The sequence below is a fragment of the Ranitomeya imitator genome, unplaced genomic scaffold (assembly GCF_032444005.1).
Source record: "Ranitomeya imitator isolate aRanImi1 unplaced genomic scaffold, aRanImi1.pri SCAFFOLD_257, whole genome shotgun sequence".
In the NCBI taxonomy this organism is placed as follows: Eukaryota; Metazoa; Chordata; class Amphibia; order Anura; family Dendrobatidae; genus Ranitomeya; species Ranitomeya imitator.
The window spans coordinates 4513-113354 of record NW_027193808.1 but is presented as its reverse complement, the minus strand read 5'-3'; the positions used below and the strand labels follow the sequence as shown (position 1 = coordinate 113354).

Below are 108842 nucleotides of genomic sequence, written 5' to 3'. Positions count from 1 at the left end.
TGAGATTTTAAATGTTATTAGAGATGCAATATGGTACTCTAGGGATAGAAGTCAGAGCCTGGCCCTGTTGGCGCTGGACTTTGAAAAGGCGTTTGACAGGGTCTCGCATGAGTATCTTTTTAAAGTTTTAAAACAAATGGCGATCCCCGACATGTTTTTATCTCGTATTATGATTTTATATAATAATGTGTTTTCTCAAATTTCTGTCAATGGTTTTTTAACAGATTTTATCCCGTTGGAATCCGGAGTGAAGCAGGGGTGTCCATTATCCCCAATTCTTTTTATTTGTGCTATGGAACCCCTGCTGTGTATGATCCGGAGAGATAAAGTGGTCCGAGGGGTTCCTATTCCGGGTGGAGGAGGGGCCCAAGTCAAAGTATTTGCCTACATGGATGATGTTACTGCCATCTGTACAGATCCTGCTTCACTCCGGAGAGTGGTAATGTGCACCAATTTTTTTAGTCAGGCTTCAGGTTTTAAAATGAATTTTAATAAAACTGAATGTTTGATTTTGGGTTCCTGGGATACAAATGACCTACCAGCAGTAAAATTGAGGCACGACGAGGTAAAAATTTTGGGTATAGTATTTGATGCTAAAAATGATGGACACGTGAGCTGGGAGGAGGTACAGCATAAAATGGTGAAAAAGCTCTCCTTCTGGAATTTGAGATGCTTGTCGATTGAAGGGAAAATTTTAATTATTAAATCTGTTTTATTGCCTATGATGCTTTATGTTGCCATGGTATATCCTCCTTCTGAGTTGATACTAAAAAAACTAACTCGATGTATTTTTATGTTCATTTGGGGATCAAAAATGGAAAAGCTGAGGCGAACGGAAATGTACAAGAAACAACAAAATGGAGGAAAAGATGTCCCTGACTTGCATTTGTATTTATATGTAAATTTCTTTTGTTTTTGTTTTAAAGTTTTTAACACTAATTCTACTTTTAGTCTGTTTTTAAAATATACTTGCGGTTTTATCTTTAAAAAATGGTTCAGGCCATGTTTATCAGCACCCATTTTATTATGCCCGCCCAAGCATTTTATTGTTTTAGAAAAGGTGATAAGGACTTATAAATTAAAGGACTTGGATGCCGATCTCCTTCTGGACAGAAAAAAATTGATGGTTCATCTGAGAAGAGAAGAAGGAGTGTCCCCTGTGAGCAACTTCTCCTGGAGTAGATCCAAGCGTGTGTGGAGGAACGTTTTTGGGAAATTCTTGGCCAACATTCACAAAGACATCGCATGGATGGCTGCCCACCAGTGCCTCCCAACCAGAGACTTCCAGCACAGGAGAGGCCTGGTGGCGCGGGCAAAGTGCCCAAGAGACTCTTGCCGAGAGGATGAGACTGTTTTGCACCTTTTCTGGAACTGCTGTTTTGCACAAGAACTTTGGGGGAGATTGGGGATACTTTTAAAATGGGTTTGTGGTCTTAAAGATTTTAGCTATGAGTATGTTTTATATGGACTTTTTAATTGCCCCACTACACACCAGTTCAAAGTATGCTGGTGTATAATAAACTGTGCCAAAAATGCAATCTGGAAAGCGAGAAACATTTTACTTTTTAACCGTGATTTTATCTCTGTAAATGATTGTATTAAATTGGCTTTTAGTGAAATGTTTATTTATTTCTTAAAGGATGTTAAAGATGTGGGGAAGAAGGAAGCGAATCGTAGATGGTGTTTTTATATGTGGAATACTGTTTTATATTAAGTTGTTTCATGTTGTTGTATTTTATTATTGTAATTGTTTATGTTTCTTTTGCACAAAAGGTTTCATTTTTTCTTGTTGTTCTATGTCTTATGACTAAATAAAATTTTGTTGAAACCTTATCTGTTCTTATCAGTTTAATATCTGATACGTCCCCCATGTGGGGACCATATATTAAATGGCTTTTTGGAACAGGGAGCTGGAAATGGAGCTTGCTCTGTCCACTCCATGCATTGACCCGCTATTGCAGTCTCTCCGGGAACAGTGCACTCCTTCTCTGATCCGGTTTCTAAAAACAGATTGAATGGAAATTAGTCAGCACAGCAAGTTGTCTTGGAACCCTAGATGGGAATTTATTTCAGGGTTGTTAAGGAAGCACATTTCACATGCCGCTGGCTGCCAAATGTAGCATGCTGCTCGATTTCACTTGCCTAATTGCAACATTTTGTGTGCCTTGCTTTCACCTCTGTATGTATGTATGTATGTATGTATGTATGTATGTATGTATGTATGTCAAGCATTGCATTGCATTCAATAGGCAATCAATCAATCAATCAGGCAATCAATTTTCAGTCTTTCCTGGTTGCTGCCACAGGTGTGTTAAGATGTAGGCCTGAATTAGGCCTTTCTTACAGTGTAGCAAATATACTGTGCCATCTACAGAATTAGGCCCCTGCCTGCTGTCAGCACTTGGTATTTAAATTGAAGCATCCAATGAGTAGTTCTGCCATACATACCACATTTGTGACCACCGATCATGAATTCTTTTGGAAGACATTGTTTACCTCTTGTGGACCACCGACTTTGAAATGCGGTGTATGATAGGTATTTGAAAAAAAGGAAAACTGGTGTCTGTGCTGATCTCGAATCTGCTAGTCTTGTGTCTTGTAGATACACCTGTGTGAGGAGTATTCTAATGCTTTTGACCAACCAGGTGCGCTGCCTGCAGTCGATAGAATCTTAGCACGGAACCTTCACCTGCAGTCACAATGGGGATGGTGGGTGTGTCAAAGTGGGCAGAGTTATGCAGATTCAAAACGCGTTGGGCGCAGCTTCAACGAGCACACACAGACACACACAGCCAAACAACCGACCAAAACCCAAGCACACCCGAACTGTCATTGAGAATGCATCCAGAGTTTCTGAAAATGTCTTCCTTGCGGCAATCTTTGGCTCGGTCTCCACAATGGGTGTCGGTTGTAGGCCTGGGTGCGTCTGAAATGGCCAACCATTTCAGGCCATCGCTTCTCGGCCTTTTGGCTGCGATCGATCAGTTTAACTGTGAGATTGTAGTCAGGTCGGGTGCTTTCGGTACCCTCTCTCTCGGCCTGGGGGGATCGCTCCTCTTCGGAGGGGCTTCACCCCCCTGCTGCTATAGGGAGAGAGGATTAGTCCGGAGCAACGAGTTGCGATCGCCTTAAAAGGGCGCTAGCCTTTTTTTGTGTTTACAGCTGGAGTTCTTTCTCGGAAGGATGCCGGCTGCACTTACCTTTGCATCGGGTGAACCCCGGATGAGGAACACGGTCCGTATCGAGGTCTTGGAGAGATTCCGGAAGGAGAAAGAAATCCGCTACGTTTGCAACACCGTCCTTCTTGGGATCCTGGAGTTCGGCAGAGAGGACATCTTCTGTTTTCAGGACAATGAGCAGAAAGGTACTTATACTATTACCTTTAGGAGCCATGGTTGTTGTCAGCAGTTGGTCCAAAAGGTGAATGACAACATCTTTGCTGATGAACTGGAGGGCCTGGTCTTCTCCCTGCTTTTCGTCCAAGAGGAGGTACAAATGATTGTTTTCTTTCCAAATCCTTTTGTGGAAGTACTGGACATTTTAACCTGTTTGCGTCGCTATTGCGATGAAGTAACCTTTCAAGGGAATGTTAAAAACGCCGTTGGTTTCTGGTGTGGCAAGCGGAAATTCCTGGTGCGGCTGAAGAAAAATCCGGAGGGCTTTGGAGGAACAGAACATCCCCCCTCTACCATCACCATTGGGAAGAGCCGTGGCTACTTATTCTACACAGGTATGCCTATGTATTGCAGGAACTGTGGCAAGATGGGGCATACCCAAGGGAATTGTGTGGAAAGAAGGGCATTCCGCTGCAGCAATTGTGGTCAATTCGGACACTTCATGAAGGATTGCCCTCAAAAGAAGGCTTGTAACCTATGCGGGGAGGTTGGACATATGTTCCGAGGATGCCCACATAGGACTAAAGTCCGTACGTATGCAGAGGCGGCTGAGAGACCCGTGCCAAGGCAGGAACCAGCTATTGTCCCGGTCCATGCTGAGCTGAGTATCCCGGAGACCGGAGTAAGGCCTGAGCCAAGTCCCACTGTTCCTACAGCAGGGGAGGCGGCTGAGAAGGCCAAGGGCGCAGAGGAGAAGGTGGGGACGGAGCAGGAGTGTGGTGGCCCTCAGGGAGGCCCTCCTGTGTCGAAGTCCCGGAAAAAGGGCGGAGGGCGGACCACCCAGAGACTGGAGCAGGGGGACTCTCCCGTTGGGGGGGTAACCCTTGTGTCGAAGGTCTCGAATGAGGCTGGTGTGTTGGAGCAGAGCGCCCCCACTATGTTGGCGGTGGGGGGCACTGTGGCGAAGACCCCAGTCATTCCCAGGGACTCGAGCCAGCAGACCGCAGTTTTTTCTCCTACAGGTGATGGTGTGGATGAGGTCATTGTGCCAGATCCGGAGGCCCCCCAGGAAGTAAGAGGCCATGTAGCTATCACAGAGGACGACTGTACGAGTGAGCTGCCTGAGCCTTCTGGAAAGAAGCTGCGAGGGGATACTCTTCTGGAGGCCAATCCAGAGTCTCCGGATGTGTGTTTTCCCAGCGGAGACATGTGGCTGAACACGGACTCTTCTGGGTATCCATTACCGGGTTCCTCGGATCCCCAGAACATTGACTCTTTTTCCACACTGCCAGATGTGATTGAGGAGTTTATGGAAGTCATTGAGGATATCTCTCCTCCCTCATGACATAAATGCCATCCATGAGGTGTCTCTCACTTAATGTGAGATCTCTAAAGAGCCCTGTCCGCAGGGCTGCTCTTTTTGATTTTTTTGAAACATTAGACTTTGATATATGTTTTTTACAGGAGTGTGGTCTGCAGCATGGAATCCGGTATAACGAGATAAAAAAGGACTGGAAACTAGGGCCCTCTGTATGGTCGGGCTCGAACGAAAACAAGTCTGCTGGTGTGGGTCTGCTCTGCCGAGGTAATAACATCATCATCTCCTCTGTTACTGAGATTGTACCCGGCAGAGCTATCCTAGTGCATTTGTGTTTTAATAATTTTAATTTCCGTGTCATTAATGTGTACGCTCCACCAGATAAACAGGAGCGTATACGTTTGTTTGAAATTCTACCGGTATTCTGTGTAGGGTCATCTCCTCTCTTGGTAGCTGGGGACTTTAATTGCCTGAATGTGAATGAGCGCCGAGGAGGGGGTGACCCAATCCGTAAGTTAGATAAGTCGTGTTTTTTACTAAATAGCTTGCAGACTGATTTTAAGTTATGCGATGCCTGGAGGTCGCTTTCGCCGACGGACCCAGGATTTACATGGTCCGGTCGGGGAGTGGCTTCCAGGATCGATTTTATGTTTTTATCTGAGGATTTTAGCCCTGTACAATTTGTTTTAATGCCTAATTTATTCTCTGATCATAAAATGTTAAGCGTAAAGATAGAATATCAAGGAGAGCTGAGGATAAATAGAGGTTTGTGGCGTCTGGGGGTCCATTTGCTGGAAGACCCTCAGGTGAGGTCAGACTTCTGTAATGCCTACCAGGAATGGAGACAGTTAAGGCCTCCATATATTAAAATCCTATCCTGGTGGGAAGTGATCAAAGATAAAATAAGGTTTTTTTTTATCAGGGCTGGAAAGAGGAAGGCGCGGCGGAAAAAGCAGATTTATGTAAATTTAAATATGAGACTGCAAACTCTCCATAAATTTAAAGAGATAGGACTAGAGGTGGAAGATGATATTGCAAGCCTAAAAACTGAAATACAATTGTGCCTTGATCAAAAAGGTAAAGAAATAATTTTTAATTCCAAAGTGAAACATTTAGAAGAAGGTGAGAAGTGTACACGTTTCTTTTTTAAAAAAGTGATGGAGAAAAAGGAGACGATCACCTGTCTTGATGGAGAAACAACTGTGGAAGGTATGAAGAAGGTGGCTTTTAATTTTTATAGAGACCTTTTTAGTAAAAAAAGTGTAAATAATGTTTTTTTACAAGATGCTCTTAATATCCTGGATTTTAAGTTAAGTTCTGTAGACCAGGGGTTTTTAATAGAAGATCTTAGCATGGAAGAACTTTTTAGTGTTTTTAAAAGTTTTTCAAAAGGGAAAGCCCCAGGAGCAGATGGTCTACCTGTTGAATTTTATTTGACTTTTTGGGATGTTTTAAAGGAGGATCTTTTAGCACTTTTTAAAGAGGTTTTTATGTGTTCAGAGCTGCCTAAGTCATGGAGGAGGGGGATAGTGTCCTTAATTTATAAGAAAAAGGGCGCTCGTGATGACCTCAGGAATTGGAGGCCTATCACCCTCCTCAACATGGACTATAAAGTTTTAGCTAAAATTATTGCTTGTCGTTTTAAAACTGTGATTAATAAATTGATACAACCCGAACAAGTATGTGGAGTACCAGGGAGGAATATTGCTGAGATTTTAAATGTTATTAGAGATGCAATATGGTACTCTAGGGATAGAAGTCAGAGCCTGGCCCTGTTGGCGCTGGACTTTGAAAAGGCGTTTGACAGGGTCTCGCATGAGTATCTTTTTAAAGTTTTAAAACAAATGGCGATCCCCGACATGTTTTTATCTCGTATTATGATTTTATATAATAATGTGTTTTCTCAAATTTCTGTCAATGGTTTTTTAACAGATTTTATCCCGTTGGAATCCGGAGTGAAGCAGGGGTGTCCATTATCCCCAATTCTTTTTATTTGTGCTATGGAACCCCTGCTGTGTATGATCCGGAGAGATAAAGTGGTCCGAGGGGTTCCTATTCCGGGTGGAGGAGGGGCCCAAGTCAAAGTATTTGCCTACATGGATGATGTTACTGCCATCTGTACAGATCCTGCTTCACTCCGGAGAGTGGTAATGTGCACCAATTTTTTTAGTCAGGCTTCAGGTTTTAAAATGAATTTTAATAAAACTGAATGTTTGATTTTGGGTTCCTGGGATACAAATGACCTACCAGCAGTAAAATTGAGGCACGACGAGGTAAAAATTTTGGGTATAGTATTTGATGCTAAAAATGATGGACACGTGAGCTGGGAGGAGGTACAGCATAAAATGGTGAAAAAGCTCTCCTTCTGGAATTTGAGATGCTTGTCGATTGAAGGGAAAATTTTAATTATTAAATCTGTTTTATTGCCTATGATGCTTTATGTTGCCATGGTATATCCTCCTTCTGAGTTGATACTAAAAAAACTAACTCGATGTATTTTTATGTTCATTTGGGGATCAAAAATGGAAAAGCTGAGGCGAACGGAAATGTACAAGAAACAACAAAATGGAGGAAAAGATGTCCCTGACTTGCATTTGTATTTATATGTAAATTTCTTTTGTTTTTGTTTTAAAGTTTTTAACACTAATTCTACTTTTAGTCTGTTTTTAAAATATACTTGCGGTTTTATCTTTAAAAAATGGTTCAGGCCATGTTTATCAGCACCCATTTTATTATGCCCGCCCAAGCATTTTATTGTTTTAGAAAAGGTGATAAGGACTCATAAATTAAAGGACTTGGATGCCGATCTCCTTCTGGACAGAAAAAAATTGATGGTTCATCTGAGAAGAGAAGAAGGAGTGTCCCCTGTGAGCAACTTCTCCTGGAGTAGATCCAAGCGTGTGTGGAGGAACGTTTTTGGGAAATTCTTGGCCAACATTCACAAAGACATCGCATGGATGGCTGCCCACCAGTGCCTCCCAACCAGAGACTTCCAGCACAGGAGAGGCCTGGTGGCGCGGGCAAAGTGCCCAAGAGACTCTTGCCGAGAAGATGAGACTGTTTTGCACCTTTTCTGGAACTGCTGTTTTGCACAAGAACTTTGGGGGAGATTGGGGATACTTTTAAAATGGGTTTGTGGTCTTAAAGATTTTAGCTATGAGTATGTTTTATATGGACTTTTTAATTGCCCCACTACACACCAGTTCAAAGTATGCTGGTGTATAATAAACTGTGCCAAAAATGCAATCTGGAAAGCGAGAAACATTTTACTTTTTAACCGTGATTTTATCTCTGTAAATGATTGTATTAAATTGGCTTTTAGTGAAATGTTTATTTATTTCTTAAAGGATGTTAAAGATGTGGGGAAGAAGGAAGCGAATCGTAGATGGTGTTTTTATATGTGGAATACTGTTTTATATTAAGTTGTTTCATGTTGTTGTATTTTATTATTGTAATTGTTTATGTTTCTTTTTGCACAAAAGGTTTCATTTTTCTTGTTGTTCTATGTCTTATGACTAAATAAAATTTTGTTGAAACCTTATCTGTTCTTATCAGTTTAATATCTGATACGTCCCCCATGTGGGGACCATATATTAAATGGCTTTTTGGAACAGGGAGCTGGAAATGGAGCTTGCTCTGTCCACTCCATGCATTGACCCGCTATTGCAGTCTCTCCGGGAACAGTGCACTCCTTCTCTGATCCGGTTTCTAAAAACAGATTGAATGGAAATTAGTCAGCACAGCAAGTTGTCTTGGAACCCTAGATGGGAATTTATTTCAGGGTTGTTAAGGAAGCACATTTCACATGCCGCTGGCTGCCAAATGTAGCATGCTGCTCGATTTCACTTGCCTAATTGCAACATTTTGTGTGCCTTGCTTTCACCTCTGTATGTATGTATGTATGTATGTATGTATGTATGTATGTATGTATGTCAAGCATTGCATTGCATTCAATAGGCAATCAATCAATCAATCAGGCAATCAATTTTCAGTCTTTCCTGGTTGCTGCCACAGGTGTGTTAAGATGTAGGCCTGAATTAGGCCTTTCTTACAGTGTAGCAAATATACTGTGCCATCTACAGAATTAGGCCCCTGCCTGCTGTCAGCACTTGGTATTTAAATTGAAGCATCCAATGAGTAGTTCTGCCATACATACCACATTTGTGACCACCGATCATGAATTCTTTTGGAAGACATTGTTTACCTCTTGTGGACCACCGACTTTGAAATGCGGTGTATGATAGGTATTTGAAAAAAAGGAAAACTGGTGTCTGTGCTGATCTCGAATCTGCTAGTCTTGTGTCTTGTAGATACACCTGTGTGAGGAGTATTCTAATGCTTTTGACCAACCAGGTGCGCTGCCTGCAGTCGATAGAATCTTAGCACGGAACCTTCACCTGCAGTCACAATGGGGATGGTGGGTGTGTCAAAGTGGGCAGAGTTATGCAGATTCAAAACGCGTTGGGCGCAGCTTCAACGAGCACACACAGACACACACAGCCAAACAACCGACCAAAACCCAAGCACACCCGAACTGTCATTGAGAATGCATCCAGAGTTCCTGAAAATGTCTTCCTTGCGGCAATCTTTGGCTCGGTCTCCACAATGGGTGTCGGTTGTAGGCCTGGGTGCGTCTGAAATGGCCAACCATTTCAGGCCATCGCTTCTCGGCCTTTTGGCTAAGATCAGGGTTTATTGCCCTGGTCTTGGCTGAGAGGTGCTTGGGGTACCCGGCTCCTTGGCCTGGGGGGATCGTCTCACCTCTGGTGGGACTTCACCCCCCTGCTGCTATTGGGGAGTCGGCTTAGTCCCCTTGCATCCGGTTGTGATCCCCCGGCTATAGGCCGTGTCCGAGTGACGTCCCTCGTGGGAAGTTTTCTTCTTTCTGCTGTGGTAGAATATACCGACAGTCCATCGCTATGAATTTTGTCAAGAACACCATCCGGTTGACCGTGGACCCGAGCAATGGAGCCAAGAACAACGTGGTATTCATCATCCGGGATCTCATCGAGGAAAAGGCTGGAGCAAAGCGTACGGAGATCTTCAGTTGCAACGAATTTCCTCGTCAAGGTAATTACGACGTGACTTTTGTGGACCAAAACGTTTGCCTGAATGTGTTTGAGTGGCTACGGGCTAATGCTGAGGATCCTCTTCTGGAAGGAGTTGGCTGGATACCACTGTTTGGGTTACAAGAAAAAGAGGTAACTGTGACTGTGTATAACCCCTTCACGGACCCGGCTTTGTTGCAGAGCTTTCTCTCGCAATATTGTGAGTATGTAAAGTTAGGAGAACGGCAGGTGAATATCTTGGGCATCTTCAACTGTAAATATACGTTTCGTGTTAAATTGAAGAGGGACCCTGATAGTGTGGGTGGTTTCAGGCACCCTCCTGCAAATTTCTCTGTGGCAGGTCACAGAGGCTTTTTGACGTACCCAGGACAGCCTCGTTTCTGTAGAAAATGTTTTTGTTTCGGACATGTACAGACAGAGTGTACTAAAGGACAGTGTTGCCGAAATTGCAGGAAAGAGGGGCATGCTGCTAACCAATGTCCTTCGCCTAAAACCTGTGATGTCTGTGGGAGTAGTACACATATGTATAAAGACTGTCCCAATAGTGCACCTAGGCGGTCCGACAAAGAGCAAATGGAGGAAGAGTTGGCCAGGAGGGAAAGGGCAAGAATTGTAAAAGAAGTTGCAAGGATTGAGAGGGAGGAGGAAGAGAGAAGGAGGCGGAGTGCGAGTAGAGCCATACCCCCTCCAGATTCAGAGAGTGTGAGTCTGAGGCCATGTTCTAGGGCAGAGAAAGAGGAGAAAAAGGAGGAAAAGAAGAAGAAAAAGAAGGAAAAAGAGTGGAGGAGGGAAGAGAAGGAGTTTTGGAGGGCAGCTGCAGAGGTGGAGGCGCATCTTCCTGAAATGGAAGTGCAGGGGCAGTTGCCTGAAATAATGACCTTTAGTGAGGCAATGGACGCCGCGGAGAGCGATGCGCAAATTTCGGAGGTGGATAGCCCTGAGCATTTGTCTAATCCCGAACATATTGAGGAGTTTGAGTCAGATGACGATAGAGCTGCAAAAAAGAGTCGGCGGGAGGATGATGGAGATGATGAGGAGGTGGAGAGTAGTACTCCTCAGAGAAAGATTGGCCCTGCAAGAAGGAGGACTGAAGGTGGTGAGATCAGTGGGTCAGACACTTGTTGTTCAATTCAGATGGTGGAGGAGGATAGTGGTGATGCTGGATAGTGTTGCCATATACTGCACTAAATGTGTTGTTTTTTTCTCTTGTGAGCTTTGGCTTAGGCCAAAGGCTTTTATTTTCTGTGTAGTTAGTTGAAGTGTGGATTTTGTAAATATGGGGTTTACCATAATTTCACAAAATGTTAGAGTCTTTAAAAGTAAAGTTAGGAGAGCTGCAATTTTTGAGTTTTTAGCTATGCAAAATGCATCTATTTTTTGTTTACAAGAGTGTGGGGTAGTGGATGGTGTGAAAGGGGATGAATGGTCTTATGGTGCGTCTGTGTGGTCAGGGAGTGCATGTAATAAGAATGATGGGGTGGGAATATTGGTTAAAGGGAGAGAGGTGGTTTTGAATGATTATCTGGTGATTGAGGTAGGGAGGTGTATTTTGGCTAATTTTGAGTATAGGAATGTAAAGTTTTGTGTTATTAATATTTATGCGCCGGTTGATAAGAATGAGCGTAAAGCTTTATTTGAAAAAGTTAAGCTTTTTGTTCCAGGGAGGATGCCTGTAGTGGTTGTGGGGGATATGAATTGTGATGTGGGGAAAGTGAATGTGGATGTGTCAGGGAAGGCTTTGTTGGAGTTAGTGAGTGATTTTGATCTGGGTGATATGCAGCGTGTGTGTAGTGTGAGTCCTGTGTTGAATACTTTTTTTTCTGAGAGTGGAAGGGTGCAATCTAGGTTGGATTATTGCTTTATTTCAAAAAATATAACTGCTGTTGATTATAAGCAAGAAAATGTTTTGTTTTCTGATCATGTGTGTATGAAGTGTGAGGTGGATATAAAGGTTGGTGGAGTGTTTGGGAAAGGGTTGTGGAAGTTAAATGTGAAGTTGTTAGAGAGTGAAGATGTGAGAAAGGAGTATGCAAGACGGTATGAAGGGTGGTGTAAGCGTAAAAATGGTTTTGGGAATGTTTGTGTTTGGTGGGATTGGGTGAAGAGACAAACAAAAATATTCTTTAAAAGTTTAGGGTATAAGTGTGCAGCTATTAAAAGAGAGAATTTTGTTAAATTGAATGCACGTTTGAGTGTATTGTATAAGTTGAGGGAAGGAGGAATGGAAGTGGAAGAAGAGATATTACAGGTGAAAAAGGAAATTAATGACTTTTTGTTAGAGAAAGGGAGGAGTATAGTTTTTAGAGCAAAAATTGACAAAATGGAACATGATGAGAAATGTTCACGTTTTTTCTTTAAAAAGGTGTTTGGGAAGAAACAGAGTATGAGTGTGCTGAATGGGGAGGATGGAAGAGAAGTGAGTGGTGAGGATATGTGTGAAGAGGTGGCTAAGTTCTATGAGGAGTTGTATGCAGTGAAGTGGAGGGATGAGGGTTTGGAGAGTGATGTGTTAAATATGTTAGAAAGTAAGTTGTCTGAGACGGAAAGGGAGAGTGTGATGTGTGAGGTGACTAGTGATGAGGTGTGGAAGGTGATGAATAGTATGGCGCTAAATAAGACGCCAGGGGAGGATGGTCTCCCAGTAGAGTTTTATCGAGTGATGTGGGATGTGATTGGTAATGACTTTGTGGAGGTGTGTAAGTATATGTGGTTAAATATGGAGGTGGCTGAGAGTATGCGTGCGGGAATGGTTGTGTTGATACCTAAAAAGGGGGATTTGAAGAGTTTGAGGAATTGGAGGCCGATAACGTTATTAAACTGTGATTATAAAATCTATGCAAAATTAATGGCGAATAGGATGCGTGATGTGATAGAGAGTGTGATTGGGGATGAACAGTGTTGTGCGGTACCTGGGAGGCGTATACATGATTGTGTGTGTATGCTAAGAGATTGTCTATGGGACTGTATGGGGCGAAAGAAGAGTGCGTTTTTGTTGAGTTTAGATTTTGAGAAGGCGTATGATAGATTATCGCATGGGTTTTTGTTTAGTGTGTTGCTAAGAATGGGTTTTCCAGCTGATTTTGTTGGGAGAGTGAGGAGTTTATATAAGGATATTTACAGTTGTGTTTTGATGAATGGTTATGTGGGAAGGAGAGTGAATGTCTTTTCAGGGGTTCGTCAAGGGTGTCCTTTGTCTCCTGTGGCCTTTATTTGTGCAATTGAGCCTTTGTTGTGTATGCTGAGGAAAGATAAGGTGGTTAGGGGCGTGCAAGTGCCAGGAGGAGGGGGTAGAGAGTGGAAAGTTAGTGGTTATATGGATGATGTGTGTGTATTGTGCGATTCAGAATGTTCGGTGAGGCGGGTGAAGTTATTAGTGTCCTTTTTTTGTGGTGCGTCTGCATTTAAGGTTAATTGGGAAAAGAGTGAGTGTAAGGTATTTGGAAATGGTGTTTTAAGTAGGGATGTTGGAGTGAATGTGGTTAATGGGCCTATTAAAATATTGGGTGTGAAGTTTTCAGAGAAGTTGGATGGGAAGGAAAGTTGGAATGATGCGAAAGAGAAGGTTGAGCGGAAGCTGTGTTTTTGGAGGTTGAGAAACCTTACGTTTTTTGGAAAGATCTTAGTTATAAAGAGTGTGGTGTTGCCGATTTTTTTGTATGTAGCAGTAGTGTTTCCACCAGGGTATATGTGTGTGAGGAGTTTGAATAGGATTCTGTTTGTGTTTTTATGGAATTCAAAGATGGAGAGGGCTAGGAGAGAAATTTTGGTGAAGAGATTGGAGAAAGGTGGGTTGGGTTTTCCAAATTTGGAAGTTTTTTTTGGTGTGAATATTGTTGTGTATGTGCTGAAAGTGATAAGGGCGGATGGGAAATTTTCATCTATGTGTAGGTATTTATTTGGAGCGTATCTGTTTAAGTTAAAATGGAGAGAAAGGGATTTGAGGTGTCCGGTTGCTTTTGAGGTTCCTGTATGGTATGTGTGGGTTTATAAGTTTTTGGTGAAGTATGAGTTGTGTGATGTGGATGTAAGACTAGTGGAAAAGAAGAAGGCTGTGTATAGAATGATTGAGTGTAGAGAGATAGAGTGTGATATCAATATGGTTAGAGGAGCTGATGTACAAAAGGTGTGGAAGAAAGTACGGATGGATGGTATGACAAACAGACAGAGTGAGATTGTGTGGCAGTCATTGCATGGAGTGTTACCAGTAAGAGAGTTTCAGAGAAATAGGGGTTTAGTGAGGAGTGAGAGGTGTCCGAGAGAAGGTTGTGGTGGGTGTGAAAGTGTAATACATGTGTTCTGGAATTGTCAGTATGCTAGAGATGTGATTGGAAGAATGGGTCCTTTGTGCAAAGAACTGTGTGGTGTGAATTTTTTATCCTTTGAGTTGTTCATGTTTGGTTTAGGGTTGTGTGATGGAGTGAAGGAGAGAGTGTTGTGGTTAATGCTTGCATGTATAAAGGAAGTGTTATGGGATGTGAGAAATGTGCATGTGTTCAAGAGGAAGAATATTGAGGTTAGAAATACCGTGAAGGTGATTTTGGGGAAGATATATGTTTGTTTTTTGTGGGATAAGAAAAGGAAAGGGGAGGTGGATGCGGAAGGAATTTGGAAGGTTAAAAAGTGGAGATATTTTGTTAATACTTCTTGATTTGTTCTTTTGTTATGTAAATATGTATTTTGAAAAAAGAAAGATTTTTCCGATGATGATGGGAACGGCTTTTTGTGTTTCAATTTTGACACAGCTGTTTGGGTATGTTTCTTCGGTTTTGGATTTCTAGACCGTGAAATTCCCCATCTGAGGGAGAAAAAAAAAAAAAAAAAAAAAAAAAAAAAAAAAATCTGTTCTTATCAGTTTAATATCTGATACGTCCCCCATGTGGGGACCATATATTAAATGGCTTTTTGGAACACGGAGCTGGAAATGGAGCTTGCTCAGTCCACTCCACGCATTGACCCGCTATTGCAGTCTCTCCGGGAACAGTGCACTCCTTCTCTGATCCGGTTTCTAAAAACAGATTGAATGGAAATTAATCAGCACAGTAAGTTGTCTTGGAACCCTAGATGGGAATTTATTTCAGGGTTGTTAAGGAAGCACATTTCACATGCCGCTGGCTGCCAAATGTAGCATGCTGCTCGATTTCACTTGCCTAATTGCAACATTTTGTGTGCCTTGCTTTCACCTCTGTATGTATGTATGTATGTATGTATGTATGTATGTATGTATGTATGTATGTATGTATGTCAAGCATTGCATTGCATTCAATAGGCAATCAATCAATCAATCAGGCAATCAATTTTCAGTCTTTCCTGGTTGCTGCCACAGGTGTGTTAAGATGTAGGCCTGAATTAGGCCTTTCTTACAGTGTAGCAAATATACTGTGCCATCTACAGAATTAGGCCCCTGCCTGCTGTCAGCACTTGGTATTTAAATTGAAGCATCCAATGAGTAGTTCTGCCATACATACCACATTTGTGACCACCGATCATGAATTCTTTTGGAAGACATTGTTTACCTCTTGTGGACCACCGACTTTGAAATGCGGTGTATGATAGGTATTTGAAAAAAAGGAAAACTGGTGTCTGTGCTGATCTCGAATCTGCTAGTCTTGTGTCTTGTAGATACACCTGTGTGAGGAGTATTCTAATGCTTTTGACCAACCAGGTGCGCTGCCTGCAGTCGATAGAATCTTAGCACGGAACCTTCACCTGCAGTCACAATGGGGATGGTGGGTGTGTCAAAGTGGGCAGAGTTATGCAGATTCAAAACGCGTTGGGCGCAGCTTCAACGAGCACACACAGACACACACAGCCAAACAACCGACCAAAACCCACCCACACCCGAACTGTCATTGAGAATGCATCCAGAGTTTCTGAAAATGTCTTCCTTGCGGCAATCTTTGGCTCGGTCTCCACAATGGGTGTCGGTTGTAGGCCTGGGTGCGTCTGAAATGGCCAACCATTTCAGGCCATCGCTTCTCGGCCTTTTGGCTAAGATCAAGTGCAGTGGCTTAATGGTTGCTGTACTTGGTCTGGCCTAAGGTGCTCAGGGTACCCGGCTTCTTGGCCTGGGGGGATCGCTGCATTTGACAGTGTGGCTTCACCCCCCTGCTGCTATTGGGAGTCGGATTAGTCCCTGGGCAACGAGAGGCGATCACCCTTGCCACTACATCTGTAGTGGGCAACTGTTCCAACACATAGCTGTTGGGGCAACATTGGAGATATGGAGTTTTGGAGGAAGAGGAGCTGCTTGCGGTTCTTTCGAAAGCCAGGCATGGAGGACGTTTTGTTGGATGAAAAGCGGATTATGGATTTTTTTGTGGATTTTGGAGCAATCTGGAAAGAAGATATTTTGTGTATGCAAGAAGCAAGATACAGAAGGAGCTTTGACGTGACTTTAAAGTCAGAAGGTAAATGTTTGGATTTCTTTAAGTGGTGGAATGGAGAAAACTTTGGAGATATTGGTCTGATGGTATCATGTATGGGAAAACCAAGAAGTGTTGTATGTATGGATGACCCTTTTGTAGACACTGAAGAGGTGTTGAGTTATTTGAAGACAAATTATGTGGAGGCAAAGTTTGAGAAAATTTTTTTGAATACTATTGGTGTATGGAATGGGAAAAGACGTTTTTTGGTATGGACAAAGGAAGATGAAGAGTTGTTGGTAGGAAAAATTATGATAAACGGGAAGTTTGGGTTTTGTTATGTGGAAAGAGAGAAAACTTTTCCAGTGAATTTTGAACATTTGGAAAGAGTTTTTGAAGAAATGAAGAGAAGGGAATGTATGGAGGAGCTTAAGGAGAGATTTATAATGGATAAAGATGAAGACAAAGTTAGAAAGGTTGAAAGTGCGGAGAAAAGAGTTAATAAAAAATGGAAACGGAAGATAATTCAAAAGGAGAAAAGGGAGACTGTGTGTAAAGAGAAGGAAAAGACATTGGGAAAAATAGAGTTTCAGGGAGAGGAAGTTTTTTTTGAGTATTGGGAGGAGGGAGTTCAAAAAGAAAAAAAAGAGACTGGGAGTAAAGAGAAGGGGAAGGAAAAAGGGAAAAAATGGTGATTCAGGAAGATATAATATTGGACTATAGAGAGATTTTGTTACATAAGGAGTACAAATAGGATAGTTTGTTTTTGTTTATAAAGATACTCTATAGGAATATTGGGTTTTGTATTATGTATATGATGTGATTTGTATTTTATTTTTAACAGAAGTGGTTTCAAAATGATGATGTCGAACTCATGTTTAAGTCGTTTAATACGATTAATTTTATTTTTGAGCTTTGATACTGATGAAACCGTATCTGTTCTTATCAGTTTAATATCTGATACGTCCCCCATGTGGGGACCATATATTAAATGGCTTTTTGGAACAGGGAGCTGGAAATGGAGCTTGCTCAGTCCACTCCACGCATTGACCCGCTATTGCAGTCTCTCCGGGAACAGTGCACTCCTTCTCTGATCCGGTTTCTAAAAACAGATTGAATGGAAATTAGTCAGCACAGCAAGTTGTCTTGGAACCCTAGATGGGAATTTATTTCAGGGTTGTTAAGGAAGCACATTTCACATGCCGCTGGCTGCCAAATGTAGCATGCTGCTCGATTTCACTTGCCTAATTGCAACATTTTGTGTGCCTTGCTTTCACCTCTGTATGTATGTATGTATGTATGTATGTATGTATGTATGTATGTATGTATGTATGTATGTCAAGCATTGCATTGCATTCAATAGGCAATCAATCAATCAATCAGGCAATCAATTTTCAGTCTTTCCTGGTTGCTGCCACAGGTGTGTTAAGATGTAGGCCTGAATTAGGCCTTTCTTACAGTGTAGCAAATATACTGTGCCATCTACAGAATTAGGCCCCTGCCTGCTGTCAGCACTTGGTATTTAAATTGAAGCATCCAATGAGTAGTTCTGCCATACATACCACATTTGTGACCACCGATCATGAATTCTTTTGGAAGACATTGTTTACCTCTTGTGGACCACCGACTTTGAAATGCGGTGTATGATAGGTATTTGAAAAAAAGGAAAACTGGTGTCTGTGCTGATCTCGAATCTGCTAGTCTTGTGTCTTGTAGATACACCTGTGTGAGGAGTATTCTAATGCTTTTGACCAACCAGGTGCGCTGCCTGCAGTCGATAGAATCTTAGCACGGAACCTTCACCTGCAGTCACAATGGGGATGGTGGGTGTGTCAAAGTGGGCAGAGTTATGCAGATTCAAAACGCGTTGGGCGCAGCTTCAACGAGCACACACAGACACACACAGCCAAACAACCGACCAAAACCCACCCACACCCGAACTGTCATTGAGAATGCATCCAGAGTTTCTGAAAATGTCTTCCTTGCGGCAATCTTTGGCTCGGTCTCCACAATGGGTGTCGGTTGTAGGCCTGGGTGCGTCTGAAATGGCCAACCATTTCAGGCCATCGCTTCTCGGCCTTTTGGCTAAGATCAAGTGCAGTGGCTTAATGGTTGCTGTACTTGGTCTGGCCTAAGGTGCTCAGGGTACCCGGCTTCTTGGCCTGGGGGGATCGCTGCATTTGACAGTGTGGCTTCACCCCCCTGCTGCTATTGGGAGTCGGATTAGTCCCTGGGCAACGAGAGGCGATCACCCTTGCCACTACATCTGTAGTGGGCAACTGTTCCAACACATAGCTGTTGGGGCAACATTGGAGATATGGAGTTTTGGAGGAAGAGGAGCTGCTTGCGGTTCTTTCGAAAGCCAGGCATGGAGGACGTTTTGTTGGATGAAAAGCGGATTATGGATTTTTTTGTGGATTTTGGAGCAATCTGGAAAGAAGATATTTTGTGTATGCAAGAAGCAAGATACAGAAGGAGCTTTGACGTGACTTTAAAGTCAGAAGGTAAATGTTTGGATTTCTTTAAGTGGTGGAATGGAGAAAACTTTGGAGATATTGGTCTGATGGTATCATGTATGGGAAAACCAAGAAGTGTTGTATGTATGGATGACCCTTTTGTAGACACTGAAGAGGTGTTGAGTTATTTGAAGACAAATTATGTGGAGGCAAAGTTTGAGAAAATTTTTTTGAATACTATTGGTGTATGGAATGGGAAAAGACGTTTTTTGGTATGGACAAAGGAAGATGAAGAGTTGTTGGTAGGAAAAATTATGATAAACGGGAAGTTTGGGTTTTGTTATGTGGAAAGAGAGAAAACTTTTCCAGTGAATTTTGAACATTTGGAAAGAGTTTTTGAAGAAATGAAGAGAAGGGAATGTATGGAGGAGCTTAAGGAGAGATTTATAATGGATAAAGATGAAGACAAAGTTAGAAAGGTTGAAAGTGCGGAGAAAAGAGTTAATAAAAAATGGAAACGGAAGATAATTCAAAAGGAGAAAAGGGAGACTGTGTGTAAAGAGAAGGAAAAGACATTGGGAAAAATAGAGTTTCAGGGAGAGGAAGTTTTTTTTGAGTATTGGGAGGAGGGAGTTCAAAAAGAAAAAAAAGAGACTGGGAGTAAAGAGAAGGGGAAGGAAAAAGGGAAAAAATGGTGATTCAGGAAGATATAATATTGGACTATAGAGAGATTTTGTTACATAAGGAGTACAAATAGGATAGTTTGTTTTTGTTTATAAAGATACTCTATAGGAATATTGGGTTTTGTATTATGTATATGATGTGATTTGTATTTTATTTTTAACAGAAGTGGTTTCAAAATGATGATGTCGAACTCATGTTTAAGTCGTTTAATACGATTAATTTTATTTTTGAGCTTTGATACTGATGAAACCGTATCTGTTCTTATCAGTTTAATATCTGATACGTCCCCCATGTGGGGACCATATATTAAATGGCTTTTTGGAACAGGGAGCTGGAAATGGAGCTTGCTCAGTCCACTCCACGCATTGACCCGCTATTGCAGTCTCTCCGGGAACAGTGCACTCCTTCTCTGATCCGGTTTCTAAAAACAGATTGAATGGAAATTAGTCAGCACAGCAAGTTGTCTTGGAACCCTAGATGGGAATTTATTTCAGGGTTGTTAAGGAAGCACATTTCACATGCCGCTGGCTGCCAAATGTAGCATGCTGCTCGATTTCACTTGCCTAATTGCAACATTTTGTGTGCCTTGCTTTCACCTCTGTATGTATGTATGTATGTATGTATGTATGTATGTATGTCAAGCATTGCATTGCATTCAATAGGCAATCAATCAATCAATCAGGCAATCAATTTTCAGTCTTTCCTGGTTGCTGCCACAGGTGTGTTAAGATGTAGGCCTGAATTAGGCCTTTCTTACAGTGTAGCAAATATACTGTGCCATCTACAGAATTAGGCCCCTGCCTGCTGTCAGCACTTGGTATTTAAATTGAAGCATCCAATGAGTAGTTCTGCCATACATACCACATTTGTGACCACCGATCATGAATTCTTTTGGAAGACATTGTTTACCTCTTGTGGACCACCGACTTTGAAATGCGGTGTATGATAGGTATTTGAAAAAAAGGAAAACTGGTGTCTGTGCTGATCTCGAATCTGCTAGTCTTGTGTCTTGTAGATACACCTGTGTGAGGAGTATTCTAATGCTTTTGACCAACCAGGTGCGCTGCCTGCAGTCGATAGAATCTTAGCACGGAACCTTCACCTGCAGTCACAATGGGGATGGTGGGTGTGTCAAAGTGGGCAGAGTTATGCAGATTCAAAACGCGTTGGGCGCAGCTTCAACGAGCACACACAGACACACACAGCCAAACAACCGACCAAAACCCAAGCACACCCGAACTGTCATTGAGAATGCATCCAGAGTTTCTGAAAATGTCTTCCTTGCGGCAATCTTTGGCTCGGTCTCCACAATGGGTGTCGGTTGTAGGCCTGGGTGCGTCTGAAATGGCCAACCATTTCAGGCCATCGCTTCTCGGCCTCCTATGGCTAAGATCAAGTGTAGTATCTGTTCTTATCAGTTTAATATCTGATACGTCCCCCATGTGGGGACCATATATTAAATGGCTTTTTGGAACAGGGAGCTGGAAATGGAGCTTGCTCAGTCCACTCCACGCATTGACCCGCTATTGCAGTCTCTCCGGGAACAGTGCACTCCTTCTCTGATCCGGTTTCTAAAAACAGATTGAATGGAAATTAGTCAGCACAGCAAGTTGTCTTGGAACCCTAGATGGGAATTTATTTCAGGGTTGTTAAGGAAGCACATTTCACATGCCGCTGGCTGCCAAATGTAGCATGCTGCTCGATTTCACTTGCCTAATTGCAACATTTTGTGTGCCTTGCTTTCACCTCTGTATGTATGTATGTATGTATGTATGTATGTATGTATGTATGTATGTATGTATGTATGTATGTCAAGCATTGCATTGCATTCAATAGGCAATCAATCAATCAATCAGGCAATCAATTTTCAGTCTTTCCTGGTTGCTGCCACAGGTGTGTTAAGATGTAGGCCTGAATTAGGCCTTTCTTACAGTGTAGCAAATATACTGTGCCATCTACAGAATTAGGCCCCTGCCTGCTGTCAGCACTTGGTATTTAAATTGAAGCATCCAATGAGTAGTTCTGCCATACATACCACATTTGTGACCACCGATCATGAATTCTTTTGGAAGACATTGTTTACCTCTTGTGGACCACCGACTTTGAAATGCGGTGTATGATAGGTATTTGAAAAAAAGGAAAACTGGTGTCTGTGCTGATCTCGAATCTGCTAGTCTTGTGTCTTGTAGATACACCTGTGTGAGGAGTATTCTAATGCTTTTGACCAACCAGGTGCGCTGCCTGCAGTCGATAGAATCTTAGCACGGAACCTTCACCTGCAGTCACAATGGGGATGGTGGGTGTGTCAAAGTGGGCAGAGTTATGCAGATTCAAAACGCGTTGGGCGCAGCTTCAACGAGCACACACAGACACACACAGCCAAACAACCGACCAAAACCCAAGCACACCCGAACTGTCATTGAGAATGCATCCAGAGTTTCTGAAAATGTCTTCCTTGCGGCAATCTTTGGCTCGGTCTCCACAATGGGTGTCGGTTGTAGGCCTGGGTGCGTCTGAAATGGCCAACCATTTCAGGCCATCGCTTCTCGGCCTCCTATGGCTAAGATCAAGTGTAGTATCTGTTCTTATCAGTTTAATATCTGATACGTCCCCCATGTGGGGACCATATATTAAATGGCTTTTTGGAACAGGGAGCTGGAAATGGAGCTTGCTCAGTCCACTCCACGCATTGACCCGCTATTGCAGTCTCTCCGGGAACAGTGCACTCCTTCTCTGATCCGGTTTCTAAAAACAGATTGAATGGAAATTAGTCAGCACAGCAAGTTGTCTTGGAACCCTAGATGGGAATTTATTTCAGGGTTGTTAAGGAAGCACATTTCACATGCCGCTGGCTGCCAAATGTAGCATGCTGCTCGATTTCACTTGCCTAATTGCAACATTTTGTGTGCCTTGCTTTCACCTCTGTATGTATGTATGTATGTATGTATGTATGTATGTATGTATGTATGTATGTATGTATGTATGTATGTATGTATGTCAAGCATTGCATTGCATTCAATAGGCAATCAATCAATCAATCAGGCAATCAATTTTCAGTCTTTCCTGGTTGCTGCCACAGGTGTGTTAAGATGTAGGCCTGAATTAGGCCTTTCTTACAGTGTAGCAAATATACTGTGCCATCTACAGAATTAGGCCCCTGCCTGCTGTCAGCACTTGGTATTTAAATTGAAGCATCCAATGAGTAGTTCTGCCATACATACCACATTTGTGACCACCGATCATGAATTCTTTTGGAAGACATTGTTTACCTCTTGTGGACCACCGACTTTGAAATGCGGTGTATGATAGGTATTTGAAAAAAAGGAAAACTGGTGTCTGTGCTGATCTCGAATCTGCTAGTCTTGTGTCTTGTAGATACACCTGTGTGAGGAGTATTCTAATGCTTTTGACCAACCAGGTGCGCTGCCTGCAGTCGATAGAATCTTAGCACGGAACCTTCACCTGCAGTCACAATGGGGATGGTGGGTGTGTCAAAGTGGGCAGAGTTATGCAGATTCAAAACGCGTTGGGCGCAGCTTCAACGAGCACACACAGACACACACAGCCAAACAACCGACCAAAACCCAAGCACACCCGAACTGTCATTGAGAATGCATCCAGAGTTTCTGAAAATGTCTTCCTTGCGGCAATCTTTGGCTCGGTCTCCACAATGGGTGTCGGTTGTAGGCCTGGGTGCGTCTGAAATGGCCAACCATTTCAGGCCATCGCTTCTCGGCCTCCTATGGCTAAGATCAAGTGTAGTATCTGTTCTTATCAGTTTAATATCTGATACGTCCCCCATGTGGGGACCATATATTAAATGGCTTTTTGGAACAGGGAGCTGGAAATGGAGCTTGCTCAGTCCACTCCACGCATTGACCCGCTATTGCAGTCTCTCCGGGAACAGTGCACTCCTTCTCTGATCCGGTTTCTAAAAACAGATTGAATGGAAATTAGTCAGCACAGCAAGTTGTCTTGGAACCCTAGATGGGAATTTATTTCAGGGTTGTTAAGGAAGCACATTTCACATGCCGCTGGCTGCCAAATGTAGCATGCTGCTCGATTTCACTTGCCTAATTGCAACATTTTGTGTGCCTTGCTTTCACCTCTGTATGTATGTATGTATGTATGTATGTATGTATGTATGTATGTATGTATGTATGTATGTATGTCAAGCATTGCATTGCATTCAATAGGCAATCAATCAATCAATCAGGCAATCAATTTTCAGTCTTTCCTGGTTGCTGCCACAGGTGTGTTAAGATGTAGGCCTGAATTAGGCCTTTCTTACAGTGTAGCAAATATACTGTGCCATCTACAGAATTAGGCCCCTGCCTGCTGTCAGCACTTGGTATTTAAATTGAAGCATCCAATGAGTAGTTCTGCCATACATACCACATTTGTGACCACCGATCATGAATTCTTTTGGAAGACATTGTTTACCTCTTGTGGACCACCGACTTTGAAATGCGGTGTATGATAGGTATTTGAAAAAAAGGAAAACTGGTGTCTGTGCTGATCTCGAATCTGCTAGTCTTGTGTCTTGTAGATACACCTGTGTGAGGAGTATTCTAATGCTTTTGACCAACCAGGTGCGCTGCCTGCAGTCGATAGAATCTTAGCACGGAACCTTCACCTGCAGTCACAATGGGGATGGTGGGTGTGTCAAAGTGGGCAGAGTTATGCAGATTCAAAACGCGTTGGGCGCAGCTTCAACGAGCACACACAGACACACACAGCCAAACAACCGACCAAAACCCAAGCACACCCGAACTGTCATTGAGAATGCATCCAGAGTTTCTGAAAATGTCTTCCTTGCGGCAATCTTTGGCTCGGTCTCCACAATGGGTGTCGGTTGTAGGCCTGGGTGCGTCTGAAATGGCCAACCATTTCAGGCCATCGCTTCTCGGCCTCCTATGGCTAAGATCAAGTGTAGTATCTGTTCTTATCAGTTTAATATCTGATACGTCCCCCATGTGGGGACCATATATTAAATGGCTTTTTGGAACAGGGAGCTGGAAATGGAGCTTGCTCAGTCCACTCCACGCATTGACCCGCTATTGCAGTCTCTCCGGGAACAGTGCACTCCTTCTCTGATCCGGTTTCTAAAAACAGATTGAATGGAAATTAGTCAGCACAGCAAGTTGTCTTGGAACCCTAGATGGGAATTTATTTCAGGGTTGTTAAGGAAGCACATTTCACATGCCGCTGGCTGCCAAATGTAGCATGCTGCTCGATTTCACTTGCCTAATTGCAACATTTTGTGTGCCTTGCTTTCACCTCTGTATGTATGTATGTATGTATGTATGTATGTATGTATGTATGTATGTATGTATGTATGTATGTATGTCAAGCATTGCATTGCATTCAATAGGCAATCAATCAATCAATCAGGCAATCAATTTTCAGTCTTTCCTGGTTGCTGCCACAGGTGTGTTAAGATGTAGGCCTGAATTAGGCCTTTCTTACAGTGTAGCAAATATACTGTGCCATCTACAGAATTAGGCCCCTGCCTGCTGTCAGCACTTGGTATTTAAATTGAAGCATCCAATGAGTAGTTCTGCCATACATACCACATTTGTGACCACCGATCATGAATTCTTTTGGAAGACATTGTTTACCTCTTGTGGACCACCGACTTTGAAATGCGGTGTATGATAGGTATTTGAAAAAAAGGAAAACTGGTGTCTGTGCTGATCTCGAATCTGCTAGTCTTGTGTCTTGTAGATACACCTGTGTGAGGAGTATTCTAATGCTTTTGACCAACCAGGTGCGCTGCCTGCAGTCGATAGAATCTTAGCACGGAACCTTCACCTGCAGTCACAATGGGGATGGTGGGTGTGTCAAAGTGGGCAGAGTTATGCAGATTCAAAACGCGTTGGGCGCAGCTTCAACGAGCACACACAGACACACACAGCCAAACAACCGACCAAAACCCAAGCACACCCGAACTGTCATTGAGAATGCATCCAGAGTTTCTGAAAATGTCTTCCTTGCGGCAATCTTTGGCTCGGTCTCCACAATGGGTGTCGGTTGTAGGCCTGGGTGCGTCTGAAATGGCCAACCATTTCAGGCCATCGCTTCTCGGCCTCCTATGGCTAAGATCAAGTGTAGTATCTGTTCTTATCAGTTTAATATCTGATACGTCCCCCATGTGGGGACCATATATTAAATGGCTTTTTGGAACAGGGAGCTGGAAATGGAGCTTGCTCAGTCCACTCCACGCATTGACCCGCTATTGCAGTCTCTCCGGGAACAGTGCACTCCTTCTCTGATCCGGTTTCTAAAAACAGATTGAATGGAAATTAGTCAGCACAGCAAGTTGTCTTGGAACCCTAGATGGGAATTTATTTCAGGGTTGTTAAGGAAGCACATTTCACATGCCGCTGGCTGCCAAATGTAGCATGCTGCTCGATTTCACTTGCCTAATTGCAACATTTTGTGTGCCTTGCTTTCACCTCTGTATGTATGTATGTATGTATGTATGTATGTATGTATGTATGTATGTATGTATGTCAAGCATTGCATTGCATTCAATAGGCAATCAATCAATCAATCAGGCAATCAATTTTCAGTCTTTCCTGGTTGCTGCCACAGGTGTGTTAAGATGTAGGCCTGAATTAGGCCTTTCTTACAGTGTAGCAAATATACTGTGCCATCTACAGAATTAGGCCCCTGCCTGCTGTCAGCACTTGGTATTTAAATTGAAGCATCCAATGAGTAGTTCTGCCATACATACCACATTTGTGACCACCGATCATGAATTCTTTTGGAAGACATTGTTTACCTCTTGTGGACCACCGACTTTGAAATGCGGTGTATGATAGGTATTTGAAAAAAAGGAAAACTGGTGTCTGTGCTGATCTCGAATCTGCTAGTCTTGTGTCTTGTAGATACACCTGTGTGAGGAGTATTCTAATGCTTTTGACCAACCAGGTGCGCTGCCTGCAGTCGATAGAATCTTAGCACGGAACCTTCACCTGCAGTCACAATGGGGATGGTGGGTGTGTCAAAGTGGGCAGAGTTATGCAGATTCAAAACGCGTTGGGCGCAGCTTCAACGAGCACACACAGACACACACAGCCAAACAACCGACCAAAACCCAAGCACACCCGAACTGTCATTGAGAATGCATCCAGAGTTTCTGAAAATGTCTTCCTTGCGGCAATCTTTGGCTCGGTCTCCACAATGGGTGTCGGTTGTAGGCCTGGGTGCGTCTGAAATGGCCAACCATTTCAGGCCATCGCTTCTCGGCCTCCTATGGCTAAGATCAAGTGTAGTATCTGTTCTTATCAGTTTAATATCTGATACGTCCCCCATGTGGGGACCATATATTAAATGGCTTTTTGGAACAGGGAGCTGGAAATGGAGCTTGCTCAGTCCACTCCACGCATTGACCCGCTATTGCAGTCTCTCCGGGAACAGTGCACTCCTTCTCTGATCCGGTTTCTAAAAACAGATTGAATGGAAATTAGTCAGCACAGCAAGTTGTCTTGGAACCCTAGATGGGAATTTATTTCAGGGTTGTTAAGGAAGCACATTTCACATGCCGCTGGCTGCCAAATGTAGCATGCTGCTCGATTTCACTTGCCTAATTGCAACATTTTGTGTGCCTTGCTTTCACCTCTGTATGTATGTATGTATGTATGTATGTATGTATGTATGTATGTATGTATGTATGTATGTATGTCAAGCATTGCATTGCATTCAATAGGCAATCAATCAATCAATCAGGCAATCAATTTTCAGTCTTTCCTGGTTGCTGCCACAGGTGTGTTAAGATGTAGGCCTGAATTAGGCCTTTCTTACAGTGTAGCAAATATACTGTGCCATCTACAGAATTAGGCCCCTGCCTGCTGTCAGCACTTGGTATTTAAATTGAAGCATCCAATGAGTAGTTCTGCCATACATACCACATTTGTGACCACCGATCATGAATTCTTTTGGAAGACATTGTTTACCTCTTGTGGACCACCGACTTTGAAATGCGGTGTATGATAGGTATTTGAAAAAAAGGAAAACTGGTGTCTGTGCTGATCTCGAATCTGCTAGTCTTGTGTCTTGTAGATACACCTGTGTGAGGAGTATTCTAATGCTTTTGACCAACCAGGTGCGCTGCCTGCAGTCGATAGAATCTTAGCACGGAACCTTCACCTGCAGTCACAATGGGGATGGTGGGTGTGTCAAAGTGGGCAGAGTTATGCAGATTCAAAACGCGTTGGGCGCAGCTTCAACGAGCACACACAGACACACACAGCCAAACAACCGACCAAAACCCAAGCACACCCGAACTGTCATTGAGAATGCATCCAGAGTTTCTGAAAATGTCTTCCTTGCGGCAATCTTTGGCTCGGTCTCCACAATGGGTGTCGGTTGTAGGCCTGGGTGCGTCTGAAATGGCCAACCATTTCAGGCCATCGCTTCTCGGCCTCCTATGGCTAAGATCAAGTGTAGTATCTGTTCTTATCAGTTTAATATCTGATACGTCCCCCATGTGGGGACCATATATTAAATGGCTTTTTGGAACAGGGAGCTGGAAATGGAGCTTGCTCAGTCCACTCCACGCATTGACCCGCTATTGCAGTCTCTCCGGGAACAGTGCACTCCTTCTCTGATCCGGTTTCTAAAAACAGATTGAATGGAAATTAGTCAGCACAGCAAGTTGTCTTGGAACCCTAGATGGGAATTTATTTCAGGGTTGTTAAGGAAGCACATTTCACATGCCGCTGGCTGCCAAATGTAGCATGCTGCTCGATTTCACTTGCCTAATTGCAACATTTTGTGTGCCTTGCTTTCACCTCTGTATGTATGTATGTATGTATGTATGTATGTATGTATGTATGTATGTATGTATGTATGTATGTCAAGCATTGCATTGCATTCAATAGGCAATCAATCAATCAATCAGGCAATCAATTTTCAGTCTTTCCTGGTTGCTGCCACAGGTGTGTTAAGATGTAGGCCTGAATTAGGCCTTTCTTACAGTGTAGCAAATATACTGTGCCATCTACAGAATTAGGCCCCTGCCTGCTGTCAGCACTTGGTATTTAAATTGAAGCATCCAATGAGTAGTTCTGCCATACATACCACATTTGTGACCACCGATCATGAATTCTTTTGGAAGACATTGTTTACCTCTTGTGGACCACCGACTTTGAAATGCGGTGTATGATAGGTATTTGAAAAAAAGGAAAACTGGTGTCTGTGCTGATCTCGAATCTGCTAGTCTTGTGTCTTGTAGATACACCTGTGTGAGGAGTATTCTAATGCTTTTGACCAACCAGGTGCGCTGCCTGCAGTCGATAGAATCTTAGCACGGAACCTTCACCTGCAGTCACAATGGGGATGGTGGGTGTGTCAAAGTGGGCAGAGTTATGCAGATTCAAAACGCGTTGGGCGCAGCTTCAACGAGCACACACAGACACACACAGCCAAACAACCGACCAAAACCCAAGCACACCCGAACTGTCATTGAGAATGCATCCAGAGTTTCTGAAAATGTCTTCCTTGCGGCAATCTTTGGCTCGGTCTCCACAATGGGTGTCGGTTGTAGGCCTGGGTGCGTCTGAAATGGCCAACCATTTCAGGCCATCGCTTCTCGGCCTTTTGGCTGCGATCGATCAGTTTAACTGTGAGATTGTAGTCAGGTCGGGTGCTTTCGGTACCCTCTCTCTCGGCCTGGGGGGATCGCTCCTCTTCGGAGGGGCTTCACCCCCCTGCTGCTATAGGGAGAGAGGATTAGTCCGGAGCAACGAGTTGCGATCGCCTTAAAAGGGCGCTAGCCTTTTTTTGTGTTTACAGCTGGAGTTCTTTCTCGGAAGGATGCCGGCTGCACTTACCTTTGCATCGGGTGAACCCCGGATGAGGAACACGGTCCGTATCGAGGTCTTGGAGAGATTCCGGAAGGAGAAAGAAATCCGCTACGTTTGCAACACCGTCCTTCTTGGGATCCTGGAGTTCGGCAGAGAGGACATCTTCTGTTTTCAGGACAATGAGCAGAAAGGTACTTATACTATTACCTTTAGGAGCCATGGTTGTTGTCAGCAGTTGGTCCAAAAGGTGAATGACAACATCTTTGCTGATGAACTGGAGGGCCTGGTCTTCTCCCTGCTTTTCGTCCAAGAGGAGGTACAAATGATTGTTTTCTTTCCAAATCCTTTTGTGGAAGTACTGGACATTTTAACCTGTTTGCGTCGCTATTGCGATGAAGTAACCTTTCAAGGGAATGTTAAAAACGCCGTTGGTTTCTGGTGTGGCAAGCGGAAATTCCTGGTGCGGCTGAAGAAAAATCCGGAGGGCTTTGGAGGAACAGAACATCCCCCCTCTACCATCACCATTGGGAAGAGCCGTGGCTACTTATTCTACACAGGTATGCCTATGTATTGCAGGAACTGTGGCAAGATGGGGCATACCCAAGGGAATTGTGTGGAAAGAAGGGCATTCCGCTGCAGCAATTGTGGTCAATTCGGACACTTCATGAAGGATTGCCCTCAAAAGAAGGCTTGTAACCTATGCGGGGAGGTTGGACATATGTTCCGAGGATGCCCACATAGGACTAAAGTCCGTACGTATGCAGAGGCGGCTGAGAGACCCGTGCCAAGGCAGGAACCAGCTATTGTCCCGGTCCATGCTGAGCTGAGTATCCCGGAGACCGGAGTAAGGCCTGAGCCAAGTCCCACTGTTCCTACAGCAGGGGAGGCGGCTGAGAAGGCCAAGGGCGCAGAGGAGAAGGTGGGGACGGAGCAGGAGTGTGGTGGCCCTCAGGGAGGCCCTCCTGTGTCGAAGTCCCGGAAAAAGGGCGGAGGGCGGACCACCCAGAGACTGGAGCAGGGGGACTCTCCCGTTGGGGGGGTAACCCTTGTGTCGAAGGTCTCGAATGAGGCTGGTGTGTTGGAGCAGAGCGCCCCCACTATGTTGGCGGTGGGGGGCACTGTGGCGAAGACCCCAGTCATTCCCAGGGACTCGAGCCAGCAGACCGCAGTTTTTTCTCCTACAGGTGATGGTGTGGATGAGGTCATTGTGCCAGATCCGGAGGCCCCCCAGGAAGTAAGAGGCCATGTAGCTATCACAGAGGACGACTGTACGAGTGAGCTGCCTGAGCCTTCTGGAAAGAAGCTGCGAGGGGATACTCTTCTGGAGGCCAATCCAGAGTCTCCGGATGTGTGTTTTCCCAGCGGAGACATGTGGCTGAACACGGACTCTTCTGGGTATCCATTACCGGGTTCCTCGGATCCCCAGAACATTGACTCTTTTTCCACACTGCCAGATGTGATTGAGGAGTTTATGGAAGTCATTGAGGATATCTCTCCTCCCTCATGACATAAATGCCATCCATGAGGTGTCTCTCACTTAATGTGAGATCTCTAAAGAGCCCTGTCCGCAGGGCTGCTCTTTTTGATTTTTTTGAAACATTAGACTTTGATATATGTTTTTTACAGGAGTGTGGTCTGCAGCATGGAATCCGGTATAACGAGATAAAAAAGGACTGGAAACTAGGGCCCTCTGTATGGTCGGGCTCGAACGAAAACAAGTCTGCTGGTGTGGGTCTGCTCTGCCGAGGTAATAACATCATCATCTCCTCTGTTACTGAGATTGTACCCGGCAGAGCTATCCTAGTGCATTTGTGTTTTAATAATTTTAATTTCCGTGTCATTAATGTGTACGCTCCACCAGATAAACAGGAGCGTATACGTTTGTTTGAAATTCTACCGGTATTCTGTGTAGGGTCATCTCCTCTCTTGGTAGCTGGGGACTTTAATTGCCTGAATGTGAATGAGCGCCGAGGAGGGGGTGACCCAATCCGTAAGTTAGATAAGTCGTGTTTTTTACTAAATAGCTTGCAGACTGATTTTAAGTTATGCGATGCCTGGAGGTCGCTTTCGCCGACGGACCCAGGATTTACATGGTCCGGTCGGGGAGTGGCTTCCAGGATCGATTTTATGTTTTTATCTGAGGATTTTAGCCCTGTACAATTTGTTTTAATGCCTAATTTATTCTCTGATCATAAAATGTTAAGCGTAAAGATAGAGTATCAAGGAGAGCTGAGGATAAATAGAGGTTTGTGGCGTCTGGGGGTCCATTTGCTGGAAGACCCTCAGGTGAGGTCAGACTTCTGTAATGCCTACCAGGAATGGAGACAGTTAAGGCCTCCATATATTAAAATCCTATCCTGGTGGGAAGTGATCAAAGATAAAATAAGGTTTTTTTTTATCAGGGCTGGAAAGAGGAAGGCGCGGCGGAAAAAGCAGATTTATGTAAATTTAAATATGAGACTGCAAACTCTCCATAAATTTAAAGAGATAGGACTAGAGGTGGAAGATGATATTGCAAGCCTAAAAACTGAAATACAATTGTGCCTTGATCAAAAAGGTAAAGAAATAATTTTTAATTCCAAAGTGAAACATTTAGAAGAAGGTGAGAAGTGTACACGTTTCTTTTTTAAAAAAGTGATGGAGAAAAAGGAGACGATCACCTGTCTTGATGGAGAAACAACTGTGGAAGGTATGAAGAAGGTGGCTTTTAATTTTTATAGAGACCTTTTTAGTAAAAAAAGTGTAAATAATGTTTTTTTACAAGATGCTCTTAATATCCTGGATTTTAAGTTAAGTTCTGTAGACCAGGGGTTTTTAATAGAAGATCTTAGCATGGAAGAACTTTTTAGTGTTTTTAAAAGTTTTTCAAAAGGGAAAGCCCCAGGAGCAGATGGTCTACCTGTTGAATTTTATTTGACTTTTTGGGATGTTTTAAAGGAGGATCTTTTAGCACTTTTTAAAGAGGTTTTTATGTGTTCAGAGCTGCCTAAGTCATGGAGGAGGGGGATAGTGTCCTTAATTTATAAGAAAAAGGGCGCTCGTGATGACCTCAGGAATTGGAGGCCTATCACCCTCCTCAACATGGACTATAAAGTTTTAGCTAAAATTATTGCTTGTCGTTTTAAAACTGTGATTAATAAATTGATACAACCCGAACAAGTATGTGGAGTACCAGGGAGGAATATTGCTGAGATTTTAAATGTTATTAGAGATGCAATATGGTACTCTAGGGATAGAAGTCAGAGCCTGGCCCTGTTGGCGCTGGACTTTGAAAAGGCGTTTGACAGGGTCTCGCATGAGTATCTTTTTAAAGTTTTAAAACAAATGGCGATCCCCGACATGTTTTTATCTCGTATTATGATTTTATATAATAATGTGTTTTCTCAAATTTCTGTCAATGGTTTTTTAACAGATTTTATCCCGTTGGAATCCGGAGTGAAGCAGGGGTGTCCATTATCCCCAATTCTTTTTATTTGTGCTATGGAACCCCTGCTGTGTATGATCCGGAGAGATAAAGTGGTCCGAGGGGTTCCTATTCCGGGTGGAGGAGGGGCCCAAGTCAAAGTATTTGCCTACATGGATGATGTTACTGCCATCTGTACAGATCCTGCTTCACTCCGGAGAGTGGTAATGTGCACCAATTTTTTTAGTCAGGCTTCAGGTTTTAAAATGAATTTTAATAAAACTGAATGTTTGATTTTGGGTTCCTGGGATACAAATGACCTACCAGCAGTAAAATTGAGGCACGACGAGGTAAAAATTTTGGGTATAGTATTTGATGCTAAAAATGATGGACACGTGAGCTGGGAGGAGGTACAGCATAAAATGGTGAAAAAGCTCTCCTTCTGGAATTTGAGATGCTTGTCGATTGAAGGGAAAATTTTAATTATTAAATCTGTTTTATTGCCTATGATGCTTTATGTTGCCATGGTATATCCTCCTTCTGAGTTGATACTAAAAAAACTAACTCGATGTATTTTTATGTTCATTTGGGGATCAAAAATGGAAAAGCTGAGGCGAACGGAAATGTACAAGAAACAACAAAATGGAGGAAAAGATGTCCCTGACTTGCATTTGTATTTATATGTAAATTTCTTTTGTTTTTGTTTTAAAGTTTTTAACACTAATTCTACTTTTAGTCTGTTTTTAAAATATACTTGCGGTTTTATCTTTCAAAAATGGTTCAGGCCATGTTTATCAGCACCCATTTTATTATGCCCGCCCAAGCATTTTATTGTTTTAGAAAAGGTGATAAGGACTCATAAATTAAAGGACTTGGATGCCGATCTCCTTCTGGACAGAAAAAAATTGATGGTTCATCTGAGAAGAGAAGAAGGAGTGTCCCCTGTGAGCAACTTCTCCTGGAGTAGATCCAAGCGTGTGTGGAGGAACGTTTTTGGGAAATTCTTGGCCAACATTCACAAAGACATCGCATGGATGGCTGCCCACCAGTGCCTCCCAACCAGAGACTTCCAGCACAGGAGAGGCCTGGTGGCGCGGGCAAAGTGCCCAAGAGACTCTTGCCGAGAGGATGAGACTGTTTTGCACCTTTTCTGGAACTGCTGTTTTGCACAAGAACTTTGGGGGAGATTGGGGATACTTTTAAAATGGGTTTGTGGTCTTAAAGATTTTAGCTATGAGTATGTTTTATATGGACTTTTTAATTGCCCCACTACACACCAGTTCAAAGTATGCTGGTGTATAATAAACTGTGCCAAAAATGCAATCTGGAAAGCGAGAAACATTTTACTTTTTAACCGTGATTTTATCTCTGTAAATGATTGTATTAAATTGGCTTTTAGTGAAATGTTTATTTATTTCTTAAAGGATGTTAAAGATGTGGGGAAGAAGGAAGCGAATCGTAGATGGTGTTTTTATATGTGGAATACTGTTTTATATTAAGTTGTTTCATGTTGTTGTATTTTATTATTGTAATTGTTTATGTTTCTTTTGCACAAAAGGTTTCATTTTTTTTCTTGTTGTTCTATGTCTTATGACTAAATAAAATTTTGTTGAAACCTTATCTGTTCTTATCAGTTTAATATCTGATACGTCCCCCATGTGGGGACCATATATTAAATGGCTTTTTGGAACAGGGAGCTGGAAATGGAGCTTGCTCAGTCCACTCCACGCATTGACCCGCTATTGCAGTCTCTCCGGGAACAGTGCACTCCTTCTCTGATCCGGTTTCTAAAAACAGATTGAATGGAAATTAGTCAGCACAGCAAGTTGTCTTGGAACCCTAGATGGGAATTTATTTCAGGGTTGTTAAGGAAGCACATTTCACATGCCGCTGGCTGCCAAATGTAGCATGCTGCTCGATTTCACTTGCCTAATTGCAACATTTTGTGTGCCTTGCTTTCACCTCTGTATGTATGTATGTATGTATGTATGTATGTATGTATGTATGTATGTATGTATGTATGTCAAGCATTGCATTGCATTCAATAGGCAATCAATCAATCAATCAGGCAATCAATTTTCAGTCTTTCCTGGTTGCTGCCACAGGTGTGTTAAGATGTAGGCCTGAATTAGGCCTTTCTTACAGTGTAGCAAATATACTGTGCCATCTACAGAATTAGGCCCCTGCCTGCTGTCAGCACTTGGTATTTAAATTGAAGCATCCAATGAGTAGTTCTGCCATACATACCACATTTGTGACCACCGATCATGAATTCTTTTGGAAGACATTGTTTACCTCTTGTGGACCACCGACTTTGAAATGCGGTGTATGATAGGTATTTGAAAAAAAGGAAAACTGGTGTCTGTGCTGATCTCGAATCTGCTAGTCTTGTGTCTTGTAGATACACCTGTGTGAGGAGTATTCTAATGCTTTTGACCAACCAGGTGCGCTGCCTGCAGTCGATAGAATCTTAGCACGGAACCTTCACCTGCAGTCACAATGGGGATGGTGGGTGTGTCAAAGTGGGCAGAGTTATGCAGATTCAAAACGCGTTGGGCGCAGCTTCAACGAGCACACACAGACACACACAGCCAAACAACCGACCAAAACCCAAGCACACCCGAACTGTCATTGAGAATGCATCCAGAGTTTCTGAAAATGTCTTCCTTGCGGCAATCTTTGGCTCGGTCTCCACAATGGGTGTCGGTTGTAGGCCTGGGTGCGTCTGAAATGGCCAACCATTTCAGGCCATCGCTTCTCGGCCTCCTATGGCTAAGATCAAGTGTAGTATCTGTTCTTATCAGTTTAATATCTGATACGTCCCCCATGTGGGGACCATATATTAAATGGCTTTTTGGAACAGGGAGCTGGAAATGGAGCTTGCTCAGTCCACTCCACGCATTGACCCGCTATTGCAGTCTCTCCGGGAACAGTGCACTCCTTCTCTGATCCGGTTTCTAAAAACAGATTGAATGGAAATTAGTCAGCACAGCAAGTTGTCTTGGAACCCTAGATGGGAATTTATTTCAGGGTTGTTAAGGAAGCACATTTCACATGCCGCTGGCTGCCAAATGTAGCATGCTGCTCGATTTCACTTGCCTAATTGCAACATTTTGTGTGCCTTGCTTTCACCTCTGTATGTATGTATGTATGTATGTATGTATGTATGTATGTATGTATGTATGTATGTATGTATGTATGTATGTCAAGCATTGCATTGCATTCAATAGGCAATCAATCAATCAATCAGGCAATCAATTTTCAGTCTTTCCTGGTTGCTGCCACAGGTGTGTTAAGATGTAGGCCTGAATTAGGCCTTTCTTACAGTGTAGCAAATATACTGTGCCATCTACAGAATTAGGCCCCTGCCTGCTGTCAGCACTTGGTATTTAAATTGAAGCATCCAATGAGTAGTTCTGCCATACATACCACATTTGTGACCACCGATCATGAATTCTTTTGGAAGACATTGTTTACCTCTTGTGGACCACCGACTTTGAAATGCGGTGTATGATAGGTATTTGAAAAAAAGGAAAACTGGTGTCTGTGCTGATCTCGAATCTGCTAGTCTTGTGTCTTGTAGATACACCTGTGTGAGGAGTATTCTAATGCTTTTGACCAACCAGGTGCGCTGCCTGCAGTCGATAGAATCTTAGCACGGAACCTTCACCTGCAGTCACAATGGGGATGGTGGGTGTGTCAAAGTGGGCAGAGTTATGCAGATTCAAAACGCGTTGGGCGCAGCTTCAACGAGCACACACAGACACACACAGCCAAACAACCGACCAAAACCCAAGCACACCCGAACTGTCATTGAGAATGCATCCAGAGTTTCTGAAAATGTCTTCCTTGCGGCAATCTTTGGCTCGGTCTCCACAATGGGTGTCGGTTGTAGGCCTGGGTGCGTCTGAAATGGCCAACCATTTCAGGCCATCGCTTCTCGGCCTCCTATGGCTAAGATCAAGTGTAGTATCTGTTCTTATCAGTTTAATATCTGATACGTCCCCCATGTGGGGACCATATATTAAATGGCTTTTTGGAACAGGGAGCTGGAAATGGAGCTTGCTCAGTCCACTCCACGCATTGACCCGCTATTGCAGTCTCTCCGGGAACAGTGCACTCCTTCTCTGATCCGGTTTCTAAAAACAGATTGAATGGAAATTAGTCAGCACAGCAAGTTGTCTTGGAACCCTAGATGGGAATTTATTTCAGGGTTGTTAAGGAAGCACATTTCACATGCCGCTGGCTGCCAAATGTAGCATGCTGCTCGATTTCACTTGCCTAATTGCAACATTTTGTGTGCCTTGCTTTCACCTCTGTATGTATGTATGTATGTATGTATGTATGTATGTATGTATGTATGTATGTATGTATGTATGTCAAGCATTGCATTGCATTCAATAGGCAATCAATCAATCAATCAGGCAATCAATTTTCAGTCTTTCCTGGTTGCTGCCACAGGTGTGTTAAGATGTAGGCCTGAATTAGGCCTTTCTTACAGTGTAGCAAATATACTGTGCCATCTACAGAATTAGGCCCCTGCCTGCTGTCAGCACTTGGTATTTAAATTGAAGCATCCAATGAGTAGTTCTGCCATACATACCACATTTGTGACCACCGATCATGAATTCTTTTGGAAGACATTGTTTACCTCTTGTGGACCACCGACTTTGAAATGCGGTGTATGATAGGTATTTGAAAAAAAGGAAAACTGGTGTCTGTGCTGATCTCGAATCTGCTAGTCTTGTGTCTTGTAGATACACCTGTGTGAGGAGTATTCTAATGCTTTTGACCAACCAGGTGCGCTGCCTGCAGTCGATAGAATCTTAGCACGGAACCTTCACCTGCAGTCACAATGGGGATGGTGGGTGTGTCAAAGTGGGCAGAGTTATGCAGATTCAAAACGCGTTGGGCGCAGCTTCAACGAGCACACACAGACACACACAGCCAAACAACCGACCAAAACCCAAGCACACCCGAACTGTCATTGAGAATGCATCCAGAGTTTCTGAAAATGTCTTCCTTGCGGCAATCTTTGGCTCGGTCTCCACAATGGGTGTCGGTTGTAGGCCTGGGTGCGTCTGAAATGGCCAACCATTTCAGGCCATCGCTTCTCGGCCTCCTATGGCTAAGATCAAGTGTAGTATCTGTTCTTATCAGTTTAATATCTGATACGTCCCCCATGTGGGGACCATATATTAAATGGCTTTTTGGAACAGGGAGCTGGAAATGGAGCTTGCTCAGTCCACTCCACGCATTGACCCGCTATTGCAGTCTCTCCGGGAACAGTGCACTCCTTCTCTGATCCGGTTTCTAAAAACAGATTGAATGGAAATTAGTCAGCACAGCAAGTTGTCTTGGAACCCTAGATGGGAATTTATTTCAGGGTTGTTAAGGAAGCACATTTCACATGCCGCTGGCTGCCAAATGTAGCATGCTGCTCGATTTCACTTGCCTAATTGCAACATTTTGTGTGCCTTGCTTTCACCTCTGTATGTATGTATGTATGTATGTATGTATGTATGTATGTATGTATGTATGTATGTATGTCAAGCATTGCATTGCATTCAATAGGCAATCAATCAATCAATCAGGCAATCAATTTTCAGTCTTTCCTGGTTGCTGCCACAGGTGTGTTAAGATGTAGGCCTGAATTAGGCCTTTCTTACAGTGTAGCAAATATACTGTGCCATCTACAGAATTAGGCCCCTGCCTGCTGTCAGCACTTGGTATTTAAATTGAAGCATCCAATGAGTAGTTCTGCCATACATACCACATTTGTGACCACCGATCATGAATTCTTTTGGAAGACATTGTTTACCTCTTGTGGACCACCGACTTTGAAATGCGGTGTATGATAGGTATTTGAAAAAAAGGAAAACTGGTGTCTGTGCTGATCTCGAATCTGCTAGTCTTGTGTCTTGTAGATACACCTGTGTGAGGAGTATTCTAATGCTTTTGACCAACCAGGTGCGCTGCCTGCAGTCGATAGAATCTTAGCACGGAACCTTCACCTGCAGTCACAATGGGGATGGTGGGTGTGTCAAAGTGGGCAGAGTTATGCAGATTCAAAACGCGTTGGGCGCAGCTTCAACGAGCACACACAGACACACACAGCCAAACAACCGACCAAAACCCAAGCACACCCGAACTGTCATTGAGAATGCATCCAGAGTTTCTGAAAATGTCTTCCTTGCGGCAATCTTTGGCTCGGTCTCCACAATGGGTGTCGGTTGTAGGCCTGGGTGCGTCTGAAATGGCCAACCATTTCAGGCCATCGCTTCTCGGCCTCCTATGGCTAAGATCAAGTGTAGTATCTGTTCTTATCAGTTTAATATCTGATACGTCCCCCATGTGGGGACCATATATTAAATGGCTTTTTGGAACAGGGAGCTGGAAATGGAGCTTGCTCAGTCCACTCCACGCATTGACCCGCTATTGCAGTCTCTCCGGGAACAGTGCACTCCTTCTCTGATCCGGTTTCTAAAAACAGATTGAATGGAAATTAGTCAGCACAGCAAGTTGTCTTGGAACCCTAGATGGGAATTTATTTCAGGGTTGTTAAGGAAGCACATTTCACATGCCGCTGGCTGCCAAATGTAGCATGCTGCTCGATTTCACTTGCCTAATTGCAACATTTTGTGTGCCTTGCTTTCACCTCTGTATGTATGTATGTATGTATGTATGTATGTATGTATGTATGTATGTATGTATGTATGTATGTATGTATGTCAAGCATTGCATTGCATTCAATAGGCAATCAATCAATCAATCAGGCAATCAATTTTCAGTCTTTCCTGGTTGCTGCCACAGGTGTGTTAAGATGTAGGCCTGAATTAGGCCTTTCTTACAGTGTAGCAAATATACTGTGCCATCTACAGAATTAGGCCCCTGCCTGCTGTCAGCACTTGGTATTTAAATTGAAGCATCCAATGAGTAGTTCTGCCATACATACCACATTTGTGACCACCGATCATGAATTCTTTTGGAAGACATTGTTTACCTCTTGTGGACCACCGACTTTGAAATGCGGTGTATGATAGGTATTTGAAAAAAAGGAAAACTGGTGTCTGTGCTGATCTCGAATCTGCTAGTCTTGTGTCTTGTAGATACACCTGTGTGAGGAGTATTCTAATGCTTTTGACCAACCAGGTGCGCTGCCTGCAGTCGATAGAATCTTAGCACGGAACCTTCACCTGCAGTCACAATGGGGATGGTGGGTGTGTCAAAGTGGGCAGAGTTATGCAGATTCAAAACGCGTTGGGCGCAGCTTCAACGAGCACACACAGACACACACAGCCAAACAACCGACCAAAACCCAAGCACACCCGAACTGTCATTGAGAATGCATCCAGAGTTTCTGAAAATGTCTTCCTTGCGGCAATCTTTGGCTCGGTCTCCACAATGGGTGTCGGTTGTAGGCCTGGGTGCGTCTGAAATGGCCAACCATTTCAGGCCATCGCTTCTCGGCCTTTTGGCTAAGATCAAGTGTAGGATTTTCTTGCATTTGGTCGAAGTCCTTTAGGTGCCTGGGGTACCCCGCCTCTCGGCCTTGGGTGCGGGTCCCACTCTTGTAGTGGGATCCAATCCCTTGTTGCTATAGGGAGGTGGGCTTAGTCCCTAGGCAACGAGTTGCGATCGCCCTAGCCAGGTAGTCTTTGGATTACTTGGTGCCCTTTCCTTGTTGCGGAACACCCCCGTTTGTTGCGGAACACCCCCGTTTTTTTTTTCCTTATAACCATGGACCCAGATCCTGGTGATGTTCCAACCTATGCTCTTCTAAAGCATACGGTTAGGATTTATTTTGAGAAAGGTGGAGGAGATGGCCGTGGACTAAAATTCGTGGTTGGCAATGTCCTGGAGAAGGCTCTTTCAGTCCGGAAACACGAAATCCTGGCCATCCAGGACTATCCAAGACGTGGTATCTATGATGTGACTTTTACCGGAGAAGGTATCCATCAGCATGTTTGTAACCAGGTCATCTCCCCTGATGTGATTATCCAGAAAAACCCCGAACTTAAAGGGGTTAAATTTGCTATTCATGATTTAGAAGAGACCAGGCTCTTGATTGTTAAAATTTATTCACCCCATATGCAAGAAAGCGAAATCGGAAGATACCTGTTGGGTTTCTTCAAAAAAGTCAATTGTTTGGGGAAGATTTTGAATGAATGCGGCATTTGGACCTCCAAATGGAGATATGTTGTAACCTGTGTCAAAAATGCCTCAAAACCTGGAGGAGTAGATTTACCACCAGCTCGTTTTAAAATTGGCAAAACGAATGGCGACCTCTATTTTAATGGCATGCCGTCCTTCTGTAGAAAATGTAAACTATATGGGCATTCAAATTGTGACCCGACCTGTGCAAAATGTGGGAGCCAGGAACATAAAACCGAGCAATGCCAGGCAGAAAATATGTGTACAAATTGTCTTGCAAAAGATCATTCTTTTTCATTTTGTCCTAACAGGAAAAACACAAAAGGAGCACAACCCGAGAAGGAACAGCCTCCGGCCCCCTGCCAACCCTCGGCTGGTTCTGCTGTCCCCGAGACAAAGGAGGATGAGGAGGAGTCGATGGACGAGTCGAATGAGGTACCTGGTACAGGTAAGGATGGCTACACTGAAGTGAGAAATGAGAAAGCGAGACGCAGGAGGGAACGGCAGAAGGAGAGCAGGCAGCAGAAAGAGGACCCCGCAGAGGGTACAGCTGCTTCTGCAAAAAGCCAACCCTTGTCTCTGCGATCTTCCGGGACGGCTCTAGGGCGCGGAAAATCGGACTCAAAAAGGCGGAAAGTCCAGGAGAAAACAGGTGGTGCATCAAGGGAAGTACCCCCACAGGAACCCCCTGATGGAGGTGGGAAACCCGAAGAGATGCCCATGGAGGAGCGGGCAACCCCACCCTCTTCAGAGATGGAGAGGGGGTCTGGGGTGGCTACCTCAGCCATTCCTGTAACTCCGGTCAGAGGACAGCCGGCACCCGAGCTCGATCTGACCCCTCCGATTGGTCCCCTGGAGGGGGGGCCGGTGGGAGATCAGGAGCAGGGATGGGGGTCGGCCTACCTGACAAGTAAGGTCTTATTTATGGAGAGTGAGCTCGTCCCGGAAAGTGTAATGCCATCCGAAGCCCTGTCTGATGGAGAGTCCTCCGAGATCTCTTCCCTCATGACCGTCGCCGACAAGACCGAACCCTCCGATGAGGACATATAAGCCAGCTGAGGTAAGAGTTTTTGAATTTCGTACCTCTTATTTTCTCTTATGGCGGGGATCTCTGGAATATCCCTCAACGCTAGAGGGATTAAAACAAAACCCAGGAGGTTGGCGCTCTTTGACTTTTTGTACACTTTGTCGGCATCAGTTATCTTCTTACAGGAATGCAATATTCCACACTCTTTAAATTATAACAAGTATAAAACAGATTGGACACATGGACCCTCAGTGTGGTCAGGATCAAATGAATCCAGGTCAGCAGGGGTCGCCATTCTTTTTAAAGGTAATGTTTTTATTGACTCAGTTCAGGAGGTTTTACCAGGCAGGATTTTATTGGTTAAAGCTTTTATTAATGGTTTTAAATGGCAGTTTTTAAATTTTTATGGATCTACTGAGAAAAATGAAAGAGCAAAAATGTTAGAAATGTTACCCCTTTTTATTAATGATTCTGATCCTCTTATTTTAGCAGGTGATTTTAATTGTATTATGGGTGGGGAGAAAAGATTCTCCAATGCGGTAAGCAGAAACTACGATAAAACCTCTTTTATGCTCAGAAACGTTGTGCATGATTTTAAACTTATCGATTGTTTTAAGGAATGCAATATGAATCTCCCTGCTGAAGAGTGGGTAACCTGGAGCAATGTGAACTGTAGCTCCAGAATTGATTTTATTTTTTGTTCTAATTCCATACTGCCTTTTAAATGTGAGCTTTTAACCAATGTCTTTTCAGACCATAAACTTTTACTTTTTAATGTTAATTATGATGATTTTAAGAAAAAAGGTAAAGGTGCCTGGAAACTAAATGTCTCTCTCTTAGATGATCCAGAAATTTTAACCAGTTTTACGGAATTTTATACAAATTGCAAACAAACTAGAGATCCCCGTACCCCTATTAGTAGGTGGTGGGAAAAAATGAAGAAAAATATTAAAGATTTCTTTATTAAAGTTGGAGTACAAAAAGCTAAAGAAAAGAGAGAGATTTACAACCTCCTAAATACCCGACTGCAAACCCTCTACAAACTACGTGAGCATGACATTGATGTGGATAAAGATATTTGTAATCTCAAAACTGAAATATCAAGATGCTTGGAACAAAGAGGGAAACAATTAATCTTTCACTCAAAAGTCAAGCATATAGAAGAGAATGAAACTTGTTCCCGTTATTTCTTTAAAAATATGGTCGGAAAAAGGGTATTTATTAATTCTTTGGAGGGAGAAAATGAAATAGAGGGAATTTTAAAAAAAGTCCACCTATTTTATGCTGACCTTTTTAATAAAAAAGTTATAGACAATAGTTTTATGGAAAGCTCTATGGAAGAAATCACAACTATTTTAGACCCAGTGTCACAAAACTTTTTATTGCAGGACCTGAGCAAGGAAGAGGTGGCTGAAACAGTGAAAAGTTTTAAACCAGGAAAAGTCCCCGGGCCAGACGGTATCCCCATAGAATTTTATTCCAGTTTTTATGAGCTTTTACAAGAAGATCTTTTAAATATTTTAAGTGAGGTTTTTAATACAAAAACTCTCCCCACCTCTTGGAAAAAGGGTGAGGTTTCCCTTATATATAAAAAAGGGGACAAAACAGACATAAAGAATTGGAGACCAATAACCCTTTTAAACTGTGACTATAAAATAATGGCCAAAATTTGTGCAAACAGACTCAAAAAAGTGGTGGGAAACATAATACATCCTAACCAGGTCTGTGGTATACCAGAGAGAAGCATATGGGAAAACCTAAATTTAATTAAAGACATAATTGATGACACTAAATCAAGGGGAGGTGGAATGGCGGTCTTATCCCTTGATTTCGAGAAAGCTTTTGATAGAGTATCTCACGAGTTCCTTTTTAATGTTTTAAATAAAATGGGTATACCAGAAGGTTTTTTAGAGTCACTTAAGGCATTTTATAAAGACTGCACAAGCAAAATTGTGATAAATGGTTTTAAAACTAAAGACGTTGTTTTAAAATCTGGGGTTAAGCAGGGTTGTCCCCTGTCCCCACTTTTATTTATTTGTGCTCTTGAACCCCTGCTATGTGCCCTGAGGAGGGATAAACAAATCCGGGGAATCCCACTGCCTGGTGGAGGGGGTCTGGAGGCTAAAGTCACAGGGTATATGGATGATGTAGCCATAATATGCAGGGATTCTCCTTCCATACAAAAAGCCTTAAGGCAGGTGGAGTTTTTCTGCTGTGGGTCTGGTTTTAAATTAAATTTTAATAAAAGTTCTATTTTTAAGGTTGGCAAGGTGGTTTTAACAGATATCCAAGTTCCTGAGAGGGACTCTGTTCAAGTTTTAGGTGTTATTTTTAATGAAGAAAATAAAGGCACTGAAAGCTGGAATATGGTGGCTCAGAAGGTAAACCAAAAGCTGTGTATGTGGAATTTGAGAAAAATGACTATGGAGGGGAAAATTTTAATTATTAAAATGGTCATATTGCCGCTTTTATTATATTTAAGCCTGGTCTTCCCCCCTCCAAACGGCATTTTTAACAAAATAATTAAAGCTTGTTTTACCTTTTATTGGAGTTCCAAGATGGAAAAACTAAAGAGAGAGCTGGTGGTAAAATCCAAAGGTAATGGTGGCAAAGACTTCCCAGATTTTAGAGCATTTGTTTTAATCCGTTTCTTTGTCCTGTGTTTTAATTCCCTTTTTAAAAATACTTACTGGTCATATTTTATACGTTTTAACATTGGTTTTTTTATGAGACGCCTTGGGTGGTTTGAAACAGTTTTAAATTCCCCATATGCTTTTAACACACCCGAAAACTATAAAATCTTAGGTACCATTGTTAACACATATGACCTAAAGGGCATAAACACAGAGGCCCTAGGGGATAGCAAAAAGATCCTAAAGGGCCTCAAAGGAAAAGAACAAGTGACGCAGATTGAAAACTTTAATGATCCTAAGTGTTTAGAGATTTGGAAAAATGTTAATGCCTCGTATCTTTTTAATTCCCAGAAGGACCTGGCCTGGAGCTGTGTGCATGATTGTCTTCCATGCCGGGCATTCCAGCACCGAAGAGGACTCGTGAGATCCGCCAAGTGCCCGAGAGAGGACTGCCAAAGGGAAGAAACAGTGCTGCACATTTTTTGGACTTGTCAATTCACAAGACAAATATGGACAAAATTTTTCCCTTTACTCCAGAAAATAACTGATTTGAAAGACTTAAGTTTTGAGACTGTTTTGTTTGGATGCATGGAATGCCCCAACGCAACTAAGAGGATCATCGCATGGAAGACAATCAGCACCATCAAAGAAGCTCTATGGAAGGCCAGGAACATCCTTCTTTTTAAACATGATGTTTTATCTGTGAAAGACGTTTTATCATTGGCTTTTAGTGAGATGTATATTTATTTTTTATTGGACAAGAAAAAGAATCTTTTATTGTCAAAGCAATGGATGGTAGAAGAGTGGAATACCATAATTTGAACGCTACCATAAATGCGAATTATTGGCCGATGCTTGTATATTACTTGTCTTTACTGCATGTAACATTGGAAAAAAAAAAAAAAAAAAAAAAAAAAAAAATTCTGATTGATATGTTATTAATGCTTTAAATATGTGATACACTGTATACATACGTCTTTTTTTTTCTGTAATTGCTTTTAAAACCTTAATAAACGGGTGTACCTAAATGTGGGTACTTCCAAGTTAAAAAAAATCTGTTCTTATCAGTTTAATATCTGATACGTCCCCCATGTGGGGACCATATATTAAATGGCTTTTTGGAACAGGGAGCTGGAAATGGAGCTTGCTCAGTCCACTCCACGCATTGACCCGCTATTGCAGTCTCTCCGGGAACAGTGCACTCCTTCTCTGATCCGGTTTCTAAAAACAGATTGAATGGAAATTAGTCAGCACAGCAAGTTGTCTTGGAACCCTAGATGGGAATTTATTTCAGGGTTGTTAAGGAAGCACATTTCACATGCCGCTGGCTGCCAAATGTAGCATGCTGCTCGATTTCACTTGCCTAATTGCAACATTTTGTGTGCCTTGCTTTCACCTCTGTATGTATGTATGTATGTATGTATGTATGTATGTATGTATGTATGTATGTATGTATGTATGTATGTATGTCAAGCATTGCATTGCATTCAATAGGCAATCAATCAATCAATCAGGCAATCAATTTTCAGTCTTTCCTGGTTGCTGCCACAGGTGTGTTAAGATGTAGGCCTGAATTAGGCCTTTCTTACAGTGTAGCAAATATACTGTGCCATCTACAGAATTAGGCCCCTGCCTGCTGTCAGCACTTGGTATTTAAATTGAAGCATCCAATGAGTAGTTCTGCCATACATACCACATTTGTGACCACCGATCATGAATTCTTTTGGAAGACATTGTTTACCTCTTGTGGACCACCGACTTTGAAATGCGGTGTATGATAGGTATTTGAAAAAAAGGAAAACTGGTGTCTGTGCTGATCTCGAATCTGCTAGTCTTGTGTCTTGTAGATACACCTGTGTGAGGAGTATTCTAATGCTTTTGACCAACCAGGTGCGCTGCCTGCAGTCGATAGAATCTTAGCACGGAACCTTCACCTGCAGTCACAATGGGGATGGTGGGTGTGTCAAAGTGGGCAGAGTTATGCAGATTCAAAACGCGTTGGGCGCAGCTTCAACGAGCACACACAGACACACACAGCCAAACAACCGACCAAAACCCAAGCACACCCGAACTGTCATTGAGAATGCATCCAGAGTTTCTGAAAATGTCTTCCTTGCGGCAATCTTTGGCTCGGTCTCCACAATGGGTGTCGGTTGTAGGCCTGGGTGCGTCTGAAATGGCCAACCATTTCAGGCCATCGCTTCTCGGCCTTTTGGCTGCGATCGATCAGTTTAACTGTGAGATTGTAGTCAGGTCGGGTGCTTTCGGTACCCTCTCTCTCGGCCTGGGGGGATCGCTCCTCTTCGGAGGGGCTTCACCCCCCTGCTGCTATAGGGAGAGAGGATTAGTCCGGAGCAACGAGTTGCGATCGCCTTAAAAGGGCGCTAGCCTTTTTTTGTGTTTACAGCTGGAGTTCTTTCTCGGAAGGATGCCGGCTGCACTTACCTTTGCATCGGGTGAACCCCGGATGAGGAACACGGTCCGTATCGAGGTCTTGGAGAGATTCCGGAAGGAGAAAGAAATCCGCTACGTTTGCAACACCGTCCTTCTTGGGATCCTGGAGTTCGGCAGAGAGGACATCTTCTGTTTTCAGGACAATGAGCAGAAAGGTACTTATACTATTACCTTTAGGAGCCATGGTTGTTGTCAGCAGTTGGTCCAAAAGGTGAATGACAACATCTTTGCTGATGAACTGGAGGGCCTGGTCTTCTCCCTGCTTTTCGTCCAAGAGGAGGTACAAATGATTGTTTTCTTTCCAAATCCTTTTGTGGAAGTACTGGACATTTTAACCTGTTTGCGTCGCTATTGCGATGAAGTAACCTTTCAAGGGAATGTTAAAAACGCCGTTGGTTTCTGGTGTGGCAAGCGGAAATTCCTGGTGCGGCTGAAGAAAAATCCGGAGGGCTTTGGAGGAACAGAACATCCCCCCTCTACCATCACCATTGGGAAGAGCCGTGGCTACTTATTCTACACAGGTATGCCTATGTATTGCAGGAACTGTGGCAAGATGGGGCATACCCAAGGGAATTGTGTGGAAAGAAGGGCATTCCGCTGCAGCAATTGTGGTCAATTCGGACACTTCATGAAGGATTGCCCTCAAAAGAAGGCTTGTAACCTATGCGGGGAGGTTGGACATATGTTCCGAGGATGCCCACATAGGACTAAAGTCCGTACGTATGCAGAGGCGGCTGAGAGACCCGTGCCAAGGCAGGAACCAGCTATTGTCCCGGTCCATGCTGAGCTGAGTATCCCGGAGACCGGAGTAAGGCCTGAGCCAAGTCCCACTGTTCCTACAGCAGGGGAGGCGGCTGAGAAGGCCAAGGGCGCAGAGGAGAAGGTGGGGACGGAGCAGGAGTGTGGTGGCCCTCAGGGAGGCCCTCCTGTGTCGAAGTCCCGGAAAAAGGGCGGAGGGCGGACCACCCAGAGACTGGAGCAGGGGGACTCTCCCGTTGGGGGGGTAACCCTTGTGTCGAAGGTCTCGAATGAGGCTGGTGTGTTGGAGCAGAGCGCCCCCACTATGTTGGCGGTGGGGGGCACTGTGGCGAAGACCCCAGTCATTCCCAGGGACTCGAGCCAGCAGACCGCAGTTTTTTCTCCTACAGGTGATGGTGTGGATGAGGTCATTGTGCCAGATCCGGAGGCCCCCCAGGAAGTAAGAGGCCATGTAGCTATCACAGAGGACGACTGTACGAGTGAGCTGCCTGAGCCTTCTGGAAAGAAGCTGCGAGGGGATACTCTTCTGGAGGCCAATCCAGAGTCTCCGGATGTGTGTTTTCCCAGCGGAGACATGTGGCTGAACACGGACTCTTCTGGGTATCCATTACCGGGTTCCTCGGATCCCCAGAACATTGACTCTTTTTCCACACTGCCAGATGTGATTGAGGAGTTTATGGAAGTCATTGAGGATATCTCTCCTCCCTCATGACATAAATGCCATCCATGAGGTGTCTCTCACTTAATGTGAGATCTCTAAAGAGCCCTGTCCGCAGGGCTGCTCTTTTTGATTTTTTTGAAACATTAGACTTTGATATATGTTTTTTACAGGAGTGTGGTCTGCAGCATGGAATCCGGTATAACGAGATAAAAAAGGACTGGAAACTAGGGCCCTCTGTATGGTCGGGCTCGAACGAAAACAAGTCTGCTGGTGTGGGTCTGCTCTGCCGAGGTAATAACATCATCATCTCCTCTGTTACTGAGATTGTACCCGGCAGAGCTATCCTAGTGCATTTGTGTTTTAATAATTTTAATTTCCGTGTCATTAATGTGTACGCTCCACCAGATAAACAGGAGCGTATACGTTTGTTTGAAATTCTACCGGTATTCTGTGTAGGGTCATCTCCTCTCTTGGTAGCTGGGGACTTTAATTGCCTGAATGTGAATGAGCGCCGAGGAGGGGGTGACCCAATCCGTAAGTTAGATAAGTCGTGTTTTTTACTAAATAGCTTGCAGACTGATTTTAAGTTATGCGATGCCTGGAGGTCGCTTTCGCCGACGGACCCAGGATTTACATGGTCCGGTCGGGGAGTGGCTTCCAGGATCGATTTTATGTTTTTATCTGAGGATTTTAGCCCTGTACAATTTGTTTTAATGCCTAATTTATTCTCTGATCATAAAATGTTAAGTGTAAAGATAGAGTATCAAGGAGAGCTGAGGATAAATAGAGGTTTGTGGCGTCTGGGAGTCCATTTGCTGGAAGACCCTCAGGTGAGGTCAGACTTCTGTAATGCCTACCAGGAATGGAGACAGCTAAGGCCTCCATATATTAAAATCCTATCCTGGTGGGAAGTGATCAAAGATAAAATAAGGTTTTTTTTTATCAGGGCTGGAAAGAGGAAGGCGCGGCTGAAAAAGCAGATTTATGTAAATTTAAATTTGAGACTGCAAACTCTCCATAAATTTAAAGAGATAGGACTAGAGGTGGAAGATGATATTGCAAGCCTAAAAACTGAAATACAATTGTGCCTTGATCAAAAAGGTAAAGAAATAATTTTTAATTCCAAAGTGAAACATTTAGAAGAAGGTGAGAAGTGTACACGTTTCTTTTTTAAAAAAGTGATGGAGAAAAAGGAGACGATCACCTGTCTTGATGGAGAAACAACTGTGGAAGGTATGAAGAAGGTGGCTTTTAATTTTTATAGAGACCTTTTTAGTAAAAAAAGTGTAAATAATGTTTTTTTACAAGATGCTCTTAATATCCTGGATTTTAAGTTAAGTTCTGTAGACCAGGGGTTTTTAATAGAAGATCTTAGCATGGAAGAACTTTTTAGTGTTTTTAAAAGTTTTTCAAAAGGGAAAGCCCCAGGAGCAGATGGTCTACCTGTTGAATTTTATTTGACTTTTTGGGATGTTTTAAAGGAGGATCTTTTAGCACTTTTTAAAGAGGTTTTTATGTGTTCAGAGCTGCCTAAGTCATGGAGGAGGGGGATAGTGTCCTTAATTTATAAGAAAAAGGGCGCTCGTGATGACCTCAGGAATTGGAGGCCTATCACCCTCCTCAACATGGACTATAAAGTTTTAGCTAAAATTATTGCTTGTCGTTTTAAAACTGTGATTAATAAATTGATACAACCCGAACAAGTATGTGGAGTACCAGGGAGGAATATTGCTGAGATTTTAAATGTTATTAGAGATGCAATATGGTACTCTAGGGATAGAAGTCAGAGCCTGGCCCTGTTGGCGCTGGACTTTGAAAAGGCGTTTGACAGGGTCTCGCATGAGTATCTTTTTAAAGTTTTAAAACAAATGGCGATCCCCGACATGTTTTTATCTCGTATTATGATTTTATATAATAATGTGTTTTCTCAAATTTCTGTCAATGGTTTTTTAACAGATTTTATCCCGTTGGAATCCGGAGTGAAGCAGGGGTGTCCATTATCCCCAATTCTTTTTATTTGTGCTATGGAACCCCTGCTGTGTATGATCCGGAGAGATAAAGTGGTCCGAGGGGTTCCTATTCCGGGTGGAGGAGGGTCCCAAGTCAAAGTATTTGCCTACATGGATGATGTTACTGCCATCTGTACAGATCCTGCTTCACTCCGGAGAGTGGTAATGTGCACCAATTTTTTTAGTCAGGCTTCAGGTTTTAAAATGAATTTTAATAAAACTGAATGTTTGATTTTGGGTTCCTGGGATACAAATGACCTACCAGCAGTAAAATTGAGGCACGACGAGGTAAAAATTTTGGGTATAGTATTTGATGCTAAAAATGATGGACACGTGAGCTGGGAGGAGGTACAGCATAAAATGGTGAAAAAGCTCTCCTTCTGGAATTTGAGATGCTTGTCGATTGAAGGGAAAATTTTAATTATTAAATCTGTTTTATTGCCTATGATGCTTTATGTTGCCATGGTATATCCTCCTTCTGAGTTGATACTAAAAAAACTAACTCGATGTATTTTTATGTTCATTTGGGGATCAAAAATGGAAAAGCTGAGGCGAACGGAAATGTACAAGAAACAACAAAATGGAGGAAAAGATGTCCCTGACTTGCATTTGTATTTATATGTAAATTTCTTTTGTTTTTGTTTTAAAGTTTTTAACACTAATTCTACTTTTAGTCTGTTTTTAAAATATACTTGCGGTTTTATCTTTAAAAAATGGTTCAGGCCATGTTTATCAGCACCCATTTTATTATGCCCGCCCAAGCATTTTATTGTTTTAGAAAAGGTGATAAGGACTCATAAATTAAAGGACTTGGATGCCGATCTCCTTCTGGACAGAAAAAAATTGATGGTTCATCTGAGAAGAGAAGAAGGAGTGTCCCCTGTGAGCAACTTCTCCTGGAGTAGATCCAAGCGTGTGTGGAGGAACGTTTTTGGGAAATTCTTGGCCAACATTCACAAAGACATCGCATGGATGGCTGCCCACCAGTGCCTCCCAACCAGAGACTTCCAGCACAGGAGAGGCCTGGTGGCGCGGGCAAAGTGCCCAAGAGACTCTTGCCGAGAGGATGAGACTGTTTTGCACCTTTTCTGGAACTGCTGTTTTGCACAAGAACTTTGGGGGAGATTGGGGATACTTTTAAAATGGGTTTGTGGTCTTAAAGATTTTAGCTATGAGTATGTTTTATATGGACTTTTTAATTGCCCCACTACACACCAGTTCAAAGTATGCTGGTGTATAATAAACTGTGCCAAAAATGCAATCTGGAAAGCGAGAAACATTTTACTTTTTAACCGTGATTTTATCTCTGTAAATGATTGTATTAAATTGGCTTTTAGTGAAATGTTTATTTATTTCTTAAAGGATGTTAAAGATGTGGGGAAGAAGGAAGCGAATCGTAGATGGTGTTTTTATATGTGGAATACTGTTTTATATTAAGTTGTTTCATGTTGTTGTATTTTATTATTGTAATTGTTTATGTTTCTTTTGCACAAAAGGTTTCATTTTTTCTTGTTGTTCTATGTCTTATGACTAAATAAAATTTTGTTGAAACCTTATCTGTTCTTATCAGTTTAATATCTGATACGTCCCCCATGTGGGGACCATATATTAAATGGCTTTTTGGAACAGGGAGCTGGAAATGGAGCTTGCTCAGTCCACTCCACGCATTGACCCGCTATTGCAGTCTCTCCGGGAACAGTGCACTCCTTCTCTGATCCGGTTTCTAAAAACAGATTGAATGGAAATTAGTCAGCACAGCAAGTTGTCTTGGAACCCTAGATGGGAATTTATTTCAGGGTTGTTAAGGAAGCACATTTCACATGCCGCTGGCTGCCAAATGTAGCATGCTGCTCGATTTCACTTGCCTAATTGCAACATTTTGTGTGCCTTGCTTTCACCTCTGTATGTATGTATGTATGTATGTATGTATGTATGTATGTATGTATGTATGTATGTATGTATGTATGTATGTCAAGCATTGCATTGCATTCAATAGGCAATCAATCAATCAATCAGGCAATCAATTTTCAGTCTTTCCTGGTTGCTGCCACAGGTGTGTTAAGATGTAGGCCTGAATTAGGCCTTTCTTACAGTGTAGCAAATATACTGTGCCATCTACAGAATTAGGCCCCTGCCTGCTGTCAGCACTTGGTATTTAAATTGAAGCATCCAATGAGTAGTTCTGCCATACATACCACATTTGTGACCACCGATCATGAATTCTTTTGGAAGACATTGTTTACCTCTTGTGGACCACCGACTTTGAAATGCGGTGTATGATAGGTATTTGAAAAAAAGGAAAACTGGTGTCTGTGCTGATCTCGAATCTGCTAGTCTTGTGTCTTGTAGATACACCTGTGTGAGGAGTATTCTAATGCTTTTGACCAACCAGGTGCGCTGCCTGCAGTCGATAGAATCTTAGCACGGAACCTTCACCTGCAGTCACAATGGGGATGGTGGGTGTGTCAAAGTGGGCAGAGTTATGCAGATTCAAAACGCGTTGGGCGCAGCTTCAACGAGCACACACAGACACACACAGCCAAACAACCGACCAAAACCCAAGCACACCCGAACTGTCATTGAGAATGCATCCAGAGTTTCTGAAAATGTCTTCCTTGCGGCAATCTTTGGCTCGGTCTCCACAATGGGTGTCGGTTGTAGGCCTGGGTGCGTCTGAAATGGCCAACCATTTCAGGCCATCGCTTCTCGGCCTCCTATGGCTAAGATCAAGTGTAGTATCTGTTCTTATCAGTTTAATATCTGATACGTCCCCCATGTGGGGACCATATATTAAATGGCTTTTTGGAACAGGGAGCTGGAAATGGAGCTTGCTCAGTCCACTCCACGCATTGACCCGCTATTGCAGTCTCTCCGGGAACAGTGCACTCCTTCTCTGATCCGGTTTCTAAAAACAGATTGAATGGAAATTAGTCAGCACAGCAAGTTGTCTTGGAACCCTAGATGGGAATTTATTTCAGGGTTGTTAAGGAAGCACATTTCACATGCCGCTGGCTGCCAAATGTAGCATGCTGCTCGATTTCACTTGCCTAATTGCAACATTTTGTGTGCCTTGCTTTCACCTCTGTATGTATGTATGTATGTATGTATGTATGTATGTATGTATGTATGTATGTATGTATGTATGTCAAGCATTGCATTGCATTCAATAGGCAATCAATCAATCAATCAGGCAATCAATTTTCAGTCTTTCCTGGTTGCTGCCACAGGTGTGTTAAGATGTAGGCCTGAATTAGGCCTTTCTTACAGTGTAGCAAATATACTGTGCCATCTACAGAATTAGGCCCCTGCCTGCTGTCAGCACTTGGTATTTAAATTGAAGCATCCAATGAGTAGTTCTGCCATACATACCACATTTGTGACCACCGATCATGAATTCTTTTGGAAGACATTGTTTACCTCTTGTGGACCACCGACTTTGAAATGCGGTGTATGATAGGTATTTGAAAAAAAGGAAAACTGGTGTCTGTGCTGATCTCGAATCTGCTAGTCTTGTGTCTTGTAGATACACCTGTGTGAGGAGTATTCTAATGCTTTTGACCAACCAGGTGCGCTGCCTGCAGTCGATAGAATCTTAGCACGGAACCTTCACCTGCAGTCACAATGGGGATGGTGGGTGTGTCAAAGTGGGCAGAGTTATGCAGATTCAAAACGCGTTGGGCGCAGCTTCAACGAGCACACACAGACACACACAGCCAAACAACCGACCAAAACCCAAGCACACCCGAACTGTCATTGAGAATGCATCCAGAGTTTCTGAAAATGTCTTCCTTGCGGCAATCTTTGGCTCGGTCTCCACAATGGGTGTCGGTTGTAGGCCTGGGTGCGTCTGAAATGGCCAACCATTTCAGGCCATCGCTTCTCGGCCTCCTATGGCTAAGATCAAGTGTAGTATCTGTTCTTATCAGTTTAATATCTGATACGTCCCCCATGTGGGGACCATATATTAAATGGCTTTTTGGAACAGGGAGCTGGAAATGGAGCTTGCTCAGTCCACTCCACGCATTGACCCGCTATTGCAGTCTCTCCGGGAACAGTGCACTCCTTCTCTGATCCGGTTTCTAAAAACAGATTGAATGGAAATTAGTCAGCACAGCAAGTTGTCTTGGAACCCTAGATGGGAATTTATTTCAGGGTTGTTAAGGAAGCACATTTCACATGCCGCTGGCTGCCAAATGTAGCATGCTGCTCGATTTCACTTGCCTAATTGCAACATTTTGTGTGCCTTGCTTTCACCTCTGTATGTATGTATGTATGTATGTATGTATGTATGTATGTATGTATGTATGTATGTATGTATGTATGTCAAGCATTGCATTGCATTCAATAGGCAATCAATCAATCAATCAGGCAATCAATTTTCAGTCTTTCCTGGTTGCTGCCACAGGTGTGTTAAGATGTAGGCCTGAATTAGGCCTTTCTTACAGTGTAGCAAATATACTGTGCCATCTACAGAATTAGGCCCCTGCCTGCTGTCAGCACTTGGTATTTAAATTGAAGCATCCAATGAGTAGTTCTGCCATACATACCACATTTGTGACCACCGATCATGAATTCTTTTGGAAGACATTGTTTACCTCTTGTGGACCACCGACTTTGAAATGCGGTGTATGATAGGTATTTGAAAAAAAGGAAAACTGGTGTCTGTGCTGATCTCGAATCTGCTAGTCTTGTGTCTTGTAGATACACCTGTGTGAGGAGTATTCTAATGCTTTTGACCAACCAGGTGCGCTGCCTGCAGTCGATAGAATCTTAGCACGGAACCTTCACCTGCAGTCACAATGGGGATGGTGGGTGTGTCAAAGTGGGCAGAGTTATGCAGATTCAAAACGCGTTGGGCGCAGCTTCAACGAGCACACACAGACACACACAGCCAAACAACCGACCAAAACCCAAGCACACCCGAACTGTCATTGAGAATGCATCCAGAGTTTCTGAAAATGTCTTCCTTGCGGCAATCTTTGGCTCGGTCTCCACAATGGGTGTCGGTTGTAGGCCTGGGTGCGTCTGAAATGGCCAACCATTTCAGGCCATCGCTTCTCGGCCTTTTGGCTGCGATCGATCAGTTTAACTGTGAGATTGTAGTCAGGTCGGGTGCTTTCGGTACCCTCTCTCTCGGCCTGGGGGGATCGCTCCTCTTCGGAGGGGCTTCACCCCCCTGCTGCTATAGGGAGAGAGGATTAGTCCGGAGCAACGAGTTGCGATCGCCTTAAAAGGGCGCTAGCCTTTTTTTGTGTTTACAGCTGGAGTTCTTTCTCGGAAGGATGCCGGCTGCACTTACCTTTGCATCGGGTGAACCCCGGATGAGGAACACGGTCCGTATCGAGGTCTTGGAGAGATTCCGGAAGGAGAAAGAAATCCGCTACGTTTGCAACACCGTCCTTCTTGGGATCCTGGAGTTCGGCAGAGAGGACATCTTCTGTTTTCAGGACAATGAGCAGAAAGGTACTTATACTATTACCTTTAGGAGCCATGGTTGTTGTCAGCAGTTGGTCCAAAAGGTGAATGACAACATCTTTGCTGATGAACTGGAGGGCCTGGTCTTCTCCCTGCTTTTCGTCCAAGAGGAGGTACAAATGATTGTTTTCTTTCCAAATCCTTTTGTGGAAGTACTGGACATTTTAACCTGTTTGCGTCGCTATTGCGATGAAGTAACCTTTCAAGGGAATGTTAAAAACGCCGTTGGTTTCTGGTGTGGCAAGCGGAAATTCCTGGTGCGGCTGAAGAAAAATCCGGAGGGCTTTGGAGGAACAGAACATCCCCCCTCTACCATCACCATTGGGAAGAGCCGTGGCTACTTATTCTACACAGGTATGCCTATGTATTGCAGGAACTGTGGCAAGATGGGGCATACCCAAGGGAATTGTGTGGAAAGAAGGGCATTCCGCTGCAGCAATTGTGGTCAATTCGGACACTTCATGAAGGATTGCCCTCAAAAGAAGGCTTGTAACCTATGCGGGGAGGTTGGACATATGTTCCGAGGATGCCCACATAGGACTAAAGTCCGTACGTATGCAGAGGCGGCTGAGAGACCCGTGCCAAGGCAGGAACCAGCTATTGTCCCGGTCCATGCTGAGCTGAGTATCCCGGAGACCGGAGTAAGGCCTGAGCCAAGTCCCACTGTTCCTACAGCAGGGGAGGCGGCTGAGAAGGCCAAGGGCGCAGAGGAGAAGGTGGGGACGGAGCAGGAGTGTGGTGGCCCTCAGGGAGGCCCTCCTGTGTCGAAGTCCCGGAAAAAGGGCGGAGGGCGGACCACCCAGAGACTGGAGCAGGGGGACTCTCCCGTTGGGGGGGTAACCCTTGTGTCGAAGGTCTCGAATGAGGCTGGTGTGTTGGAGCAGAGCGCCCCCACTATGTTGGCGGTGGGGGGCACTGTGGCGAAGACCCCAGTCATTCCCAGGGACTCGAGCCAGCAGACCGCAGTTTTTTCTCCTACAGGTGATGGTGTGGATGAGGTCATTGTGCCAGATCCGGAGGCCCCCCAGGAAGTAAGAGGCCATGTAGCTATCACAGAGGACGACTGTACGAGTGAGCTGCCTGAGCCTTCTGGAAAGAAGCTGCGAGGGGATACTCTTCTGGAGGCCAATCCAGAGTCTCCGGATGTGTGTTTTCCCAGCGGAGACATGTGGCTGAACACGGACTCTTCTGGGTATCCATTACCGGGTTCCTCGGATCCCCAGAACATTGACTCTTTTTCCACACTGCCAGATGTGATTGAGGAGTTTATGGAAGTCATTGAGGATATCTCTCCTCCCTCATGACATAAATGCCATCCATGAGGTGTCTCTCACTTAATGTGAGATCTCTAAAGAGCCCTGTCCGCAGGGCTGCTCTTTTTGATTTTTTTGAAACATTAGACTTTGATATATGTTTTTTACAGGAGTGTGGTCTGCAGCATGGAATCCGGTATAACGAGATAAAAAAGGACTGGAAACTAGGGCCCTCTGTATGGTCGGGCTCGAACGAAAACAAGTCTGCTGGTGTGGGTCTGCTCTGCCGAGGTAATAACATCATCATCTCCTCTGTTACTGAGATTGTACCCGGCAGAGCTATCCTAGTGCATTTGTGTTTTAATAATTTTAATTTCCGTGTCATTAATGTGTACGCTCCACCAGATAAACAGGAGCGTATACGTTTGTTTGAAATTCTACCGGTATTCTGTGTAGGGTCATCTCCTCTCTTGGTAGCTGGGGACTTTAATTGCCTGAATGTGAATGAGCGCCGAGGAGGGGGTGACCCAATCCGTAAGTTAGATAAGTCGTGTTTTTTACTAAATAGCTTGCAGACTGATTTTAAGTTATGCGATGCCTGGAGGTCGCTTTCGCCGACGGACCCAGGATTTACATGGTCCGGTCGGGGAGTGGCTTCCAGGATCGATTTTATGTTTTTATCTGAGGATTTTAGCCCTGTACAATTTGTTTTAATGCCTAATTTATTCTCTGATCATAAAATGTTAAGCGTAAAGATAGAGTATCAAGGAGAGCTGAGGATAAATAGAGGTTTGTGGCGTCTGGGGGTCCATTTGCTGGAAGACCCTCAGGTGAGGTCAGACTTCTGTAATGCCTACCAGGAATGGAGACAGTTAAGGCCTCCATATATTAAAATCCTATCCTGGTGGGAAGTGATCAAAGATAAAATAAGGTTTTTTTTTATCAGGGCTGGAAAGAGGAAGGCGCGGCGGAAAAAGCAGATTTATGTAAATTTAAATATGAGACTGCAAACTCTCCATAAATTTAAAGAGATAGGACTAGAGGTGGAAGATGATATTGCAAGCCTAAAAACTGAAATACAATTGTGCCTTGATCAAAAAGGTAAAGAAATAATTTTTAATTCCAAAGTGAAACATTTAGAAGAAGGTGAGAAGTGTACACGTTTCTTTTTTAAAAAAGTGATGGAGAAAAAGGAGACGATCACCTGTCTTGATGGAGAAACAACTGTGGAAGGTATGAAGAAGGTGGCTTTTAATTTTTATAGAGACCTTTTTAGTAAAAAAAGTGTAAATAATGTTTTTTTACAAGATGCTCTTAATATCCTGGATTTTAAGTTAAGTTCTGTAGACCAGGGGTTTTTAATAGAAGATCTTAGCATGGAAGAACTTTTTAGTGTTTTTAAAAGTTTTTCAAAAGGGAAAGCCCCAGGAGCAGATGGTCTACCTGTTGAATTTTATTTGACTTTTTGGGATGTTTTAAAGGAGGATCTTTTAGCACTTTTTAAAGAGGTTTTTATGTGTTCAGAGCTGCCTAAGTCATGGAGGAGGGGGATAGTGTCCTTAATTTATAAGAAAAAGGGCGCTCGTGATGACCTTAGGAATTGGAGGCCTATCACCCTCCTCAACATGGACTATAAAGTTTTAGCTAAAATTATTGCTTGTCGTTTTAAAACTGTGATTAATAAATTGATACAACCCGAACAAGTATGTGGAGTACCAGGGAGGAATATTGCTGAGATTTTAAATGTTATTAGAGATGCAATATGGTACTCTAGGGATAGAAGTCAGAGCCTGGCCCTGTTGGCGCTGGACTTTGAAAAGGCGTTTGACAGGGTCTCGCATGAGTATCTTTTTAAAGTTTTAAAACAAATGGCGATCCCCGACATGTTTTTATCTCGTATTATGATTTTATATAATAATGTGTTTTCTCAAATTTCTGTCAATGGTTTTTTAACAGATTTTATCCCGTTGGAATCCGGAGTGAAGCAGGGGTGTCCATTATCCCCAATTCTTTTTATTTGTGCTATGGAACCCCTGCTGTGTATGATCCGGAGAGATAAAGTGGTCCGAGGGGTTCCTATTCCGGGTGGAGGAGGGGCCCAAGTCAAAGTATTTGCCTACATGGATGATGTTACTGCCATCTGTACAGATCCTGCTTCACTCCGGAGAGTGGTAATGTGCACCAATTTTTTTAGTCAGGCTTCAGGTTTTAAAATGAATTTTAATAAAACTGAATGTTTGATTTTGGGTTCCTGGGATACAAATGACCTACCAGCAGTAAAATTGAGGCACGACGAGGTAAAAATTTTGGGTATAGTATTTGATGCTAAAAATGATGGACACGTGAGCTGGGAGGAGGTACAGCATAAAATGGTGAAAAAGCTCTCCTTCTGGAATTTGAGATGCTTGTCGATTGAAGGGAAAATTTTAATTATTAAATCTGTTTTATTGCCTATGATGCTTTATGTTGCCATGGTATATCCTCCTTCTGAGTTGATACTAAAAAAACTAACTCGATGTATTTTTATGTTCATTTGGGGATCAAAAATGGAAAAGCTGAGGCGAACGGAAATGTACAAGAAACAACAAAATGGAGGAAAAGATGTCCCTGACTTGCATTTGTATTTATATGTAAATTTCTTTTGTTTTTGTTTTAAAGTTTTTAACACTAATTCTACTTTTAGTCTGTTTTTAAAATATACTTGCGGTTTTATCTTTAAAAAATGGTTCAGGCCATGTTTATCAGCACCCATTTTATTATGCCCGCCCAAGCATTTTATTGTTTTAGAAAAGGTGATAAGGACTTATAAATTAAAGGACTTGGATGCCGATCTCCTTCTGGACAGAAAAAAATTGATGGTTCATCTGAGAAGAGAAGAAGGAGTGTCCCCTGTGAGCAACTTCTCCTGGAGTAGATCCAAGCGTGTGTGGAGGAACGTTTTTGGGAAATTCTTGGCCAACATTCACAAAGACATCGCATGGATGGCTGCCCACCAGTGCCTCCCAACCAGAGACTTCCAGCACAGGAGAGGCCTGGTGGCGCGGGCAAAGTGCCCAAGAGACTCTTGCCGAGAGGATGAGACTGTTTTGCACCTTTTCTGGAACTGCTGTTTTGCACAAGAACTTTGGGGGAGATTGGGGATACTTTTAAAATGGGTTTGTGGTCTTAAAGATTTTAGCTATGAGTATGTTTTATATGGACTTTTTAATTGCCCCACTACACACCAGTTCAAAGTATGCTGGTGTATAATAAACTGTGCCAAAAATGCAATCTGGAAAGCGAGAAACATTTTACTTTTTAACCGTGATTTTATCTCTGTAAATGATTGTATTAAATTGGCTTTTAGTGAAATGTTTATTTATTTCTTAAAGGATGTTAAAGATGTGGGGAAGAAGGAAGCGAATCGTAGATGGTGTTTTTATATGTGGAATACTGTTTTATATTAAGTTGTTTCATGTTGTTGTATTTTATTATTGTAATTGTTTATGTTTCTTTTGCACAAAAGGTTTCATTTTTTCTTGTTGTTCTATGTCTTATGACTAAATAAAATTTTGTTGAAACCTTATCTGTTCTTATCAGTTTAATATCTGATACGTCCCCCATGTGGGGACCATATATTAAATGGCTTTTTGGAACAGGGAGCTGGAAATGGAGCTTGCTCAGTCCACTCCACGCATTGACCCGCTATTGCAGTCTCTCCGGGAACAGTGCACTCCTTCTCTGATCCGGTTTCTAAAAACAGATTGAATGGAAATTAGTCAGCACAGCAAGTTGTCTTGGAACCCTAGATGGGAATTTATTTCAGGGTTGTTAAGGAAGCACATTTCACATGCCGCTGGCTGCCAAATGTAGCATGCTGCTCGATTTCACTTGCCTAATTGCAACATTTTGTGTGCCTTGCTTTCACCTCTGTATGTATGTATGTATGTATGTATGTATGTATGTATGTATGTATGTATGTATGTATGTATGTATGTCAAGCATTGCATTGCATTCAATAGGCAATCAATCAATCAATCAGGCAATCAATTTTCAGTCTTTCCTGGTTGCTGCCACAGGTGTGTTAAGATGTAGGCCTGAATTAGGCCTTTCTTACAGTGTAGCAAATATACTGTGCCATCTACAGAATTAGGCCCCTGCCTGCTGTCAGCACTTGGTATTTAAATTGAAGCATCCAATGAGTAGTTCTGCCATACATACCACATTTGTGACCACCGATCATGAATTCTTTTGGAAGACATTGTTTACCTCTTGTGGACCACCGACTTTGAAATGCGGTGTATGATAGGTATTTGAAAAAAAGGAAAACTGGTGTCTGTGCTGATCTCGAATCTGCTAGTCTTGTGTCTTGTAGATACACCTGTGTGAGGAGTATTCTAATGCTTTTGACCAACCAGGTGCGCTGCCTGCAGTCGATAGAATCTTAGCACGGAACCTTCACCTGCAGTCACAATGGGGATGGTGGGTGTGTCAAAGTGGGCAGAGTTATGCAGATTCAAAACGCGTTGGGCGCAGCTTCAACGAGCACACACAGACACACACAGCCAAACAACCGACCAAAACCCAAGCACACCCGAACTGTCATTGAGAATGCATCCAGAGTTTCTGAAAATGTCTTCCTTGCGGCAATCTTTGGCTCGGTCTCCACAATGGGTGTCGGTTGTAGGCCTGGGTGCGTCTGAAATGGCCAACCATTTCAGGCCATCGCTTCTCGGCCTCCTATGGCTAAGATCAAGTGTAGTATCTGTTCTTATCAGTTTAATATCTGATACGTCCCCCATGTGGGGACCATATATTAAATGGCTTTTTGGAACAGGGAGCTGGAAATGGAGCTTGCTCAGTCCACTCCACGCATTGACCCGCTATTGCAGTCTCTCCGGGAACAGTGCACTCCTTCTCTGATCCGGTTTCTAAAAACAGATTGAATGGAAATTAGTCAGCACAGCAAGTTGTCTTGGAACCCTAGATGGGAATTTATTTCAGGGTTGTTAAGGAAGCACATTTCACATGCCGCTGGCTGCCAAATGTAGCATGCTGCTCGATTTCACTTGCCTAATTGCAACATTTTGTGTGCCTTGCTTTCACCTCTGTATGTATGTATGTATGTATGTATGTATGTATGTATGTATGTATGTATGTATGTATGTATGTATGTCAAGCATTGCATTGCATTCAATAGGCAATCAATCAATCAATCAGGCAATCAATTTTCAGTCTTTCCTGGTTGCTGCCACAGGTGTGTTAAGATGTAGGCCTGAATTAGGCCTTTCTTACAGTGTAGCAAATATACTGTGCCATCTACAGAATTAGGCCCCTGCCTGCTGTCAGCACTTGGTATTTAAATTGAAGCATCCAATGAGTAGTTCTGCCATACATACCACATTTGTGACCACCGATCATGAATTCTTTTGGAAGACATTGTTTACCTCTTGTGGACCACCGACTTTGAAATGCGGTGTATGATAGGTATTTGAAAAAAAGGAAAACTGGTGTCTGTGCTGATCTCGAATCTGCTAGTCTTGTGTCTTGTAGATACACCTGTGTGAGGAGTATTCTAATGCTTTTGACCAACCAGGTGCGCTGCCTGCAGTCGATAGAATCTTAGCACGGAACCTTCACCTGCAGTCACAATGGGGATGGTGGGTGTGTCAAAGTGGGCAGAGTTATGCAGATTCAAAACGCGTTGGGCGCAGCTTCAACGAGCACACACAGACACACACAGCCAAACAACCGACCAAAACCCAAGCACACCCGAACTGTCATTGAGAATGCATCCAGAGTTTCTGAAAATGTCTTCCTTGCGGCAATCTTTGGCTCGGTCTCCACAATGGGTGTCGGTTGTAGGCCTGGGTGCGTCTGAAATGGCCAACCATTTCAGGCCATCGCTTCTCGGCCTTTTGGCTAAGATCAAGTGCAGTGGCTTAATTGTTGCTGTACTTGGTCTGGCCTAAGGTGCCCAGGGTACCCGGCTCCTTGGCCTGGGGGGATCGCTGCATTTGACAGTGTGGCTTCACCCCCCTGCTGCTATTGGGGAGTCGGATTAGTCCCTGGGCAACGAGAGGCGATCACCCTTGCCACTACATCTGTAGTGGGCAACTGTTCCAACACATAGCTGTTGGGGCAACATTGGAGATATGGAGTTCTGGAGGAAGAGGAGCTGCTTGCGGTTCTTTCGAAAGCCAGGCATGGAGGACGTCTTGTTGGATGAAAAGCGGATTATGGACTTTTTTGTGGATTTTGGAGCAATCTGGAAAGAAGATATTTTGTGTATGCAAGAAGCAAGATATAGAAGGAGCTTTGACGTGACTTTAAAATCAGAAGGTAAATGTTTGGATTTCTTTAAGTGGTGGAATGGAGAAAACTTTGGAGATATTGGTCTGATGGTATCATGTATGGGAAAACCAAGAAGTGTTGTTGTATGTATGGATGACCCTTTTGTAAACACTGAAGAGGTGTTGAGTTATTTGAAGACAAAGTATGTGGAGGCAAAGTTTCAGAAAATTTTTTTGAATACTATTGGTGTATGGAATGGAAAAAGACGTTTTTTGGTATGGACAAAGGAAGATGAGGAGTTGTTGGTAGGAAAAATTATGATAAACGGGAAGTTTGGGTTTTGTTATGTGGAAAGAGAGAAAACTTTAGCAGTGAATTTTGAACTTTTTGAGAAGATGGAAGGAGTTTTGGAAAAGAAAGAAGATGAAGAAATCGAGAGAAGGGAATGTATGGAGGAGCTTAAGGAGAGATTTATAATGGATAAAGATGAAGACAAAGTTAGAAAGGTTGAAAGTGCGGAGAAAAGAGTTAATAAAAAATGGAAACGGAAGATAATTCAAAAGGAGAAAAGGGAGACTGTGTGTAAAGAGAAGGAAAAGACAATGGGAAAAATAGAGTTTCAGGGTGAGGAAGATTTTTTTGAGTATTGGGAGGAGGGAGTTAAAAAGGAAAAAAAAGAGACTGGGAGTAAAGAGAAGGGAAAGGAAAAAGGGAAAAAAATGGTGATGATTCAGGAAGATATAATATTTGACTATAGAGACATTTGGTTACCTGAGGAGTACAAATAGGATAGTTTGTTTTTGTTTATAAAGATATTCTATAGGGATATTGTGTTCTGTATTATGTATATGATGTGATTTGTATTTTATTTTTAACAGAAGTGGTTTCAAAATGATGATGTCGAACTCATGTTTAAGTCGTTTAATACGATTAATTTTATTTTTGAGCTTTGATACTGATGAAACCGTATCTGTTCTTATCAGTTTAATATCTGATACGTCCCCCATGTGGGGACCATATATTAAATGGCTTTTTGGAACAGGGAGCTGGAAATGGAGCTTGCTCAGTCCACTCCACGCATTGACCCGCTATTGCAGTCTCTCCGGGAACAGTGCACTCCTTCTCTGATCCGGTTTCTAAAAACAGATTGAATGGAAATTAGTCAGCACAGCAAGTTGTCTTGGAACCCTAGATGGGAATTTATTTCAGGGTTGTTAAGGAAGCACATTTCACATGCCGCTGGCTGCCAAATGTAGCATGCTGCTCGATTTCACTTGCCTAATTGCAACATTTTGTGTGCCTTGCTTTCACCTCTGTATGTATGTATGTATGTATGTATGTATGTATGTATGTATGTATGTATGTATGTATGTATGTATGTATGTATGTCAAGCATTGCATTGCATTCAATAGGCAATCAATCAATCAATCAGGCAATCAATTTTCAGTCTTTCCTGGTTGCTGCCACAGGTGTGTTAAGATGTAGGCCTGAATTAGGCCTTTCTTACAGTGTAGCAAATATACTGTGCCATCTACAGAATTAGGCCCCTGCCTGCTGTCAGCACTTGGTATTTAAATTGAAGCATCCAATGAGTAGTTCTGCCATACATACCACATTTGTGACCACCGATCATGAATTCTTTTGGAAGACATTGTTTACCTCTTGTGGACCACCGACTTTGAAATGCGGTGTATGATAGGTATTTGAAAAAAAGGAAAACTGGTGTCTGTGCTGATCTCGAATCTGCTAGTCTTGTGTCTTGTAGATACACCTGTGTGAGGAGTATTCTAATGCTTTTGACCAACCAGGTGCGCTGCCTGCAGTCGATAGAATCTTAGCACGGAACCTTCACCTGCAGTCACAATGGGGATGGTGGGTGTGTCAAAGTGGGCAGAGTTATGCAGATTCAAAACGCGTTGGGCGCAGCTTCAACGAGCACACACAGACACACACAGCCAAACAACCGACCAAAACCCAAGCACACCCGAACTGTCATTGAGAATGCATCCAGAGTTTCTGAAAATGTCTTCCTTGCGGCAATCTTTGGCTCGGTCTCCACAATGGGTGTCGGTTGTAGGCCTGGGTGCGTCTGAAATGGCCAACCATTTCAGGCCATCGCTTCTCGGCCTCCTATGGCTAAGATCAAGTGTAGTATCTGTTCTTATCAGTTTAATATCTGATACGTCCCCCATGTGGGGACCATATATTAAATGGCTTTTTGGAACAGGGAGCTGGAAATGGAGCTTGCTCAGTCCACTCCACGCATTGACCCGCTATTGCAGTCTCTCCGGGAACAGTGCACTCCTTCTCTGATCCGGTTTCTAAAAACAGATTGAATGGAAATTAGTCAGCACAGCAAGTTGTCTTGGAACCCTAGATGGGAATTTATTTCAGGGTTGTTAAGGAAGCACATTTCACATGCCGCTGGCTGCCAAATGTAGCATGCTGCTCGATTTCACTTGCCTAATTGCAACATTTTGTGTGCCTTGCTTTCACCTCTGTATGTATGTATGTATGTATGTATGTATGTATGTATGTATGTATGTATGTATGTATGTATGTATGTCAAGCATTGCATTGCATTCAATAGGCAATCAATCAATCAATCAGGCAATCAATTTTCAGTCTTTCCTGGTTGCTGCCACAGGTGTGTTAAGATGTAGGCCTGAATTAGGCCTTTCTTACAGTGTAGCAAATATACTGTGCCATCTACAGAATTAGGCCCCTGCCTGCTGTCAGCACTTGGTATTTAAATTGAAGCATCCAATGAGTAGTTCTGCCATACATACCACATTTGTGACCACCGATCATGAATTCTTTTGGAAGACATTGTTTACCTCTTGTGGACCACCGACTTTGAAATGCGGTGTATGATAGGTATTTGAAAAAAAGGAAAACTGGTGTCTGTGCTGATCTCGAATCTGCTAGTCTTGTGTCTTGTAGATACACCTGTGTGAGGAGTATTCTAATGCTTTTGACCAGCCAGGTGCGCTGCCTGCAGTCGATAGAATCTTAGCACGGAACCTTCACCTGCAGTCACAATGGGGATGGTGGGTGTGTCAAAGTGGGCAGAGTTATGCAGATTCAAAACGCGTTGGGCGCAGCTTCAACGAGCACACACAGACACACACAGCCAAACAACCGACCAAAACCCAAGCACACCCGAACTGTCATTGAGAATGCATCCAGAGTTTCTGAAAATGTCTTCCTTGCGGCAATCTTTGGCTCGGTCTCCACAATGGGTGTCGGTTGTAGGCCTGGGTGCGTCTGAAATGGCCAACCATTTCAGGCCATCGCTTCTCGGCCTCCTATGGCTAAGATCAAGTGTAGTATCTGTTCTTATCAGTTTAATATCTGATACGTCCCCCATGTGGGGACCATATATTAAATGGCTTTTTGGAACAGGGAGCTGGAAATGGAGCTTGCTCAGTCCACTCCACGCATTGACCCGCTATTGCAGTCTCTCCGGGAACAGTGCACTCCTTCTCTGATCCGGTTTCTAAAAACAGATTGAATGGAAATTAGTCAGCACAGCAAGTTGTCTTGGAACCCTAGATGGGAATTTATTTCAGGGTTGTTAAGGAAGCACATTTCACATGCCGCTGGCTGCCAAATGTAGCATGCTGCTCGATTTCACTTGCCTAATTGCAACATTTTGTGTGCCTTGCTTTCACCTCTGTATGTATGTATGTATGTATGTATGTATGTATGTATGTATGTATGTATGTATGTCAAGCATTGCATTGCATTCAATAGGCAATCAATCAATCAATCAGGCAATCAATTTTCAGTCTTTCCTGGTTGCTGCCACAGGTGTGTTAAGATGTAGGCCTGAATTAGGCCTTTCTTACAGTGTAGCAAATATACTGTGCCATCTACAGAATTAGGCCCCTGCCTGCTGTCAGCACTTGGTATTTAAATTGAAGCATCCAATGAGTAGTTCTGCCATACATACCACATTTGTGACCACCGATCATGAATTCTTTTGGAAGACATTGTTTACCTCTTGTGGACCACCGACTTTGAAATGCGGTGTATGATAGGTATTTGAAAAAAAGGAAAACTGGTGTCTGTGCTGATCTCGAATCTGCTAGTCTTGTGTCTTGTAGATACACCTGTGTGAGGAGTATTCTAATGCTTTTGACCAACCAGGTGCGCTGCCTGCAGTCGATAGAATCTTAGCACGGAACCTTCACCTGCAGTCACAATGGGGATGGTGGGTGTGTCAAAGTGGGCAGAGTTATGCAGATTCAAAACGCGTTGGGCGCAGCTTCAACGAGCACACACAGACACACACAGCCAAACAACCGACCAAAACCCAAGCACACCCGAACTGTCATTGAGAATGCATCCAGAGTTTCTGAAAATGTCTTCCTTGCGGCAATCTTTGGCTCGGTCTCCACAATGGGTGTCGGTTGTAGGCCTGGGTGCGTCTGAAATGGCCAACCATTTCAGGCCATCGCTTCTCGGCCTCCTATGGCTAAGATCAAGTGTAGTATCTGTTCTTATCAGTTTAATATCTGATACGTCCCCCATGTGGGGACCATATATTAAATGGCTTTTTGGAACAGGGAGCTGGAAATGGAGCTTGCTCAGTCCACTCCACGCATTGACCCGCTATTGCAGTCTCTCCGGGAACAGTGCACTCCTTCTCTGATCCGGTTTCTAAAAACAGATTGAATGGAAATTAGTCAGCACAGCAAGTTGTCTTGGAACCCTAGATGGGAATTTATTTCAGGGTTGTTAAGGAAGCACATTTCACATGCCGCTGGCTGCCAAATGTAGCATGCTGCTCGATTTCACTTGCCTAATTGCAACATTTTGTGTGCCTTGCTTTCACCTCTGTATGTATGTATGTATGTATGTATGTATGTATGTATGTATGTATGTATGTATGTATGTATGTATGTCAAGCATTGCATTGCATTCAATAGGCAATCAATCAATCAATCAGGCAATCAATTTTCAGTCTTTCCTGGTTGCTGCCACAGGTGTGTTAAGATGTAGGCCTGAATTAGGCCTTTCTTACAGTGTAGCAAATATACTGTGCCATCTACAGAATTAGGCCCCTGCCTGCTGTCAGCACTTGGTATTTAAATTGAAGCATCCAATGAGTAGTTCTGCCATACATACCACATTTGTGACCACCGATCATGAATTCTTTTGGAAGACATTGTTTACCTCTTGTGGACCACCGACTTTGAAATGCGGTGTATGATAGGTATTTGAAAAAAAGGAAAACTGGTGTCTGTGCTGATCTCGAATCTGCTAGTCTTGTGTCTTGTAGATACACCTGTGTGAGGAGTATTCTAATGCTTTTGACCAACCAGGTGCGCTGCCTGCAGTCGATAGAATCTTAGCACGGAACCTTCACCTGCAGTCACAATGGGGATGGTGGGTGTGTCAAAGTGGGCAGAGTTATGCAGATTCAAAACGCGTTGGGCGCAGCTTCAACGAGCACACACAGACACACACAGCCAAACAACCGACCAAAACCCAAGCACACCCGAACTGTCATTGAGAATGCATCCAGAGTTTCTGAAAATGTCTTCCTTGCGGCAATCTTTGGCTCGGTCTCCACAATGGGTGTCGGTTGTAGGCCTGGGTGCGTCTGAAATGGCCAACCATTTCAGGCCATCGCTTCTCGGCCTCCTATGGCTAAGATCAAGTGTAGTATCTGTTCTTATCAGTTTAATATCTGATACGTCCCCCATGTGGGGACCATATATTAAATGGCTTTTTGGAACAGGGAGCTGGAAATGGAGCTTGCTCAGTCCACTCCACGCATTGACCCGCTATTGCAGTCTCTCCGGGAACAGTGCACTCCTTCTCTGATCCGGTTTCTAAAAACAGATTGAATGGAAATTAGTCAGCACAGCAAGTTGTCTTGGAACCCTAGATGGGAATTTATTTCAGGGTTGTTAAGGAAGCACATTTCACATGCCGCTGGCTGCCAAATGTAGCATGCTGCTCGATTTCACTTGCCTAATTGCAACATTTTGTGTGCCTTGCTTTCACCTCTGTATGTATGTATGTATGTATGTATGTATGTATGTATGTATGTATGTATGTATGTATGTATGTATGTCAAGCATTGCATTGCATTCAATAGGCAATCAATCAATCAATCAGGCAATCAATTTTCAGTCTTTCCTGGTTGCTGCCACAGGTGTGTTAAGATGTAGGCCTGAATTAGGCCTTTCTTACAGTGTAGCAAATATACTGTGCCATCTACAGAATTAGGCCCCTGCCTGCTGTCAGCACTTGGTATTTAAATTGAAGCATCCAATGAGTAGTTCTGCCATACATACCACATTTGTGACCACCGATCATGAATTCTTTTGGAAGACATTGTTTACCTCTTGTGGACCACCGACTTTGAAATGCGGTGTATGATAGGTATTTGAAAAAAAGGAAAACTGGTGTCTGTGCTGATCTCGAATCTGCTAGTCTTGTGTCTTGTAGATACACCTGTGTGAGGAGTATTCTAATGCTTTTGACCAACCAGGTGCGCTGCCTGCAGTCGATAGAATCTTAGCACGGAACCTTCACCTGCAGTCACAATGGGGATGGTGGGTGTGTCAAAGTGGGCAGAGTTATGCAGATTCAAAACGCGTTGGGCGCAGCTTCAACGAGCACACACAGACACACACAGCCAAACAACCGACCAAAACCCAAGCACACCCGAACTGTCATTGAGAATGCATCCAGAGTTTCTGAAAATGTCTTCCTTGCGGCAATCTTTGGCTCGGTCTCCACAATGGGTGTCGGTTGTAGGCCTGGGTGCGTCTGAAATGGCCAACCATTTCAGGCCATCGCTTCTCGGCCTCCTATGGCTAAGATCAAGTGTAGTATCTGTTCTTATCAGTTTAATATCTGATACGTCCCCCATGTGGGGACCATATATTAAATGGCTTTTTGGAACAGGGAGCTGGAAATGGAGCTTGCTCAGTCCACTCCACGCATTGACCCGCTATTGCAGTCTCTCCGGGAACAGTGCACTCCTTCTCTGATCCGGTTTCTAAAAACAGATTGAATGGAAATTAGTCAGCACAGCAAGTTGTCTTGGAACCCTAGATGGGAATTTATTTCAGGGTTGTTAAGGAAGCACATTTCACATGCCGCTGGCTGCCAAATGTAGCATGCTGCTCGATTTCACTTGCCTAATTGCAACATTTTGTGTGCCTTGCTTTCACCTCTGTATGTATGTATGTATGTATGTATGTATGTATGTATGTATGTATGTATGTATGTATGTATGTATGTATGTCAAGCATTGCATTGCATTCAATAGGCAATCAATCAATCAATCAGGCAATCAATTTTCAGTCTTTCCTGGTTGCTGCCACAGGTGTGTTAAGATGTAGGCCTGAATTAGGCCTTTCTTACAGTGTAGCAAATATACTGTGCCATCTACAGAATTAGGCCCCTGCCTGCTGTCAGCACTTGGTATTTAAATTGAAGCATCCAATGAGTAGTTCTGCCATACATACCACATTTGTGACCACCGATCATGAATTCTTTTGGAAGACATTGTTTACCTCTTGTGGACCACCGACTTTGAAATGCGGTGTATGATAGGTATTTGAAAAAAAGGAAAACTGGTGTCTGTGCTGATCTCGAATCTGCTAGTCTTGTGTCTTGTAGATACACCTGTGTGAGGAGTATTCTAATGCTTTTGACCAACCAGGTGCGCTGCCTGCAGTCGATAGAATCTTAGCACGGAACCTTCACCTGCAGTCACAATGGGGATGGTGGGTGTGTCAAAGTGGGCAGAGTTATGCAGATTCAAAACGCGTTGGGCGCAGCTTCAACGAGCACACACAGACACACACAGCCAAACAACCGACCAAAACCCAAGCACACCCGAACTGTCATTGAGAATGCATCCAGAGTTTCTGAAAATGTCTTCCTTGCGGCAATCTTTGGCTCGGTCTCCACAATGGGTGTCGGTTGTAGGCCTGGGTGCGTCTGAAATGGCCAACCATTTCAGGCCATCGCTTCTCGGCCTCCTATGGCTAAGATCAAGTGTAGTATCTGTTCTTATCAGTTTAATATCTGATACGTCCCCCATGTGGGGACCATATATTAAATGGCTTTTTGGAACAGGGAGCTGGAAATGGAGCTTGCTCAGTCCACTCCACGCATTGACCCGCTATTGCAGTCTCTCCGGGAACAGTGCACTCCTTCTCTGATCCGGTTTCTAAAAACAGATTGAATGGAAATTAGTCAGCACAGCAAGTTGTCTTGGAACCCTAGATGGGAATTTATTTCAGGGTTGTTAAGGAAGCACATTTCACATGCCGCTGGCTGCCAAATGTAGCATGCTGCTCGATTTCACTTGCCTAATTGCAACATTTTGTGTGCCTTGCTTTCACCTCTGTATGTATGTATGTATGTATGTATGTATGTATGTATGTATGTATGTATGTATGTATGTATGTCAAGCATTGCATTGCATTCAATAGGCAATCAATCAATCAATCAGGCAATCAATTTTCAGTCTTTCCTGGTTGCTGCCACAGGTGTGTTAAGATGTAGGCCTGAATTAGGCCTTTCTTACAGTGTAGCAAATATACTGTGCCATCTACAGAATTAGGCCCCTGCCTGCTGTCAGCACTTGGTATTTAAATTGAAGCATCCAATGAGTAGTTCTGCCATACATACCACATTTGTGACCACCGATCATGAATTCTTTTGGAAGACATTGTTTACCTCTTGTGGACCACCGACTTTGAAATGCGGTGTATGATAGGTATTTGAAAAAAAGGAAAACTGGTGTCTGTGCTGATCTCGAATCTGCTAGTCTTGTGTCTTGTAGATACACCTGTGTGAGGAGTATTCTAATGCTTTTGACCAACCAGGTGCGCTGCCTGCAGTCGATAGAATCTTAGCACGGAACCTTCACCTGCAGTCACAATGGGGATGGTGGGTGTGTCAAAGTGGGCAGAGTTATGCAGATTCAAAACGCGTTGGGCGCAGCTTCAACGAGCACACACAGACACACACAGCCAAACAACCGACCAAAACCCAAGCACACCCGAACTGTCATTGAGAATGCATCCAGAGTTTCTGAAAATGTCTTCCTTGCGGCAATCTTTGGCTCGGTCTCCACAATGGGTGTCGGTTGTAGGCCTGGGTGCGTCTGAAATGGCCAACCATTTCAGGCCATCGCTTCTCGGCCTCCTATGGCTAAGATCAAGTGTAGTATCTGTTCTTATCAGTTTAATATCTGATACGTCCCCCATGTGGGGACCATATATTAAATGGCTTTTTGGAACAGGGAGCTGGAAATGGAGCTTGCTCAGTCCACTCCACGCATTGACCCGCTATTGCAGTCTCTCCGGGAACAGTGCACTCCTTCTCTGATCCGGTTTCTAAAAACAGATTGAATGGAAATTAGTCAGCACAGCAAGTTGTCTTGGAACCCTAGATGGGAATTTATTTCAGGGTTGTTAAGGAAGCACATTTCACATGCCGCTGGCTGCCAAATGTAGCATGCTGCTCGATTTCACTTGCCTAATTGCAACATTTTGTGTGCCTTGCTTTCACCTCTGTATGTATGTATGTATGTATGTATGTATGTATGTATGTATGTATGTATGTATGTATGTATGTATGTCAAGCATTGCATTGCATTCAATAGGCAATCAATCAATCAATCAGGCAATCAATTTTCAGTCTTTCCTGGTTGCTGCCACAGGTGTGTTAAGATGTAGGCCTGAATTAGGCCTTTCTTACAGTGTAGCAAATATACTGTGCCATCTACAGAATTAGGCCCCTGCCTGCTGTCAGCACTTGGTATTTAAATTGAAGCATCCAATGAGTAGTTCTGCCATACATACCACATTTGTGACCACCGATCATGAATTCTTTTGGAAGACATTGTTTACCTCTTGTGGACCACCGACTTTGAAATGCGGTGTATGATAGGTATTTGAAAAAAAGGAAAACTGGTGTCTGTGCTGATCTCGAATCTGCTAGTCTTGTGTCTTGTAGATACACCTGTGTGAGGAGTATTCTAATGCTTTTGACCAACCAGGTGCGCTGCCTGCAGTCGATAGAATCTTAGCACGGAACCTTCACCTGCAGTCACAATGGGGATGGTGGGTGTGTCAAAGTGGGCAGAGTTATGCAGATTCAAAACGCGTTGGGCGCAGCTTCAACGAGCACACACAGACACACACAGCCAAACAACCGACCAAAACCCAAGCACACCCGAACTGTCATTGAGAATGCATCCAGAGTTTCTGAAAATGTCTTCCTTGCGGCAATCTTTGGCTCGGTCTCCACAATGGGTGTCGGTTGTAGGCCTGGGTGCGTCTGAAATGGCCAACCATTTCAGGCCATCGCTTCTCGGCCTCCTATGGCTAAGATCAAGTGTAGTATCTGTTCTTATCAGTTTAATATCTGATACGTCCCCCATGTGGGGACCATATATTAAATGGCTTTTTGGAACAGGGAGCTGGAAATGGAGCTTGCTCAGTCCACTCCACGCATTGACCCGCTATTGCAGTCTCTCCGGGAACAGTGCACTCCTTCTCTGATCCGGTTTCTAAAAACAGATTGAATGGAAATTAGTCAGCACAGCAAGTTGTCTTGGAACCCTAGATGGGAATTTATTTCAGGGTTGTTAAGGAAGCACATTTCACATGCCGCTGGCTGCCAAATGTAGCATGCTGCTCGATTTCACTTGCCTAATTGCAACATTTTGTGTGCCTTGCTTTCACCTCTGTATGTATGTATGTATGTATGTATGTATGTATGTATGTATGTATGTATGTATGTATGTATGTATGTATGTCAAGCATTGCATTGCATTCAATAGGCAATCAATCAATCAATCAGGCAATCAATTTTCAGTCTTTCCTGGTTGCTGCCACAGGTGTGTTAAGATGTAGGCCTGAATTAGGCCTTTCTTACAGTGTAGCAAATATACTGTGCCATCTACAGAATTAGGCCCCTGCCTGCTGTCAGCACTTGGTATTTAAATTGAAGCATCCAATGAGTAGTTCTGCCATACATACCACATTTGTGACCACCGATCATGAATTCTTTTGGAAGACATTGTTTACCTCTTGTGGACCACCGACTTTGAAATGCGGTGTATGATAGGTATTTGAAAAAAAGGAAAACTGGTGTCTGTGCTGATCTCGAATCTGCTAGTCTTGTGTCTTGTAGATACACCTGTGTGAGGAGTATTCTAATGCTTTTGACCAACCAGGTGCGCTGCCTGCAGTCGATAGAATCTTAGCACGGAACCTTCACCTGCAGTCACAATGGGGATGGTGGGTGTGTCAAAGTGGGCAGAGTTATGCAGATTCAAAACGCGTTGGGCGCAGCTTCAACGAGCACACACAGACACACACAGCCAAACAACCGACCAAAACCCAAGCACACCCGAACTGTCATTGAGAATGCATCCAGAGTTTCTGAAAATGTCTTCCTTGCGGCAATCTTTGGCTCGGTCTCCACAATGGGTGTCGGTTGTAGGCCTGGGTGCGTCTGAAATGGCCAACCATTTCAGGCCATCGCTTCTCGGCCTCCTATGGCTAAGATCAAGTGTAGTATCTGTTCTTATCAGTTTAATATCTGATACGTCCCCCATGTGGGGACCATATATTAAATGGCTTTTTGGAACAGGGAGCTGGAAATGGAGCTTGCTCAGTCCACTCCACGCATTGACCCGCTATTGCAGTCTCTCCGGGAACAGTGCACTCCTTCTCTGATCCGGTTTCTAAAAACAGATTGAATGGAAATTAGTCAGCACAGCAAGTTGTCTTGGAACCCTAGATGGGAATTTATTTCAGGGTTGTTAAGGAAGCACATTTCACATGCCGCTGGCTGCCAAATGTAGCATGCTGCTCGATTTCACTTGCCTAATTGCAACATTTTGTGTGCCTTGCTTTCACCTCTGTATGTATGTATGTATGTATGTATGTATGTATGTATGTATGTATGTATGTATGTATGTCAAGCATTGCATTGCATTCAATAGGCAATCAATCAATCAATCAGGCAATCAATTTTCAGTCTTTCCTGGTTGCTGCCACAGGTGTGTTAAGATGTAGGCCTGAATTAGGCCTTTCTTACAGTGTAGCAAATATACTGTGCCATCTACAGAATTAGGCCCCTGCCTGCTGTCAGCACTTGGTATTTAAATTGAAGCATCCAATGAGTAGTTCTGCCATACATACCACATTTGTGACCACCGATCATGAATTCTTTTGGAAGACATTGTTTACCTCTTGTGGACCACCGACTTTGAAATGCGGTGTATGATAGGTATTTGAAAAAAAGGAAAACTGGTGTCTGTGCTGATCTCGAATCTGCTAGTCTTGTGTCTTGTAGATACACCTGTGTGAGGAGTATTCTAATGCTTTTGACCAACCAGGTGCGCTGCCTGCAGTCGATAGAATCTTAGCACGGAACCTTCACCTGCAGTCACAATGGGGATGGTGGGTGTGTCAAAGTGGGCAGAGTTATGCAGATTCAAAACGCGTTGGGCGCAGCTTCAACGAGCACACACAGACACACACAGCCAAACAACCGACCAAAACCCAAGCACACCCGAACTGTCATTGAGAATGCATCCAGAGTTTCTGAAAATGTCTTCCTTGCGGCAATCTTTGGCTCGGTCTCCACAATGGGTGTCGGTTGTAGGCCTGGGTGCGTCTGAAATGGCCAACCATTTCAGGCCATCGCTTCTCGGCCTCCTATGGCTAAGATCAAGTGTAGTATCTGTTCTTATCAGTTTAATATCTGATACGTCCCCCATGTGGGGACCATATATTAAATGGCTTTTTGGAACAGGGAGCTGGAAATGGAGCTTGCTCAGTCCACTCCACGCATTGACCCGCTATTGCAGTCTCTCCGGGAACAGTGCACTCCTTCTCTGATCCGGTTTCTAAAAACAGATTGAATGGAAATTAGTCAGCACAGCAAGTTGTCTTGGAACCCTAGATGGGAATTTATTTCAGGGTTGTTAAGGAAGCACATTTCACATGCCGCTGGCTGCCAAATGTAGCATGCTGCTCGATTTCACTTGCCTAATTGCAACATTTTGTGTGCCTTGCTTTCACCTCTGTATGTATGTATGTATGTATGTATGTATGTATGTATGTATGTATGTATGTATGTATGTATGTCAAGCATTGCATTGCATTCAATAGGCAATCAATCAATCAATCAGGCAATCAATTTTCAGTCTTTCCTGGTTGCTGCCACAGGTGTGTTAAGATGTAGGCCTGAATTAGGCCTTTCTTACAGTGTAGCAAATATACTGTGCCATCTACAGAATTAGGCCCCTGCCTGCTGTCAGCACTTGGTATTTAAATTGAAGCATCCAATGAGTAGTTCTGCCATACATACCACATTTGTGACCACCGATCATGAATTCTTTTGGAAGACATTGTTTACCTCTTGTGGACCACCGACTTTGAAATGCGGTGTATGATAGGTATTTGAAAAAAAGGAAAACTGGTGTCTGTGCTGATCTCGAATCTGCTAGTCTTGTGTCTTGTAGATACACCTGTGTGAGGAGTATTCTAATGCTTTTGACCAACCAGGTGCGCTGCCTGCAGTCGATAGAATCTTAGCACGGAACCTTCACCTGCAGTCACAATGGGGATGGTGGGTGTGTCAAAGTGGGCAGAGTTATGCAGATTCAAAACGCGTTGGGCGCAGCTTCAACGAGCACACACAGACACACACAGCCAAACAACCGACCAAAACCCAAGCACACCCGAACTGTCATTGAGAATGCATCCAGAGTTTCTGAAAATGTCTTCCTTGCGGCAATCTTTGGCTCGGTCTCCACAATGGGTGTCGGTTGTAGGCCTGGGTGCGTCTGAAATGGCCAACCATTTCAGGCCATCGCTTCTCGGCCTTTTGGCTAAGATCAAGTGTAGGATTTTCTTGCATTTGGTCGAAGTCCTTTAGGTGCCTGGGGTACCCCGCCTCTCGGCCTTGGGTGCGGGTCCCACTCTTGTAGTGGGATCCAATCCCTTGTTGCTATAGGGAGGTGGGCTTAGTCCCTAGGCAACGAGTTGCGATCGCCCTAGCCAGGTAGTCTTTGGATTACTTGGTGCCCTTTCCTTGTTGCGGAACACCCCCGTTTGTTGCGGAACACCCCCGTTTTTTTTTTCCTTATAACCATGGACCCAGATCCTGGTGATGTTCCAACCTATGCTCTTCTAAAGCATACGGTTAGGATTTATTTTGAGAAAGGTGGAGGAGATGGCCGTGGACTAAAATTCGTGGTTGGCAATGTCCTGGAGAAGGCTCTTTCAGTCCGGAAACACGAAATCCTGGCCATCCAGGACTATCCAAGACGTGGTATCTATGATGTGACTTTTACCGGAGAAGGTATCCATCAGCATGTTTGTAACCAGGTCATCTCCCCTGATGTGATTATCCAGAAAAACCCCGAACTTAAAGGGGTTAAATTTGCTATTCATGATTTAGAAGAGACCAGGCTCTTGATTGTTAAAATTTATTCACCCCATATGCAAGAAAGCGAAATCGGAAGATACCTGTTGGGTTTCTTCAAAAAAGTCAATTGTTTGGGGAAGATTTTGAATGAATGCGGCATTTGGACCTCCAAATGGAGATATGTTGTAACCTGTGTCAAAAATGCCTCAAAACCTGGAGGAGTAGATTTACCACCAGCTCGTTTTAAAATTGGCAAAACGAATGGCGACCTCTATTTTAATGGCATGCCGTCCTTCTGTAGAAAATGTAAACTATATGGGCATTCAAATTGTGACCCGACCTGTGCAAAATGTGGGAGCCAGGAACATAAAACCGAGCAATGCCAGGCAGAAAATATGTGTACAAATTGTCTTGCAAAAGATCATTCTTTTTCATTTTGTCCTAACAGGAAAAACACAAAAGGAGCACAACCCGAGAAGGAACAGCCTCCGGCCCCCTGCCAACCCTCGGCTGGTTCTGCTGTCCCCGAGACAAAGGAGGATGAGGAGGAGTCGATGGACGAGTCGAATGAGGTACCTGGTACAGGTAAGGATGGCTACACTGAAGTGAGAAACGAGAAAGCGAGACGCAGGAGGGAACGGCAGAAGGAGAGCAGGCAGCAGAAAGAGGACCCCGCAGAGGGTACAGCTGCTTCTGCAAAAAGCCAACCCTTGTCTCTGCGATCTTCCGGGACGGCTCTAGGGCGCGGAAAATCGGACTCAAAAAGGCGGAAAGTCCAGGAGAAAACAGGTGGTGCATCAAGGGAAGTACCCCCACAGGAACCCCCTGATGGAGGTGGGAAACCCGAAGAGATGCCCATGGAGGAGCGGGCAACCCCACCCTCTTCAGAGATGGAGAGGGGGTCTGGGGTGGCTACCTCAGCCATTCCTGTAACTCCGGTCAGAGGACAGCCGGCACCCGAGCTCGATCTGACCCCTCCGATTGGTCCCCTGGAGGGGGGGCCGGTGGGAGATCAGGAGCAGGGATGGGGGTCGGCCTACCTGACAAGTAAGGTCTTATTTATGGAGAGTGAGCTCGTCCCGGAAAGTGTAATGCCATCCGAAGCCCTGTCTGATGGAGAGTCCTCCGAGATCTCTTCCCTCATGACCGTCGCCGACAAGACCGAACCCTCCGATGAGGACATATAAGCCAGCTGAGGTAAGAGTTTTTGAATTTCGTACCTCTTATTTTCTCTTATGGCGGGGATCTCTGGAATATCCCTCAACGCTAGAGGGATTAAAACAAAACCCAGGAGGTTGGCGCTCTTTGACTTTTTGTACACTTTGTCGGCATCAGTTATCTTCTTACAGGAATGCAATATTCCACACTCTTTAAATTATAACAAGTATAAAACAGATTGGACACATGGACCCTCAGTGTGGTCAGGATCAAATGAATCCAGGTCAGCAGGGGTCGCCATTCTTTTTAAAGGTAATGTTTTTATTGACTCAGTTCAGGAGGTTTTACCAGGCAGGATTTTATTGGTTAAAGCTTTTATTAATGGTTTTAAATGGCAGTTTTTAAATTTTTATGGATCTACTGAGAAAAATGAAAGAGCAAAAATGTTAGAAATGTTACCCCTTTTTATTAATGATTCTGATCCTCTTATTTTAGCAGGTGATTTTAATTGTATTATGGGTGGGGAGAAAAGATTCTCCAATGCGGTAAGCAGAAACTACGATAAAACCTCTTTTATGCTCAGAAACGTTGTGCATGATTTTAAACTTATCGATTGTTTTAAGGAATGCAATATGAATCTCCCTGCTGAAGAGTGGGTAACCTGGAGCAATGTGAACTGTAGCTCCAGAATTGATTTTATTTTTTGTTCTAATTCCATACTGCCTTTTAAATGTGAGCTTTTAACCAATGTCTTTTCAGACCATAAACTTTTACTTTTTAATGTTAATTATGATGATTTTAAGAAAAAAGGTAAAGGTGCCTGGAAACTAAATGTCTCTCTCTTAGATGATCCAGAAATTTTAACCAGTTTTACGGAATTTTATACAAATTGCAAACAAACTAGAGATCCCCGTACCCCTATTAGTAGGTGGTGGGAAAAAATGAAGAAAAATATTAAAGATTTCTTTATTAAAGTTGGAGTACAAAAAGCTAAAGAAAAGAGAGAGATTTACAACCTCCTAAATACCCGACTGCAAACCCTCTACAAACTACGTGAGCATGACATTGATGTGGATAAAGATATTTGTAATCTCAAAACTGAAATATCAAGATGCTTGGAACAAAGAGGGAAACAATTAATCTTTCACTCAAAAGTCAAGCATATAGAAGAGAATGAAACTTGTTCCCGTTATTTCTTTAAAAATATGGTCGGAAAAAGGGTATTTATTAATTCTTTGGAGGGAGAAAATGAAATAGAGGGAATTTTAAAAAAAGTCCACCTATTTTATGCTGACCTTTTTAATAAAAAAGTTATAGACAATAGTTTTATGGAAAGCTCTATGGAAGAAATCACAACTATTTTAGACCCAGTGTCACAAAACTTTTTATTGCAGGACCTGAGCAAGGAAGAGGTGGCTGAAACAGTGAAAAGTTTTAAACCAGGAAAAGTCCCCGGGCCAGACGGTATCCCCATAGAATTTTATTCCAGTTTTTATGAGCTTTTACAAGAAGATCTTTTAAATATTTTAAGTGAGGTTTTTAATACAAAAACTCTCCCCACCTCTTGGAAAAAGGGTGAGGTTTCCCTTATATATAAAAAAGGGGACAAAACAGACATAAAGAATTGGAGACCAATAACCCTTTTAAACTGTGACTATAAAATAATGGCCAAAATTTGTGCAAACAGACTCAAAAAAGTGGTGGGAAACATAATACATCCTAACCAGGTCTGTGGTATACCAGAGAGAAGCATATGGGAAAACCTAAATTTAATTAAAGACATAATTGATGACACTAAATCAAGGGGAGGTGGAATGGCGGTCTTATCCCTTGATTTCGAGAAAGCTTTTGATAGAGTATCTCACGAGTTCCTTTTTAATGTTTTAAATAAAATGGGTATACCAGAAGGTTTTTTAGAGTCACTTAAGGCATTTTATAAAGACTGCACAAGCAAAATTGTGATAAATGGTTTTAAAACTAAAGACGTTGTTTTAAAATCTGGGGTTAAGCAGGGTTGTCCCCTGTCCCCACTTTTATTTATTTGTGCTCTTGAACCCCTGCTATGTGCCCTGAGGAGGGATAAACAAATCCGGGGAATCCCACTGCCTGGTGGAGGGGGTCTGGAGGCTAAAGTCACAGGGTATATGGATGATGTAGCCATAATATGCAGGGATTCTCCTTCCATACAAAAAGCCTTAAGGCAGGTGGAGTTTTTCTGCTGTGGGTCTGGTTTTAAATTAAATTTTAATAAAAGTTCTATTTTTAAGGTTGGCAAGGTGGTTTTAACAGATATCCAAGTTCCTGAGAGGGACTCTGTTCAAGTTTTAGGTGTTATTTTTAATGAAGAAAATAAAGGCACTGAAAGCTGGAATATGGTGGCTCAGAAGGTAAACCAAAAGCTGTGTATGTGGAATTTGAGAAAAATGACTATGGAGGGGAAAATTTTAATTATTAAAATGGTCATATTGCCGCTTTTATTATATTTAAGCCTGGTCTTCCCCCCTCCAAACGGCATTTTTAACAAAATAATTAAAGCTTGTTTTACCTTTTATTGGAGTTCCAAGATGGAAAAACTAAAGAGAGAGCTGGTGGTAAAATCCAAAGGTAATGGTGGCAAAGACTTCCCAGATTTTAGAGCATTTGTTTTAATCCGTTTCTTTGTCCTGTGTTTTAATTCCCTTTTTAAAAATACTTACTGGTCATATTTTATACGTTTTAACATTGGTTTTTTTATGAGACGCCTTGGGTGGTTTGAAACAGTTTTAAATTCCCCATATGCTTTTAACACACCCGAAAACTATAAAATCTTAGGTACCATTGTTAACACATATGACCTAAAGGGCATAAACACAGAGGCCCTAGGGGATAGCAAAAAGATCCTAAAGGGCCTCAAAGGAAAAGAACAAGTGACGCAGATTGAAAACTTTAATGATCCTAAGTGTTTAGAGATTTGGAAAAATGTTAATGCCTCGTATCTTTTTAATTCCCAGAAGGACCTGGCCTGGAGCTGTGTGCATGATTGTCTTCCATGCCGGGCATTCCAGCACCGAAGAGGACTCGTGAGATCCGCCAAGTGCCCGAGAGAGGACTGCCAAAGGGAAGAAACAGTGCTGCACATTTTTTGGACTTGTCAATTCACAAGACAAATATGGACAAAATTTTTCCCTTTACTCCAGAAAATAACTGATTTGAAAGACTTAAGTTTTGAGACTGTTTTGTTTGGATGCATGGAATGCCCCAACGCAACTAAGAGGATCATCGCATGGAAGACAATCAGCACCATCAAAGAAGCTCTATGGAAGGCCAGGAACATCCTTCTTTTTAAACATGATGTTTTATCTGTGAAAGACGTTTTATCATTGGCTTTTAGTGAGATGTATATTTATTTTTTATTGGACAAGAAAAAGAATCTTTTATTGTCAAAGCAATGGATGGTAGAAGAGTGGAATACCATAATTTGAACGCTACCATAAATGCGAATTATTGGCCGATGCTTGTATATTACTTGTCTTTACTGCATGTAACATTGGAAAAAAAAAAAAAAAAAAAAAAAAAAAAAAAATTCTGATTGATATGTTATTAATGCTTTAAATATGTGATACACTGTATACATACGTCTTTTTTTTTCTGTAATTGCTTTTAAAACCTTAATAAACGGGTGTACCTAAATGTGGGTACTTCCAAGTTAAAAAAAATCTGTTCTTATCAGTTTAATATCTGATACGTCCCCCATGTGGGGACCATATATTAAATGGCTTTTTGGAACAGGGAGCTGGAAATGGAGCTTGCTCAGTCCACTCCACGCATTGACCCGCTATTGCAGTCTCTCCGGGAACAGTGCACTCCTTCTCTGATCCGGTTTCTAAAAACAGATTGAATGGAAATTAGTCAGCACAGCAAGTTGTCTTGGAACCCTAGATGGGAATTTATTTCAGGGTTGTTAAGGAAGCACATTTCACATGCCGCTGGCTGCCAAATGTAGCATGCTGCTCGATTTCACTTGCCTAATTGCAACATTTTGTGTGCCTTGCTTTCACCTCTGTATGTATGTATGTATGTATGTATGTATGTATGTATGTATGTATGTATGTATGTATGTATGTATGTATGTCAAGCATTGCATTGCATTCAATAGGCAATCAATCAATCAATCAGGCAATCAATTTTCAGTCTTTCCTGGTTGCTGCCACAGGTGTGTTAAGATGTAGGCCTGAATTAGGCCTTTCTTACAGTGTAGCAAATATACTGTGCCATCTACAGAATTAGGCCCCTGCCTGCTGTCAGCACTTGGTATTTAAATTGAAGCATCCAATGAGTAGTTCTGCCATACATACCACATTTGTGACCACCGATCATGAATTCTTTTGGAAGACATTGTTTACCTCTTGTGGACCACCGACTTTGAAATGCGGTGTATGATAGGTATTTGAAAAAAAGGAAAACTGGTGTCTGTGCTGATCTCGAATCTGCTAGTCTTGTGTCTTGTAGATACACCTGTGTGAGGAGTATTCTAATGCTTTTGACCAACCAGGTGCGCTGCCTGCAGTCGATAGAATCTTAGCACGGAACCTTCACCTGCAGTCACAATGGGGATGGTGGGTGTGTCAAAGTGGGCAGAGTTATGCAGATTCAAAACGCGTTGGGCGCAGCTTCAACGAGCACACACAGACACACACAGCCAAACAACCGACCAAAACCCAAGCACACCCGAACTGTCATTGAGAATGCATCCAGAGTTTCTGAAAATGTCTTCCTTGCGGCAATCTTTGGCTCGGTCTCCACAATGGGTGTCGGTTGTAGGCCTGGGTGCGTCTGAAATGGCCAACCATTTCAGGCCATCGCTTCTCGGCCTTTTGGCTGCGATCGATCAGTTTAACTGTGAGATTGTAGTCAGGTCGGGTGCTTTCGGTACCCTCTCTCTCGGCCTGGGGGGATCGCTCCTCTTCGGAGGGGCTTCACCCCCCTGCTGCTATAGGGAGAGAGGATTAGTCCGGAGCAACGAGTTGCGATCGCCTTAAAAGGGCGCTAGCCTTTTTTTGTGTTTACAGCTGGAGTTCTTTCTCGGAAGGATGCCGGCTGCACTTACCTTTGCATCGGGTGAACCCCGGATGAGGAACACGGTCCGTATCGAGGTCTTGGAGAGATTCCGGAAGGAGAAAGAAATCCGCTACGTTTGCAACACCGTCCTTCTTGGGATCCTGGAGTTCGGCAGAGAGGACATCTTCTGTTTTCAGGACAATGAGCAGAAAGGTACTTATACTATTACCTTTAGGAGCCATGGTTGTTGTCAGCAGTTGGTCCAAAAGGTGAATGACAACATCTTTGCTGATGAACTGGAGGGCCTGGTCTTCTCCCTGCTTTTCGTCCAAGAGGAGGTACAAATGATTGTTTTCTTTCCAAATCCTTTTGTGGAAGTACTGGACATTTTAACCTGTTTGCGTCGCTATTGCGATGAAGTAACCTTTCAAGGGAATGTTAAAAACGCCGTTGGTTTCTGGTGTGGCAAGCGGAAATTCCTGGTGCGGCTGAAGAAAAATCCGGAGGGCTTTGGAGGAACAGAACATCCCCCCTCTACCATCACCATTGGGAAGAGCCGTGGCTACTTATTCTACACAGGTATGCCTATGTATTGCAGGAACTGTGGCAAGATGGGGCATACCCAAGGGAATTGTGTGGAAAGAAGGGCATTCCGCTGCAGCAATTGTGGTCAATTCGGACACTTCATGAAGGATTGCCCTCAAAAGAAGGCTTGTAACCTATGCGGGGAGGTTGGACATATGTTCCGAGGATGCCCACATAGGACTAAAGTCCGTACGTATGCAGAGGCGGCTGAGAGACCCGTGCCAAGGCAGGAACCAGCTATTGTCCCGGTCCATGCTGAGCTGAGTATCCCGGAGACCGGAGTAAGGCCTGAGCCAAGTCCCACTGTTCCTACAGCAGGGGAGGCGGCTGAGAAGGCCAAGGGCGCAGAGGAGAAGGTGGGGACGGAGCAGGAGTGTGGTGGCCCTCAGGGAGGCCCTCCTGTGTCGAAGTCCCGGAAAAAGGGCGGAGGGCGGACCACCCAGAGACTGGAGCAGGGGGACTCTCCCGTTGGGGGGGTAACCCTTGTGTCGAAGGTCTCGAATGAGGCTGGTGTGTTGGAGCAGAGCGCCCCCACTATGTTGGCGGTGGGGGGCACTGTGGCGAAGACCCCAGTCATTCCCAGGGACTCGAGCCAGCAGACCGCAGTTTTTTCTCCTACAGGTGATGGTGTGGATGAGGTCATTGTGCCAGATCCGGAGGCCCCCCAGGAAGTAAGAGGCCATGTAGCTATCACAGAGGACGACTGTACGAGTGAGCTGCCTGAGCCTTCTGGAAAGAAGCTGCGAGGGGATACTCTTCTGGAGGCCAATCCAGAGTCTCCGGATGTGTGTTTTCCCAGCGGAGACATGTGGCTGAACACGGACTCTTCTGGGTATCCATTACCGGGTTCCTCGGATCCCCAGAACATTGACTCTTTTTCCACACTGCCAGATGTGATTGAGGAGTTTATGGAAGTAATTGAGGATATCTCTCCTCCCTCATGACATAAATGCCATCCATGAGGTGTCTCTCACTTAATGTGAGATCTCTAAAGAGCCCTGTCCGCAGGGCTGCTCTTTTTGATTTTTTTGAAACATTAGACTTTGATATATGTTTTTTACAGGAGTGTGGTCTGCAGCATGGAATCCGGTATAACGAGATAAAAAAGGACTGGAAACTAGGGCCCTCTGTATGGTCGGGCTCGAACGAAAACAAGTCTGCTGGTGTGGGTCTGCTCTGCCGAGGTAATAACATCATCATCTCCTCTGTTACTGAGATTGTACCCGGCAGAGCTATCCTAGTGCATTTGTGTTTTAATAATTTTAATTTCCGTGTCATTAATGTGTACGCTCCACCAGATAAACAGGAGCGTATACGTTTGTTTGAAATTCTACCGGTATTCTGTGTAGGGTCATCTCCTCTCTTGGTAGCTGGGGACTTTAATTGCCTGAATGTGAATGAGCGCCGAGGAGGGGGTGACCCAATCCGTAAGTTAGATAAGTCGTGTTTTTTACTAAATAGCTTGCAGACTGATTTTAAGTTATGCGATGCCTGGAGGTCGCTTTCGCCGACGGACCCAGGATTTACATGGTCCGGTCGGGGAGTGGCTTCCAGGATCGATTTTATGTTTTTATCTGAGGATTTTAGCCCTGTACAATTTGTTTTAATGCCTAATTTATTCTCTGATCATAAAATGTTAAGCGTAAAGATAGAGTATCAAGGAGAGCTGAGGATAAATAGAGGTTTGTGGCGTCTGGGGGTCCATTTGCTGGAAGACCCTCAGGTGAGGTCAGACTTCTGTAATGCCTACCAGGAATGGAGACAGTTAAGGCCTCCATATATTAAAATCCTATCCTGGTGGGAAGTGATCAAAGATAAAATAAGGTTTTTTTTTATCAGGGCTGGAAAGAGGAAGGCGCGGCGGAAAAAGCAGATTTATGTGAATTTAAATATGAGACTGCAAACTCTCCATAAATTTAAAGAGATAGGACTAGAGGTGGAAGATGATATTGCAAGCCTAAAAACTGAAATACAATTGTGCCTTGATCAAAAAGGTAAAGAAATAATTTTTAATTCCAAAGTGAAACATTTAGAAGAAGGTGAGAAGTGTACACGTTTCTTTTTTAAAAAAGTGATGGAGAAAAAGGAGACGATCACCTGTCTTGATGGAGAAACAACTGTGGAAGGTATGAAGAAGGTGGCTTTTAATTTTTATAGAGACCTTTTTAGTAAAAAAAGTGTAAATAATGTTTTTTTACAAGATGCTCTTAATATCCTGGATTTTAAGTTAAGTTCTGTAGACCAGGGGTTTTTAATAGAAGATCTTAGCATGGAAGAACTTTTTAGTGTTTTTAAAAGTTTTTCAAAAGGGAAAGCCCCAGGAGCAGATGGTCTACCTGTTGAATTTTATTTGATTTTTTGGGATGTTTTAAAGGAGGATCTTTTAGCACTTTTTAAAGAGGTTTTTATGTGTTCAGAGCTGCCTAAGTCATGGAGGAGGGGGATAGTGTCCTTAATTTATAAGAAAAAGGGCGCTCGTGATGACCTCAGAAATTGGAGGCCTATCACCCTCCTCAACATGGACTATAAAGTTTTAGCTAAAATTATTGCTTGTCGTTTTAAAACTGTGATTAATAAATTGATACAACCCGAACAAGTATGTGGAGTACCAGGGAGGAATATTGCTGAGATTTTAAATGTTATTAGAGATGCAATATGGTACTCTAGGGATAGAAGTCAGAGCCTGGCCCTGTTGGCGCTGGACTTTGAAAAGGCGTTTGACAGGGTCTCGCATGAGTATCTTTTTAAAGTTTTAAAACAAATGGCGATCCCCGACATGTTTTTATCTCGTATTATGATTTTATATAATAATGTGTTTTCTCAAATTTCTGTCAATGGTTTTTTAACAGATTTTATCCCGTTGGAATCCGGAGTGAAGCAGGGGTGTCCATTATCCCCAATTCTTTTTATTTGTGCTATGGAACCCCTGCTGTGTATGATCCGGAGAGATAAAGTGGTCCGAGGGGTTCCTATTCCGGGTGGAGGAGGGGCCCAAGTCAAAGTATTTGCCTACATGGATGATGTTACTGCCATCTGTACAGATCCTGCTTCACTCCGGAGAGTGGTAATGTGCACCAATTTTTTTAGTCAGGCTTCAGGTTTTAAAATGAATTTTAATAAAACTGAATGTTTGATTTTGGGTTCCTGGGATACAAATGACCTACCAGCAGTAAAATTGAGGCACGACGAGGTAAAAATTTTGGGTATAGTATTTGATGCTAAAAATGATGGACACGTGAGCTGGGAGGAGGTACAGCATAAAATGGTGAAAAAGCTCTCCTTCTGGAATTTGAGATGCTTGTCGATTGAAGGGAAAATTTTAATTATTAAATCTGTTTTATTGCCTATGATGCTTTATGTTGCCATGGTATATCCTCCTTCTGAGTTGATACTAAAAAAACTAACTCGATGTATTTTTATGTTCATTTGGGGATCAAAAATGGAAAAGCTGAGGCGAACGGAAATGTACAAGAAACAACAAAATGGAGGAAAAGATGTCCCTGACTTGCATTTGTATTTATATGTAAATTTCTTTTGTTTTTGTTTTAAAGTTTTTAACACTAATTCTACTTTTAGTCTGTTTTTAAAATATACTTGCGGTTTTATCTTTAAAAAATGGTTCAGGCCATGTTTATCAGCACCCATTTTATTATGCCCGCCCAAGCATTTTATTGTTTTAGAAAAGGTGATAAGGACTCATAAATTAAAGGACTTGGATGCCGATCTCCTTCTGGACAGAAAAAAATTGATGGTTCATCTGAGAAGAGAAGAAGGAGTGTCCCCTGTGAGCAACTTCTCCTGGAGTAGATCCAAGCGTGTGTGGAGGAACGTTTTTGGGAAATTCTTGGCCAACATTCACAAAGACATCGCATGGATGGCTGCCCACCAGTGCCTCCCAACCAGAGACTTCCAGCACAGGAGAGGCCTGGTGGCGCGGGCAAAGTGCCCAAGAGACTCTTGCCGAGAGGATGAGACTGTTTTGCACCTTTTCTGGAACTGCTGTTTTGCACAAGAACTTTGGGGGAGATTGGGGATACTTTTAAAATGGGTTTGTGGTCTTAAAGATTTTAGCTATGAGTATGTTTTATATGGACTTTTTAATTGCCCCACTACACACCAGTTCAAAGTATGCTGGTGTATAATAAACTGTGCCAAAAATGCAATCTGGAAAGCGAGAAACATTTTACTTTTTAACCGTGATTTTATCTCTGTAAATGATTGTATTAAATTGGCTTTTAGTGAAATGTTTATTTATTTCTTAAAGGATGTTAAAGATGTGGGGAAGAAGGAAGCGAATCGTAGATGGTGTTTTTATATGTGGAATACTGTTTTATATTAAGTTGTTTCATGTTGTTGTATTTTATTATTGTAATTGTTTATGTTTCTTTTGCACAAAAGGTTTCATTTTTCTTGTTGTTCTATGTCTTATGACTAAATAAAATTTTGTTGAAACCTTATCTGTTCTTATCAGTTTAATATCTGATACGTCCCCCATGTGGGGACCATATATTAAATGGCTTTTTGGAACAGGGAGCTGGAAATGGAGCTTGCTCAGTCCACTCCACGCATTGACCCGCTATTGCAGTCTCTCCGGGAACAGTGCACTCCTTCTCTGATCCGGTTTCTAAAAACAGATTGAATGGAAATTAGTCAGCACAGCAAGTTGTCTTGGAACCCTAGATGGGAATTTATTTCAGGGTTGTTAAGGAAGCACATTTCACATGCCGCTGGCTGCCAAATGTAGCATGCTGCTCGATTTCACTTGCCTAATTGCAACATTTTGTGTGCCTTGCTTTCACCTCTGTATGTATGTATGTATGTATGTATGTATGTATGTATGTATGTATGTATGTATGTATGTATGTCAAGCATTGCATTGCATTCAATAGGCAATCAATCAATCAATCAGGCAATCAATTTTCAGTCTTTCCTGGTTGCTGCCACAGGTGTGTTAAGATGTAGGCCTGAATTAGGCCTTTCTTACAGTGTAGCAAATATACTGTGCCATCTACAGAATTAGGCCCCTGCCTGCTGTCAGCACTTGGTATTTAAATTGAAGCATCCAATGAGTAGTTCTGCCATACATACCACATTTGTGACCACCGATCATGAATTCTTTTGGAAGACATTGTTTACCTCTTGTGGACCACCGACTTTGAAATGCGGTGTATGATAGGTATTTGAAAAAAAGGAAAACTGGTGTCTGTGCTGATCTCGAATCTGCTAGTCTTGTGTCTTGTAGATACACCTGTGTGAGGAGTATTCTAATGCTTTTGACCAACCAGGTGCGCTGCCTGCAGTCGATAGAATCTTAGCACGGAACCTTCACCTGCAGTCACAATGGGGATGGTGGGTGTGTCAAAGTGGGCAGAGTTATGCAGATTCAAAACGCGTTGGGCGCAGCTTCAACGAGCACACACAGACACACACAGCCAAACAACCGACCAAAACCCAAGCACACCCGAACTGTCATTGAGAATGCATCCAGAGTTTCTGAAAATGTCTTCCTTGCGGCAATCTTTGGCTCGGTCTCCACAATGGGTGTCGGTTGTAGGCCTGGGTGCGTCTGAAATGGCCAACCATTTCAGGCCATCGCTTCTCGGCCTTTTGGCTGCGATCGATCAGTTTAACTGTGAGATTGTAGTCAGGTCGGGTGCTTTCGGTACCCTCTCTCTCGGCCTGGGGGGATCGCTCCTCTTCGGAGGGGCTTCACCCCCCTGCTGCTATAGGGAGAGAGGATTAGTCCGGAGCAACGAGTTGCGATCGCCTTAAAAGGGCGCTAGCCTTTTTTTGTGTTTACAGCTGGAGTTCTTTCTCGGAAGGATGCCGGCTGCACTTACCTTTGCATCGGGTGAACCCCGGATGAGGAACACGGTCCGTATCGAGGTCTTGGAGAGATTCCGGAAGGAGAAAGAAATCCGCTACGTTTGCAACACCGTCCTTCTTGGGATCCTGGAGTTCGGCAGAGAGGACATCTTCTGTTTTCAGGACAATGAGCAGAAAGGTACTTATACTATTACCTTTAGGAGCCATGGTTGTTGTCAGCAGTTGGTCCAAAAGGTGAATGACAACATCTTTGCTGATGAACTGGAGGGCCTGGTCTTCTCCCTGCTTTTCGTCCAAGAGGAGGTACAAATGATTGTTTTCTTTCCAAATCCTTTTGTGGAAGTACTGGACATTTTAACCTGTTTGCGTCGCTATTGCGATGAAGTAACCTTTCAAGGGAATGTTAAAAACGCCGTTGGTTTCTGGTGTGGCAAGCGGAAATTCCTGGTGCGGCTGAAGAAAAATCCGGAGGGCTTTGGAGGAACAGAACATCCCCCCTCTACCATCACCATTGGGAAGAGCCGTGGCTACTTATTCTACACAGGTATGCCTATGTATTGCAGGAACTGTGGCAAGATGGGGCATACCCAAGGGAATTGTGTGGAAAGAAGGGCATTCCGCTGCAGCAATTGTGGTCAATTCGGACACTTCATGAAGGATTGCCCTCAAAAGAAGGCTTGTAACCTATGCGGGGAGGTTGGACATATGTTCCGAGGATGCCCACATAGGACTAAAGTCCGTACGTATGCAGAGGCGGCTGAGAGACCCGTGCCAAGGCAGGAACCAGCTATTGTCCCGGTCCATGCTGAGCTGAGTATCCCGGAGACCGGAGTAAGGCCTGAGCCAAGTCCCACTGTTCCTACAGCAGGGGAGGCGGCTGAGAAGGCCAAGGGCGCAGAGGAGAAGGTGGGGACGGAGCAGGAGTGTGGTGGCCCTCAGGGAGGCCCTCCTGTGTCGAAGTCCCGGAAAAAGGGCGGAGGGCGGACCACCCAGAGACTGGAGCAGGGGGACTCTCCCGTTGGGGGGGTAACCCTTGTGTCGAAGGTCTCGAATGAGGCTGGTGTGTTGGAGCAGAGCGCCCCCACTATGTTGGCGGTGGGGGGCACTGTGGCGAAGACCCCAGTCATTCCCAGGGACTCGAGCCAGCAGACCGCAGTTTTTTCTCCTACAGGTGATGGTGTGGATGAGGTCATTGTGCCAGATCCGGAGGCCCCCCAGGAAGTAAGAGGCCATGTAGCTATCACAGAGGACGACTGTACGAGTGAGCTGCCTGAGCCTTCTGGAAAGAAGCTGCGAGGGGATACTCTTCTGGAGGCCAATCCAGAGTCTCCGGATGTGTGTTTTCCCAGCGGAGACATGTGGCTGAACACGGACTCTTCTGGGTATCCATTACCGGGTTCCTCGGATCCCCAGAACATTGACTCTTTTTCCACACTGCCAGATGTGATTGAGGAGTTTATGGAAGTCATTGAGGATATCTCTCCTCCCTCATGACATAAATGCCATCCATGAGGTGTCTCTCACTTAATGTGAGATCTCTAAAGAGCCCTGTCCGCAGGGCTGCTCTTTTTGATTTTTTTGAAACATTAGACTTTGATATATGTTTTTTACAGGAGTGTGGTCTGCAGCATGGAATCCGGTATAACGAGATAAAAAAGGACTGGAAACTAGGGCCCTCTGTATGGTCGGGCTCGAACGAAAACAAGTCTGCTGGTGTGGGTCTGCTCTGCCGAGGTAATAACATCATCATCTCCTCTGTTACTGAGATTGTACCCGGCAGAGCTATCCTAGTGCATTTGTGTTTTAATAATTTTAATTTCCGTGTCATTAATGTGTACGCTCCACCAGATAAACAGGAGCGTATACGTTTGTTTGAAATTCTACCGGTATTCTGTGTAGGGTCATCTCCTCTCTTGGTAGCTGGGGACTTTAATTGCCTGAATGTGAATGAGCGCCGAGGAGGGGGTGACCCAATCCGTAAGTTAGATAAGTCGTGTTTTTTACTAAATAGCTTGCAGACTGATTTTAAGTTATGCGATGCCTGGAGGTCGCTTTCGCCGACGGACCCAGGATTTACATGGTCCGGTCGGGGAGTGGCTTCCAGGATCGATTTTATGTTTTTATCTGAGGATTTTAGCCCTGTACAATTTGTTTTAATGCCTAATTTATTCTCTGATCATAAAATGTTAAGCGTAAAGATAGAGTATCAAGGAGAGCTGAGGATAAATAGAGGTTTGTGGCGTCTGGGGGTCCATTTGCTGGAAGACCCTCAGGTGAGGTCAGACTTCTGTAATGCCTACCAGGAATGGAGACAGTTAAGGCCTCCATATATTAAAATCCTATCCTGGTGGGAAGTGATCAAAGATAAAATAAGGTTTTTTTTTATCAGGGCTGGAAAGAGGAAGGCGCGGCGGAAAAAGCAGATTTATGTAAATTTAAATATGAGACTGCAAACTCTCCATAAATTTAAAGAGATAGGACTAGAGGTGGAAGATGATATTGCAAGCCTAAAAACTGAAATACAATTGTGCCTTGATCAAAAAGGTAAAGAAATAATTTTTAATTCCAAAGTGAAACATTTAGAAGAAGGTGAGAAGTGTACACGTTTTTTTTTTAAAAAAGTGATGGAGAAAAAGGAGACGATCACCTGTCTTGATGGAGAAACAACTGTGGAAGGTATGAAGAAGGTGGCTTTTAATTTTTATAGAGACCTTTTTAGTAAAAAAAGTGTAAATAATGTTTTTTTACAAGATGCTCTTAATATCCTGGATTTTAAGTTAAGTTCTGTAGACCAGGGGTTTTTAATAGAAGATCTTAGCATGGAAGAACTTTTTAGTGTTTTTAAAAGTTTTTCAAAAGGGAAAGCCCCAGGAGCAGATGGTCTACCTGTTGAATTTTATTTGACTTTTTGGGATGTTTTAAAGGAGGATCTTTTAGCACTTTTTAAAGAGGTTTTTATGTGTTCAGAGCTGCCTAAGTCATGGAGGAGGGGGATAGTGTCCTTAATTTATAAGAAAAAGGGCGCTCGTGATGACCTCAGGAATTGGAGGCCTATCACCCTCCTCAACATGGACTATAAAGTTTTAGCTAAAATTATTGCTTGTCGTTTTAAAACTGTGATTAATAAATTGATACAACCCGAACAAGTATGTGGAGTACCAGGGAGGAATATTGCTGAGATTTTAAATGTTATTAGAGATGCAATATGGTACTCTAGGGATAGAAGTCAGAGCCTGGCCCTGTTGGCGCTGGACTTTGAAAAGGCGTTTGACAGGGTCTCGCATGAGTATCTTTTTAAAGTTTTAAAACAAATGGCGATCCCCGACATGTTTTTATCTCGTATTATGATTTTATATAATAATGTGTTTTCTCAAATTTCTGTCAATGGTTTTTTAACAGATTTTATCCCGTTGGAATCCGGAGTGAAGCAGGGGTGTCCATTATCCCCAATTCTTTTTATTTGCGCTATGGAACCCCTGCTGTGTATGATCCGGAGAGATAAAGTGGTCCGAGGGGTTCCTATTCCGGGTGGAGGAGGGGCCCAAGTCAAAGTATTTGCCTACATGGATGATGTTACTGCCATCTGTACAGATCCTGCTTCACTCCGGAGAGTGGTAATGTGCACCAATTTTTTTAGTCAGGCTTCAGGTTTTAAAATGAATTTTAATAAAACTGAATGTTTGATTTTGGGTTCCTGGGATACAAATGACCTACCAGCAGTAAAATTGAGGCACGACGAGGTAAAAATTTTGGGTATAGTATTTGATGCTAAAAATGATGGACACGTGAGCTGGGAGGAGGTACAGCATAAAATGGTGAAAAAGCTCTCCTTCTGGAATTTGAGATGCTTGTCGATTGAAGGGAAAATTTTAATTATTAAATCTGTTTTATTGCCTATGATGCTTTATGTTGCCATGGTATATCCTCCTTCTGAGTTGATACTAAAAAAACTAACTCGATGTATTTTTATGTTCATTTGGGGATCAAAAATGGAAAAGCTGAGGCGAACGGAAATGTACAAGAAACAACAAAATGGAGGAAAAGATGTCCCTGACTTGCATTTGTATTTATATGTAAATTTCTTTTGTTTTTGTTTTAAAGTTTTTAACACTAATTCTACTTTTAGTCTGTTTTTAAAATATACTTGCGGTTTTATCTTTAAAAAATGGTTCAGGCCATGTTTATCAGCACCCATTTTATTATGCCCGCCCAAGCATTTTATTGTTTTAGAAAAGGTGATAAGGACTTATAAATTAAAGGACTTGGATGCCGATCTCCTTCTGGACAGAAAAAAATTGATGGTTCATCTGAGAAGAGAAGAAGGAGTGTCCCCTGTGAGCAACTTCTCCTGGAGTAGATCCAAGCGTGTGTGGAGGAACGTTTTTGGGAAATTCTTGGCCAACATTCACAAAGACATCGCATGGATGGCTGCCCACCAGTGCCTCCCAACCAGAGACTTCCAGCACAGGAGAGGCCTGGTGGCGCGGGCAAAGTGCCCAAGAGACTCTTGCCGAGAGGATGAGACTGTTTTGCACCTTTTCTGGAACTGCTGTTTTGCACAAGAACTTTGGGGGAGATTGGGGATACTTTTAAAATGGGTTTGTGGTCTTAAAGATTTTAGCTATGAGTATGTTTTATATGGACTTTTTAATTGCCCCACTACACACCAGTTCAAAGTATGCTGGTGTATAATAAACTGTGCCAAAAATGCAATCTGGAAAGCGAGAAACATTTTACTTTTTAACCGTGATTTTATCTCTGTAAATGATTGTATTAAATTGGCTTTTAGTGAAATGTTTATTTATTTCTTAAAGGATGTTAAAGATGTGGGGAAGAAGGAAGCGAATCGTAGATGGTGTTTTTATATGTGGAATACTGTTTTATATTAAGTTGTTTCATGTTGTTGTATTTTATTATTGTAATTGTTTGTTTCTTTTGCACAAAAGGTTTCATTTTTTCTTGTTGTTCTATGTCTTATGACTAAATAAAATTTTGTTGAAACCTTATCTGTTCTTATCAGTTTAATATCTGATACGTCCCCCATGTGGGGACCATATATTAAATGGCTTTTTGGAACAGGGAGCTGGAAATGGAGCTTGCTCAGTCCACTCCACGCATTGACCCGCTATTGCAGTCTCTCCGGGAACAGTGCACTCCTTCTCTGATCCGGTTTCTAAAAACAGATTGAATGGAAATTAGTCAGCACAGCAAGTTGTCTTGGAACCCTAGATGGGAATTTATTTCAGGGTTGTTAAGGAAGCACATTTCACATGCCGCTGGCTGCCAAATGTAGCATGCTGCTCGATTTCACTTGCCTAATTGCAACATTTTGTGTGCCTTGCTTTCACCTCTGTATGTATGTATGTATGTATGTATGTATGTATGTATGTATGTATGTATGTATGTATGTATGTCAAGCATTGCATTGCATTCAATAGGCAATCAATCAATCAATCAGGCAATCAATTTTCAGTCTTTCCTGGTTGCTGCCACAGGTGTGTTAAGATGTAGGCCTGAATTAGGCCTTTCTTACAGTGTAGCAAATATACTGTGCCATCTACAGAATTAGGCCCCTGCCTGCTGTCAGCACTTGGTATTTAAATTGAAGCATCCAATGAGTAGTTCTGCCATACATACCACATTTGTGACCACCGATCATGAATTCTTTTGGAAGACATTGTTTACCTCTTGTGGACCACCGACTTTGAAATGCGGTGTATGATAGGTATTTGAAAAAAAGGAAAACTGGTGTCTGTGCTGATCTCGAATCTGCTAGTCTTGTGTCTTGTAGATACACCTGTGTGAGGAGTATTCTAATGCTTTTGACCAACCAGGTGCGCTGCCTGCAGTCGATAGAATCTTAGCACGGAACCTTCACCTGCAGTCACAATGGGGATGGTGGGTGTGTCAAAGTGGGCAGAGTTATGCAGATTCAAAACGCGTTGGGCGCAGCTTCAACGAGCACACACAGACACACACAGCCAAACAACCGACCAAAACCCAAGCACACCCGAACTGTCATTGAGAATGCATCCAGAGTTTCTGAAAATGTCTTCCTTGCGGCAATCTTTGGCTCGGTCTCCACAATGGGTGTCGGTTGTAGGCCTGGGTGCGTCTGAAATGGCCAACCATTTCAGGCCATCGCTTCTCGGCCTTTTGGCTAAGATCAAGTGCAGTATGTCTTGGTCTGGCCATAAGGCTGTGCTGTAAGGAGTGGAGGAAAGAGAAGGCGATCTTAAGGAAGATGGGAGTGGTAGTCCGCTTCGCAGGGACCGGTGACGCCCGGGTCCGTAATGGATTTCGTATTGATGTCGCGCAGGAGAAGAGGATGCATTTCTCGCTGGGATATTTGGTAAATATGATCCTTTATGACACGCTGAAGGTGAAGAAGGAGGACATTGTCTGCCTGCAGGAGTTCAGGAAAGATGGACGGTATGTACTGATTTTCTCATCTGCTGGAGCCTGCCAGAACTTATACAGAGCACTGAGAGACCATGCTGATAATGCCCTACTCACAGGACTGACATTTACTGTCCTTTATTCTAGAGGGGACATACCCCTAGTAGTTTTCATGCACAATCCTTTTGTGCCCCTGGAGGAAATTGTGAAATTTCTGAAAAGACACTGCTCCTATGTCCAGTACGCCCACAGAGTCATCAGCATGGAGTCTGGGCTCTGGACAGGGAAGCATAAATTTTTTGTCCGTTTTGGTGTGGACCCTCAGGGCCCTGGGGGGATCCATTATCCCCCTCTGAACTTCTCTATTGGGAGGGATAGTGGGTATTTGTTTTTCCCTGAAGCCCCCTTCTACTGCAGGAGATGCAATGAATATGGACACATTGTGGATAACTGCCCCACTGCAATGCTCTGCAGAAAATGTAATTTGCCTGGACATTATGCAAAAGACTGCCCTAACCCCATAGTGTGTAATGGTTGTGGGGAGGCAGGACATATGTACAGGGAATGTAGAGCAAACAGTGCTGCTGGAGCCAGGCTGTATGCCCAGGTAGCGTCTGCCAGCCCTACATTCTCTGGTGGCAATGCTCTGCAGGAACGCCGACCTCATGGCATTATTACTGAGAGAAAAATCTCCCCTGCAGCTGCAGGTAATCAGCTTACCTCAGGTAATCAGCAGCCAGCTGTGTGTGACTCACCCAGAGCTCCAGACACTGAGGGGAGAGCGGGGGGCGTGGCTACAGAGGCTGAGGAATCTGTGACTGCACAGGAGGTGTCAAAGGGGGCGGAGCTAGAAACGGAGCTCAGCTCCCAGCTCCCAGGACATCTCTCTGCCTGCGGGGAGGGAGACATGGAGGTGTCACTGAATAAAACACCTCACTGGGACACAATGCAGACAGAGGAGGAGGAGGAGGATGGCAGTGACAGTGAGTGTGAAGTGAAGGAGCAGGGGGACTTCACAGCAGCAGTGAGGCCAGCACATGAAGCCAGTGGCCAAGCTGTGAAGAAGCCCCGCCTGGCATACCATTATGCAGATGAGAACAGTGCAAGTCCCATCAGTGACAGGGAGTACCCTGACATCAGCTTCTCCCCTGACATGGCTTTTTTAGAGGGGGTTCCTTCTCCCAGCTGTTACCAGTCCGCCTGCCTGCCTCCAGAAGGACAAGGCTGACACAGAAGTGGTGGGTATGTAAAAACTTACATAAAAAAGTGCTGATATGGCTGCCAAAGCTGCACTTAATGTCGTATCCCTGAATGTGAGGCAGATAAAATCTAAAGGACGCAGGTCTACTGTGCTGAAATATATGAAAAATCTGGGAGCCGACATTTACTGCCTGCAGGAGTGCGGATTATCGGAAGTTCCGAATGATCAGGACTGGCCTCATGGACAGCACATATGGTCTGGGTCACATGTAAATAAAAATGATGGTGTGGGGATCCTGCTGGGGAACAAGCAGTACTGTATGGACAGTTATACAGTGGTGGAGGTGGGGCGGTGTATTATAGCTGTAATTAGGTATAGGGGGCTGCGGGTAAGAGTGGTGAATGTATATAGTCCTACTGTAAAGGAAGAGCGTCTTGCTCTGTTAGAGAAATTATCTTTGTTTTTGCCAGGAAAGATTCCTACAATTTTTGTTGGTGACTTTAATTGTGTCACAGATGATACCGGTGATGTAACCGGTAAAAAATTATCTCATTTAATTTCTGATTTTTCCTTTTTAGATGCCGCAATGGTAAGTTCAGACAATCCTCCACCTACGTACAGGGCAGATAGAGGGGGGATTGAGTCAAGAATTGACAGGATGTTTTTTTCCAAAAATTTTGAATGTTTTAAGTTTGAACAAGGTTCAGTCCCCTTTTCAGACCACGAGTACTTGAGGGGTCTGTTCCAAGAGAAGGGGAGGTTTGTGCATGGCAGGGGTGTATGGAAGCTGAATGTGAGGCTGCTGGAGGATGAAAGAGTGATGAGTGATTTTAAGAAGAAGTATGAAAGATGGGGGTACTGTAAAAATAGGTTTGCATGTGTGTTGGAATGGTGGGATTGGGTAAAGCAGGAAATAAAAAAATTCTTCAGAAAATGGGGCTATAAAAAAGCTGCCATGTATAGAAATAAATTCAAAGATTTAAATATGCGGATTGAATGGCTGAGAAAATGCAGTATGTCTGGGATTGATGTGAATGACCTATTAGTGGAAGCAAAAAATGAGCTAAAATGTCTGATTGAGAGAAAGGGAAAAGAAATTATGTACAGGACAAAAATAGAACATCTGGAAAAAAATGAAAAATGTACCAGATATTTCTTCAAAAAAATGAATGGTAAAAAAACGGACATGGATGAGTTATTGGACGAGAATGATAAGAGTGTAACTGGGGAGGGTGTGATGAAGGAGGTAAAGGGTTTCTATGGCAGACTATATGACAAAAAATGGATTGACTCTGGATTGATGATTGAGGTGTTAGGCAGTATGGAGAGAAAATTAGATAAGGATGAATGTGAGGATCTGTGTGATGATGTGATTCTGGATGAGGTAAAAAAGGTGGTGTTTAGTGCTCAGAAAAATAAAACACCAGGAAAAGATGGATTACCAATAGAATTGTATGTGAAAGCGTGGGAGTGCATGGGTGCGGATCTGACTGAAGTATGCAAGTATATGTGGGAGAATGGAGAATTGTGTGAATCAATGAAGGAAGGTGTGGTTGTGCTCATCTATAAAAAAGGGGAAAAGAAAAAATTGGGGAATTGGAGGCCAATTACACTGCTAAATTCGGACTATAAAGTGTATAGTAAAATACTAGCGAATCGTATGCGTGAAGTAATTGGTAAAGTTGTGGAAGATGACCAAGTATGTGCTGTGCCTGGGAGATGTATAAATGATAACCTGATGTTGTTGAGAGATATACTGGGTGACTGCAAAGATAGGAAGCAGAAGTGTATGGTGTTGGCTTTGGATTTTGAGAAAGCTTTCGATAGAGTGTCGCATGTGTTTATGTTCGAAGTGCTGAAAAAAATGGGTTTCCCCAAAAAATTCTTAGATGGTGTGAGATGTCTGTATGAGAAGGTGTCGAGTGAAATTTTAGTGAATGGATGGTTGAGTGATAAATTCCTGATCAGATCAGGAGTCAGACAAGGGTGCCCTATGTCCCCTGTACTGTTTATTAGTGTCATTGAACCACTGCTATGTTTGATTAGAAGAGAGAAACTCATAAGAGGAATGTTAATACCTGGAAGTAAAGGAATGAATGCTAAAGTACTGGGATATATGGATGATGTGGTGATTGTGAGTGAAAGTATTGCGTCAATGAGTAGAGTGAAATTATTATTGGATTTTTTCTGTGGTGCGTCTGCTTTTAGGGTAAATTGGGATAAATGTTGTTTTAAATGTTTTGGCGATAGCAGAATTAGGATGGATGGTGTGACATGTATGGAAGGACCAATAAAAGTGCTGGGTGTATGGTTTAATGAGGATCTAAGGGGTACAGAAAGCTGGGATGAGTGTGGTTCACGAATAGAGAAAAAGTTGAATTTTTGGCGTATGCGTGACCTGACATTGAATGGGAAGGTACTCATAATTAAGGCAGTGATACTGCCCATTTTGCTGTATGTGGCTGGAGTTTTTCCATCTCCATACAAAAAAATAAAAAGAGTACAAAAATTAATATTTACATTCTTTTGGGGAAGTAAAATGGAAAAATTAAAAAGAGAACACCTATATAAAACATGTGAGAATGGTGGTATGGATTTCCCAGACATTGAAATTTTTTTGAGCCTCAATTATATTAAAACAGTGGTAGTCTTAATGGGAAAAAGAAACAAAGGGGCGTATATGGTACGATATATGGCTGGATGGATGTTGTATGGGTTATGTTGGGTGAAAAGAGATGGAAGTGTGCCTGTCGCATTTAAGTGTCCTGTGTGGTATGATGTGATTGAGAGGTTTATTAGGAAGAATGATCTGTTGGCTGTGACTATGAATGAGTTTAAGAAACCAAAAGAAGTAAGGAAGAGAATGAGAGCAAATGAGATTGAATGTAACATCAACGATTTGAGGTTCAATGAGGTAACGGATACATGGGAAAAGTTGGGTACAAGTGGAATGTCAAATAAACAGAAGGATGTAGTATGGATGGCCATGCATGATATACTGCCTGTAAGAGAGGTGCAAAAAAGAAGGGATCTGATTAGAACGAATGTATGTCCGAGAGATGGGTGCGGTGCGAGTGAAACTGTGAGACATGTGATGTGGGACTGTGATTATGCGTATAGTGTGTGGAAAGGTGTGGGTGGTCTTTGTAAAGAACTAGCAGGTGTAAATTACATTAATTGGAGGGTAGCAATGTTTGGAATGGGGGCATGTGGTAAGATGAATGAAAGAATTTTATGGCTGATAATGGTATGTGTAATGGAAAGCTTATGGGATGTGAGAAATTTGGGATTATTCAAGAGAAAAATGATCCCGGTAAATGATTGTATAAGGTTAATACTATCTAGACTATATGTGATGTACAAATGGGACAAGAGTAGAGGTGGTGAAGGATTGGACGCTGAAGGCATCTGGAAGGTAATGAAATGGCATTATATGGTGAAGTACCAGTAACTTCAAAACCCTAGTGTGTTCTTTGTTTATCATACATGTTATTTCTATCCCTGTTTTTGGAAATATTCTTGAGTTAAAAAAATAAAGAATAACCATGATGATGAGTTATATTTAAGCAACAACAATGAGTTTTTCGGAAGACTTACATACTGTTGTTTATAAAACAACCTGAATGGTTTTAAAAAAAAAAAAAAAAAAAAAATCTGTTCTTATCAGTTTAATATCTGATACGTCCCCCATGTGGGGACCATATATTAAATGGCTTTTTGGAACAGGGAGCTGGAAATGGAGCTTGCTCTGTCCACTCCACGCATTGACCCGCTATTGCAGTCTCTCCGGGAACAGTGCACTCCTTCTCTGATCCGGTTTCTAAAAACAGATTGAATGGAAATTAATCAGCACAGTAAGTTGTCTTGGAACCCTAGATGGGAATTTATTTCAGGGTTGTTAAGGAAGCACATTTCACATGCCGCTGGCTGCCAAATGTAGCATGCTGCTCGATTTCACTTGCCTAATTGCAACATTTTGTGTGCCTTGCTTTCACCTCTGTATGTATGTATGTATGTATGTATGTATGTATGTATGTATGTATGTATGTCAAGCATTGCATTGCATTCAATAGGCAATCAATCAATCAATCAGGCAATCAATTTTCAGTCTTTCCTGGTTGCTGCCACAGGTGTGTTAAGATGTAGGCCTGAATTAGGCCTTTCTTACAGTGTAGCAAATATACTGTGCCATCTACAGAATTAGGCCCCTGCCTGCTGTCAGCACTTGGTATTTAAATTGAAGCATCCAATGAGTAGTTCTGCCATACATACCACATTTGTGACCACCGATCATGAATTCTTTTGGAAGACATTGTTTACCTCTTGTGGACCACCGACTTTGAAATGCGGTGTATGATAGGTATTTGAAAAAAAGGAAAACTGGTGTCTGTGCTGATCTCGAATCTGCTAGTCTTGTGTCTTGTAGATACACCTGTGTGAGGAGTATTCTAATGCTTTTGACCAACCAGGTGCGCTGCCTGCAGTCGATAGAATCTTAGCACGGAACCTTCACCTGCAGTCACAATGGGGATGGTGGGTGTGTCAAAGTGGGCAGAGTTATGCAGATTCAAAACGCGTTGGGCGCAGCTTCAACGAGCACACACAGACACACACAGCCAAACAACCGACCAAAACCCAAGCACACCCGAACTGTCATTGAGAATGCATCCAGAGTTTCTGAAAATGTCTTCCTTGCGGCAATCTTTGGCTAGGTCTCCACAATGGGTGTCGGTTGTAGGCCTGGGTGCGTCTGAAATGGCCAACCATTTCAGGCCATCGCTTCTCGGCCTCCTATGGCTAAGATCAAGTGTAGTATCTGTTCTTATCAGTTTAATATCTGATACGTCCCCCATGTGGGGACCATATATTAAATGGCTTTTTGGAACAGGGAGCTGGAAATGGAGCTTGCTCTGTCCACTCCACGCATTGACCCGCTATTGCAGTCTCTCCGGGAACAGTGCACTCCTTCTCTGATCCGGTTTCTAAAAACAGATTGAATGGAAATTAATCAGCACAGTAAGTTGTCTTGGAACCCTAGATGGGAATTTATTTCAGGGTTGTTAAGGAAGCACATTTCACATGCCGCTGGCTGCCAAATGTAGCATGCTGCTCGATTTCACTTGCCTAATTGCAACATTTTGTGTGCCTTGCTTTCACCTCTGTATGTATGTATGTATGTATGTATGTATGTATGTATGTATGTATGTATGTCAAGCATTGCATTGCATTCAATAGGCAATCAATCAATCAATCAGGCAATCAATTTTCAGTCTTTCCTGGTTGCTGCCACAGGTGTGTTAAGATGTAGGCCTGAATTAGGCCTTTCTTACAGTGTAGCAAATATACTGTGCCATCTACAGAATTAGGCCCCTGCCTGCTGTCAGCACTTGGTATTTAAATTGAAGCATCCAATGAGTAGTTCTGCCATACATACCACATTTGTGACCACCGATCATGAATTCTTTTGGAAGACATTGTTTACCTCTTGTGGACCACCGACTTTGAAATGCGGTGTATGATAGGTATTTGAAAAAAAGGAAAACTGGTGTCTGTGCTGATCTCGAATCTGCTAGTCTTGTGTCTTGTAGATACACCTGTGTGAGGAGTATTCTAATGCTTTTGACCAACCAGGTGCGCTGCCTGCAGTCGATAGAATCTTAGCACGGAACCTTCACCTGCAGTCACAATGGGGATGGTGGGTGTGTCAAAGTGGGCAGAGTTATGCAGATTCAAAACGCGTTGGGCGCAGCTTCAACGAGCACACACAGACACACACAGCCAAACAACCGACCAAAACCCAAGCACACCCGAACTGTCATTGAGAATGCATCCAGAGTTTCTGAAAATGTCTTCCTTGCGGCAATCTTTGGCTAGGTCTCCACAATGGGTGTCGGTTGTAGGCCTGGGTGCGTCTGAAATGGCCAACCATTTCAGGCCATCGCTTCTCGGCCTCCTATGGCTAAGATCAAGTGTAGTATCTGTTCTTATCAGTTTAATATCTGATACGTCCCCCATGTGGGGACCATATATTAAATGGCTTTTTGGAACAGGGAGCTGGAAATGGAGCTTGCTCTGTCCACTCCACGCATTGACCCGCTATTGCAGTCTCTCCGGGAACAGTGCACTCCTTCTCTGATCCGGTTTCTAAAAACAGATTGAATGGAAATTAATCAGCACAGTAAGTTGTCTTGGAACCCTAGATGGGAATTTATTTCAGGGTTGTTAAGGAAGCACATTTCACATGCCGCTGGCTGCCAAATGTAGCATGCTGCTCGATTTCACTTGCCTAATTGCAACATTTTGTGTGCCTTGCTTTCACCTCTGTATGTATGTATGTATGTATGTATGTATGTATGTATGTATGTATGTATGTCAAGCATTGCATTGCATTCAATAGGCAATCAATCAATCAATCAGGCAATCAATTTTCAGTCTTTCCTGGTTGCTGCCACAGGTGTGTTAAGATGTAGGCCTGAATTAGGCCTTTCTTACAGTGTAGCAAATATACTGTGCCATCTACAGAATTAGGCCCCTGCCTGCTGTCAGCACTTGGTATTTAAATTGAAGCATCCAATGAGTAGTTCTGCCATACATACCACATTTGTGACCACCGATCATGAATTCTTTTGGAAGACATTGTTTACCTCTTGTGGACCACCGACTTTGAAATGCGGTGTATGATAGGTATTTGAAAAAAAGGAAAACTGGTGTCTGTGCTGATCTCGAATCTGCTAGTCTTGTGTCTTGTAGATACACCTGTGTGAGGAGTATTCTAATGCTTTTGACCAACCAGGTGCGCTGCCTGCAGTCGATAGAATCTTAGCACGGAACCTTCACCTGCAGTCACAATGGGGATGGTGGGTGTGTCAAAGTGGGCAGAGTTATGCAGATTCAAAACGCGTTGGGCGCAGCTTCAACGAGCACACACAGACACACACAGCCAAACAACCGACCAAAACCCAAGCACACCCGAACTGTCATTGAGAATGCATCCAGAGTTTCTGAAAATGTCTTCCTTGCGGCAATCTTTGGCTAGGTCTCCACAATGGGTGTCGGTTGTAGGCCTGGGTGCGTCTGAAATGGCCAACCATTTCAGGCCATCGCTTCTCGGCCTCCTATGGCTAAGATCAAGTGTAGTATCTGTTCTTATCAGTTTAATATCTGATACGTCCCCCATGTGGGGACCATATATTAAATGGCTTTTTGGAACAGGGAGCTGGAAATGGAGCTTGCTCTGTCCACTCCACGCATTGACCCGCTATTGCAGTCTCTCCGGGAACAGTGCACTCCTTCTCTGATCCGGTTTCTAAAAACAGATTGAATGGAAATTAATCAGCACAGTAAGTTGTCTTGGAACCCTAGATGGGAATTTATTTCAGGGTTGTTAAGGAAGCACATTTCACATGCCGCTGGCTGCCAAATGTAGCATGCTGCTCGATTTCACTTGCCTAATTGCAACATTTTGTGTGCCTTGCTTTCACCTCTGTATGTATGTATGTATGTATGTATGTATGTATGTATGTATGTATGTATGTCAAGCATTGCATTGCATTCAATAGGCAATCAATCAATCAATCAGGCAATCAATTTTCAGTCTTTCCTGGTTGCTGCCACAGGTGTGTTAAGATGTAGGCCTGAATTAGGCCTTTCTTACAGTGTAGCAAATATACTGTGCCATCTACAGAATTAGGCCCCTGCCTGCTGTCAGCACTTGGTATTTAAATTGAAGCATCCAATGAGTAGTTCTGCCATACATACCACATTTGTGACCACCGATCATGAATTCTTTTGGAAGACATTGTTTACCTCTTGTGGACCACCGACTTTGAAATGCGGTGTATGATAGGTATTTGAAAAAAAGGAAAACTGGTGTCTGTGCTGATCTCGAATCTGCTAGTCTTGTGTCTTGTAGATACACCTGTGTGAGGAGTATTCTAATGCTTTTGACCAACCAGGTGCGCTGCCTGCAGTCGATAGAATCTTAGCACGGAACCTTCACCTGCAGTCACAATGGGGATGGTGGGTGTGTCAAAGTGGGCAGAGTTATGCAGATTCAAAACGCGTTGGGCGCAGCTTCAACGAGCACACACAGACACACACAGCCAAACAACCGACCAAAACCCAAGCACACCCGAACTGTCATTGAGAATGCATCCAGAGTTTCTGAAAATGTCTTCCTTGCGGCAATCTTTGGCTAGGTCTCCACAATGGGTGTCGGTTGTAGGCCTGGGTGCGTCTGAAATGGCCAACCATTTCAGGCCATCGCTTCTCGGCCTCCTATGGCTAAGATCAAGTGTAGTATCTGTTCTTATCAGTTTAATATCTGATACGTCCCCCATGTGGGGACCATATATTAAATGGCTTTTTGGAACAGGGAGCTGGAAATGGAGCTTGCTCTGTCCACTCCACGCATTGACCCGCTATTGCAGTCTCTCCGGGAACAGTGCACTCCTTCTCTGATCCGGTTTCTAAAAACAGATTGAATGGAAATTAATCAGCACAGTAAGTTGTCTTGGAACCCTAGATGGGAATTTATTTCAGGGTTGTTAAGGAAGCACATTTCACATGCCGCTGGCTGCCAAATGTAGCATGCTGCTCGATTTCACTTGCCTAATTGCAACATTTTGTGTGCCTTGCTTTCACCTCTGTATGTATGTATGTATGTATGTATGTATGTATGTATGTATGTATGTATGTCAAGCATTGCATTGCATTCAATAGGCAATCAATCAATCAATCAGGCAATCAATTTTCAGTCTTTCCTGGTTGCTGCCACAGGTGTGTTAAGATGTAGGCCTGAATTAGGCCTTTCTTACAGTGTAGCAAATATACTGTGCCATCTACAGAATTAGGCCCCTGCCTGCTGTCAGCACTTGGTATTTAAATTGAAGCATCCAATGAGTAGTTCTGCCATACATACCACATTTGTGACCACCGATCATGAATTCTTTTGGAAGACATTGTTTACCTCTTGTGGACCACCGACTTTGAAATGCGGTGTATGATAGGTATTTGAAAAAAAGGAAAACTGGTGTCTGTGCTGATCTCGAATCTGCTAGTCTTGTGTCTTGTAGATACACCTGTGTGAGGAGTATTCTAATGCTTTTGACCAACCAGGTGCGCTGCCTGCAGTCGATAGAATCTTAGCACGGAACCTTCACCTGCAGTCACAATGGGGATGGTGGGTGTGTCAAAGTGGGCAGAGTTATGCAGATTCAAAACGCGTTGGGCGCAGCTTCAACGAGCACACACAGACACACACAGCCAAACAACCGACCAAAACCCAAGCACACCCGAACTGTCATTGAGAATGCATCCAGAGTTTCTGAAAATGTCTTCCTTGCGGCAATCTTTGGCTAGGTCTCCACAATGGGTGTCGGTTGTAGGCCTGGGTGCGTCTGAAATGGCCAACCATTTCAGGCCATCGCTTCTCGGCCTCCTATGGCTAAGATCAAGTGTAGTATCTGTTCTTATCAGTTTAATATCTGATACGTCCCCCATGTGGGGACCATATATTAAATGGCTTTTTGGAACAGGGAGCTGGAAATGGAGCTTGCTCTGTCCACTCCACGCATTGACCCGCTATTGCAGTCTCTCCGGGAACAGTGCACTCCTTCTCTGATCCGGTTTCTAAAAACAGATTGAATGGAAATTAATCAGCACAGTAAGTTGTCTTGGAACCCTAGATGGGAATTTATTTCAGGGTTGTTAAGGAAGCACATTTCACATGCCGCTGGCTGCCAAATGTAGCATGCTGCTCGATTTCACTTGCCTAATTGCAACATTTTGTGTGCCTTGCTTTCACCTCTGTATGTATGTATGTATGTATGTATGTATGTATGTATGTATGTATGTATGTCAAGCATTGCATTGCATTCAATAGGCAATCAATCAATCAATCAGGCAATCAATTTTCAGTCTTTCCTGGTTGCTGCCACAGGTGTGTTAAGATGTAGGCCTGAATTAGGCCTTTCTTACAGTGTAGCAAATATACTGTGCCATCTACAGAATTAGGCCCCTGCCTGCTGTCAGCACTTGGTATTTAAATTGAAGCATCCAATGAGTAGTTCTGCCATACATACCACATTTGTGACCACCGATCATGAATTCTTTTGGAAGACATTGTTTACCTCTTGTGGACCACCGACTTTGAAATGCGGTGTATGATAGGTATTTGAAAAAAAGGAAAACTGGTGTCTGTGCTGATCTCGAATCTGCTAGTCTTGTGTCTTGTAGATACACCTGTGTGAGGAGTATTCTAATGCTTTTGACCAACCAGGTGCGCTGCCTGCAGTCGATAGAATCTTAGCACGGAACCTTCACCTGCAGTCACAATGGGGATGGTGGGTGTGTCAAAGTGGGCAGAGTTATGCAGATTCAAAACGCGTTGGGCGCAGCTTCAACGAGCACACACAGACACACACAGCCAAACAACCGACCAAAACCCAAGCACACCCGAACTGTCATTGAGAATGCATCCAGAGTTTCTGAAAATGTCTTCCTTGCGGCAATCTTTGGCTAGGTCTCCACAATGGGTGTCGGTTGTAGGCCTGGGTGCGTCTGAAATGGCCAACCATTTCAGGCCATCGCTTCTCGGCCTCCTATGGCTAAGATCAAGTGTAGTATCTGTTCTTATCAGTTTAATATCTGATACGTCCCCCATGTGGGGACCATATATTAAATGGCTTTTTGGAACAGGGAGCTGGAAATGGAGCTTGCTCTGTCCACTCCACGCATTGACCCGCTATTGCAGTCTCTCCGGGAACAGTGCACTCCTTCTCTGATCCGGTTTCTAAAAACAGATTGAATGGAAATTAATCAGCACAGTAAGTTGTCTTGGAACCCTAGATGGGAATTTATTTCAGGGTTGTTAAGGAAGCACATTTCACATGCCGCTGGCTGCCAAATGTAGCATGCTGCTCGATTTCACTTGCCTAATTGCAACATTTTGTGTGCCTTGCTTTCACCTCTGTATGTATGTATGTATGTATGTATGTATGTATGTATGTATGTATGTATGTCAAGCATTGCATTGCATTCAATAGGCAATCAATCAATCAATCAG

The 108842-nt window shown here is 43.3% G+C and overlaps 34 non-coding genes and 10 pseudogenes across 34 annotated transcripts; all 44 read left to right on the top strand.

Annotated features, from left to right (window-relative positions):
- The first annotated feature begins 1785 nt into the window (after nucleotides 1–1785).
- LOC138654270 (U2 spliceosomal RNA) lies at nucleotides 1786–1986 on the top strand (annotated as a pseudogene).
- A 6160-nt stretch (nucleotides 1987–8146) lies between these two features.
- On the top strand, nucleotides 8147–8347 carry LOC138654269 (U2 spliceosomal RNA; annotated as a pseudogene).
- Nucleotides 8348–14481: 6134 nt separating this feature from the next.
- Nucleotides 14482–14713, top strand: LOC138654306 (U2 spliceosomal RNA; annotated as a pseudogene).
- Nucleotides 14714–16986: 2273 nt separating this feature from the next.
- On the top strand, nucleotides 16987–17172 carry LOC138654302 (U2 spliceosomal RNA). Its single transcript, XR_011316182.1, has one exon. It is a non-coding gene; the product is annotated as a U2 spliceosomal RNA (small nuclear RNA).
- Nucleotides 17173–19445: 2273 nt separating this feature from the next.
- On the top strand, nucleotides 19446–19631 carry LOC138654301 (U2 spliceosomal RNA). Its single transcript, XR_011316181.1, has one exon. It is a non-coding gene; the product is annotated as a U2 spliceosomal RNA (small nuclear RNA).
- Nucleotides 19632–20588: 957 nt separating this feature from the next.
- LOC138654353 (U2 spliceosomal RNA) lies at nucleotides 20589–20781 on the top strand. The gene has a single exon (XR_011316228.1). It is a non-coding gene; the product is annotated as a U2 spliceosomal RNA (small nuclear RNA).
- Nucleotides 20782–21762: 981 nt separating this feature from the next.
- On the top strand, nucleotides 21763–21955 carry LOC138654352 (U2 spliceosomal RNA). Its single transcript, XR_011316227.1, has one exon. It is a non-coding gene; the product is annotated as a U2 spliceosomal RNA (small nuclear RNA).
- Nucleotides 21956–22948: 993 nt separating this feature from the next.
- LOC138654351 (U2 spliceosomal RNA) lies at nucleotides 22949–23141 on the top strand. Its single transcript, XR_011316226.1, has one exon. It is a non-coding gene; the product is annotated as a U2 spliceosomal RNA (small nuclear RNA).
- Nucleotides 23142–24122: 981 nt separating this feature from the next.
- Nucleotides 24123–24315, top strand: LOC138654350 (U2 spliceosomal RNA). Its single transcript, XR_011316225.1, has one exon. It is a non-coding gene; the product is annotated as a U2 spliceosomal RNA (small nuclear RNA).
- A 985-nt stretch (nucleotides 24316–25300) lies between these two features.
- On the top strand, nucleotides 25301–25493 carry LOC138654348 (U2 spliceosomal RNA). The gene has a single exon (XR_011316223.1). It is a non-coding gene; the product is annotated as a U2 spliceosomal RNA (small nuclear RNA).
- A 973-nt stretch (nucleotides 25494–26466) lies between these two features.
- On the top strand, nucleotides 26467–26659 carry LOC138654347 (U2 spliceosomal RNA). The gene has a single exon (XR_011316222.1). It is a non-coding gene; the product is annotated as a U2 spliceosomal RNA (small nuclear RNA).
- Nucleotides 26660–27640: 981 nt separating this feature from the next.
- On the top strand, nucleotides 27641–27833 carry LOC138654346 (U2 spliceosomal RNA). The gene has a single exon (XR_011316221.1). It is a non-coding gene; the product is annotated as a U2 spliceosomal RNA (small nuclear RNA).
- Nucleotides 27834–34011: 6178 nt separating this feature from the next.
- On the top strand, nucleotides 34012–34212 carry LOC138654299 (U2 spliceosomal RNA; annotated as a pseudogene).
- A 977-nt stretch (nucleotides 34213–35189) lies between these two features.
- Nucleotides 35190–35382, top strand: LOC138654345 (U2 spliceosomal RNA). The gene has a single exon (XR_011316220.1). It is a non-coding gene; the product is annotated as a U2 spliceosomal RNA (small nuclear RNA).
- A 989-nt stretch (nucleotides 35383–36371) lies between these two features.
- Nucleotides 36372–36564, top strand: LOC138654344 (U2 spliceosomal RNA). The gene has a single exon (XR_011316219.1). It is a non-coding gene; the product is annotated as a U2 spliceosomal RNA (small nuclear RNA).
- A 981-nt stretch (nucleotides 36565–37545) lies between these two features.
- On the top strand, nucleotides 37546–37738 carry LOC138654343 (U2 spliceosomal RNA). Its single transcript, XR_011316218.1, has one exon. It is a non-coding gene; the product is annotated as a U2 spliceosomal RNA (small nuclear RNA).
- Nucleotides 37739–38715: 977 nt separating this feature from the next.
- LOC138654342 (U2 spliceosomal RNA) lies at nucleotides 38716–38908 on the top strand. Its single transcript, XR_011316217.1, has one exon. It is a non-coding gene; the product is annotated as a U2 spliceosomal RNA (small nuclear RNA).
- A 6336-nt stretch (nucleotides 38909–45244) lies between these two features.
- On the top strand, nucleotides 45245–45460 carry LOC138654304 (U2 spliceosomal RNA; annotated as a pseudogene).
- Nucleotides 45461–51644: 6184 nt separating this feature from the next.
- On the top strand, nucleotides 51645–51845 carry LOC138654298 (U2 spliceosomal RNA; annotated as a pseudogene).
- A 989-nt stretch (nucleotides 51846–52834) lies between these two features.
- Nucleotides 52835–53027, top strand: LOC138654341 (U2 spliceosomal RNA). Its single transcript, XR_011316216.1, has one exon. It is a non-coding gene; the product is annotated as a U2 spliceosomal RNA (small nuclear RNA).
- A 981-nt stretch (nucleotides 53028–54008) lies between these two features.
- LOC138654340 (U2 spliceosomal RNA) lies at nucleotides 54009–54201 on the top strand. Its single transcript, XR_011316215.1, has one exon. It is a non-coding gene; the product is annotated as a U2 spliceosomal RNA (small nuclear RNA).
- Nucleotides 54202–60381: 6180 nt separating this feature from the next.
- LOC138654297 (U2 spliceosomal RNA) lies at nucleotides 60382–60582 on the top strand (annotated as a pseudogene).
- Nucleotides 60583–61567: 985 nt separating this feature from the next.
- LOC138654339 (U2 spliceosomal RNA) lies at nucleotides 61568–61760 on the top strand. Its single transcript, XR_011316214.1, has one exon. It is a non-coding gene; the product is annotated as a U2 spliceosomal RNA (small nuclear RNA).
- A 2313-nt stretch (nucleotides 61761–64073) lies between these two features.
- On the top strand, nucleotides 64074–64259 carry LOC138654300 (U2 spliceosomal RNA). The gene has a single exon (XR_011316180.1). It is a non-coding gene; the product is annotated as a U2 spliceosomal RNA (small nuclear RNA).
- Nucleotides 64260–65252: 993 nt separating this feature from the next.
- LOC138654337 (U2 spliceosomal RNA) lies at nucleotides 65253–65445 on the top strand. The gene has a single exon (XR_011316212.1). It is a non-coding gene; the product is annotated as a U2 spliceosomal RNA (small nuclear RNA).
- A 985-nt stretch (nucleotides 65446–66430) lies between these two features.
- LOC138654336 (U2 spliceosomal RNA) lies at nucleotides 66431–66623 on the top strand. The gene has a single exon (XR_011316211.1). It is a non-coding gene; the product is annotated as a U2 spliceosomal RNA (small nuclear RNA).
- A 973-nt stretch (nucleotides 66624–67596) lies between these two features.
- LOC138654335 (U2 spliceosomal RNA) lies at nucleotides 67597–67789 on the top strand. The gene has a single exon (XR_011316210.1). It is a non-coding gene; the product is annotated as a U2 spliceosomal RNA (small nuclear RNA).
- Nucleotides 67790–68774: 985 nt separating this feature from the next.
- LOC138654333 (U2 spliceosomal RNA) lies at nucleotides 68775–68967 on the top strand. Its single transcript, XR_011316209.1, has one exon. It is a non-coding gene; the product is annotated as a U2 spliceosomal RNA (small nuclear RNA).
- Nucleotides 68968–69952: 985 nt separating this feature from the next.
- Nucleotides 69953–70145, top strand: LOC138654332 (U2 spliceosomal RNA). Its single transcript, XR_011316208.1, has one exon. It is a non-coding gene; the product is annotated as a U2 spliceosomal RNA (small nuclear RNA).
- Nucleotides 70146–71134: 989 nt separating this feature from the next.
- Nucleotides 71135–71327, top strand: LOC138654331 (U2 spliceosomal RNA). Its single transcript, XR_011316207.1, has one exon. It is a non-coding gene; the product is annotated as a U2 spliceosomal RNA (small nuclear RNA).
- Nucleotides 71328–72308: 981 nt separating this feature from the next.
- Nucleotides 72309–72501, top strand: LOC138654330 (U2 spliceosomal RNA). Its single transcript, XR_011316206.1, has one exon. It is a non-coding gene; the product is annotated as a U2 spliceosomal RNA (small nuclear RNA).
- Nucleotides 72502–73486: 985 nt separating this feature from the next.
- Nucleotides 73487–73679, top strand: LOC138654329 (U2 spliceosomal RNA). The gene has a single exon (XR_011316205.1). It is a non-coding gene; the product is annotated as a U2 spliceosomal RNA (small nuclear RNA).
- A 989-nt stretch (nucleotides 73680–74668) lies between these two features.
- LOC138654328 (U2 spliceosomal RNA) lies at nucleotides 74669–74861 on the top strand. Its single transcript, XR_011316204.1, has one exon. It is a non-coding gene; the product is annotated as a U2 spliceosomal RNA (small nuclear RNA).
- A 977-nt stretch (nucleotides 74862–75838) lies between these two features.
- LOC138654327 (U2 spliceosomal RNA) lies at nucleotides 75839–76031 on the top strand. Its single transcript, XR_011316203.1, has one exon. It is a non-coding gene; the product is annotated as a U2 spliceosomal RNA (small nuclear RNA).
- Nucleotides 76032–82361: 6330 nt separating this feature from the next.
- LOC138654303 (U2 spliceosomal RNA) lies at nucleotides 82362–82577 on the top strand (annotated as a pseudogene).
- A 6183-nt stretch (nucleotides 82578–88760) lies between these two features.
- Nucleotides 88761–88961, top strand: LOC138654295 (U2 spliceosomal RNA; annotated as a pseudogene).
- Nucleotides 88962–95135: 6174 nt separating this feature from the next.
- LOC138654294 (U2 spliceosomal RNA) lies at nucleotides 95136–95336 on the top strand (annotated as a pseudogene).
- Nucleotides 95337–101400: 6064 nt separating this feature from the next.
- Nucleotides 101401–101583, top strand: LOC138654305 (U2 spliceosomal RNA). Its single transcript, XR_011316183.1, has one exon. It is a non-coding gene; the product is annotated as a U2 spliceosomal RNA (small nuclear RNA).
- Nucleotides 101584–102552: 969 nt separating this feature from the next.
- Nucleotides 102553–102745, top strand: LOC138654308 (U2 spliceosomal RNA). The gene has a single exon (XR_011316185.1). It is a non-coding gene; the product is annotated as a U2 spliceosomal RNA (small nuclear RNA).
- A 969-nt stretch (nucleotides 102746–103714) lies between these two features.
- Nucleotides 103715–103907, top strand: LOC138654307 (U2 spliceosomal RNA). Its single transcript, XR_011316184.1, has one exon. It is a non-coding gene; the product is annotated as a U2 spliceosomal RNA (small nuclear RNA).
- A 969-nt stretch (nucleotides 103908–104876) lies between these two features.
- On the top strand, nucleotides 104877–105069 carry LOC138654296 (U2 spliceosomal RNA). The gene has a single exon (XR_011316179.1). It is a non-coding gene; the product is annotated as a U2 spliceosomal RNA (small nuclear RNA).
- A 969-nt stretch (nucleotides 105070–106038) lies between these two features.
- On the top strand, nucleotides 106039–106231 carry LOC138654285 (U2 spliceosomal RNA). The gene has a single exon (XR_011316178.1). It is a non-coding gene; the product is annotated as a U2 spliceosomal RNA (small nuclear RNA).
- Nucleotides 106232–107200: 969 nt separating this feature from the next.
- LOC138654274 (U2 spliceosomal RNA) lies at nucleotides 107201–107393 on the top strand. The gene has a single exon (XR_011316177.1). It is a non-coding gene; the product is annotated as a U2 spliceosomal RNA (small nuclear RNA).
- A 969-nt stretch (nucleotides 107394–108362) lies between these two features.
- On the top strand, nucleotides 108363–108555 carry LOC138654349 (U2 spliceosomal RNA). The gene has a single exon (XR_011316224.1). It is a non-coding gene; the product is annotated as a U2 spliceosomal RNA (small nuclear RNA).
- Nucleotides 108556–108842: the final 287 nt, after the last annotated feature.